The 144,179-nt window shown below is 41.4% G+C and overlaps 1 non-coding gene across 1 annotated transcript; it reads right to left on the reverse strand.

Moving 5' to 3' along the window:
- Positions 1-116,718: 116,718 nt before the first annotated feature.
- On the reverse strand, positions 116,719-116,825 carry LOC136119476 (U6 spliceosomal RNA). The gene has a single exon (XR_010655478.1). It is a non-coding gene; the product is annotated as a U6 spliceosomal RNA (small nuclear RNA).
- Between the last annotated feature and the right edge of the window lie 27,354 nt (positions 116,826-144,179).

Raw genomic sequence — 144,179 nt, forward strand, 5'->3', positions numbered from 1 at the left:
TGCACCCCAATGTTCATTGCAGCACTATTTACAATAGCCAGGTCATGGAAGCAACATAAATGCCCATCGATAGACGAATGGATAAAGAAGATGTGGTACATATATACAATGGAATATTACTCAGCCATAAAAAGGAACGAAATTGGGTCATTTGTAAAGACATGGATGGATCTAGAGACTGTCACAGAGAGGGAAGTAAGTCAGAAAGAGAAAAACAAATATCGTTTATTAACATGTATATGTGGAACCTAGAAAAATGGTACAGATGAACTGGTTTGCAAGGCAGAAATAGAGACACAGGTGTAGAGAACAAATGTATGGACACCAAGGGGGAAAATTATGGTGGGGAGGGGTGGGGGGGCAGTGATGGTGGGATGAACTGGGAGATTGGGATTGACATATATTCACTAATATGTATAAAATAGATAACTAACAAGAACCTGCTGTATAAAAAAAAATAAAATAAAATTCCAAAAAAAAAAAAAAAAGAAAACGGTGTCAGGCATCCCCACATAAAATACTGATGAGCTGGATTAACTGTCCAAAAGTGCTTCACCAATTCAGTTCCGTGTAATTGTGAATCAGAGAGTGGAACTGCCGTAACATTTACAAAGCAGGAGCTGACACCAGGCATATTTGAACATGGTGAGATATGGTATCACTGGGGACAGAAAGTGAGTTTAGTTAATAATGAATGGCATATCCCATAAAATACCATCACACAGTGTTCAGGACCCAAGAATGATGACATAATTATTAGGAGACTGGGAGATTAAGATATAATTTTAAAAAACATGACAGGGGAGGGTGTAATTGGGGAGACAAAATACACAGGAAGTTTGTAATTTACATGTCAAAATACGTTTTTCATGTTTTGATTGGATTAGACGCTGCCTTTCCACTCCATTTATCCTGGCTTCAATTAGAGGCAGCTGAAATGACATCTCACGTTCATATTCTTGACACACGCTGCTCATAGGCACTTTCTAATTCTAACCGACAGCAAGGGGGAAAGGGAAACTCAGTTTTGCCTCCGTCATGCACTTCTTACTTAACCTCTAATTTGTTTCTAAATGAGCCTGTCACCGCGGTTCACATGGCTTTGCGCGTGGGCTGCGCCTCTTGGTTCTTGTGGAAACTCCTGTCATAACTTGATGTGCTCTGACCCCACAGGCGTGTAGGGAGACTAAAACCAAGCAGCGGTGGACAGAAAAGAACTGCAGATTCCTTTTTGAACAGGACTGGGTGAGGACATATGTTGAGAAGCCGTGGAGAAGCCAGGCTGATAGCCATGTTATCAGCATCTCTTTTTTCTTTCCATAGAATCAAGCATAATCTCTCCAAACCAGAGGACAAGGGGTGGCAAACACTTTTCCTTCCTCTCCTTTGTTCCTTTCTTACTGGGTTTTACCTGGAGACATCCATGCATTCAGTGGGGATAAATCCTGAGGTTTTCATTTGCCTTGGATCCCTGGTACCTCCTTTTAGAGATCCAACAGTCCAAAGCCCACCTGAAAACCATCAGTGAGATATTTAGGCTAACCTTCACCTCAGAGAGCCATGCATCTACCAAGCTGAAGGCATTAGGTATGCAGCTGGCAATTATAATTACATGCAAGATGGAAGCTGTTATTATTTTCTCATTTGACGGAAACGCCTATGTTTTGCTTTTATAATCTTGATGTTTTTCTTTACATGGATGCAATGATGCTACTATATCTAGATATGTTTCAGTATATACTAGTAAAAAGTAGCCTATTAGGACCTAACCTATCACAGGTAGCTAATGAACATAGCCTACTGATCTTCCCCATCCAGTGTTTGGCTTCCACTTTGAGGATCAAGACGTGGCTAAAATAAACCCCAGGCCAAATAAGTGCCATCTTGTAGAAGCAAGAGGTTCTTCTCTACCAGCTGCTCCCTTGGTTCCCATTGCCACTCATACTTACTGATCCTCGATCAACAATTTTAAATTAGACGTTATTTATTTGGGTCACTGAGAAAACTCTTAAGGTGATCAAAATAAATGAGCCTTGTAATAGGGAAGCGATATCCTGGGAAGGCGGCAGAATAGAGAGGCTCAGATAGCCTGGATTCAAATCCTCCGCTGCCATTGGTGCCACCTTGGATTAGATACATCCACCCTAAGCCTCAGTTTCCTCATCTGTAAATTGGACATCATAAAGTACCTAACTCACACTGTCTAAGTGAGGGTTAAATGAAATAGAGCATGTTAAATGCTTGTCAGGGAGCTTGGTATCGCGAAGTACTGGTGGAGGTCAGCGGTTACTTGTTATTTGTTTCCAGTCACATTTTCTTTTTTTTTTTTTGTGGTACGCGGGCCTCTCCTGTTGCGGAGCACAGGCTCCGGATGCGCAGGCTCAGTGGCCATGGCTCACGGACCCCAGCCGCTCTGTGGCATGTGGGATCTTCCTGGACCGGGGCACGAACCCGCGTCCCCTGCATCGGCAGGCAGACTCTCAACCACTGCGCCACCAGGAAAGCCCTCCAGTCACGTTTTCTGACCGTTCCTGCTCAGCTGTTTGCTCTTTGAGCCCTGGTATTGGGCCCTGGCTTCATCCCTAGTCAGTGGCCAGTCTCTAACAGATGGCTGCTATTCCTGTAAGAGAACCTTCTTCACGTACTCAGTTTCCCCCTTTTAATGGCTTCTGGTCCTGTCAGGAGACCTATGTCACTGTGATAACCTAAGTAGATTCCCAGAGAAAATGGTATCAGTTCAACACTCTAGCAATATTACATTAAATCAGGCTTGAGAAACTTCTGAGATTTCTGTGCCTGGTTGAGAAGGAGCAGGGTTTGCTGTGCTTGGGATGTATGGTTACCCAGCTGTCCCCAGAGAGTTCACACACCTCCTACAGCCAGGGTGAAGAGAGAGGAAACCCGAAAACTTGTTCCTGAAAACAAACCCGTTACCTCTTGGACTGTGAGTCAGTCCTGAGCCCCCTTACCATCCAGGTACCCTGCTTCAGACATTATGAAAAAAGGCCTAATACTTGAACTAGATAACGTCTCAGATTGTGTAACACTCCCCTGGGTACAAAGATGAAAGAGCCAGTCTAAACCACCAGATAGGGCACGACCAGAAGGAGGATTGCCTTTTCTGAAAGTCTTTATGCTGTGTGAAAAATAAGGACCAAGGAATCCCTTTCTGAAATTTTTACTAAAACGAAACCACTAAATCTTGTGTGCAGTGTCATTGTGTAATAAATAGCTCATATTAGTAAAATGCAGTACAAAGCACTTACACTTATCTCATTTGATTCTCACAACAAAACTGTGTGGAAGGTGATGTAGAGGTTGTTATCCCATTTTAAAGACGGAAATTGAGGCTCAGTTGGGGTGATTGCCTTTCTTGAAGCCATATGGCTAAAAGGTGGAAGGGGCCACCTAGGATTCCTGATCCCAAATTCAGTGGCCTTTCTGTTAAATCACATGCCTTACCACTTAAGTCATCAGACTTTTTGTACTTCAGAAACCTCCTACCTAGGCAAAAGAGATTTCCTTACACCTGGGACCATCTACCTCCAAATTTGGCCTGAAGTAAAAAAACCCCCTGAAGCCTGAATATACGCTTTGGGTGGGGTGTGATTCTCTTTGAAAATTGAACAATGGCTTAAGACTGCATTAGTTATTTAATTTTGTGTGTTTACTTTTTCTTTCTTACTTTCTAAAGTCAAAAGAGATCATCCAACTATACTATTATTTAATCTAATAGAGTTCAAAATCCTCTACTGAGTGGGGGGTGTGTGTGTTAATTTCATGTAAAAACTTGACTATGGTGAGAACTGAGAGCCATTTCGTTGAGTGTATTAGAAATTGGATGACAGGAAAAACTCAGTTAGGAAACACTGCATCAGAATTGAAGGACCATCCTCTCATTCTCCCTTAGACACTTCCTCAGGATGACTTACTTAAATCTATTTCCTTGATATTATAGATAGCACTGGGGACAAAGCTCTTGGATTCTTGTAAGAGCATTTTCATACTGATTTTGAAAAACATATCAGGCTCAGAAGTGGACTCCACGTGCAGCTCCTACTTCACTGAGGCTCCAGGTTCGTGTCATTTGTCCACATGATTCTGAAGTGCTGGAGTCAAAACTGGAACTGAGATACTAAACCCAGGATCAGAGTCCATCTCCTCTACTCCTCAGCCTCCGGTACAAGCCTTCTACAGGGGTTGGGTATTAAGTCACTTTGCATTTATCTGGGCAGAGGTGGTGAAAAGGCTGGAGAAAGAGAGGAGGGAAGTTTATTAGACATTGTTCCCCAGAGAAACTGAACCAATAGGAGATGGATCTATTTCTTTCTATCTACCTATCTATCTATATATCTATCTATCTGCTGAGACTGATTAATTTTCAGGACTTGGTTCACACAGGTGTGTAGGCTGGAAGTTCAGGGAAGAGTTGATGCTGCAGTCTTGACTCTGAAATCTGCAGTCTGGAAACTCAGGCAGGGTTTCTACGTTGCAGTCTTGAAGCAGAATTGCTTCTTCTTCCGGAATCCTCAGTCTTTGTTCTTAAGGCCTATGACTGATTGGATGAGGCCTACCCATTATGGATGGTAATTTGATTTAAATATTAATCACATCTAACAAATAACTTCACAGCAACATCTAGACTAGAGTTTGACCAAACAACTGGGCCATAGCTTAGCCCAGTTGTCACATAATATAACCATGGCAGGGCAATTCCCAAACTGGTCTGTGAAGGACCTCAGCAATTCTTCTTTTACCCAACTAAGTTTTTCTCCCTTTTAGCAGAGGAGAAAACAGAAAAGAAAAACTAAAGGGGAATGGGAAGCCCAACTGGATGAAAGTTGTTCAAGGAAGATCTCCAGCCTTTTCCTTCAATTTGAAGCTCAGTCACTAGATTGAGCTTCCGTCATTAACTGTTGGCAGCTGCCTACACATACTCTGCCCAAATTGCAATCTGAGGTCTTTGTTTATACCAGGGAAATTAAATTAGAGCAGATAATACACACGAGCAGCATTCCTGATGGACCCATAGTCCTGTCAAAGATATCCTGTGTGTTCAATATTAAGTTATGCTCAAACGTTTGGAAGCACCAAATATCCCACAATAAAAATGACTTGGGTGGCTCATCAATGATAACAGAGGCATGTGGCAAGGTGCCTGGAAGAAAAGGCAAAGTTCATTTTCTAGAATCAGGAGGATGACTGAGGGCTGCCAGTCCAGGAGAACACACTGCAGGGATTTTTGCTTAGATTTGTTTATTTTGTTTTTAAATTATAAACATCAATGAATTTTCAGAGAGCAAAGAACAAACATTAAACTCACTTCAATCACTTTAATTTCTATTTCTGACTTTATTCAATAAAAACTGGATTGCCTACTGCTTGGTTCCCACTCCTGCCCCTTTTTAATCTACATTCTCTCCCTACAGAATCTTATTCAATCTCATTGTTTAAATATGACCTCTGCGCTGGTGACTCATACGTTTATATCTCCAGGTATGCTTTCTCCTAGGAGCTCCACAGTATTGAACTGTCTACTAGACAGCTCTACTGGGTCTATGCTTATGGTCATCTTAGGCGAAATAGCCCAAACAGAACTCTTTTTTTTTTTAGTTTTACTGAGGTATAATTGACAAATAAAATTGTAAGATAGTTAAAGTGTACAGTATGATGACTTGATATACATATATATTATGAAAGGATTTGCTGCATCAAGTTAATTAAAAGAAGGAAATCCTGTCACATACAACAGCAAGGATGAACCTGGAGGGCATTACGCCAAGTGCAATAGTCCAGGCAAAGACAGACAAATACTGCACAGTATCACTTATATGTGGAATCTAAAATGAAACATCAAACTCATAGAAACAGAATAGAATGGTGGTTGCCAAGGACTGAGTAATGGGGGAAATGGGGAGAGGTTGGTAAAAGGGTACACACTTTCAGTTATAAGATGAATAAGTTCTGAGGATCTAATGTATAACATTGTGATTATAGTTGATAACCCTATATTTTATTGACCTTTGAACAAACTTGTGCTGCTCAAGGGTCAACTGTGATTGAAATATGCTAAGAGAGTAGAATTTGAATGTTCTCACCAAAAAACAAAGTTAAATATTTGAGATGATTGATGAGTAAATTAAGGCTGAAAAATATTCCATTGTATGTATACACCCACATTTTCTTTACCCATTCTGTTGACAGACACTTTACTTGTTTCCATATCTTGGCTATCAAACAGAGCACTTTTCTCCTCCGCTCTATTTCTCCTCTTACCAAGTCGAAGCTCATACTGCTTGCTGCATGACAGGATAAAACATCAAGAGATGAGGTGTTGCGGCAAGGAATAGCCACTTTATGCAGAAAGCCAGCAGACTGAGAAGATGGTGGACTAGTGTCCCACAGGACCATCTTTCCAAAGTTAGAATTCAGGCTTCTTTTATGCTAAAAGAGGAGGAGGTGTGGCTGGTTGTTGCAAACTTCTTGGTGCGGGAATCCTTTGTTCTTGCAGCTGTCCATGTAGGTCTGGTCACAATGTTCCTGTAAACCTCCAACAAGACAATTGTTATTTTTCTGTTCTGCAACTCTTTATCTCTACATGAATGGGAAATTGTTGTGCTTTTAAAGGTCAGAGCCTTGAGAATGGGCTATCATGTATATTTCAAGCTATAGGCAACATTCTTTTACAGAGGTGCAGATGCAGCATGACTAAGCACAGGCAATAGAACACAAGGGTTAGAGCTAAAGGACTAGATCCAATATGGAGTCAGGTTTGTTCTTATTTGTTACAGTTGTATTGTGGGAAAAGGTCAAGGCAGACTATTGATTCTCCATTTCAGCTCCATTTTCTGAGCTGAATTTTGTTAAGCGAGTAAATATTCCTGAGTTATTTTTGTATTGGGAAAAATATTCTGACATGCAATATTAGCCAGGTTGCAGATCTCTTAGATATGTATTCTCAGTTAGTTGAAATTGCCCCAATTTGGGAAAAACTTGCATTATAAATGTTGTTTGAGTTGGTCTCATTTTTCAGTTGTTGCTACTTTTTACTTTTAATGGTAATTTGCTATTGTTTTGTCTCTATTAATTTAGTTTGTTGTGTATTCTGTTTAACCCCATGTTGCACAGTGATGTTTATTTGTAACAATAGCATTTTGCAAATAAAATTTGCCAATAACTAGACTTTAAAACACTTGCACTGTGATTTGACTGTTTGAATAATCTGTATCCCAATTACTCAAGCAGAATGATAAGACATGATATAATTTGATATGATATTATTAGTGACACTCACTCTAGTGCATTTTTCACTGGAAAATTGTTTTGGTAATGTCAGGAGGTTATCAGCATTTTTCCCACTTAAGAGGGCTTCAAAGATCTTTAGACTCTGCTCAGTCATCTTCCATGTGTTGGGGAATTGTCTTTGGCAGGGCCAACACTCTTTACGTTGGCTTTAAAGTTTTTTTTTGAGAATATTTTAACCTATAGATATAGAACTGGAATCCTAGGCAGAATGCAAGGTACTGTCTCATTTAAAATAATTTTGAAGCACTTTTTAATTTTTTAGATTAAAATTTTTGGACTAATTTTATCACACTTATGTGTTTAATGAAGTAAGAATGTCTATAAATGTATACTTCTGTTTAAAGTTATCCTCTTGGCTTTGTTCAAAAATCTTATACGTGCATGTGTGCATATACACACACATACAAACACACAAACACACACAGACACACACACATGCACAGTATACAGCATATCTCAAGAGCCTTGCTTGGATGCTGACCTTCCATTTTCTTCCTGGTGTATGAGAAATCTCACAATGACTCCTTCACCTTCTTCTCCAGAATTGGGCTCACTCCTTGTATTTCTTTAATATTAAGGAATACAAAGATTTTTTTTTAATATATATTCATTGGCCATTTGTATCAATATTTCTTTTTTGGTGAAGTGTGTCCATGTTCATATTAGGTTCTTTTTCTCATTTATAAGTAAAAGCTATTTTTGTATTAATGTCAGAAACCCTTTGTCAATCATACATATCACACACATAATTTCCCATCTTATTTGAGGGAAAAATTTTTTAATTTAAATTTTTTTTTAATTTAAAATTTCTCTTATGTAAAGTTTCAAAAAATATACGTGAAGAGAATAGTTTTCAAATCCTATGTAGCCATCACCAGCTTCCACAATTGTTGATAGATGGCCAGTCTTGCTCAATCTTATCCCCATATTCACCCATTTCCAGCTCCCTGAGTTATTTTGAAGCAAGTCCTAGACATCAGCCCATTTCAACTGTAGTATTTGAACATACGCCTCTAAAAGATAAAGCTTCTTTTTTAGGTACATAACTACTGTACCATTATCTCACCTACAACCTAACAATATTATGAAATATCCAGTCAGTGTTCAGATGTTCCAGATGGCCTCAAAGTTTTTACAGTGTCTTCATTGAATTAGGATTGGAATTATACCCTCATTATAACTGATTTTATGCCTTTAATTCTTTTTTACTCTGTAGACCTCTCTCTCTTTTGCAGTTATTTAATGAAGAAACCAGGTTGTTTGTCCTGTAAAATTTTCCATTGTCTGGATTTTTCTGCTTGCATCCTCCAAGTATTCTTCGTATTTTGTCCTAGATGTGTATCCTGTAAACTCATAGTCATATCTAAAGATTTGAGAATATCCAGGTTTTATTTGTTTGTTTGTTTGTATTTATGCAAGACTAATTCACAGATCATGTTGGTGCCTCTGTCATGAGGCCCCTTGTGTCTGGCAGCCCTTTCTGTAATGTCAGTAGCCCCTGCCATGGCCAATCATTGTCTTGATTCTTTATTGCTTTAGGCTGTAAAACGCTGATATTGGGCTTCCCTGGTGGCGCAGTGGTTGAGCGTCCGCCTGCCGATGCAGGGGACACGGGTTTGTGCCCCGGTCTGGGAAGGTCCCACATACCTCGAAGCGGCTGGGCCCGTGAACCATGGCAGCTGAGCCTGCGCGTCCGGAGCCTGTGCTCCGCAATGGGAGAGGCCACAACAGTGAGAGGCCCGCGTACCGCAAAAAAAAAAATGCTGATATTTTCATTCTGTCATTCTTTATAATTTATTAGTTAGAATATTTCTGGACGGAAAAACTTCTTATTAGTCACTTATTTACCCAGCCGTATAGTATATAAGAAAGGCAAGAAAGGTGTTTGTTTCTTTCTCTTTACTTGCCTGTTTCCAAAATAATGAGTTAGCTCCCTACTATTCTCAAAAGGCAGCCAATATGACTTTTTTTGTTTTTTAACTGGATATCATTATGAACTCATGAATTTAAACGTATTTGAAGTATGTGAATTCATTGTAATTATTATTCTCATTGGTACACAAACATGACAATTGAGGATAATCATCCAGTCTACAAACTGAGGTCATTTATGCCACTTACTACACATGCCTACAAAGTGATATTTGAGAGGTGTTCAAAATAGCAGCTTAAGTTATCTTCTATCTCATCATTTAAAATCAAAATTCAAAAATAGTGGGGAAAGAAAACATTGATTATTTTTAAAGCGCAAAATGAAAGAAATCCATATCAAGTTCTAAAAGCAGTTTCTGGGCTTCGCTGGTGGTGCAGTGGTTGAGAATCTGCCTGCCAATGCAGGGGACACGGGTTTGAGCCCTGGTCTGGGAAGATCCCACATGCCACAGAGCAACTAGGCCCGTGAGCCACAACTACTGAGCCTGCTCGTCTGGAGCCTGTGCCCTGCAACAAGAGAGGCCGCGACAGTGAAAGGCCCGCGCATCGTGATGAAGAGTGGCCCCCACTTGCTGCAACTAGAGAAAGCCCTTGCACAGAAACGAAGACCCAACACAGCCAAAAATAAATAAATAAAAAGCAGTTTCTTTTTTAAAGTATATTTTGATGCTATGATATAAATTTAAAACTTGTATTCATTTGACTTCCAAACCAAATAGTATACAATTTGGCATTAAACAATTTTTTTTACATTGAAAAATCATGCTTGAAAAGTACATCCCTATACTCTTCCCCATTTCTCAGGATTTTTTCAATGAATCTTTTATTCTCTCTATTTCACAGTCTATAATAATGCCTTGAAGTTTTAAAAATTTACATTTCTATATTTTTATAAATATAATAGAAGTATATGTATATAGAGAAGTATATGTATGCGTGAAAGAATAGTAATAAAATGAGCATCCACGAGCCCACCGTTAAGATAAAGAACTCGAACTTTACTGGTGCCTGGGGAGCCCCACTGGTACCGCCTTTCCCTGGCCATTCCCTTTACTCCCCTCATCCCCAACTTTTGTGTCAATCATTCCTTTATATTTTAATTACCTAAGAATGTATCCAAAAACAATGTACTGTTTGGTTTTGAGTATCTATGTGGCCAGCACAAAAGAAGTTATGTAACGACAAGGCAGCATTGCTGTTTTAGGAGAAGATGGAAGATAGGAGATGATAAGATACACAGCTGCTGATTCACACTCCAGGTTTACCACCTTTAGGGATTTGCAGGAGCCTCTCCTGGGAAAGTCAGCAGGCAGGGCCTTGAGAATCCTGGGAACTGGAGCTCATTGGTCTGGGGATCTGGCAGAGCAGGTGCGTGTGTCTCACACTGGGCATCTGGTGGGAATACAGACATGGGATAGTGGACGGCTCTGGGCTCTTCAGTGGGGTGAAAGAACGTTTTCAGCAACTCCAGGCAGCAGAGCATCGAGTGCAGATCAGGTACTTTGGATGCATAAATGACAGGTGAGAACCTAAGCCAGGCTCTTTTGTCTTAGGGTTACAAAGCAATGTGACAGCAGTGATTTTACTAATGACAGCCATCACCTTGTCTACCTCTTGAGTCTCACAGCAATAAGTGGAACTCTGTGTCCTTCACCACTCTCCTGCAGTTCTCTTAGCTCCTCTCTCCTGGAATCTTCTTTCAGCATTCTATTTTCCTCATTCTTTACTGACGCTGCGTGAAGCACATTATCTATTAGCATCCTGAGGGGATACAGTTTTTGAGACTTTGCATTCCTGAAATTCTTTATTCTCTGCTCATACTGATAGTTTGGCTTTGAATGGATTTTATGTTGGAAACGATTTTCCACATAATTTTATCTTCCTTCGCCCAGAGTTCCCTTTGAGAAGTCTTAAGACACTCTGCTTCCGATTCTCTGGATATGACCTTTTTGTGCACTGCCTCTCTGTCTGAGCCCATGTAGTAGGGGTCGATTTTCATCTATTATTATGCACACTTGGTGGTCCTTTCACTCTGACAGCTCATGTCCTTCCATTCTAGGAAACTCCTTGACTTATTGATGATTTCCCTCCTTTCTACTTTTTTTAAAAAAACTCCTATTATTGGGATGTTGGATCTTCTGGCTCATTCCTCTGATATTCTTATCTGGCATCTTTTATTTTCTATCTATGGGTCTTTCTGCTCTACTTCCTTGGAAATCTGAACTTTACCTTCCAAGTCTTTTGCTGAGTTTCATGTTTACTATAATGTTTTAATTTTCAAGAATGTGTTTTAAAATGATATATCTTCTTTACCTTTCTCTTTCTCCTGTATCTTTCTCTCTTCTACTTCTTCAAGATTTAAGTAGAATCTTATTCTAGTTTCAGTCAGTATCTTCTTTCATATATCTGAGGATATTAATGATAGCTTCCTTTCCTTGCATACATTTTATCCAAAGTGGTTGTAGTCTCCCTTCCCCCAGCCCCTCACTTTTTGTATGCTTTTGGTCTCTGTCTTCAACTGAGGAGGCCATATTCAGTTATCAGTAATCCTTGAGTAAAAAACTACTCAGAAGCTTGATCACGTGGGTGGGGCTTGTTGACTTTGAGCTCAGATCTGGGTGAACTAATTGATGTGGAAATCCCTGATCTCAGCATCTCTAGATCTTCCTTCTAGGGATAGTCATCTTTCCTAAGTAAGACCCTTCCAATAGTTTGTCTGGGAGTTAAAGGTTGGCGGTAGATACTCTGGGATTGTGGGGAAGGAGGGCTGCATTCATCATTCAGAGCTCACTCTAACCCTCAATTATGCATGGCTTTCCCCAGGCCAAATCTTCTGTTTTACTGTCTCAGAAAATGCATCCAGAGTTTTCAGCTGAGGTGGAGGATAGGGGAACCTATCCTTGAATTCTATCTTGAATTCTACTTGAATTAACTGCTTCTCAAACATCTTTTGCCCAATGCTCCTTATTTTAGTCCCTGCCCCTCTTCTTTTGCAATTCTTTTTCATAATGAGCATTTTGCGAGAAGACTCTGCATTGTATTTGGGTCAGCTTTCATTTTCCCCACTGCCGCCTCAGCGTTTGGCTTTCTCAGGTTTACTATGACTGTTGACGCTCATCCATCTTCCTTTCATTATAGGATTTGGTGGCTGCTCTTGCAGTGTTAAGTGTTTATTTTAAAAATTAGCATAGTTTCAAGGAGGGAAAATATTAAGATTTATCTATTTAACCTGCCATTTCCCTCTTAATATCACAGGTTTTTAATATTCATTTGAAACACCTTCCTTGGAAAAGCATTGTAAGTTGTTAAAATCAGAAACATCAATACAGATCTGTCTAGTTAATTCTTTTGACCGACTGTGATTCTCCACTGACCGGGGCTATCCATGCAAAATGACAAGGTAGTCAGTTTATTCAAACAATTCAAAATAATCCTGGCAAAACATGTTTCCCGTTAGATGGAGTCAGTGGAAAAGAGCCAAATGATTGAGTTTCACACTTTCAACCTGACCATTTTGGAAGTCAGTCTATGTTGAGCTGGTATCCTCAGCTTTTGTTTTTATTTTGTTTTGTTTTAAAAGGCAGTTTTATGAACTCACAACCACAATTGCTCTCACCTGTTGGTGGCCTGATGTTTAGGGTGATGGCTAAGGATTAAGTGTCCATGACAACCACAAATCAGCTTTCCCCCAGGATTATTCTTAAAGGTGAGAAGCATGAAATCATATCGTAGAGGGCAAGGAGCCACTCACTGGTAGTAAGAAACTTTGGCATATTTTGCATTGTACTCCATAATATATCTGTTTCTTTAAATATAAAATCAATTACTCTATACCTGAAACTAACATAAAATTATAAATCAAATAGACTTCAATAAAAAAATAAAATCAATTATTAACCACTGACTGTACTGACTTCTCCCAGAAGATGAATTGTGTTTCTCTTGGGAATTTCTGTACTTTTTGACATGTGAATGTACATCTTTTTCAGAAGTACATCACAAATAGCTCATGCAGCTTAATATCATCAAAACAAACAACCCAATCAAAAATTGGGCAGAAGACCTAAATAGACCTAAAGAAGACATACAGATGGCCAAGAAACACATGAAAAGATGCGCCACATCACTAATTATTAGAGAAATGTAAATCAAAACTACAAGATACTACCTCACACCAGTCAGAATGGCCATCATCAAAAAGTCTACAAACAATAAATGCTAGAGAGGGTGTGAAGAAAAGGGAACCCCCTACACTGTTAGTGGAAATGTAAATTGGTACAGCCACTATGGAGAAGAGTATGGAGGTTCCTTAAAAAAATAAAAATAGAGCTACCATATGAACCTGAAATCCCACTCCTGGGCATATATCCAGAGAAAAACATGGTCTGAAAGTGTACATGCACCCCAATGTTCATTGCATCACTGTTTACAATAGCCAAGACATGGAAGTCACCTAAATGTCCATCAACAGTGGTATGGATAAAGAAGATGTGGTACATATATACAATGGGATATTACTCAGCCATTAAAAATAATGAAATAATAACATTTGCAGCAACATGGATGGACCTAGGGATTGCCATACTGAGTGAAGTAAGTCAGACAGAGAAAAAGATGCAGAATCTAAAAAGAAATGATACAACTGGACTTATTTACAAAACAGAATCAGACTCACAGATTTAGAGAATTTATGGTTACCGGGGGAAGGGTGGGGGGAAGGGTGAGTTAGGGAGTTTGGGATTGACATGTACACACTGCTATATTTAAAATGGATAACTGGGACTTCCCTGGCAGTCCAGTGGTTAAGACTCTGCACTTCCACGGCAGGGGGCACAGGTTCAATCCCTGGTCAGGGAACTAAGATCCTGCATGCCATGCAGTGCAGCCAAAAAATAAAAAGAAAAATAAAATGGATAACCAACAAGGACCTACTGTATAGCACAGAGAACTCTGCTAAGTATTATGTAACAACCTAAATGGGAAAAGAATTTGAAAAAGAATAGATACATATATGTGTATAACAGAATCACTTCGTTGTACGCCTGAACTATCACAACATTGTTAATCAACTATACTCCAGTATAAAATAAAAAGTTAGAAAAAAGAAGTACATCACAAATACCTTATCTAAACTTGTCAGTGGAAAAATTTCCACTATATTTTAGGGCAGAAAATAGAAAATCTTTGGGCCTCTCTCCATTGGCACAAAGGTTAATGAAAATTTAGCTCTACATCATTTGATCTCTCTTTATTTTTAGAAAGAATTCCAGCTCATGCTCTGTGATCTATTTCATTTATTATTGTTGCCAACAGCTAACAATGGGTACCTGGTTGTCCATTATTATTTCCCTAAAAATAAATCTCAGCTACTTTTATAATGTACTACCACAAACATTTTCCCTTAGAGGCACAGGCTGAATTTGTAAGAAGGAATAAAGGAAGGGATTTTTTTTGCGGTATGCGGGCCTCTCACTGTTGTGGTCTCTCCCGTTGCGGAGCACAGGCTCGGGATGCGCAGGTTCAGCAGCCATGGCTCACGGGCCCAGCCGCTCCATGGCATGTGGGATTTTCCCGGACTGGGGCACGAAGCCGTGTCCCCTGCATTGGCAGGCGGACTCTCAACCACTGTGCCAACAGGGAAGCCCGGGTTTTTTTTTTTTTTTTTTTATGAGAAACCCAAGGATGGTTAGGTTAGTGGATTAGAGTTATAAACCTTTGAATTTTGCTTGGTATTTAAAGGATAGGGAAAGTGCGTTACTGGAAGGATGTTTGAAGCTGTCTTATGAGCTTCGGCTCCTTTGCTGGAATGGACCACGAACCCCAGGCTAGGGTTCAGGGTTCAGTCGGTCCCACCTTCCCACTGTTACTCAAATTGCTTGTCCCAAGACCCTGCTTGTCAAGGATGACCACCAACGGTGGTTATTACAAAGAAAAGTATTCAAATGAGATGACTGTTAATCTGCCTTTTGAAGACTGGTTCCTGCTCTGAAAACAAGAAAACTTGAATTTAATTTGTGTGTTGATTTGGGGAAATCTCTGTAATTTTTGTAGTCTCCCAGTCACATTGCTTTTCCAGTAGTTGTTGGGGGGCTGTAGGTAGAGCCCCAAGGCTTTGTAGGAATACAGACCTGAAATGAAATTCACACTGTGTCCCTTACTAACATGTGACTGAAAGGAAGTTATTCAATATCTGTGATTCCCATTCCTATAAAATCAGGGATTTTCCTTTGTTTTGTCACTGTCCTATACCCAGACACAGAACAGGGCTTGGCACATGGCAGGGGGTGGGAGAGGAATGCTTAGATGAATGAGTTAAATGATGAGTGAATTAATTACAGCATTCCTAGCCCAATTCAGAGGAGCTAATAGATGCTCTATTAACAGCACTTTCTCTCCCCCCGCCCCCCTTTAAGGATGAATGTGCCCATAACAATATTAATGACTATTACTACAGCCAACATGTGTTGTGTGCTGGGTGCTCAGCCTGCACTAACTCCTTTACTCCTTACGAGCAACTCTATGAAGCATTGTAACTCTGTTAAGGTGGAGGAAACTGAGGCACAGAGGGAATCAATTGGTTGTCCAAGGCTGCACACAGTAGAGTCAGGACCTGATGCAGCTTAGACCTGAGTCACCTCTTTAGTGGATAAAAGACACTCACGGTTTAGGATATTCCAAGGCTTTTAGGAGCTCTGTACCAGGAACTGGGGATAAAGACCAAATATTAATTTCTTTTTTATTGTGCCACAGTTGCCATATTCTGACTTCAGAAGAATGAACTTTATCAAGTTCTTTGATTCCTAACTTACATTCTAATAAGAAAGTGCTGGAGGCTTCCCTGGCGGCACAGTGGTTAAGAATCCTCCTGCCAATGCAGGGTACACAGGTTCCATCCCTGGTTTGGGAAGATCCCACATGCCGCAGAGCAACTAAGCCCATGGGCCACAACTACTGAGACTGCGTGCAGCAACTACTGAAGCCCATGCGCCTTAGAGCCCGTGCTCTGTGACAAGAGAAGCCACCGCAATGAGAAGTCCACGCACTGCCACGAAGAGTAGCCCCCGCTTGCCGCAACTAGAGAAAGCCTGCATGCAGCGAAGGCCCAACGCAGCCAAAAATAAATAAATAAAATAAATAAATGTCTATAACAAAAAAAGAAAGTGCTGGGCTGACTCACTAACAAGGTATTAATCGCCTTGGGTGGAAGAGAAATTAAAAAGCCATCTTTTACACCCACCAGATTTTACTCAGACCCTTAGGTAGGAGTAATGGGTCAGCCTACACTGACGCTTTGTTTTGAAAGGTGTGTGATATAATGACTTACACGGGTGAAGAAAATACAGTCAGATTCTGCCTCCTACAGGCTTAACCAAGCTGAAGCAGGATGGTCACAGTAACCTTCAGAGTGTTCTCACTAAATCTGGTCTATGCTTCTTGACAAAGTGCTGTCTTGCTTCAGCCCTGCTGAATTAACTCTTCAATGCCCAACTAGCACAGCAAGCAAGTACCCAGGGTCCCCTGAGATCTGGCACCAACTTACTTTTTGGTTGTTATCTCCCACCACTGACCCACTCACAGACAATACTCACAGAAAGCACACAACTTGCCAACTCCCCAATACACCTCTCTGCTTCCAAGTCCTCTCTCTCATGCCATTTTTGAAGAATCCTAGACCGGATTTTTTTTTTAAGATGTTGGGGGTAGGAGTTTATTAATTAATTTATTTACTTTTGCTGTGTTGGGTCTTTGTTTCTGTGCGAGGGCTTTCCCTAGTTGTGGCAAGTGGGGGCCACTCTTCATCGCGGTGCGCGGGCCTCTCACTATCGCGGCCTCTCATTGCGGAGCACAAGCTCCAGACGTGCAGGCTCAGTAGTTGTGGCTCACGGGCTTAGTTGGTCCGCGGCATGTGGGATCCTCACAGACCAGAGCTCGAACCCGTGTCCCCTGCATTAGCAGGCAGATTCTCAACCACTGCGCCACCAGGGAAGCCCCCTAGACCTGATTTTGACCTTGAACACAACCCACACTTTCTTCTGTGTCTGCTGGAGTTTCCACCTCTGCCAACACACAGGCTCCACCATCAGAAACCCTGCCCCAAAACAGCAGAAAGTTGTCCCTCCTGGTCCCGATTCAGATGCCACAACTGGCATGGATGCTGTTGCCTTTGGAAACTGGACGGAGATGATGCCACCTTGACCACCTCGACAACTTTGGTGGCAAAAGAATTAGCTGCTCGTGGCTCTCCCTCCCTGGGCAAGTCCAGGGAGAGGCAAGTGATTGGCAGACCTAGGTCCTGACCTGCACCTTCCTGCGAGCGAGGCTGGGAAAGCCAGTTTCAGCCACTCTGGCTTCTAGGGTGGCACATGGGCTCTGCTTGACACGAGAGGAGATTTGCCACACATGGGAAGTGAGTTCAGAATCTGACTGTCTAAAGAGAATGGCAAAGGTGGACACGAGTGCTTTAAATAACAACACTGGCGCTTAGACCGAAGGGACTTGCAAGTGATAGAGTGCTAAGCTCATATTACAGATATTTTATCATTTAATCTTCACAGAACACTATAAGCTCAGTCTAAGTAACCTCCAATTTGTGTAAAATAAGGGCATCATATATAATAAACGACACACTTCTATTGATAATGTGGTCATATCTTTTTCTGTCTATAGGTGGTTCCCAACTTAACGATGGTTCCATGTACTACATTTTGACTTTACAATGATGCAAAAGTGATATGCATTCAGTAGAAACCATGCTTTGCATTTTGAATTTTGATCTTGTCCCAGGCTAGTGATATGTGGTACCATCTGTTGTGATGCTGGACAGTGGCAGCCACAGCTCCCAGGCAACCATGCGATCATGAGGGTAAACAATACACTTACAACCATTCTGTACCCAGACAACCATTCTGTTTTTCACTTTCAGTACAGTACTCAATAAATTACATGAGATATTCCACAATTTATTATAAACTAGCCTTTGTGTTAGATGATTTTGCCAAACTGGAGGCTAATGTAAGTGTACTGAGCGCGTTTAAGATAGGCTGGGCTAAACTATGGTGTTCAGTAGGTTAGGTGTATTCAATGTATCTTTGACATATCGATATTTCCAACTTACAGTGGGTTTATCGGGACATAACCCCATGTAAGTCAAGCAAGATCTGTACAGCATAATTTAAAACTTCTAATGAGCTTCCCTTATATGCAGCGTTATGGCATAGGATAAGGAATAACATGAGATTGAGTCCTGGTTTTGAGCACTGATTCTCTTATACAGTTGATGTGCTATTGGAAAAGTTACCTCTTCTTTCTACTGTTTTCTTGCTTGTGAAATAGGGCAATAAAACCATGCATGAATATAAATGAGGTAAGAGAAGTAGAGGAATTTTGCAGGCCTTCCAGGCACTCTACCCGCTGTGTGGCCTACACATATTTTCAAGGTCATATGTCTCCTCTGGGGTGGTCGTCCCAACTCAGGTAGTGTAAATTAGTTGTTTCTTAACTGCTACCACAGAAGCACATGCTAAGGGTCTGAGAACTCTAAGTAAGAAATAACTGATTTGGTCTGGGGAGTAAGAGGGTGGGGTGGGGGAGGGGAGGAATGTCAGAGAAGACTTCACTGGAAGGTCTTCACTTACACATGAACTCATGAACTTCCCTCTTCTCTACCATCCAACCATCCATCCATCCACCAGCCATCCGTCTAGAGCTCATTAAAGCCCATTGGCAGGAGGGATTCTGGAGCACCCTCCTAAATGATCCAGAGATAACTTTAGCTGAGTAAGTGTTGGATAAGGAACTGTTCTCTCTGGAGCTGACCTGCTGTCCATGCTCTGACCTCACAGGTTATCAGTGGAACACTTGGCATCACTGAGTTACCTCATCCTCTGAGACTCAGCTCAGGGACCCCCTCCTCTAGGATGCCTTTGCTCACCGGTGCCCCCAAACTCTGCCCCTTGCCTGGATTTAATGCCTGTATCAACCAGTATAGGTTAAGTTATGCTGTGATAATAAACATTCCCAACATCTCAATGGCTTCAAATAACAAGACTTATTTCTCACTCAAGCTTATGGTGCACATCCATGGCCAGCAGGTTGGAGGTGTTGCTCTGAGTCTTTCTGGATCAGCCCAGCTGGCTGGGCTTCATCTCTGTGCCTTAAGGATTGCCAAGGCAGGCACTGCTTTTATGGCTTCTGCTGCAAGTGACACGTGGCACTTCTGCTCACATTTCATTGCAAAGCAAGTCATAAGATCACTACCACCTTAGGAGACAGGGAAGCAGAATCCTGCCATGTACCCCAAAGGGGGACAACTGGAAATCTTTGGTGTGCTGTCAGATGACCCAGAATGGCCCTTTTCTGTGCTTTGAATGTCCTATGGCTATAGCTGCCCCAGGCCTTGCATATTAAAGATATATATATTCCTGTACATCCATCTCCTCCCATAGCCCATGAGTCTACTTAGGGCAGGAGTTGTGATGTTGTCATATCTGTAGTACTAGTCCAGAGGTTGAGGGAAACTTGCCCAAGTCTGGTGGTCCTTTGGAGCCAGTCATCACCATATTTAAGATCTCTTCCCACAGTGGCCTCTCCAGACTTTTCCAAGGGCTTCCACGTTACCTGGCTTCATTATTCCTAGGCCCCAGGTGAGAGCAGTTGAGTGATCTGAATGCTGCAGGTCAAGAGCATCTTGTCTTTTCTGTTCTGGGTGAAGCTATGTTTTCATATGGACCTCAGGAACTTGACCGCATGTTCCTCAGAGGATAGGACGGGCACTGAGAACCAATCCTTTGTGCAGTGCAGGCTCTATGGGTGCCAAATATCCACACACCCACCACATCTGGGTTCAGAATGCTGGTGTCTGCCTCCCACTCCCCAAGTTCTAGACCACACCCCAGAGCTCAGAGCTGCCTGATTGTAAACAAAAGTGTCCCTGTGGGGATAGAACTGTCCCAGAGCTTGGCCTCACAAGGTCCACACCCCTCTTGCACACGGAATGCTGGGAAGTCAGCCAATGGTTCAGCCAGGAGATCACACCCTGATGGGACAACCTGTCAGCTTTTCCCCTCCAGACCCCAGAGGCGATAGATGACTGGGGCCAGCTGGCAGCCTCCACCAAGCCCAGAAACTTGGCTTCAGAGCTTTTCCAGCAGACATTTGGCCTTAGGCAGAGATGTTCCCTGAACACCTCTCTCCTTTGCTTCTTAAGAACAAATGCCAGGAGAATCTGTGTGGAGAGTCCCAGGCCCCTGACCAGTGCCAGGAATGCTGACATGGGCACTGAATCCTTTCTGTCAACTAGAGCCTCCGAAGTAAGAAAAAAATCAAAAGAAGCAAGACCTGAAAGAAAGAAAATGAAATAAGCCAAAGAAATTTCATATCATATCTCAGATTGCTTAGAGTTAAAGACAGTCCAGAGAAAAGATTCCCATGAGTTAAAAGATGCAGTATGAGGTTTTTGATACCAATGATGGAGATTTGATTTCTCTTTATTTTTGTCTTCACATTGCTGACAGCTCCCCTCATTATCTTAAATATGGTTTGCCAGAGTCAATTAAATATGCAAGAGGAACAGTATACATTTTGGGGGAAAGTAATGATTGTTACACCTTAGAGCAGCTTAATGAATACATTAATAAATGATCCTTCACCATGATTTTCCCCTAATAGCCATCAAAATCTTTGTAAACCTACAGCACAATACATAACATCTTGTTCCAAGATTTGCTTAAAAAAAATCAATGCATACATAAGTTATTTGTGTCAAAACTCATTTATTTTCAAAATAACACAGACTGTCAAACTTGACATCCTGCTAATAACATACAGCACATTTCCATATTATTCAAACATTTCCTTTTATGAGATGTGGACTTACACGCTTGCACTGCCCTGCTTGTGGTGCACTAGGCATCTGCACATCAGCTCAGTTCACGCAGCCAGAGTGGGGTTACCTGTGGCAACTAATTATGCCACGCTTTATGCATATTAATGAATCTGTGAGCAGCCATCCTCTGTTGTGTAGAGAGGAAAAACAGTTCCAGCCTAAATGGGAAACTGATTACAGGCAGAATACTAGAGAGTCAGACAGTGATTTTTGATAATTTTCCATTTTTGATATCACTAGGTATATTTGTTTTTTATTGTTGCTGTAGCAAATTGTTATAAAATTTGTGGCTTAAAACAGAAATTTATTATTTTACAGTTCTGAAGGTCAGAATTCCCGCTTGGGTCTCCCGGGGCTAAAATAAAAGTGTCTGCAGAGCTGTGTTCCTTTCTGGAGGCTCCAGGGGTGAATCTATTTCCTTGCTTTCTCCAGCTTCTAGAGGCCTCTCTGGTCTTTGCACACAGCTCCACATTTCAGAACTGGAAAGAGGTGTTGAGTCCTTCTGCTGCCATCTCTCTCTGATTACAGCTTGGAAAGAAATTCTCCACTTTTAAGGACTCATGCAATTAGATATGGCCCACCTGGAAAATTCCAGGTACTCTCCCCATCTCAACGTCCTTAACTTTAGTCACATCTGCAAAGCCCCCTCTGCCGTGTAAATATTGACAAATGGACATGTTCTGTGATTAGGATGTAGTGCCTCTTACCCTAGATCTTTTGTATCCTGCTGTGTTTGAAGAGGACAAAAAAATTAAAATGCTGAGTGGAATTGCACATTTCCACCCAGGTTAATTACTCATTTCTCATTTACTACTTCCCCTCATTCATCTTTCATCTGCTTTCTTCTCTTTTACCTACAGTTCCTTTCCTTTATTGTCTTAGCTCCCCTCCCCCACCTGTTAGGGGAACCACTGACCAAAACTACCCACTCTGGCCAGGTAAGATAGTAACTACCTGCATGATTTATCTTACAACGGGAGGTCCTGGTAAGGAACACAGAACTAATAAGCTACTACCAACTGGAAGAATTCTGGAAAGGTCAAAAGGAGAGAGGAGATGCCAGTCCATATGTCCTACCAACCTCCCAGAATATTTCTTGTTGGAATCCATTGCGGCTGAGCAATGAGTGTGCCACCAGGAAGGACTGAGTCAGAATGATTGGCTAGAGACAACCCAGAAACTAATTCCATTACCATAAAACCCAGGATGGTGAGCCATGTGGCAGAGCATTTCTCTGGTTCCCTTACCCTGCTGCTCTCTGTCCAGGCACCCCTTCCCAATAAGGTCTCTTGCTTTGTCAGCATGTGTGTCTCCTTGGACAATTCATTTCCGAGTGTTAGACAAGAGCCCATCTTCCTGCAACAAATGGTGACTCTGGTCAGACCTCTTCTTCTCTACAATTGACATCCTGACCACTCAGGGTACTCAGGGACCAGCTCATCCACCGACAGACCAGAACCAGCCATCGCGACTGGGACCCTTTTGTCCATGGTCTCCTCTTGACGTGGATGACTGGCCAGAGTGCCCCAACCAGATAAGGAACAAAAGACCTTATTGACCTCTTTCCCCTTCCCTCTCTCCTTCTTCTTTTCAACCCCTCCTATCTGACCCTTTTTTTTCTTCTGTCCTGGTCCTGGATGCAGGAGTGTGGTTGGAGGGCCTCAGCCTGATCTGAGGGTTGGAGCCTGATCACCTCTGGTGGGCAGAGAACTCGAATTCTGGCCTGGTATCTGGTTTCTGGTTTCTGGTAGGGCCGAGTTCCCCTCCTCCCTTCCTGGAAGCCCAGGGAAAAGTTCCGTAACACCTGGGCATCTTCAGGTGTCAGGAGATGTCTGTAAGGCCATCCTTTTGTCCCCCTTCCTTCCCGTCTTCTTTCAACCTGGCCTCATTTTCTCCCTTTGAAATCTTTGAAGACCTGAGATATTTTCATTTATTCTGTTAGTACTCGGACCTGAAGTTCTGTGTCTATGTAGGTTTTCTGAGAGACTGCAATCTTGTATTTAAGGGAGTGTCTGATTAGGACAGCCAGGCATGTGTGTGCTTTATATTTTGTGTTTTGTGTTGTGATTTGTGTTGGCCATTCTGTCTTGTGAAATTCTGGTTCTGTTCCACTGTGTAGACCTCGTGAGCGAATTCTGTCTGATTGGAAGGATTCTAGCTATGAGCTCATGACTAAGAAAGAGATTATATTTAATTATAACATTGTGTGGCCACCATATTCTTTAGACTCCAGAGAAAATTGCTTTAGGTAAAACTCTTGAAAATTCCAAAACTGGTTCTTTTTGCATATGCAGTTAGAAAAAGCAAACTTGATAAAATGTCTTTTCAGAATTCTGACCCTGAGAGAACAAGTTCTACTAGGAGAACTTGATTTTCTCTCCCTGTACCTTGAGACCAGGGGTCTCAGAACACTTACATTCTCTAGACCATCTCAAATTCTTGAAACTGAGGAAAAAGCAAGGAACGAAGCCTTTAAAATTTTTTCGTATTCCAACTGTTATTTATAAACTAGTGAGTTTTATATTGTGATATCTGATTCACAATTAAGTTTAGAAAATGAAGCTAGATCTCTCGTGTCTGTCTGGATATATGTAGGTCTCAGTATGTGTCTTTGGATAATATTGCTGAGGTTAATTTGTAGGAGCTCTATTTAATTGGCTTAAAGAAAAGTAAGTGCTTATAAATCAAATAATTCTAAATACAAGAGAAATTAAGCTAAATGAATTTCAGGTTCACGTGAACTGGGAAATATTCAGTATTAAATTAACACCTGGTATTAATGTTTAAGTTTGTTGATCTAATTAATATGGACACATTTTTAGAGCCATCAACATTAAGTATAATACTTTTATTGTGCTTAGGTTTAATATTAGCTAAATAAGATCTTATTATATCTGTTGCAAATTTGTCAGCAAGGAAAGTAACTCAATGTGAAGAAACTTTTAAGGAAAGAAAATTCAAATGAGATAAGAACTTTGAGTAAACTTTTTAGGAATAATTATGTTTTAAGAATGTCTAGTTAAAAATAATCTCTCCAGATATTCAACAACTTGAAAGTTAGAATTGTGCTAAAATAAGTTAAGTGATGGAGGTTTGTGGAAAGTGGACCCTGAGAAAAAAGATTTGTGCATGGTCAGGATTGACTACGTTTAAAATAAATTTAATTGAGTAAATGAATTTTAAAAGTAAGCTGGTGCAAAACTTGAATTTGGCTTTTCTCTCTGTTAAGAGGACAAGTTTTCTTAAAATGTTGAGCTGCCTTTGATAACATATTTTAAATTTCTTTACCTCTTAAATGATCTGTTCTATATTTGCCTTAGAAATCTTTTGATACTTTGGGTAAGTGAATACCTATTGTTTCACAGTGACCTATGATCCTATCTGACTTAGTGTTCTAAACACTTTCGATATTTTTTGACAAAAGTTCCTAAATCAAATTCTAATGAGTTCTTTTGACCTCTAGTTAACTTTGGGATGCTTCAAAGGGACCCTGAAACATCCCAAAGAGAGATATTAAACTAGGTTCATTTGGTATGTTAAATTACATGGGAAGTATTGTCAAATGTATAATAAATCTTCTTAGGTTATATTGTGTGGTAAATGTTTACTAATATAGATATTCTAGAAATTGTATGGAATTCCTAAAGATCTGACATGTCCTGGTAAAATGTTATCAGTCATAATCCGTTATTATCTTAAAGTGTTGTATGTCACAGCAGTAACCAAGTTACTTTGTCAATTGCATTGTAACCAGATTTTAAACAGTTAACTTTGTCAATTGCATTGTAACCTTCTTAAGTCTTTTGTCATTATAGACACTTACGGTTTCACCCTAATGCCTTTACAGAAATGCTTCCTCTTCAAGAAGACCTATAGAAAGGACTTTTGGATTAATACAAGTTTCTGACTTTCAGACCATAATGTTGAACTGGGTAAGAAATTGAAAAATTCTAATGAAAAATCTGACTTCATAAAAATTAAAAGGACTGAGTGAACTGGTGAATATGGTTTTTATCTGAAAAATTACCGGTTTAAATCTGTGTTTTCCAGGTATAAGGAAACCTTCCCCTCAAACTAATTATGACTTATAGTAATTTGATAAATTTTACCTTTGTAAGCAGAATCGAAACATTTACCTTTTCTTTCTATCTGATCCCTCCAGAGATTGGAAACTCTTAGGTTCCCAGTAGATTTATCAGATAAATTAGGAAGGATACCTCACTAACAGGTTCAGAAATCTCAAGGTATTTTGGGAGACCTTGAAAAGGGAGAAATTCACATTACCTGTTAGGCAAAATCTGTGACAAGCCCTTGGCATGACTTTCCTAACCCTGAGACGTCTTTTTAAAAGTTCAGTCTGAGACTCCTTATAAAAGTTTCAGCAAGCAAAAAGCCTATATGACCAATTATAGTTATATAAATCATCAGGCCAAGTTTATTGTGACCAGACTTACTTTGCCAACAAACCATCTTAATTTAATTATATTTGGTGGAAATGAGGGCAATTTTAGAGAGAAAAAGATTATGTTTCAGTGAATATTAAATTCCAGTTTTGTTAATGAAGGTCTGCATTTACTAAGACTCACCTCCCAGGTAGTTCCTTGCTGTTATGTTATATTAATGTAAAGTTTAACTGAATTATTAAACGGACACTCTAAGTTTGTTTCTGAAGCTTACTCCAGTAATCTATATTTGGATGAAGATCAGATGCCCCACGACCTGCAACCAGGGGATTATGCATACTAAAAGAGACATAATTTAGAGGACTATCTCAAACCTAAGATGGAAGGACCCTTATTAGGTACTCTTAACTAGCTAAGGCACAGAGAAACTGAAGGGAATTGACTCTTGGATTACATCCCACTTACAAAGGGCCCCTACACAGGACTGGTCTATAGAGAGAACTGCTGACCTCAAACTCACCTTAAAACATGCTCAAAGGAGAAACTACACTCATACCAGGATGAGAAGAAGGCAACATCAGAGGTAGAAAGCTAGTCCAAGATCCTGGACTTGACTTGTATGATCTTTTATAATGTTTTCTTGACTGCTTGGACCTTTGCATATGAATCAAATGTTTTTCTGTCATAGGCATGATCCTATGCAAGTTTTAAAAATCAAGCCAATTGTTGGGTTTGTGGCCAATTACCTGTGTCTAGTACTTCTGGGTCACCTTGTTGGATTTCTCCACTCCAAGGCTCTAGTTGGTTGGCCCTTAGGAAATTAATTTTAAAAAATTATAGTCATGTTCAGGTCACAATTGATATTACTAGATGGGATCACCTCATCTGACCAATTAATAATGCCTGTTCTGACCTGGCCATAAATATGAATTTTCTTCTATTACTCAAGTTCAATCAGAGCAAGAAGCGAAATTTCAGCCAAGGAATAAAACCCCCCAAAATTATGGGATGGATATATGTAGTTAACACCAGGCTATGGTAATTTAAGTTTAAAGGCTTCTCTATGTTGGGAACAATTAAATCATACTAAGGATAATCAGTCTAGTAACACTAGGAAACTGGACTGGGTGCTTTATGGACAGCGCCGATATATAATTTTCCATAAAAATACGGATTGGTACAGAACAGAACAGGTCAAATGACCTGGGATATACTGGGCTGCACTTAATGGAAGTTCTTGACTTATGTTCTTACTTATGACCTTACTAATCTGCTAGCTATATTGTTTTTATATTGCTTGTTTTACAAAATTGTTGTTTCTTGCATTATCAAATGTGTAACTGAGCCTCTGATAAAATGATGATATATAGTTCCATATGAGATCAATGATTGTAATAATGTAACTCTAGATATGGGAGGAAGCAACAAGAGGGAATATTTTCCTGGACCATAAGAGACTAGTAAGACGGGTGGTCCAGAGACTTTTGGCACTGTTAATAAGGCCTAGTCCAATAATAGCACATTGAATGGCCTATCAGTGAAATCTTCACCAGACCTGGGTATGAGCATTCCTAGCATCATGGGATGAAATGGTCATGAAATGCCTCCCAAACCATGGTCGAATTTATGATCCTGAAGGGACCCTGCCAACTGAAAATTGGCACTTGCCATCTGCCTCTGCAAGGATTAAGTCAATGGCCACTGTGGCCACTGACCTTCAACACCCCCTGAAAGGAGTTCAGGGTGGAGATCAGGAATGAGGCATTCTGTGCTCTGGGAAAAACTGGCAGAACAGGTCTTCAGATAGTTAGATACTTCAGGAGAAGATTTTTTGAACCCAAATTCTTGCATCTTCTCATATCTAGAAAAGCACTAAAATGATTAATGGTGATATCTGCTTTGGTCATTAAGGAGAGAAATGCAATTGAAAGTCAAAATGGAGTAGCTATGGTTCAGACATCCAAGGTAATACTAGGTGGCATTATGGATGTGATTTCAGACAAGTCCTTGTATTGCTGAGAACTTGAATTTTCTGAACTGTGTCAGACTTGGGATGCCACCAGCCATTCTCAAAACAATGTCTGCTGGCAGCTGGTAGCTGCAACCTTATGGTGTCAAGGTATTCTCTTGTAACTATTAAAATTTAGAAACTGAAATTGCTTTAGATCAGATATTAGTAGAAAAAGGAGATGTGTAGTGGCCAATAGCCCCTGTTATGTATATGTCAATACCACATAGGAAGTAGGAAGTTAAAACCTACTTAGATAAAAGTAAACAACTGGCTATTTGGGTATGTCTCCCCAAGGTGTGAGGTCCAGACTGGGTTTCAGTCTTACTCTTCTGAATTTCTCAGGAAATGAGATTTATTTTGTCTATTAAAATTCCAGTTGTCACTCCTCCAACTACTTCTAGTTGGGTCTGTTACACCAGAATGGCAGACCAAGGGATTGAGATTTTAATCATACAAGACTCAGATCCAGGGCTTGACTCAGAAATGTTTCCAGTTCAGTGATTATTCTCCAAATTGAGGCAGGACTATGCCCCATTTTAGCAGGAAGTGGCCAGATCCATTGTTGCCTATTTCCTTGAATTGAAACTGAGCAGGACTCTGTGGGGCTCTGGAGTACAAATCCTTTCTGAGTCCCCTGTTTCTTATTTGTAGGCTTCATTCAGCCTCCTTGATCTTTCCTGAGTTCCAAAGGGCAGATTCAAACAGTTGCTAATCAGGGAAGGGAGGGGATGAAGAAACAGGGGAGAAGAGGTCAAGTGGTGCTGCAGCCTTGGCACAGGGTCCTGGTTCCTACTCAAGGAGTATGCATAACAATGTCTTTGAGCTCTTCTGCAGAACTGGGGCCCCCACCCAGGTGGAAGATGGTAACTTCAGGCTGAGGGCAAGATTCCTGGCACAGTGCCCTGTTACCTCACCAGCAACCAATCAGAGAAAAGTCACACACCCTTCAGCCCTCACCTCAATTTTGCCTTCCTTGTCTGGCTCCAGTGATGACCATCCTGTTAGGCCTGCTGTTTGGCCTCTGTCTGTTTCAACTGCTTACAGGGTTCATCTCTGACAGGGTCCAACAGTTTTAGGCTAAACTGTTGTTACTATGCGGGTGAATGGTGGTTTTGGGCACAGAAAATACCTCGATTTAGATCAGGTGGAGAGAGACCTACTCTACTAGGCAAGACTACGCCCACTCTCAGCAGGAAGTAGTTACAGGAGAAAGAGACCTCTGCCCTAATTCCCAGGAAGTATCTAGAGTATGAAGTCTCTCAGGGGGGAGTTGTTAGGGGAAACACTGACCAAAACCACCTGTCCTGGCCAGGCAAGATAGTAACCTCTTGCATGAGTTATCTTACAACGGGAGGTCCTGGTAAGGAACACAGAACTAATAAGCTACCACCAACTGGAAGAATTCTGGAAAGGTCAAAAGGAGAGAGGAGATGCCAGTCCATATATCCTACCAACCTCCCAGAATCCTTCTCGCTGGAATCCATTTTGGCTGAGCAATGTGTGTGTCACCAGGAAGGACCCTGAGTCAGAATGACTGGCCAGAGACAACCCGGAAACTAATCCCATTACCCTAAAACCCAAGACTGCAAGCCACAAGGCAGAGCAGTTCTCCTGGGTTCCCTTACCCTGCTGCTCTCCACTGAGGTGCCCCTTCCCAATAAAGTCTCTTGCTTTGTCAGCATGTGTGTCTTCTTGGACAATTCATTTCCAAGTGTTAGACAAGAGTCCACTCTTGGGCCCTGGAAGGGGTCCCCTTTCCTGCAACACATCCACTTCCTCTGTCTCTTTCTGCCATAGTTTCTTCTGTTTAGTTTGCCTTATTATCCAAAGAACCCGCAAGAACCCCTTTGAGTCATCAGCCCTTACTAAGCAACCACCCTGTCTCTGGATCTGTGTTCATGTTATCTGTATCTCTTCCTTTTACATTTCATGTGGCAGTGCCCATGGCCCCACTTCATTTCAACCTAAACCTATTGATCATTACTATATGCCAGGCTCCCTGAAAAGAAGGGACAATACAGACACAGGGAATGGAATAGACACCTCCATGTCCTGTCCATGGGCCATTGAAACACACCTGGTCCCTGCAGTCTCTTCCCAATGGTGGCTTTCTGCACCTATTTGCCTGAGAGCTTTCTCTGGGCTGGATGGAGAAGAGGGGGCAGTGCCTGGGAACTGACATCCCAGGAGCCACCCTCAGCCAGCCAGGGATAGAAGTTGATGAACAAACCTGTCTACACTGACTCTCAGTGGTCGAGAGTGGGTTGAGCCTCATCGCCTACAGTGGCAATCCACTCTCTTCCCTCCTCTGTCTCACTCCCCCACATCCTCCTGGGATCACCTTCTACATAAAACACTTCCACAATTCTTGTTTCAGGGTCTGCTTTTGGGAGAACCCCAAATCCAACAGAAGACTGATTCCTATGCTGGGCAGGATCAGGGTGGTGTGAACAGTGTTGGGGACCCAGAAGAGTGAGGTTCTGTGCAAATGTGCCCCATCAAGGACCTTGACACCAAACAGGACAATGTGGGGCTCCTGGGCACAAAATCCTTTCTGTGTCCACCATTTCTTTATTACAAGAAATAGGCTTCATTCTGTTCCCTGAGTTCCAACTGGCAGGTTCAAACAGTTGCTAATTAGGGCAAGGTAGGGGATGAAGAGACAAGAGAGGAGTAGTCAAAAGAAACAAAAGAAACCCTTGGGGCAGGGTCCTTTGGTGCCCCCTCAAGGAATATACACAACAATATCTTTGAGCTGTTTTGTGGATGCTGAAACCCCCATCAAGCACAAAGATCCAAGATCAGTTGGAACAAGAGGTTGATGATGCTGACTCCTGATTACCTCACCACCAACCAATCAGAAAAATGCTCATGAGCTGGTCACTCCCTCTTTGAATTATTACTATAAGACTTCTCACTATGCTCTCCAGCTTGGGACACACAGCTTTGGGACACACGTTAGCCTGCTGTGGCCCCCTTTGCCTGGCAAAGCAATAAAGCTATTCTTTTCTACTTCACCCAAAACTCTGTCTCTGAGATTTAATTCCGTGTTAGGGTACAGAGGCCAGATTTGGCTTCAACCTCTACCCTTTCAGTGAACTTTCCTCACAAAGGAAACAGTAAGTTTCCTTTCGCTTTGCCCTTAAAACTTTTTCTATGTTAGAACTATTGATTGGGGGAGGGATAAGTTAGGAGTTTGGGTTAACAGATACAAATTACTACATATAAAATAGATAAACAACAAGGTCTTACTGTATAGCACAGGGAACTATACTCAATATCTTGTAATAAACTATAATGGAAAATAATATGAAAAAGAATGTGCATATATACATTCATATATATACATATATAAAATTGAATCATTTTGCGGCACACTGAAAATAACACAACGTTATAAATCAACTATACTTAAAAGAAAAAGAACACTGAGAATTACTGATTGGCATGGAATTGGCTGCCTACATAGCAAAGGCAGGAGGCCCCACTTCTCACCTCCAGGAAACAGAAAGGAAGTGAGGAAGGCAGGGAGGTCTGTTTGGTCAGTGGCTGGCCCACGGTCACCGCGGGAAGAAAAAACCACAGGGGCAAAAGTAAGGCCAGGCCTTTGTGCAGGAAAAATGAGTGAGAAGTATCCCAGGCAGATATCCTGTACCTTGGCTCACTGACATTCCCCTCCCTTCCCAGGTGTCCAGCCCCAGGTGCAGATTCTAGCTGTGACATGACTCCTCGACCTGGTGGAAGAGATCCAGAGTGCCTGCTGTCCCCCTGGGGCACATTCCTGAGCCCCGCCTACAGCAGGGAGCCTTTATTTTAAGAAACCACAGCTTTCTTTGAAGTTATCACCGCCATAACAAATTGGAAAGCTAATCTGATTTCAGAAGTAGGGCCAAATCTCCGTTTAAAATTCCCTCACAATTGTCAGGATCTTGAATCTACAGCAATCATCACAGGCTGAAGGAGAATTTATGACCCAGAAAGTCATTAATACATGTTCTCTGCACTAGAACAGACATCTAACTAGGTCAGATTGTAGAGGCAACCATCATGCTCTGGGTGGAGGTATAGGACATGTGGCTGAAAGGAGTGCACGTTTTTAGGAGGAGATGTAAAACCAACGCATTGTGGTGGACATCAAATCTTTTGGGGCCACTGCTGTCTGAATTCCCTTTCAATCTTGCTGGGGCTAGAAAAAGGACCCTCCCTGGTGGTGATGGGGAAGGGGAAGGAACATGCTTTCTTTCTGCAGGGACACAGAATGGGATGGAGAAGAACACATGCACAGCTTAGAAAGACATATTCTGAATTAGAAGTTATTCATAACATCAATGTAAATTTAAGCTTCTCGATTGGTGGAATATGAGGGCATTTGAGAATCTTGTGGGTGGGGGATTGAGTTTTTATATTTGTATAAATGGGCAAGGGTTTTTAAAAGAGATTGTAAACACCTTTGGGGGTAGGGTATAAGGGAAGTTCTATAACTTTAACGATGATTTCCAAAGTTAAAAACAAGAAATGAGTGGAAATGGAGGTGGGGGATAAATTAGAAGTATGGGATTAACAGATACAAACTATTATACATAAAATAGATAAACAACAAGGATTTACCATACAGCACAGGGCATTATATTCAATATCTTGTAATAATCTATAATGGAAAAAAATCTGAAAAAAAAATAACTGAATCACTTTGTTATACACCTGAAACTAACACAATATTGTAAATTAACTAAACTTCAATAAAAAAAAAAAAAGAAGAAGAAGCAGACAATGTAATGAGCCAGGGGCAAGCTGATAAAAAATTGTTCAAGACTCAGAAGGGGAGAGAGCCCTCCCTCACCCCACTTCCACTCCCAAGGAACCAAGGCTGTTCATGAGAGGAGGTCTCTTGCTTAGGGTGGAGGAAAATGTGGGGTAAGGAAGGTGATTTTTATCCATGAACACTTTTGTGCATTTATTCATTTATTCACTCAACAAAGATTCCTGACCTACCATACCCCAGACATTGCGCCTGGCACTGGGAATACAATGATTAACAAGGCAGTTACATACTTGGAGGGAAAGATGGGCATTTATCAACCATTATAGTGTCAACCATTGCATAATGACAGGGAAAACACAGAGGTCTAGGGTAAAAAAAGCAAAAGGTCACAGGTAAACTGAGGACTGGAGGATGGATAGAAGTTGCCCTGGCAAAGGAGTTGGAGGATGTTCCAGGCAATGGTATAGATAAGAGGGAACAGGAGACATTCAGAGAATGAAAGTGAGAGTGACTGGCTCAGACAGCAGGAGGGAGAGTGGCAGGGGGTGGGCTGGGGACATAAGTAGGGAGGGACTGGTTCATGAAGGGCCTCATAGGCCATGCACAGCAGTTTGAACTCGATTCTCAAGTTGGAGTCCACTAGGCAGGGGAAGTGACGTAGTAACGATAGTTAACATTTGCTGAATGCTTGCAACCTGCCAGCCTCTTTGCTGGGCACTTCTATCTATGGTTATCCTACTTGTCCTCAAAATACTATATGGCTGAAACAGTGACCCTGGTTTAGAACAATGATTATTCCTAATTTACAGACAACAAAACTATGGTCCAAATAAGGCATGTGATTTGACCAAGTTCACATGACTACTACGTGGTAGAGACAGGGTTTGGTTGCAAGTCTGTGTGCCATGGAAGCCTGTTAGTTAAAACATGCTCTATATGTGCCCCTGGATTAGAGTCTTCTTTAAAAAGACTGCTCAGTGGAAGAGCAGGGCAAAGCTGAAAGTGGAGAGAGCATTGAGGGCTTATATGGCAATCCTGCCAGGAGCTGAAGAGGGTGTGCCTGATGAGTGGGCATGGAGAAGAGGACTGGATGGAGACATATGCAGGAGGCAGAAATAACAGGAAGGTGAGGTGTGTTGCACAGAGAATGCTTTTTTTTCACAACATATTTTTGAGGTTATTATTTTTAATAATATTACATTATAAAAATATGCCAAATTGTATATCCATTTATTCTGCTGACATTTAGGTTATTTTGCTGTTATGAAAAATGCTCCTGGCATACTGGAAACATATCTCAAACTCTACATTTTTCTTTTGAGTCCCTATCATGAGATTATGCACACTTCCATATATTTTAACATTTGCATATAAGCAAAGGCAATTATGTAGTAATCCTATGAACTAACTATTGGGTTTTGGAATGTAATACTCTTATCCAAGTATTTTTTCTCACTAAATTATTTTTCTGTTATTATAATAGTTTTTTCCCCATTGAAATTTCTATTGGTAATGGTGCAATTGGATAGGTCACAGAATCCGTGTATGTTTGAATAACTGTTCTAAGAAAAGGTGTGGAATTTGGAGTTGGAAAAAACACAGATAAAAGAAACATGGGCAAAATATAACTAGCATATTCCTTATCTATGAAATGGGTATAATCTTGCCTACCACCAAGGATTGGTGTAATCATTATATGAAGTATGTAGATGAAAGTTTCTTTAAAGTTACTAAGTGCTGGGAATTCCCTGGCAGTCCAGTGGTTAGGCCTCTTTGCTCTCACTGCCAAGCGCTCCAGTTCAGTCCCTGATTGGGGAATTAACTTCCCATAAGCTGTGTAGCGTGTCCAAAAAAAAAAGTTACAAAGTGCTGTGTGAATGCTGTATGTTTAATATTTATTCCTCTTGGAATTCCAAAGAGTTTAAGTTCTATTTACGTAGATTATTATACCATATGAAAAGTTAATGCTAGCACACAAAAATATTTTTACTGAAAAGAAAACACAGGTACAGAAAACCATACAACATCAATGTATGGCTTAATGAGTCATAAAGTAAACATCCTGCAACCTCTACCCCAGTTAAGACATAGAACCTTGTCATCTAGGTCATCTTTGTCACCTAGGAAGTGTCCTCTCCACTCCATTTGTCCCATCCCTATCACAGACCCTTCTCTCCCCGCTATCCTGACTCTTATTAAAAATATTTTCTTGTATTTCCTTTTATTACCCAGATGTGCATCCACAAACATTATGATACAGTCTTGTCTTAAACAAGTTTTGATATGTCTTTAAAGCTCTTTTAACCTACCTTGTTTCTCTCTTGCAGTTTACGTAGTGAAGGACCAGGTTCACGAGACCTGCAGTTTCCCACAGTCAGGATTTTGCTGATGGCACACATATGGTGCAGCTCAACATGCTCCTTTCTCCTCTGCATTTCTTGCACACGGTCAGCTGAATCCAGAACCTTGCTCAGATTCACATTAGACCCCCTTGGACAGATGAATGTGTGACACCATGTCCTTTCACAGGAGGCCCATGATTTCTGGTTGTCTCTTTTTTATAATGTTAGGAGCCATGGGTGGGTAGTGGCTAAGTCCAATACTTAATAAGGGACTACAAAGTAGTGATATTGTAATTCTATAATTTCTTTGCCATACATTCATTGGACTTCTTTCAAAGATCTACTTCTTCTCATTTACCATTTGGTTACTCAGTTGTTTGGTTCATGAAAAAAGGCAGGATAAATATTTGATTCTTTCCCTTTATTTAACAGTTTTCAAGATAATAGATTGTTTTCCTTTTAGCTTCTGAAGGTGATTTATTTTTCCCTTAAAGTCATTGTGAACTCACGGATTTAAAGATACTTGATTGGTTAAATCCTTGGAAATTGTGCCAATTCACTCCAATGTTAACTTTCAAAGTCAAAATTTCTTGTTATCAAACCCCTCCTTCACTTTGTCACTGCCTCTGCTTTATCAGTTTTTTTAATCTAGAGAATAACAACTTCTTTCTGATTACAGTCTCACCTGTTCTCCAATCCTTCTTTTTTCAAAAATCTTATATTTTATTTTGATGTTTAACCTATACATAAAGGGGCACAAAATATAATGTACAGCACCATAAGTTTTCACCAAACAAGTAGTTCTACAAACAGAACCTGCCAGCACCCTAGAAGCCCCTTGGGCACATGCCCTCCTAATCACTATGCCCTCCCTCCCTTCCCCCATTCTGAGTTTTGACACTGTGATTGGGTTTTGCCTTCTTATTTAACATCATATAAATGGAGTTAGGTGGTATGTATTCTTTTGTGTTGTCTTGTTTTGCTCAAGATCAGGTTTGTGAGCTTCATCCATGTTTTGTACACATTGTGGCTCAGCATTCCATTGTACAAATAAACTACAATTTTATTTGCCCATTTCTCTGTGGATGGACATGCAGGTTATTTCTGGTTTGGGGCCATTGTGAATGATGCTGGTATGAACATTTTTGTACACATCTCTTGGTGTCCATGTGCATGTATTTTTGTTGATATATTTCTTGGATTGGAATTTATGATTTGTAGGGCATGCATTATATCTTCAACCTTAGTAGGAATTCCAGTTTTCCAAACTTCTTGTAACAATTTCAAATCCCACCAGTAGCACACAAGACCTCCCATTACCTCCTATCCTTGTCAACACTTGGTATTGTCAATCTTTTCACTTTTAGCCATTCTAGTGATGTGACATTTTGTTGTAGTTTTAATTTTCAGTTCTGATTACTAATTAGATTAAGCACATTTTCATTTGTTTATTGTCTATTTGGATATCCTTTCTTTTGAAGTTCCTATTATACATTTATTTTCTATTCGTTTGACTATCTTTTGGGGGGGATTGATTTGCATAAGCTCTTTACATATCCTGGATACAAACCCTTTGTCAGGTACATGTATTGTAAATATTTTTTGCTGTTTTCCCTTTCACTCTTTTAATGGTGTCTCTGGATGAACAGAAGTTCTTGATTTTAATGCAGCCATTTAACAACTCAAAACTTCTCCTTAGTGGCTAGTGCCTTTTATATTTTTTTAAGAAACATTTCCCTACCCTGAAGTCATTAAGATTAATTACTGTGTTGCTTTTCATGTTTAGCTCTATAATTCACTGGGAATTTTTGTATACCCTGTGAAGTAGGAGTCAAGTTTCCTTTTTCCCACATGAATAGGCAATTTTCAAATTTTCTGCCTCCTCTGAAATCAGTAGGTATCTCCTTGCCCACCTCCCCCAGCCCTGAGGAAAAAGGTTACTAAACGTTGACTCCCACCTCTCTGGATTTCCATCTTGTCCCGTAATTCTTCACTACCTTTTTAGTGTTCTGATGTCTTCAAGAAGATATTTTGTTGCTCTTACTTTACTTTGTCCAGCGTTTTCTATTTCTTCTCAGAAAGAGGGTTGATTCAGTTGATGTCCGCCATTATCCAAAAGAGCTACCTATCCCATTCATTCTTCTTTACTGTTTTCAATGATCATTTCTAAAATGTAAATAATGAAAAATTATCTCACTCCTTCGATTAAAACATTTCAATCACTTCTGAATACTTTTGGAGAGCATTTTCCAGCGAGGGCTCTAGGCTGCTCTATAAGGATTTCAGGGAAAATATAAGGTTTCTGTGGTCAGATGCGTTTTTCCTAAGAGTTTGGAACATGCTGGTGTAAACAGCCTCACTCAGGGTTCTTACCGCAGGCCTCATCAGGACCTCTGGTGAATAATATGCATTGTGGGGGAGTGGTAGAAAAATGTTCCCCAAGTCTATTTGACCACAGAGCCCTTTCTTTGCCAAGCATCTCAAAAAACTACACTTCCAGGGAACACACTAGGAAGTGCAGCTGTAGGTAAAACGGACTTCCTCTGTAGGACACACCATCCGCCTTCTACTTTCCAGCCTCCCCCGGGCCTCCTCCTTCTCCACACTATGCTCCAGCCCATTGGAGCTGCTCACATTTTTCTGTTCTCTCTGTGATTTATTTTGTTCCTTTGCTGCTGCCTGGAATGTCTTCTCCTGCTTCTTGGCCCAACTCATACTTACCCTCCATGGTAAGGCCTCATCTTCTTCAGGGAATTCTTTGACTCCTGGACCTGTAGAGTCCCTCCTCTGATCTTTCAGAGCTGCTCTCTGGGATTCCTTCTCCTCACGGTACTGATATAAGAGCACAGAACTGTCCAGCTCTTTCCTAGCTTCCTTGAGTAGGCCCTCCAGGTGAACAGGAGTAGTCCATCCTTCATCTAGCTCCCTGGTGCTTCAGTACATTGGGACAATCAGTAATGGTCCCAATCATTCATTTACTTATCCCACCAACATTCACTGAGTGTTTGTCTTGGACCAGGCTCCATGCTAGGAGCAGAGAGGTAAACAAGATGGTGAAGTCGACTTGGACTTCACATTCTCCTAGACGTGATGGTCCCCAAACAAGTCAGCACTGAAAACACCAGACAAGACACCTTTGGTTTATGTGAGCCTCACCCCACCTTCAAGGCACCGCAGGGCTGCCTCTAGATAAATCATCTTTATTCAGTGTGCTCTGGCTTGTCTGCTGTCAAAGAGGGGCTGGTAACCAGAGCCTCTAGGGGTCTATAAAGTTGTGTCATCTGAAGATTTTTAACTAAAGCTGAGATCTACAAGACTGTTCACTCACATATGTGGTCCTGTCACTTCAGAGTGACGGATTGCTCTTTCACTTGTAAAAAAATCATCTTGTGTCTCTTCATATGAGAGGAGATGTTCCAACAGGGCTTAGCCTCAGGCAGCTGTTTGGGTTGAGATCATCTCTCTCCTTATCTTAGCCTTCATGGGTAGAAAATAAGTTTTAATTAAGTTCTGGTGCAAGTGGAAGCTTGAGTACTTTGCATTACTTACTGTGACTGGTAAGATAGTAGTAATTATTATTATTATATAAGAACAGTAGTAATAACAATGGCAGTTACCATTGATTGAATGTCCACCATGTTCTAGTCAACAGTCAATAAATGTCCTGTTTGGTATGGAATCCAAATACTAACCAACTTGTTAGGGAGACAACATGGCACAATGGAAAGCATGTGCCATGGAGTCAGACAGACCTGGGTTTGAGTTCCAGCATTATCACTTATTAGCTGTGTGACTTAGGTCAGTTCCTCACTTTTCTGAACTTCAGCGTTCTCTCCTGTAAAATGATCAACTCAGGCTCACAGCGTTCTTAAGGAGAATGAAATCTAATGTATGGATTGCACCTCACTCAGTACCTGGCATATCATTTAGTGCTCAAAGCTTAGTTGCTTTCCCCTGAGGCACACTGGACACCTCTCTCTGGACATCTTGGACTCATGGGCAAGGAACAGTGGTGGGTCCTCGACCCCATATCTGAAGTCATTGTCTGGGACTCCTCTTTTCCCAGGACCATGGGCACTATGGGTTTGCCCACCTTGGGTTTGTGAGAATTTCTGTTGATTTGTTGAGTCCCCCATACTCCCCAACTGGATGGACTCTGACCTCAAGCAACTCTGAGCTCTTGAAATGTTGAGATCCTCTTCTTTGTTTACTTGAGTGAGGAGGAACATAGGTTTTAGCAAAATGTTCCAAGATCCCATGGAAGTGCAGCCAGTGAGTTGAGAAGAGGGCCGCTGATCACTCTGTAGAGCAGGAGTGTGGGCCAGTGCAATCCTGCTTAGAGCTCTCTGCGGGGAGATGTCTCAGACCAGCTCTTGGCGCCAGCTGCTGATGGGCTGGGAACACAGCTTGTTCACCAATTGACAGCCCTTCTGAATTGTAGTAGACTAATACCCACTACCTGCCAGGTTGGTTCTAAGTGCCCGCAGTTCATTATCTCTAATCCTTCCACATATATCCTCTAAGGGATGAGTAGGCTTGAAGGCTTGTGAGGATTAAAAAGTTGGTTTTGCAAAGACCCTGGCTCCATTTTTCATGCATCACTGTCCGCCAATAGGTGAGGGCTGTTATTTAGAAGGACGGGTTTAGAGAGGTTAAATAACTTACCAAGGACTGGACTTGATCCCATGTCTTGAATGACACCCAAGTCTGTCTCTTTCATTTTTCTGCCAACATTTTTCTGCAATTAAAAAGGGTAGAGATATTCTTGGGGGACTTAAATATTATATTGAATGTTTGTTGAATAAAGGAGATATAAATATTATTGAATGAACACATGAATGAGTGAATGAATATATGGACGCATGTATGAAATATAAGACTTCTTTTCTTCTGTAGAAAACATGTATTATAGTGTGCCTTCCAGAAGGACTGGACTAACCTTCCCCTCCATTCCCACCAACCCACCTTACTTCTGCCTCTGAAGACCTTATAGCTCAGTCAAGAAATAATTGTGGGAGGGGGAGTAATTTAATCCAGAGGCTCTTGGAAGTATCAACCAAGGTTCCTAAATGGAACATTTTCATCTCATTTTCTTGGAGAAAGCCAACATTTTCATATGCATATATTGGGTTGGCCAAAAAGTTTTTCTGTAACGTCTTATGGAAAAACCCGAATGAAGTTTTTGGCCTAACATATTCACATACACATTCATTCAATGTGTATTTAGAGATTAACCACATGCTAGATACTCTTTTATGTGCTGGGAATAGAGAGATAATTAAGAAGGGGCAGAGAAGACTTGGGAAGAGTTCATAATCTAGTAATCCATCAGATATCATAGTTCTGTGGGACTATAGTTCTGCATGTTAAAGGAGCAATAGAAGTTTGCCAGACAGAGGGAATAGCATATGCAAAGCCTCATAGGCCTGGGAGGCTATTGCACTTGTGGGAGCTTCAAGTTCAGTTACGACTGAAGGGACAACACAGCAGACAGGTATGAGCATGGGTATTGATTCCTGTCCTGACACAGCTTTTTGATCTTCGGCAAATTATTTAATTCTCTATGTATCAATTTCCTTCTTTTTAAGCCTGAGATATTGATGATAATGGCAATGATAATGATGAAAAAAGAATAAAGGTAAGCCATAGCCCTTATGTGCCCGGTATAAGTGTTTTACATGTATCAAATAATTTTTTCCTTAAAAATACCTTAATGAGATAGGTACTATTATTTCCTCCATTTTAGAGACAACAAAACTGAGGCAAGTACCTCAATGAGTTATTGAGATGAATCCATGAAAAGCAATATGCACGTGTGTGTGTGCATGTATATATCTGCAAGTAAAATTCACTATCGAGACTCTTTGTTCAGAAACCATGGTTCTTTGGATTCTGAGGTAAAAAAATAAATAAGACTTGACTGATTACAAAGTCTTAGACTATTTTTGTTGATATTATGAAGTCTGTCACATTCAGAGAGCAAGGGATAGATCCTTCCTACCATGATTTTAAAGAAATCATAGGAAAAAATACCCTCACCTATTTAAGCTTACAATTTTCTCTGAAGGTCAGATTTCTCTTCCTACCACGATCTCTTTTGACATTATCAGGGGTGAGTCTTGACAACCTGCTGCTGTGAACTTTGCTCCCTGTTGAGAAAGGCTTATCTTGTGACATCCTTTCTGATATTCTCCATGGGAACTCTCAGCATCTTTCATTTTGGAGCTGAATTCTCCCCTAGGTTTAGCACCAAAAGATCAAATAAATGCTCTACATTCCATAAAACCTTCATGACAAGACAAAGCTCTCTAAAACAACGCAAAAGGACAATATGTTCCCAGCTGGCTCTTAATGGATAAAGACCAGTGAGATCACAAAGAAGCATCCATAGGTGGAAACTAAAGGTTTCAGCAGAGGAACTCTGACTCCATATCTCTGTGTATGAGTGTATGATGGGCTGGATATGGACCATATGGCCAAATCAAGATGGGGGGGGGGTCTTATAGGTTAGGCTATGTAATCTAAAAGTCTTCCTGTAGTCAATGGGAAATTTTGAAGGATTAAACCAGTGACATGACAATATTTGAAGTTTATAAAGATGACTCTGCAGCAGTAGAATAGATAAATGTGAAGGGACCATAGAAAAAGAGAGGAAGATGAGTTAAAGAGCTACTTCTGTGTCACATTGGGAAAAGATGAGGCTTTGAACAATTTATTGTTAGAGAAGGGGACATAGTCGTGAGATAATTGGGAAGCAAAAATTGTAGGTCTGGGAATAATCTAAAATTAATTAGAAATTCTTCATAGCTCTAGTATTTGAGTTCTTCTAGTAGACCTTGAGACAAGGATTTGGATGTAAGTTGTTTATTTAGGAAGAGATCTCAGGAAACACAAGGTATTTCCTTGGGACAGGAACTTAGGTTCTCCCCTAATGGTAAGTAAAGCAAGGGAAGGGAAAGAAGTTAATACGGGCTGCCTTAATAAGTAAATTACCACTGTGGGCAACTGGGGGTTTCTCCTACTGTGGTCCACTGGGAGTCTGTGTAGAACATGCCTCTGAGTCGTCCCGCCCAAGGAGTGAGAGCTGGGGTACTTTTCTTCCAGCTCCCATCCATCATTGTTGAGGGCTGCTCACAGGGACAGACATTAACTCCCTGGCTTTTCCATCCTTTCCTAGAGCTGGACTCATTTCTCCCTGCAGAAAACAGGCTCTGTTAATACATAGAAGATTGAGAGAAATCAGGTGTCAAACTCCTGTGGCCAGAGAAAGCCCTAAGCAGGGGACCAAAGGTGCTCACAGAAAGAATCCCTGGGCATATACTAGAGGGTGCGTGCTAAGGGGCTAGGGATGGATACCAACAGTTATATGCTACAGCTCCCTCGATTTTTCCTTTTAAGGTGAGATAATGGGGAAAGTTTGGCCATATGACAGCATCTCAGAACAATAAGGTCACCTGGGATGGCAATTGAGTGTAGTCTCTATTTGGGGCTCATCTATGGCAGGTTGAGTATCCTGCTTGGAGCTTGTCCTACCCAGATCTGCACTGGTTCTAGGAACCCTGGCCTCATGGGTCTGCTAATGCTCACTGACTTAAAGAAACCCAAGGACAGTGTCAGAAAAGGGTTTATTACTCCTGGAAGAACTTTTGTGAAATAATGAAAGTGAGGAAACCATGTCTCACAGAAAGCTGCTAAACAATGATAAAATACAGGTTGATGGGCTCAGATTAACCCATTAATAAATAAGAGATGAGAAGCACGATCTTGGGTGGGATGAATGCTATCGAGGTGACCCAGCTAATGGAACCCCTTCCCCATTCTGGCAGAGCACCCACCAGTAATACAACCCTGATGACCCCCTGCCTTTCACATCCCCAGACTGAGAAATGTGTGACTTAATAGAGATGTCTAACATGGAAAAAAACTGGTTAGTTTAGGAAAGCTGGAAAATGGAGAAGAGAGTTTATTGTACTGTAATCTGATTTAATTCACCAAAAGGTAAAATTTTTTTTCTTTCAGATTGGGTCTTTAAAGCCAACATGTTTTATTCCTCCTGAACTGCAGAAATGGTTAAACATCTTCATGCTTTGGACACCTATACAGACCATGGCTCCTTGAAAGTGCACACCACGAATTAGGTCATGATGGATGCCTTTGTTTTGTGAACATCACCATATCTCATCTTCCATTGTCATGGTTTCTAAGTTCTCGGTAGCTGTAAAATCTGTCTCATTTTTTCCTCCACGACCATCACCACTGACCCAGTTCAGACTTTGTTACCTCTTACCCTGATGGCTCAATAGCTCCCTTCTTCATCCATCTCTTTTTACCTTTGACCCCACCCCATTCTACCTCCATACTAGAAACCCCTGCCAGGGTGGTATTCTCCAAAACCCAACTGATCACATGATTCTACTGTTTAAAATTCTTCCAACACTTTCCATCATCTAAAATGGTGTTCTGTTGTCCTTCCAACACATCCCATCATCTAAACTGTTGTCCCGTCTTTCATTTCACCAGGTCAATATTCATTTGTAATATTAATTTTGGAAGTCTCTTCATTGGGACAGGAACTCTAAGGAGGACCAGGCCTCACCTCTCTTTTCTTTTTTCTGCATACGTCTTGGTTGCTTGTCTGACCCCTATTAGCATTTGAGATTGCAGTGCCTCCCTGCGGTACAAGGGCTCATATTTTCTGCTTTCTGCTTACTTTTCCTGCATCACCTTTGCCACTTCCACCCATCTATTAAAGCACAGAAAGTTCTGGAATATGCTATCTTTCTCATGCCTCCAAGCCTTTCCATATGCTATTCTTGATGCCTGAAGTGCTTATTCCACTTATGTTTTCAGACTCATTCAAATGTCACATACTTGACAAGGGTTTCTCTGACCTCCCCAGATTGAATTGGCTACTCTTGCCTTTGGGTCCTCAGTATGTTGCTCATTCATTCATTTATTCATCCATCCACTCTATAATGTATTGCACACATAGGAGGTATCAGGTGCTGAGAGAGGTATTGTGAATATAAAGATACCCAAGGCTTTGCCCAAAAGGCCTCCACAGGCACACTGCAGTAGGCTAGAATGAGGGATGTGAATGGAATGGGGAGGAGGTAAAATTAGGAAAGGCAGCAGGGACCAAAGCATAGAGCACCTTGTCAGCTATACCAAGTATGGAATTATCATGAGTTTTGCATGAAGGATTTTCACAAGAGAGTGAAATGGTCAGACTTGTGTCTTCTAAACATTTCTCTTCTGGAAAAGGGGAGGCTGCATTAAAGCAAAGTTAGCCTAGAGTCAAGTAGACAGGTTAGGATTCTGTTGCCATGAGCTTGGTGGCAGATGCTGAGGGTCTGAACAAAGACCCATACAGTGGGAAGGACAGGAGGGAAAGGATTGCAGCAGGAGGAATTTTCACGCAGTGAATAACTGATTGGTTGTGGAAGGCAAGGGTTAAGGTGGTGAAAAGAACAAATACCAGTTTTTCTGCTGGTGACTGGTGATGGCACAATCACAGAAATGAGAGAAGGTGGAACAGATTTTAGACAAAGACCAGAAGTTTACTTTTGAACTTGTCGACTTGGTTTTTAAAATTTTTTTAAGTAAAAATTGTATATAGTTAAGATGTACCACAAGGTGATTTGGTATATATATATATACACACATATATATATATGTATATATATATATATATGTATGTATACACACATAGTGACATGATGACTAGAGTCAAGCTAATTAATCTGCTCATCTCCTCACATAGTTGCCATTTTTTGTTTTTTTCTTTGGTGAAAGCACCTGAAATCTGTTATCTTAGCAAATTTCCTGTATTAAATACCTGTCCGTTTGTTGAGCTGTTGATTTCGATCTGCCCATGGAATAGCCAAGTACATGAGAGAGCTCAGGGATAGGTGTGCCCTGGAGTGTGGGAACCATCTCCAGCTAGACAGTAGCCTGAAGTCGTGTTGGGTGAGCATGGGGGAGAGTAAGGAGAATTGAGTCTGGGACAGAACTTTAGAGAACAGCAACAAAGTCAAAGAAAAGAGAGCCCTCCCCTCACCATCAGAGAGGTAAAAAGAAACCCAGAAGGCAGCATGATGCCATAGGACCCAGCTCCCGATGAGAACATACCTCTATCAATGAACCCCAACACGACGGTAATTTGGGAGGACCACATTCCACTATTAAACTTATTTTTGACTATTCTATAAATTGTTGTGCACAGGTCACCTGTCTCCTTTTAGTATTTCTTTATTTCTTGGGGTAGGGTTCCTTATGTGCAGGATTTATCTTTGCTAAATTTCATCTGAAGAGGTCCGCCTCATCATTTTAGTCTGTCAGGGCCTGTGGGGGATCTGCCAGTGGTTATCCACACCCCACCCTCCAAATTCCTTCCAGCTTTAGTCATCTACACATATGAAGAGCATATGTCACAAGCAAAAAAAATAAAATAAAATAAATGAAGTAACATAAATAAGAGTAAAAATACAAATATCCTGGAAACCACACAGTGGCCTACCGGAAAGTTCCCTTGACATGGCCTGGGCTCCATCATTCCTGGCTGGGTATAGCTGTTCATCTGTTTTTTAATCCACCTACTTGCCCTTGTATCCAGCCCTTGTTTTCTCCAATGTAAGTTCCAATACAGCTGGGATGCTTGCTTTATTACCTCCATATTTCCAGTGGCACATAGTAGGTACTTTCAATCTTTGTAGAAAGAATGAGTGAATTAAAGACCTTTCTTCTTCTTATTTTTTTTTTGGCTGCGCCACTCGTCCTGAAGGCTCTTAGTTCCCCAACCAGAGATTGAACCCGGGCCCTTGAGAAAGCACAGAGTCCTAACCACTGGACTGCCAGGGAATTCTGACATGTACACACTACTATATTTAAAATAGATAACCAACAAGGTCCTACTCTGTAGCACAGGGAACTCTGCTCAATATACTTTCATAACCTAAATGGGAAAAAATTTTGAAAAGGAATAGATACATGTATATGTATAACTGAATCACTTTGCTATACAGCTGAAACTAACACAACATTGTTAATCAACTATGCTCCAATATAAAATAAAAATAAAAAAAGACCCTTCCTCCCCCCCAAAACAAATCTTGCTCAATCTATGATGCAACAAGCTTAAAATCCTGTCAAAATGAAATGTCTAACTGTCCATCAACGGAGGAATGGATAAAGAAGATGTGGTATATATGTATACAATGGAATACCACTCAGCCATAAAAAAGAATGAAATTTTGCCATTTGCAGCAACATGGATGGACTGGGAGGGTATTATGCTAAGTGAAATAAGTCAGACAGAGAAAGGCAAATACTGTATGATATCACATATGTAGAATCTAAAAAATACAACAAATTAGTGAATATAATAAAAGTGAAGCAGACTCACAGATATAGAGAAAAAACTAGAAGTTACTAGTGGGGAGGGCTAATTAACCTGCTCATCTCCTCACACACACACACACACACACACACACATATATATATATATAATATACATATAATAAAAATATATAATATACATAATATACATATGTAATATACAGCACACTTTCTGTATCTCCAGAATTGTTGCAGAGGCCCTGAATCACATAGTTACTTGCATTTTCCTGTTCAGCCCAGACAGCTTTTATAAGCTGAGCCATCTTGCTGGGAAGCATAAGCTGGGGCTGGTTCTATGGGCTTTGCTTAACACTTAAGAGACCCTCATGAACAATTTCTTGATTTCAGCTCGGCTCCCAATGTAAAAGAGGCATTATCAGCCATGATTAACAGCCTCCTAATTAGAGTTGAACGCGTTGCTGCCTAGAATATATTTTTATCTTACATCAAGGGACCCAATGGTAAATCACTGCCTACCGTCTACAAAGCACTGGACTACACCTTGAGGATATCATTTTATCTAATCCACATGAGACAGGTAATATAGGTAAAATAGGTGCTCTCCTTGCCCCATTTTACAGTGGGGAAATGGAGGTTCAGAAAGCTTGAGGATTTGCCCAGTGCCTCTTGCTCTGGCACTATGTATTGCAGCAAATCTGTACCCCAAACCCAGTTGAATAGCTAACCAGGGCTGTTAAATTAAGAGACAGTGGGGTGGCTACTCTGTGCTCCACAGTGGTGAGTCCTCAGCTAGTTTGGCCCAAATGACTGCAGGTGGCTGGGACAACCTGACCGGCAGCTTGGTTCTGATTTCTGTTAGATTCCTTGGTTCTTCATATCACATTTGCTGCGGCTGGAAAGTTCACATGAAATTTTCTCTCTTGCCTGTACCTGGTCTGGCCTGACCTAACTCTCTCCTTCCAGCCTCTTTCTCTGCATAGTTTCTAGCCTGGGCTCCCTCACAGCATGGTGGCCTCAGGGCAGTTGGATTTCTCGCACAGCAGTTGGTTTTCCCCAAGGCAGAGGTTACAAAAGTCTGCAAGGCTTCTTAAAATCTGGCCTCAGAAGTCACAGATTTTCACATCTGCCGTATTCTCTTGATCAAGAAAATCACTGAAGCCAGCCCAGATTTAAGAGAAGGGGAACTGGATTCCATCTCTCAATGGGAGGAGTAGCAAAGAATTACATCTCTTTCATTTACCACACCCATATTTAGTAAGAGGCAGAGCTGGGACTTGGAGCCCAGATTTGCTTATCTTCAAAATCCTTGGTTTTTTTCCTAAATTGCCTTGCTTCTGCCTGCATCCTCAGTGTGATGGCCACAGGGTTCCTAATTATGAGCAGGGCCCAGGTCACCATGTAAATAGATAAATAGCTGCAAGAGGGTTGTGAGATGACGCCCCACAACGTGTCAGTGCTGGACAATGAGAAGTGCCAGTGCCAACGTCCTGCTGGGTAAAAGGGACACCAGTGTCATCCCTCATGCTGCAGGGGGCCTGGGGCTTGAGAGAACACAGTATTTCAGAACTGAAGGGAAAATGCTAATGACCAATGCTAATGAGAAAGAAGAAACAAGGCAAAGGGTAGAGGAATCAAGTAAACAGAAGGAGAGGAGGAGAGGCCAAGTCTTCCACTGCAATCTCATCCAGGAAGGCTGAAGACATCCCAGAAGCCATGTTCAAACAGGAAAGCAAGGACCTGGTTCTTCTGAACTCTTTATTCACCAGCCAGACTGGTGATGACAGGGGCTCCTGTCTCGGAGGAATTCAGGACAATATAGAAGGAGTCAAGATAACACCTTATGAGCCCATTTATTTCCATCTCTCCTGCCTTTCATTTTTCCCTATGGGGACAATTCTTGGAATTTGTTGGAGAATTACGGGTTACTTGTTAAAAACTGACTAAAGCATCCAATTCAAAGCCCTTCCATGAGCAGCTCTTTATAACTTGTTAGGGGTTCCTATCTGGATTCCAAAAAGGAGCTTCTTTTCTAATTTCTGACAACAGTATTTTCATTCATTTAAAAACTCTGCTTTTAAAATATGGTATTTACTTTCCACATATAATTTCTCTTTTAACATGTTTGCAACCTAGCGAGGAGAGGGTGTAATAAAATGTTCACCATGCCTGTTGTCTGCTTCCAGTCAGCCGATACCATCCCTCTCCTTAATATTTAGATATTTGTTTCTGTTTGAAGTAAATGTGTTCATGTCCTGGGCATGAATAATGATTAGTGTCAGTCAGTCATGACAATGCCAGTCCCTTGGCCAGTGATTGGTGCAGAGGTGAGCATATGACCTCACTGTCCTGGCTAATGAGATGTCATGGGATGTCAGCTGGGGTTTTCTGGGTAAAATCCTCTCTCGTAAAGAAAGACAGCAGGGCTTCCCTGGTGGCGCAGTGGTTGGGAGTCCGCCTGCCGATGCAGGGGGCATGGGTTCGTGCCCCGGTCCGGGAGGATCCCGCGTGCCGCGGAGCGGCTGGGCCCGTGAGCCGTGGCCGCTGGGCCTGCGCCTCCGGAGCCTGTGCTCCGCAACGGGAGAGGCCCCAACAGTGAGAGGCCCGCATACCGCAAAAAAAAAAAAAAAGAAAGACAGCAGCATGAGAGAGAAGGCACTCTTGACTCCTGTCCTGTCTGTTTTAAGCAATACTATGTGGAGATCTGATGCTTTGAGTTCCTGCAGCCATTTTGTGACCATGAAGAGAAAGGCAAGAAAATACCAGAGATGTTGACCCAGTGCTCTGGCACTGCTGAGTCACAGAAAAACAAACAAAAAAACAGACTTCTGGTTTGTAAGCCATTCTTAGTCAGGTATTCTGTTAGTTGAAATCAAAGGTTGCCTAATGTGTATGTTCAACCATGGGGTCCAACCATCCAGTGTTTGCCACTTGGCTGGCTTGCATTTCAAATGAAAGAACAATATGACTCAGAGCCTCCTGGATTTGCTGCTGGTTCCCTGAGAAGATAGCATATTTCCTAAATGTAAGCCCAAGTCTCTTTTCCTGACCTACCTTTGATATGTGTGTATATGAGTGTGTGTGCATCACACATACACACACACACACACGGAGAGGGAGAAAAGGAGTGTAGTAGAAAGAGATGATAATCTCCACCTGAGAGAAAAAAATTATGTTTTCCTACTTTTTTTTTTACAATTCTAAGCACAGGACATAATCTCCTGAACTTGTCACAGCTGCTGAAGAACTCATTTTAAACCAGTGCCTGCCTTGAAGAGGAGCCCACTTCCATCTCCTATTTTCCCTATATAATAGATTTGTGCTGTGCAGTACTTCTGATAGAAAATTCAGGAAATATTGAATAGGGTTGTTAGCTTTCACGGTGCCCTGGAATGGATTCCTCCAATGGTTTCTTGACTATGCCGATTATATCAACTTATTTCTTCTCAGTTCCAAATTCACCCTTCAGGCCCCAATTGGCCACAAGGGCTTTTCTCCTTTACCGCGACCACAAGGTTAGACTTTGTCAGTAGAGGGCGCTAGCGGGTCATTGCAGGAGGAAGGTGTTTCATTTCCTGGTTCCAGCTGCTCTATTTTTGCTTTTTTTTCTGGCTCCCACTACATAGTTAGCCAGAGATTAGGCTGTAGGGGGACATCTGGTGGGTCTCTGCCCCAGCCCTGCACCCAGACTGCACACACCCCGGCCTGTTGACCAACTTTCTGGAGCTACCCCAGTGCAGACACACACCCAGGCCTGGTATTACCTCACCTGTGAGTGGACTCCAGGTACCGTGACCCCTCTGTGCCCATCATGAGCCTGCACCCTGGAAGGCTGCTTCCCACTTGCCCATTGCCTGTGGACCAGCTCTGCCCAAGCATCCAGGTGAACCTGTCCATCATCCAGTCTTTTGAAAACATACCTTCTCCACTGAGGTCTGAATCCCAGCCTTGGGTAGACGTATCCTTCCTTGAGCTCCCTTTGGGTGCCCTTTGAGTGCTTGTTATATATTTATAGTTATTCTCATAGCACAACAATTCTTTATATTAAACCTCACATCCTGTTCTGTGGCAGGCAGTTCTTTCACTATCTTGCCATCTCTCATCAGATTTCTGTCTCCTGATTGGACCCAGATTGGTGCCTTGAGTTTCAGAGTTAAAACATACTTGTGATAAGACTTCGCTGATGCAAGTTGGGAGTACAATTATCTGTGCGAGGGGGAAAGGCCTGTCGCTTCTAAGCCGAAGTCCTTCAGGGACTGAGTTGGCAATGGGAGGGGGGTGGAGGGCTGAGGGGCACTGCGGGTGGGGCTGCAGATTTCTCCAAAAGCAAGCAGGCACTGCCAGGGGTGGGTCCCTCGGAGGACTTTCCTCTCATTGTGGCTTCCTGGCCACGTGCCAGGGAACTGCCAGTGCAGTAGGGTAAAAATGCTAAAAAGTTCTAAACCTTCTAAATCAGCATTCCTAGGGTCTGTGCTCTAGGAATCTGCATTTGAGAGCCCTTCTAAGGGGATCTTTCAGCACAGGAAAAGCATGTGTCCCCCTGCTGTGGGGAGTGCCTCCACCAAAGGTCCTTTCAAAGGAGGAAGCATCACCTGGAGAAGGTGCTGAGATGTCAGCTGGGTCCTGTGTGGCCCTGGGCCCTGGGGATGCGCTTTCGCAAAGAGGTAGAGGCCCTCTGCCAGGGATTAAAGACCCAGCTGTGAACACTATGTAGAGACTGTGGACATGGGGTGTCGCCTGCGACTTCAGTAAGCCAAGGATGTTGTGTCCATCAAGCCCTCAAACACTGCAGCCCCCCAGCCCCCGACTGTGGGGAAGAACAAACTCTGGGCTCATTGAAATCATTTCTTTGATATGCACCTTAGCTATCTAGGGCCAATATGCTCTTTGTCTCCATCCTGAGTCTCCTCAGGGTGCACAGCTGGGCTGCAGTGGCTGAGGGTTTGATGCCTGAAACATGTTTTGTTTAATGATATGACAGGTGACCTTTTCCGTCCACACCTTCATAAGTTAAAATGAGGTCATGAATGTGGGCCTTAATCTAGTGTGACAGTGTCCTTAAGAAGAGGAGACTAGGACAGGGACAGAAGTAGAATAAATGTGAAGACAGGGAGAAAATGGCCACGTACAAGCCAAGGAGAGAGGCCTGGAGCAGATCCTTTCCTCATGGTCCTCAGAAGAAACCGACCATGCCGACACCTTGATCTTGGACTTCTGGACTCCAGACTGTGAGATGATACATTCCTGTGTTTAAACTCCCTAGTCTGTGGGAATTTGTTAGGGTAGCTCTAGAAAACGAACACAGGTTTATCTCCAAATCCATCTCTTGCCCTTGAATCTTGGTCTCATGGTCTGCAAAGATAGGAACCCAAACCATGAAGACCGTCTGTCCTTTCATCTCCCCAACAAATTTGGAGGGTAGGCTTTATAGTTATCATCTTTTTTAACAGGTTAGCGAAGTGAAGCCCACAAACATAAAGGGGACGGACACTTTGCATTTAGTTTTGTCTAAATCTCACCCCCCCGTGCTTTTTCCCACACTGCCCCTGGCTTCCCCCACAAAGCCTGCTGTTGATCTCATTCAGCAACACTTTCTGTTCCTTTTGGATTTGGAACTTGTGACTGGCCACAACAAGAACTCAGCCTGGGGATTGCTCTTCTGTCAACTTCAGTGATCAAGAAAGCCTTGGTCTTGTCTCCTGGAGAGACAACGGTGGGACAAGTGAGGGCCTGTTTCTCTCTCCAGTGTTGGTGATACGGCTCCACTTTAAGGTTGGAAGACAGATGAGTGGAATATGTTTCCAATTTCACCATTGATGCTTCAACTCATGGGAGAGGTCAGAGTCCTTCAAAAGGAAAAAAAAATAAACTTGGAAAACAACAAAATATAGGAAGAATAATGCTTGACCTCCCCAAATTGGAAAGGACTGTAGGTGTGTCAATGACCCAAGGGAAGAGGAAGTGGGGTGAGTTTCCAGGAACAATGGGGGCAGGGGTCTCAAGATGCTGGGGGCCAGTGGGGTGGCTGGAACCATGGTGAATGCCTCTGAGTAGGAAAGAAAGCTGGAAACACAGGCCATTACAGAGAGGAGGCCCAGAAGCCCGGCGCCCTAACATTTCTGGGACAGGAAGATTTATCCCAGTAAGTGGCCCATGGGACTTGGAGACAGATGTGGCCCTCCTTCAGCATTGCAGCCAGATCATCTGTTTTGCTTTTGTCCCTAAGTATGTCTCTCTGAATGCCGACAGGGGGAGATTTGGAAATAAAACACAAAATCATTTTCTATGGACATGAAAGGCTAAATTTATTACCAGCCTTTCAACCAAATGAAAATGATTTGCTTTTTTAAAGATGGTTTGCTGAACAAATGTTTTCAAAATGCAACAGATTATTGCAATTATTGTACCTACTTTAAAAAAAAATTACCAACAGATAGACAGGTGCTCTGAGAATGTTTTCATACATTTCTCTCTGAGAAGGTGGAACTTGAGATGAAATTGCCTGGGAAGAGAGACTTTCAATTTGCTTGTCCTGATGCTCTTTGGTGCTGTGCCTGAGATAAGCTTCGAGGTGAGCGCTGAGAAGTTGCCGTGAAATACTTGCTATTATACTGCCCATAGGGGTGATGCTGGCGTTCTTGTCCACCTCCACAATCTATCAGGACTCAGAAGAGAAATCAATTTAGACTTCACACCCAAGAAAAGCACTCATGCTCTTGAGGGTGTGGGATGCTTTCATCTTGTAGATTCTGTGAATCTTGGAGATGATCACCTTTCCTCTTGTTACTTGTCACTGGGAAGCTGACAATCAAGTTTGGTTCCTGTTTAATAGGTGTGCAGCATCTTTGGGGCAAATTTTTGTTACTATCCAAACTTGGGTCTCCTTGCCCACACACAGTAAAGTCAATCTACTGACACCCAGGTGTGGTGAAGGAAAGTGCAGTGTTTATTGTAGGGCTCTGTACAAGGAGTCTGCGACAACCATTGCTCAAAAAGCCTGAACTCCCTGATAGGTTTTGGAAAAGCCTTTTTAAAGGCCAGGTGAGGGAAAGAGGTGGCAGGGTTTGTGATCAGCTCGTGCACAATTCTCTGATTGGCTCGTGGTGAGGCAACAGGGTGGTGTCACAGAGCTTAACATTATCCATCCTTAGGTGCCAGTAGGTCTGGGGGCTACAGGTGCTCATGGTCATCAAGTAGTTAATTTCTTCTGTTTGGTGGTGGTTTTAGCATCTGTGAAACAACTCAGGAAATGTGCATCAGATGCTGTTACCTAGGTACTTCAGAGAGGAGTGACAGCAGAGGACATTGGGGAGGGCTCTGTCCCGAGAAGGCCCCATAGGTTCCTGCTTGGTTACGTTGTGTGTGCTAAATGGGATTTTATTTTATTCCTCTTTCCTCACCTCCTGTGTGGTATGGCTTTTTTCTAAGCTTCTTCAAATTCTTTAGACTAAGATGTTGCAGTGGGCTATGGCTCCTGAATCTCTCTTCAAGACCAAGACCCTCATTCCCCCAGCTGTCAGGGGTGCTGCCTGCTGGCCACTCACAGCCCTGTCTCTCTCCAGGTGTTGTCCTCTCTGTCTCTAAAGGGAGGTGTCTCACCCACAGCTGCACCCCTTCCCTTGGGGCAGTTTGCATCCAAGGACAAGTCGATGGAGGGGCCTGAAGACCTGGCAAACTTGTCTCAACTGGGGACAACCAGCTTCAGGGCCATCGAAGCTTATTTCTTGTGGAAACTGACCAACAGCAGTTGGTGCCAGCAGTGATCTGAGGAAGCAGATCAAAGATGGGATTTGGGGGCTGGGTCACTACTGGCCAGGGGGCAGTGAAAGTGCTCTCCCCCATGGTAGGTGGAGTCTGACTGACCCTGGCCTTGGCAGTGTTATACTGTCACAGGTGAAGGGCTGGGTGGGATGCCAGAGGAAGGTGGGCACCATGGGCACAGTATCTAAGGATTAAGAAGTGTGGTAAAACTTTAAAAGTTAGAAATTATAAGGCTGCTGGTGGGGCTATCAATGCATTAGAGATAGACAATGAGAGGCCGAAGGTGATTAATCACTAATGTAAGGCAAAGTGTGAAAACATGGGGGCCTTCTTGGCAGCTGATGAGCAAGAAGATGTACGGAAGGCCTTGGGAAGACACATGAACTCCAGAGAGTAAGAGAGAAACTATACAAATTCAGGAGGCTGCCAAACTAGTAACGTTTGTAGGGGTCTAGTGGTCTTAGGCATACTGTGACAGCTCCTCCAAAGTACAGAACAAATTATTGCATCTTGCAGAGCAGGAAAGGGCTGTAGCAGGTTGAGGCTGTGGTTTAAGCCACTGCAGAGCCCCTATGGTAACTGGTGGGAAGAGCCCCATGTAGCGTTTGTGAAGTTCCAGTATGAGAACCATGAGGTAGACACTTAGGGTTCTAGGGCAAGGCCATGGCACCTGCACCAAGAATTATCAACCATTTGAAACACAGATCTTGACATGCAACTGGCCTTATTAGAGGTGAAGCAGCTGTCATTGGACATCAAGTCACCACGAGACCAGAACTTCCCACAATGAGCTGGATTCCATCCGACTCACTGAGTCATAAGGTGGAAGTGGTACATCTGGCGTTGGGCACAAGTATGCTGCATGAACAGGTGGCCCAGATTTCCATAACAACCAGCACTGCCACACCTCTGCATCTTCATCAACTCACACCCCTGGCTGCATGGGAGCTCCTTAAGACCAGCTACCAGAAGAGGCAGAACACTGAGCTCAGTTCTCAGATAGGTGGGCTTGCTGGGTGAGTGCAAGGTGAGAATGGTTTGGTTGCACTCACAGAGCAAATATCCCACTCAGGGATGACCCTGCAAGACAGCAGTGAGGGAAGTCCATCCAGAGGGCAAGTTTTGGCTGGTGCCCTTGAAACTTCCTTCCCAATTGGAGGATTTTTCCATAAACTTCATTGGTAAGAACTGAATCATATGGGCATCCCTAACTACAATGGAGGTTGAGAGCCTGGTTGTCTGACAAAGTGGAATGGTGTTGCCATCCTAGCCTGGATCAACATGACTCATGACCTTGTAGAGCACACAGCCCCAGTACAAAGCCAGGGTTCAGGTGGCAAAGAGCAAGGTGAAGGGGGAATGGCTGTTAGGCAGGCAGGTACCAGGGTCTGTTGCAGAGGCGCTCACGGGATACTCTAAGAATGGGTGATAATTATCTTATGAAGGTTCCCACTCCTTTTCTCCTGCTTCCAAACTTCCTGACTCCACTTTCAAAATTAATATTGTATCATTCACAATGTTAAATTAGTGTGTTAATTACATCCTTTAATAGTGGACATTGCATTATTGAGTTCTCATCATCTCTTAGTAGCAGCAGCAATACTGAGAGATTGTGCATGTATGTGTAGGTGTTTTATCAGTTTCGTAGTGGATTTCATCATGGCTAATTACTAGAAAGGCATATATTGACGTTGTTATGATTTACTCTAATACATGTGGGACAGGAAAAAAGCATATTCGTGGGTGAGATCGTCCTACCTCCTTGCCCCAGATGAGTGCAATCGTTTTTCTTCTTTGCTTCTAGTTTTAATTCTCCCCAGAGCCATCCTGTTCCCTTGGGTAGAAGCAGTCCTCCCCTGCCTGAAGTCACAGACCCTCAGGACTGGTATCTGTACTGAGTTCCTCCCGTTTGTAACCTGATACGCTGGCTGCTGCAGAGAGCCATGGACTGGGCATCAAAAGACCTCATGAGCCATGCCATTTCACCTCTCTGGGCCACAGCTATGTCCCCACACCCTGCAAAACAGGGTGGAGGTAAGGAGGTGGGTCAATGTGGACTCTCTGTGATGTCTTGGAACCTAGCATCCATAACTACCCATGTCTGATTTTCCTTAAGAGGATCCTAATCATTCCAGGTTGGATGTATTACTTTCCCCACAAACATCTACAGCATCTCACATGCAGTGGGTCCTCAGTAAACACTGAGGACGTTGGTTGATTACTGTTGATTTCTCTTTAGGTATCTAAGAGGAGATGATCCTTTAACTGGGTAAAATGGGATAATTTTAGAGCTGCTTTCTTAAATTCATCCTGGCTGTTTCGCTATGGCACGTGGCCCTGGAAGTGACACTTCGCTCACTACTCACTGACTTTGCAAACTTGGACACAAAACATCATTTCAAAGAGCTCAGGGTCAGGAGACAAATACCTCCCAGGTTAGATGAGAGTATCCTTGCTCAGAGGGAGGTGGGTGCTCATCGTCTGAGTCTGTAGCTCCTGCCTCTGACCCCATCAGGACAATTCTCACACCACAAGGTTGAACTCACCTAGAGCTCCTCCAGGGCAGGCACCATGGCTTACTCATCTCTGGTGTCTATGTCCACCTAGGATAGCTGGTCGATCACAACTGACCCAGAGAGCATTTGACCTCTTTGCTTTTCTTCTCCCTTCTCACATTGCTCTTGTGCTCCCTCTGAAACCCGTTCCCTGACCATTCTGAGAATTCCCACATCTCTTTTGCCCTCTTCTTATTTAAAATTTTAGCCTCATCAAGTCCCTGTGTTCATTTCAATTGATGAAACCCAAAACCAGGGACCAACACATGGTAGAGATAACTTTCAGGAGGCAGATGTCTGCTTGATTTAGACTCAGGCTGGGTTAACTCAACACCAGCTGGATGAGATGAAAAAAAAATTTAAACTGTCAAAGAAGTTATTTCAAAATACCTAGACATTCGATTCCACTGGATGCAGCCAGGGTATGAGCGAGTTTTCCAGGGCTTGCTTTCTTCTGACTTTTTGTTCAGACAAAGATCATGGTTAGAGTCACTGGTGGCCTCATCTCCTCCAGCCTCTAATTCTCCACTCAATTTCTCTAAGACCTACTTCCATGCTCTTTAATCATTTTTATTGCTTTTCCCTGGACCATCTCCAGGTCTTGACATCTCTCTTAAAATGCAGAGGCCACAAACTGGGTAAAGAACGCTAATGAGGAAGGAAGCAATGTGGAGTCCATTAAGAGGATTAATTCCTGGCCCCTCCATGTGCTGCTCATTCATCTCAACGTTTAAAGTCACATCCAGGAGGCTCCCTGGCATCCAGACTGTGGTCCTCGATGACCCGCAGTGCTTTCACCGCTGCTCTGCTCCTGGGTCTTTCCACAGCTCAGCCCTCCTTTTGCTCCCGATCAGGCTGCCTTGTATTGTATTCATCTGCTTTTTTTTAGAGATTTGCCTGAAATTTAGTCCCACTTAACAATCTGAAAACTTCCCATTGCTTCATCAGACACGGCAGGGGAAATACTCACAGAAGCCCCATACCTGGTATGGTGACCTGAAGACAGAGCACATACTGCTGGGAGTTTCTTGCTCTGAACAGGCTGTGCGGTCATTGGGCTGACCTGGACGTGCACCTGAGGCAGCCTCACCCCACATATATCCCGAGGTGCTGCTGTAGGAATGATGTTTCACCACTTCAGGCAGGAAAACCCAGCCGTCTCCATGACCTCGTGGCTGGTCTGGAACCGGCTGCTGTGGATTTGTGAAAAATGAATGGTGAAAGGCTGCACTTGGTACTTTCTTATTTTAACATTGAATGAAAGCAGAAAGTGTGGCTTTAAATTGTGACTAAGGGAAGGCCTGTGTGTGTGGGGTGGGTCAGGGGATTTGCTTCATCTAATATTGAACAGGTTTCTCTGCAACGTAAGCTGAAGATGCTGCTTAGAGAAAGCAGACACTGGCTGAGTTGGGGGCTTTCCTGAGTGGTTGTCTCAGGGGCTGGGGAACAGTCAGGTCAAGGATGAGCCTTGCCAAGTTGGGCTATTGGATGCAGTCAGGCTACTGAGCTTGGGCTTGGGGCCGGACGACCCGGTCCTGACCAACACCTCTGGCTTCCTGCCAGCTGTGGGCCTTACAGTCTTTGCATCTATGTTTAAAAAAGGACTTTGCCAGCACACCTCTCAAGGTTGTTGTGAGGATCAGGCAGGACAGTGGATGTTATAGGGCTGTGTACGTGCCAGTGGATTCTACGCTAGGGAGGCAAAGCTTACGTACCGGTTTACACTTGGCAGCACTAAGAGTCTTTAAAAGTTTTTCTCCAGGGATGTACCCTCAAGTGAATTGGATCCAAGCACTGCTGTGTAGCCTCAGGGATTTTCCAAGGGAACCTAGGTCTTTGGGATTGTCATAAGGTTCAGATTAGCTGATGCCTTGAGGTTATCCTAACACGACATTTGATGCCTTCGGAGGACAGGTGGGGGCCTAAGCTCAGACCAGGGCGGTGAGGAGGGCAGGTGTAGGAGGTCCGTGCCAACAGGATGACCCTTTTGCATCGGAGTTGTGGCCTAAAGGGTGGGAAGAGGTCCCAGTGTAAAGTTTAGGGGGCTTCCTCTGAAGGCAAAAGGCCCCAGTGGCTGCTTTTGCTGCGGTAAGACCCCATACTACAGTGTCCACCACAGCATCCCCCCTGCTTGGAACTTACAGAAGTCTCCTAACTTTGAAAGAAATCTGAGTAAAGATGAAAAATGACTAAAGGAAGCTGGCTCTGTTTTTCTCATAGTACATTTCAAAGAGCCCCAGGAGCGGGGGAAGATCCTAAGGACAGTCTGGTTGGACACAGTTTTCTTAAATTTCATCTTCTGTGAACTATTCTGCTAACTTATGCTGGGGGAAATAACTTGATCTTTTAGAGTAAAGGTAGCTGTTGGTCCTCATCAAATTCAGTAGAATGCAGGGGTCCCAAAGCACCTGGGTTAGGCTGTCTACTGCTGGTTAAAACCTGAGCTACCAGTAAACCTAGAGGCAGATCCACGAGTCATTTGAATTTGGGGACTAGTGTGACTGCTTAGCTGACCCAAGGCCTACTGTCAGGGTCTAGGGGGAAAGCTCACTGGGGTTCCTCCTGCATGTACGTGAGGGCTGTTAGAACACTGTGTTCCTGAGGAAGAAGAGTGATGGGGCGATGGGGTGACAGCAGGAAGGATGAGATGACAGGCAGTGAGGTGGAGCTGTGGACACTGGCATTATGGCATGTGAGAAATGACATCCAAGTGAGGGCGAGGTGGGTCATTGTGTGTACATGGGATCTAGATTTGGGAGGATCTGTACGGTATTCACTGTCCTGCAGAGGGGAGGGGAAGGAAGAAATATGAGAGGAGAGGATGGTGGGTGGGGAGGAAAGTGGGGCAGAGAGGCTGGGAGAAGCTCCCCACACCCGTCTCATCAGAAGAGAAATCTGTGCACTTTCTGTTCAGAGCACAGAGGTGGGCCCAGCACAACACCTGCTCTGTGCAGCTTGCATCCCCTGGAACCAGGGTCCATGTGTTTAGGAAAGGCTGGATTAGACCAGGTCCTTTGCGTAGCCCTTCTCAGACTTAATCTGCTCGTGTGCTTCCTGAATCTCCAAGGAATAGAGCACATAGCCTCAATCAAGAATCTGATTTTTTCTGAGATTTCTAACAACCAAAGACAACTGGGGTAAAGCATTAGGTCATATCTGGAAGGACCCCATTTTACCATTCACTCATACAAACCTTTGCTGAGCACAACTCCGTGTCAAGACCAGGGATGTAACAGAAGAGAAAGTTAAAGTCTTCATCCTTAAAACTCCCATTAGACTGGGAGAAACTGACTTTAAGCCTATGACTGAAATGAAGTGAATAAGTGTAGGTGCAGAACTACATAAAATTCCAAGGACATTCAAGTGCAGTACAGACATTCAAGCAGCTCTGCTCTGCCTGCAGGGACTGGCCTGAGATTCAGAAGAGGACCTATCAGGAGTGGGCGTGGGGTTCACCTGGGAGGAAAAAGGGGCTTGGCAAAAGAAAGGCTAGTGCACAAACGCATACCCAGGATGCTGTGTGGGAATTTCAGTGTAGCCAAAGCTCACAGAAAGTTGGGGGTGGGTGGGAGATGATGCTTTACAACTACACAGAACCAGCCTCCAGGGGGTGCTGGGCACCATCTGGCAGGTCAGCCATTTCCCGTCCAGACCACACCATCACCTTGAGGTGGACAAAAGATATTTAAGGGAAAAAAGCACCTTGGGGTCAAATGTACTTGAGGAAAGCAGGAATCAACAGATGAATGGATAAAGAAGACATGGTATATCTAGACAATGGAATACTACTCAGCCATAAAAAAATGAAATTTGCCATTTGCAGCAACATGGATGGACTTGGAGAGTATTATGCTAAGTGAAATAAGTCAGACAGAGAAAGACAAATACTGTATGATCTCACTTATTATGTGGAATCTAAAAAATACAACAAACTAGTGAATGTAACAAAAAGCAGACTCACAGATAGAGAACAAACTAGTCGTTACCAGTGGGGAGAGGGCAGGGGTGGAGGGGCAAGACAGGGGTAAGGGATTAAGAGGTAAAAACTATTATGTATAAAATAAGCTACAAGGATATATTGTACAGCATGGGAAATATAGCCAATGTTTTATAATAACTATAAATGGAGTATAACCTTTAAAAATTATGGCTCACTATATTGTACACCTATGACATATAATATTGTACATCAATTAAACTTCAATAAAAAATAATTTTAGAAAAGTCAGGTGGGCTTTTTGACCAGGGAACACTCAGAGCCTTTACTGAGTAGATGTGCACTCTGAGTTTCCAAGGGTTGTTTAATGCAGTGCTGGCCGAGAGCTCACTGTTTGTGGAATGCCTGATGTTGTGACACATGATGGGAAACGCTGCTGTGAGCTATGGAGAGTCAGGAAGGGTTTTCAGCAGCAGATTAGCTTGGCCAGATTTTAGAAAGATCACTTTGGTAGCTGGTGTGAAGGATGCACAGAGGGGGACTAAGTTAGGTGGAAAGGACACCATCGCGTGCTTGTCACATACCTCCATGGCCTGACCCAACATTTCCTTCTCTAGTCAACTTTCCTATCTCTCTGTTCAGGGGAAACCTTCTCCCAACATGTGGACTCCTGGGGCAATTTACGTGAATGTCTTCTGTGGATAGTTCCCACTAGCTATCTATTTTACGTTTGGTAGTGTATATATGTCCATGCCACTCTCTCACTTTGTCACAGCTTACCCTTCCCGCTCCCCATATCCTCAAGTCCATTCTCTAGTAGGTCTGTGTCTTTATTCCTGTCTTACCCTTAGGTTCTTCATGACATTTTTTTTTCTTAAATTCCATATATATGTGTTAGCACAGGGTATTTGTCTTTCTCTTTCTGACTTACTTCACTCTGTATGACAGACTCTAGTTCTATCCACCTCATTACAAATAGCTCAGTTTTGTTTCTTTTTATGGCTGAGTGATATTCCATTGTATATATGTGTCACATCTTCTTTATGGACAATTAGGTTGTTTCCATCTCTGGGCTATTGTAAATAGAGCTGCAATGAACATTTTGGTACATGACTCTTTTTGAATTATGTTTTTCTCAGGGTATATGCCCAGTAGTGGGATTGCTGGGTCATATGGTAGTGCTATTTGTAGTTTTTTAAGGAACCTCCATACTGTTCTCCATAGTGGCTGTACCAATTCACATTCCCACCAGCAGTGCAAGAGTGTTCCCTTTTCTGCACACCCTCTCCAGCATTTATTGTTTCTAGATTTTTTGATGATGGCCATTCTGACCGGTGTGAGATATCTCATTGTAGTTTTGATTTGCTTTTCTCTAATGATTAATGATGTTGAACATTCTTTCATGTGTTTGTTGGCAATCTGTATATCTTCTTTGGAGAAATGTCTATTTAGGTCTTCTGCCCAGTTTTGGATTGGGTTGTTTGTTTGTTTGTTATTGAGCTGCATGAGCTGCTTATAAATTTTGGAGATTAATCCTTTGCCAGTTGCTTCATTTGCAAATATTTTCTCCCATTCTGAGGGTTGTCTTTTGGTCTTGATTATGGTTTCCTTTGCTGTGCAAAAGCTTTGAAGTTTCATTAGGTCCCATTTGTTTATTTTTGTTTTTATTTCCATTTCTCTAGGAAGTGGGTCAAAAAGGATCTTGCTGTGATTTATGTCATAGAGTGTTCTGCCTATGCTTTCCTCTAAGAAAAATTCATCATTTAAAAATGTACAATTCAGTGTTTTTTAGTATATTCACAAGATTTTGCAACTCTCACTACTACCTAATTCCAGAACATTTTCATTATCCCAAAGAGAAACCTGCTACCTTAGCAGTCACTCCCTATTTGCTCCTTCCTCCAGCCCCTGACAGCCACTAATCTACTTTCTGTTTCTATTCATTTTCCTATTGTGGAAATGGCATATGAGTTGAATCATACTTATGTGATCTTTAGTGTCTGACTTCCTCCACTTAGCATGTTTTCGAGGTTTATCCATGTTGTAGCATCAATAGTACTTCATTCCTGTTTATGGTTGTGTAATAGTCCATTATATGGATATACCATCTTTTGTTTATCCATTTATCAGTTGATGGATATGGGCCTTATGATCTCTATGGTGGCTTCCACCCCTTGGGTGTTATGGGTAATGCTGTTATGAATATTCATGTAGAAGTTTTTGTGTTATGTTTTTATAACACAAGTTTTTGTGTGTGTTGTATTTCATGATTCAGGTCACATTTTCATTCTCTTCAGAATATACCTAGGGGTAGAATAGCTGGGTCACATTTGGAGGAATGCTAGAGTGTTTTCCATAGTGGCTACCCCATTTTGTACACTCACAGACATGTGTGAGGGTTCAAATTTCTCCATAGCCTCACCAACACTAGCTCTTGTCCTTTTTTATTTAAAAAATTGCAATAGATATTTTAGTAGGTATGAAGTGGTATCTCCTTGTTGTTTTGATTTGTAATACCCTAATTTTCAATGATATTGAGCATCTTTTCACGTGCCTATTAATCATTTCCATATCTTCTTTGGACAAATATCTATTCTAATCCTTGCCCATTTTAAATTGGCTTATTTGTCTTGTTATTGATAAGTTATAAGAGTTTTTAAAATATAAGATTTTTATAGTGTTAGTTGTTGCATTTAGATCTTTGATTCTCAATTTTGAGGTATATTTTTGCATGTGGTGTGAAGTAGGGGTCCAAGTTTATTGTCTTGTATGTGAATATCCAGTTGCCTAAGGCTATCTGTTGAAAAGACTATTCTTTCCCCATTCAATGATCTTGATGCCTTGGCAAAAATCAATTGATGGGTTTATTTAAAGACTCTTAATTCTGTTCCATTCATCTATACGTCTATTCTTATGCCAGTATCACACTATCTTGCTTACTGTAGTTCTGCAGTAGGTTTTGTAATTGGTGAGTGTTAGTCCTCCAACGCTGTCTTTCTTTTCAAAATTGTTTGACTACTCTGAGTCCCTTTCATTTCCATATGAATTTTATAATCTTGTCAGTTGATGCAAAAAAGGAAGTTAGAATATTGATAGGGATTGCATTTAATCTATAGAGAAATTTGGGGAATATTGCCATCCTAACAATATTTAGTCTTCCAATCAATGAATATAGCATATGTTTCCATTTTTAGATCTCTTTAATTACTTTCAACAATGTTTTGTAGTTTTCATTGTACAAGTCTCATACTTCTTTTGTTAAATTTATTTTTTGTTAAATTTTGTTCTTTTTGGTGCTATTATAGAACTGTTTTCTTAATTTCTTTTAGGATTGTTCATTTCTCGTGTATAGAAGTACAATTGACTTTTGTATTTTGATCTGATATCCTGCAACCTTGCTAAACATGTTTATTAGCTCTAATAGGGTTTTTTTTGGTGGATTTTTTTAGGATTTTCTATATTCAAGATCATGTCATCTGTTAATTGAGTTAGTTTTACATCTTCCTTTTCAATCTGAATTCCTTTTATTTCTTTTGCTTTCCTAAATTTCTCTAGCTAGAATCTCTAGTACAATGTTAAGCAGAGTGGTAAGAACAGAATCCTTGTCTTGTTGCTGATCTTAGGGGGGAAAAGTTTCACCTTTTTACTATTAAGTAAGATAAATTAGTGTGGGTTTTTCATATATCTACTTCATCAGGTTGAGAACATTCTCTTTTATTCCAAGTTTGTTGAATATTTTGCTATGAAATGGTATTGTATTTTGTCAATTTTTTTTCTTTTTTTCTGTGAGATAATCATGGGTATTTGAAATTTGTTCTATTAATGTAGTGTATTACATTGATTGATTTTCATATATTGAACTACTCTTGCATTTGTGGGATAAATTCTACTTGTTCATACAGTATAATCCTTTGTATATGTTGCTGGATTTGGTTTGCTAGTATTTTGTTGAGGATTTTTGCATCCATATTTCATAAGAGATATTGTTCTGTAATTTTCTTTTCTTGTGATGTGCTTTTTCGTTTTGGTATAAGGGTAATAGTGTCTTCATAGAATAAGCTGAGAAATTTCCCCTTCTGTTTTCTTTTTTGGAAGAGTTTGTGAAGGGTTGGTATTAATTTTTCTTTAAATATTTCATAGAATTTACCAGTGGAGTCATCTGGTCGTGTGCTTTTCTTTGTAGGAGGTTTTTTGGTTAATAATTCAATTTCTTTGCTTGCTTTAAGTCTATTCATATTTTCTCTTTCTTCCTGAGTAATTTTAGGTAGTTTTTATCTTTCTAGGAATTCATCCATTTAATTTGTTGGCATACAGCTGTTCATAGTATTCCCTGTAATCCTTTTTTATTTCTAAAAGTTTGGTAGAAATATCCTCTCTCTCTCTCTCTTGATTTCAGTAATTTGAACATTCTCCCCCACCCCCCCTTGGCCAGTCTAAAGTTTTTTGTCAATTTTGTGGATCTTTTCAAAGAACAAAGTTTTGGTTTCATCTTTTAAAAAAAGTTTTTTCATTCTCTATTTTTTTCTGTTCTAATTTTTATTATTTCTTTCCTCTGCTTCCCTTGGGTTTAGTTTGCTATTTATTTTCTTGTTTCTCAAAGCAGAAGTATAGGTTATTGAATTAGATCATGTAGTTTTAAAAAAGCCATTCTGCCAAGCTCTGCCTTTTAGCTGGAGAGTTTAATTATTTTATATTTATATCTGTCATACAGATTTATATCTGCCATTTGGCTATTTGTATTCTATTTATCCTATGTCTTTTTTTGTTCCTATTACTGATTTATATATATATATATATATATATATATATATATATACACACATATATACACACACACATATATATATATACATATATATACATATATTTTCTAGTGTTTTATTTTAATTTCCTTGATGTTTCTTTTAATATATATATATATATTTATATATATATATATTTTTTTGCCGTACACGGGCCTCTCACTGTTGTGGCCTTTCCCCTTGCAGAGCACAGGCTCCGGACGCGCAGGCTCAGCAGCCATGGCTCACGGGCCTAGCCGCTCCGCGGCATGTGAGATCCTCCCAGACTGGGACACGAACCCGTGTCCCCTGCATCGGCAGGCGGACTCTCAACCACTGCGCCACCAGGGAAGCCCTCTGTTGGTATTTTTTTTAACATCTTTATTGGAGTATAATGCTTTAAAATGGTGTGTTAGTTTCTGCTGTATAACAAAGTGAATCAGCCATATGTGTAAATATATCCCCATATCTCCTCCGTCTTGCGTCTCCTTCCCACCCTCCCTATCCCACCCCTCTAGATGGACAAAAAAGCACCGAGCTGATCTCCCTGTGCTATGCGGCTACTTCCCACTAGCTATTTTACATTTGGTAGTGTATATGTGTCCATGCCACTCTCTCACTTCGTCCCAGCTTACCCTTCCCCCTCCCCATGTCCTCAAGTCCATTCTCTATGTCTGCATCTTTATTCCTGTTCTGCCCCTAGGTTCTTCAGGACCATTTTTTTTTTTTTTTTTTTTTTTTTAGATTCCATATATATGTGTTAGCATACAGTATTTGTTTTTCTCTTTCTGACTTACTTCACTACCATACGATCCAGCAATCCCACTACAGGGCATATACCCAGAGAAAACCATAATTTAAAAAGAGTCATGTACCACAATGTTCATTGCAGCCCTATTTACAATAGCCAAGACACGGAAGCAACCTAAGTGTCCATCAACAGATGAATGGATAAAGAAGATGTGGCACATATATACAATGGAATATTACTCAGCCATAAAAAGAAATGAAATTGAGTTATTTGTAGTGAGGTGGATGGACCTAGAGACTGTCTTACTATATATTTTTAATTGACTTCTTTGTGATTTCCCTGGGGATTACAATTAACATCCTAACTTATTAGAATTTAGTTTGTATTAATACCAGCTTAATTACAATAGTATCCAAAGACTTTGCTCCTATATAGCTATGCCCCCTCCCTCCTCCTTTGTGCTTTTATTACCATAGAAACTACATTTTATATATAGTATATATATATAAATTACATTTTATATATAGTACATTTTATATATATATATATAGTATATATATATAGTATGCCCATCAACATAGATTTATGACAGTGAAACTTTGTTTTAAATCTGATCAGAGAAACAAAGAATTATAATCAAAAATACATGTTTTTGGGAGTTAATAGATGTAAACTATTATATATAAAATGGATAAACAACAAGGTCCTACTGTATAGCACAGAGAACTATATTCAATATCCTGTCATAAAACATAATGGAAAAGAATATGAAAAAGAATATATATATAATATATGTATATATAGTAATAATATATAAATTAATTATATATTTAAATATATATAAATATAACTGAATTACTTTGCAGCACAGCAGAAATTAACACATTTTAAATCAACCATACTTCAATAAAATTTTTAAAAAATACATTTATACAGTATTTTATATTTACCTATGTATCAGTAGTTACTGTTCCTGGTGCTCTTTATTTCTTTATATGGATTTGAGTTGTTTTCTAATGTCCTTTCATTTCAGTCTGAAGGAAGGATTCCTTGTAGGACTTGTCTAGTGATAGATTCTTTCAGTTTTTGTCTGTCTGAGAGTACCCTAATTTCTTCTTCATTTGTGAAGGATATTTTGCTGGATATAGAATTGTTTGTTGACAGTTGGTTTTTATTGTGTGTATGTGTGGGTTTTTTTGGTCAGTCAGCACTTTGAATGTGTCATCCAACATCTTCTGGCCTCCATGCTTTATGATGAAAAATCAGCTGATTGAGGATCCTTGCACATGATAATTCTCTCTCTTGTGCTTTCAATATTCTCTCTTTACCTGTGTCTTTCAGTAGTTTGATTATGATGTGTCTGGCTGTGTATCTCTTTGAGTTTATTTTTCCTGCTTGGACATTTTTGAACTTCTTAGATGTGTAGATTAATGTTTTTCATCAACTTTGGAAGTTTTGGGCTTCCCTGGTGGCGCAGTGGTTGAGAGTCCTCCTGCCAATGCAGAGGACACGGGTTCATGCCCCGGTCCAGGAAGATCCCACATGCCGCGGAGCAGCTAGGCCCATGAGCCATGGCCGCTGAGCCTGCGCGTCTGGAGCCTGTGCTCCACAATGGGAGAGGCCACAACAGTGAGAGGCCCGTGTACCGCAAAAAAATAAATAAATAAATAAAATTGGAAGTTTTAAGCCATATTTCTTCACGTGTTCTTTCTACTCCTTTCACTCTCCTCTTCTTCTGAGTTGTGTTGCATATGTTGGTGTCTTGATGGTGTGCCACAGGCCTCTAAGGCTGTGTTAATTCTACTTTCTTTCTGTTCTTCAAACTGGATAATATCAGCTGATCCAGCTTCAAATTTGCAACACTTTCTTCTGCTTGTGCTGATTTGATACTGTTCCCTATAGAGAATTTTTCATTTCAGTTATTGTACTTTTCAAATCCAGAATTTCTATATTTTTAATATATAATTTCTATCTTTATGATTTTTCTATATTTGGTGAGACATTGTTTTCATACTTTCCTTCAATTCTTTAGACATGATTTCCTTTAGCTTTTTGAGTATATTTAAAATGACTGATTTAAAGTCTTTTAAAGCACAGTCCATGTCTGTGCTTCCTCAGGGACAATTTTTATTGGTCATTTTATGTCCTTTTAAAGAGCCATACTTTCTTGTTTCTTTGCATACTTTGAAATGTCTGTTGAAAACTGGCAATTTAAAATAATATAATGTGAACCTTCAGATCAGATTCTCTCCCCTCCCCAGAGTGTATTGTTGTTGATGCTTTTTTAAGTTGCTTTTGTTTATTTGGTGACTTTTGTGAACTGGTTCTATAGAGTCTGTATTCTTTATTATTTGTGGCCACTGAAATCTCTACTTAGTTTGCTAGTGATCATTTAATGACTGAACAGGGATTTCTTTAAATTCCTGGAACAAGTAAATCTCCAAATCAGGTCAAATACAGATATATTTTCACGTGAAGTCTTCCAGGAAACCCCTAGGCTGGGTCTGACCAGACAGGTCAGATAATGATAATTCTTTGGGAATGAGGCTTTGAAAGAACTCCAGTTCCAATTTGCTCTCTCCGGTGGCTCTGAGGCTGCATTGGGAATGGGTTTTCAAGGTTCCTGCAGAACTAGAGAGTGAGGTATGGGACTTAGGTGAGTTAAAAACCAAAGAGCTCACTGTTATTATCAAGATTCAGCTATTTTTAAAATACATGCTTTTCCAATTGCTGCAAACTTTTGGTTCATTTCTGGTGCTCTGAAAAAAGTTGATATTGGTAATTTTTGCCAACTTTCTCATTGCTTCTAGGGAGAAGAGAACTTTTGGGAGTCTTTACTCCAACATTCATGCTGACTTCAGTCACTGATTTTTTTTAAAAAAATTAATCATTAAATAATAGTCACAATTAGTTGTCAAAAGAGCATTGTGCTATGGGGTATGACTTCTTGGGTTCACATCCTGGTCTTGTCACTTATTAGCTTGTGGCCTTTGGCAAGTTACTTAATTTCTTTGGGTCTCAGCATTCTCTTATGAACTGGGCATAATAATAGTACATAATAGGTGGGTTGTGACTCAATAAAATGAGTTAATATGTGGAAAGTTCTCATAAGGATGCTTAGCACAGAATAAGGATATGGTGACTCTTAGCTATTACTACTGAATTCTCACTACATTACTGCACTGTTGATAGGCCAACTTCAAGACTGAGGTTGGTAGAATTATTTACTGAAGTCATAGAGGAAATGAATAATTGATTCAACCAATTTTGCAGAGTTGTTACAAGGATTAACAGATTAATGATAACATATGTAAAAATTTCAACTTGTACTGGGTAGGTGCTCATTAAATGGGAACTGCTCCTACAAATTATGGCTCTAGTACCTTCCCTATAGTTGTGGAGAAGTACATAGCTCCTTGATCATTTCATCTAATTTTTGATATGCATATGTGTGTTGGGATTAAGTGTATCTTGTAGCTGGCATGAGTTCTGGTGAAACGTTTCTTCTGTCTAATACCTGGATTTTGGCAGAGCTCGGAGACTCAGAAGCAAGAATCAGCCATGATGGGCTTCTAGGTATGGTTATGGCTACATGGACAAGCAAGTTTGGCTTGATGTGAGGTCTCAGCACATTCTGCAAATAATTGTCAGTTTTGAAGATCTTTGGAGGAGAAGGAGGCAAGTGAAACGGCTTTCAAAACACAGTGAATGAAAAAAAAAAAAACACAGTGAATGGGGTGAAAGCAGTTGATTCAGGAGTGGCTAAAAATGGAACAGGTGGCCCACATAAATACCAGCTGTGCATTATGGCCAATTTTATTGCCAGTTTATAATGTTGTCCATGGTTATTTTACAACAGTTTTCTTTATTCTTGACATTGCTATAAATCTTGCCATAAAATGGCTCTGCAGCAGAAAGGCTATGAAATGAAAGGGGGAACTTCAAGGATTAGTTGATTGTAGTGGAATGGAAAGGAGGCTGAGGATGCCCAGAGGGAAAATAATGGAAAGCCACAGGGAAAAATTAAGGGACCGAATGTCTCATTATGTACTAGAATATGTCCTCTCAAGTCAATTTAATTGCGAGAACAGATAGCACTTTTAGGATGAATCCACCAGATGGCGCCATCGAAAACATTTCTTAAAAGGCCCCCTTTCCCAATTACTTGGGACAATTTAGCAAACCTGCTGTTTTTAGAGGAGGAAACAATATTTGTTCACTTTTGGATGGTGAGTAACTGCTTGCTTATTATTTTATCCTCGTGTGTGTGTGTGTGTGTGTGTGTGTGTGTGTGTGTTAGTTTTAAATAATGAAAGGCCCTTTTCTCAAGAGACACAACTTCAGCTTGGTTAGATTCTTCAGGGGCAAGTTAGAGCTAAACATCTCAGATTTAGGTATACATTTTTATATCTTCTGATTAATAATAATATACTTTGTGTTTTCTTCTCTTTTTTTCGTCTAGGACTATACATGCCTATAATTCTAATTTTCTTTTCTAATCATCCCTGCCAAGAGCTGAGGGACACTACTAAATTCCCTCACCCTCACTCCTCCCCATAGCTGACCTCTGGCTCTGTGCCCACATTTCCCTTCCAAGACCTGTTTCTCAAGCCTGGAACTCCTGGGAAACTCTTATGGAAGAGGTTCCTATGATTCTTAAACTTATATACCAAAACAGAGCAAAGAATTGGAATCTGAGAAAGGTGGGCCCCTGACCTGTCCTGTCTCTTACTAGCTCACTTGTTTTTTCAAGGGTTATGGCAAGGATGGAAGAGGATACTATGTGCAAGGTACTTATCATACAACCTGGCACATGCTAGGTGCTCAATGTGCATCGGAAAAGAAATGTTTTTTAAAATTTACATGTATTATAATTGTTTTCAGCAGAAGCCCCAAAGCAACTTCTTGTCTCTCTTCTCTCTTTGCTTCTGTTTTCCTCACTAACTTTTCCAAGAATCAGGAAAAATGAGAGGAAGCAGGAACTGAGATTTGGTATTAATCTCTGTTTATGGTGCCATAGGAGAGCCTTGCCTATCAGCTGAGAAATGGAATATTTCCTGCCATATCAGTAGACAAAGATGTCACAGTCATCAGCCTTTGCAGCCACTGCCTATGGTGAGCTGGTGAGCCCTAAGGAAACTCAGGATGTAAAAACACAGGATAGTGGCCCCAGATAGCTGAGGTGCATATCAAAGGAATGATTTCAGTGAGCCCAGTCTCTTGCATCTTCCCATACTTAGAAAAGCGCTAAATTCCTTAACTTAGATATCTGGTTTTCTTTAATTTACAATAATCTTTTGGCATTCAGACTACCTGCCCTTTGTTGTAAAACTTCTATATAACCTGGCTCCCAACCTTACCTCCTCAGAGCAGTTCTCTCAGGGTTACTTGAGATGCTGCCTCCCGGGCTTGGAGTCCTAAAAATTTCCACCAAATAAAACACAACTTTCAACTTTTAGGTTGCATGTTTTTTTTCCAGTTGACATAGTTATGAGACAGGCTGGTGTTTTTTTTTTTTGCTGTACGCGGGCCTCTCACTGTTGTGGTCTCTCCCGTTGTGGAGCACAGACTCCGGACACGCAGGCTCAGCGGCCATGGCTCATGGGCCCAGCTGCTCCGCGGCATGTGGGATCTTCCCGGACCCGGGCACGAACCCGTGTCCCCTGCATCAGCAGGCGGACTCTCAACCACTGCCCCAGGCTGATGTTTTTGACACGGAATTTTTTTTTTTTTTTTTTTTTTTAAACAATGTTCAACATTCTTTGTGGTGAGACTAAACGCCTGTATGTGGACAGATTTTGGGGAAAATGGAGGCAGGCCCACTCCTGGCACTGTCTGGGAGGGACAGGAGCAGCCGGCAGACACAGGCCCTGTAAGGTTCAAGTGAAAAGAGCACCAGTGACTTAGAGATGCCCAGTGCAGTTCTAATTTTCACTGTCCATTTCTCTGTAATCACTTCTGTAAGGATGATTGATAGATGGGGGTGGGGAGGGGGGAGGGGATGTACCACTGAATAGCGATGCGCAGAAATGGATATTTTATCACAAATGAGCCCTTAATGATTGTTTTCCTGGAAAGCTGGAGTGAATGGACAGGCTTTTCTAACCAAATTGTTTATCCCTCCCGTCAAGGCTGGCAGTCCTGTGGGGCACTGCTTACTGAGCCCCCCACTGAAACACCTCACCAACTCTTGAGTGCTTTTACTGAGGCATTAGCTGGAGCATGGCTGATGGATACTGTTTGGGGGCATGCCAGCCATGAGCGCCTGGCCTAGCCTGCCACTGGAACCTCAAGTTCAACTTCCAGGGGACCTTAGGACTTCTAGAGGGTCCAGGAAACCAAAGCAATGGTCTGAGAGCCTGAGGGCAGGGCAAGGAAGGCTCAGCTATAAGGATGGGATTATACCACGGCCTTGGCAACTCAGGTGGCCCGTTTGCAGTTTCGAATACTTGCAGAGCCTGCTGGCCCAGGGTCCGGGGGCAGAACTGGGTCTTGCTCAAACTGAAAGATAAAAACTCTACTCTTCAAACAGAAGTTAGCTACAGGGCCTAAATTTTGGTTACATCTTTGTTTGGACTGCACAAATGCTTTCTGACTGCATGACAGATATACTGCTCTCGTGTTTCCTACCTCATTTCCTCCTTCTACTTCCAGGGGACAGATATTCTACCTGTTTTGTTTGACCCCTTTCTTGCTGGAAGCAGTGGGATTCCCAGACTCTCCTTGGCTGTTCTTAAGGACTGTGACCAAAAGCCTCTGGGTCCTGGTGGGCCGCAAAGCTGCAGAGGAGGAGATTGTTGCAGATCTCTTGCCCAAGGCCTTTTTGAAGAACACTGCTGGCTTGGTGTGTGTGTGTGTGTGTGTGTGTGTGTGTGTGTCCATTACTTGCCCCAAATGGGGCAAGAGAGTTCTGAGCAGGTGTCTCCTGGGCCCACCGTATCTGCTCTCATGAAAGCAATAGAAGGGGTCAGATCAGGCCCACCCCACCCCATGCTGGCTCCTAGCATAGACTGCATGGTGACCACCCCTCTGCGGTCTCCTCCAGTGCCCTGTGAGTAACATGCACTCTGGGACCCAAGGCCACTCATTAAACTGAAGCTTCTCCTTTCAGGTAAGGCAATGGGTAGATCCCTGTTTTGTGGGCCCTGAATCTTATGCAACTGGGGGATCTTCTTTGAGAATGAGAATACATAATTATGAATTAATCAAATTAGGTATGAAAGAGAATATATAGAATAGAAAATAAATTGTAAGCTACAAAAATTTAAAGCTGGCAAATACTGCAAACATCACCAAAAAAACCACACAATTTTAAATTAATTATCTGCCTGGCATACTCAGTACATTTTTTCCCTAGATCTTTTGGCTGTATCCTCTTTAATGACAATTTTGTGATTTTTTTTTATAGATAGAAGAGCAAGACAATTTAGCCCTGACTTTAGCATGGTTAATTGAAAATTTTTTTTTGGTATTCTTGATTGAGAAATTTCTTTTAGCTTCCCAAACTGCTACTTTTAGGAACACAGCTATAAATCACTGATGATGTCATGGAAATGTACAAGATTGTCAATTTAAAAATTTCTCAAGTTTCTTTCATATAAATATATGTGCTGTGAGATTTGGAAGGATATTACACAGACTAGCTTCTTCTGGCTCTGTGTGTTTTTTTCTCCTTCACTCACCTTGTGCTTCTGGTGTTGGACACAGTGGCACAGGGCCGCATCAGGACTTCTGACCCTGCATCTGGATGTCATGACACTGGGTGAGTCCACATGGCAGATGGGTTGGATGGTAGAGGTATCACTGGAAGCCACCAGGACAGTCCTCATTAACTCAACTCTACAAGGAAGTGACTGCAAATCACATACGCATATTCCATGAAAGCCAAACTAAATATATCCCCAACTCAACTTCCCCTTAGCTGGGCCCCCAAAGTACTCATGGTCTCTCCCCTACCACCTGACATGATGGGAAGCATGTAAATGAGATGTCAATAGAAAGACCCAGCCTTAACTGATTGGCAGTGAAAATATCTCATTTTTGAAAATTTGACAAAAACATATGGTTACACACCCCTACCAGAACCCCTTCCAGGGTCTCAGAGGGACCTGTGCAAATGAGATGCCCTGAAGTTTCAATGTCATTGGCCACCCATTAGCTTTACCTCTGGGCTCAAGGTAGGGCACGTATTGCTTTTATCAAGTTCAAAGGGAATAAAGAAACAGTCAAGGCTTTGGGCTGCTCTCTGTGTCTTTGTAGCTTGCACTTTCCAGTTCTTTTGATAAAATATATATTTAAATTATGTTCTTGCACAAAGATGAAAGGCACTCCTACTTTTGGCAGGCCCTGCAACATCAATTAATCATCCAGCCAAGGGTGGGTGGGGCCTCTCTTTTTTTTTTTTTTCTTTGCGTTACGCGGGCCTCTCACTGCTGTGGCCTCTCCCGTTGCGGAGCACAGGCTCCGGACACGCAGGCCCAGCGGCCATGGCTCACGGGCCCAGCCGCTCCGTGGCATGCGGGATCCTCCCAGACCGGGGCACGAACCCGCGTACCCTGCATCGGCAGGGGGACTCTCAACCACTGCGCCACCAGGGAAGCCCCGGGGCCTCTCTTTTTTAACAGAGGCTGGGCCATCCAGCTCAGGAAGTCGCTAGAGCTCTGTGCTTCTGGGGGTGGTGGTGAGGGAAAAGAGAGGAAGGCAGCCTGCTTTTACTGAGTGCTTGCTGTGTGCTAGACACTGACTCTGTGGGGCTTTATGTGTTATCTTGTTTAGCATAGAAATGATTAGGTATTCTTGTCTCCAACTGAATACCAATTAGGTATTCAACCTCCAATACAAACAAGAAAATGGACACTCAGTGAAGTAGTTTGCTCAAGTGTAAAGCTGGTGAGCACAGAACCAGGACTTAAACCTGTGTCTCTGACTCCCCAGCCCATGCCCTCTGGACTATTGCAGGTATGGAAAAGGTTGCTGATTCCAACCCATGCTTATTTTTGCACAAAATAATCATTGCCTCAAATAAGAAGTGAACTTCATGGCAACCTACCCTATCAAGTTCCTCAAAAAAAAAAAAAAAAAAGTTGGGATTTTGACTGGAAGTGAACTGAATCTATAGACTGCTTGGGGTAGAATTGATATTTTTTATGATATTGAGGCTTCCTATCCTTGAATATGGATGATTTCTTTGGTAATTTAGGTATTCTTTAGAAATCACTGTAAAAAGAAAAGATGAATCCAAAACTCATAGATATCATTGTAACACACACTCTGATAATATGCTTAGTATTCAGCATATACAAACAACTACTATAAATCCAAAAAGCAGTCAACCCAATAAAATATTAACAAAAGATATGAATAGGCATTTCACAGAGATGGAAATATGAATAGTCAATAAATCTACGAGTGCAAGTTCAATCTTCTGGATAGTCAAGAAAATAAAAAGGCCACCATGGAATACTTTTTTGCCCATTGACTTATTAAAATTGAGAAATCTGTTAAGATCAAGTGTTTGAAATGTAAAGAACAGGAACACATACACAGTCGAAGTAAGAGTAAATTGATATAAATACTTTGAAAAACAATATCTTATAAACTTGTACGTAAGTTAATACTATGACCCATCAATTGTCTATATACCATGGACAAACCCCTGTCTTGGGCTATAAAAAAGCATGTACCAGAACATTTTTAGCAGTTATCTTAGTAGATAGTGGCCAAAACGAGAATAAATGAAATGTACATCTGTTAGCGGAAGTTCATGTGCCCAACGCACATGAGACCAAGCACACCAAAATGTTGGAGTTTGGGGCAGGGAAAGATTTATTGCAGGGCCATTCAAGGAGACGGGTGGCTCATGCACTAAAAAGCCCCGAGCTCCCCAAAGGGTTTCAGCAAATTTTTAAAAGCCAGGTGAGGTCCATCCACGTCTCTACAAATGACCCAATTTCGTCCCTAGGACCTGGGTGTTGATGACAAGTCATGCAGCATGGCTGACATCATTGCAAACTCCAATTAGAAACTACAGAAACATTAAAAAAATAAATAAATAAATAAAAGGAAGAAAAAAGCCAGGTGAGGGAGGGGGGTTGCAGGGTATGCGATCCTCTCGTGCACAATTCTCTGATTGGCTGATGGTGAGGTAACAGGGTGGTGTCACGGGTTAACATTGTCAGTCCTTAGGCTTCAGGAAGCCTGGGGGCTGTGTGCTCATGGTCATCAAGTATTGGGTTGGCCAAAAAGTTCGTTCAGTTTTTCATAAGCTGTTACGGAAAAACCTGAACAAATTTTTGGCCATCCCAATAGTTAACATCTTCCATCTGGTGGAGGGTTTTCACATCTGTAAAACAACTCAGGAAATGTGCATCAAATACTGTTATCTAGGTTACTTCAGAGAGGAACTAAAGCAGAGGATATGAGGGAAGGCCTGTCCCGGGAAGGCCCCATAGGGTCCTGCTTGGTTACATATCCAACACGTATAAATAAAAGTAGAGTATATCCATTCAGTGGAATATTTCACAGTTAAGAAAATGAACTAGCTAATGCTGCCCACCAACATGTAATGATGGTGAAAGTGAATTTTTCAGAACTTCAGAGTCAGTAATATATCATTTTTATCGAGCTAAATACCGAACAAGGCAAAAAGTATATTGTTCAGGAATACATGCACAATTGGCAAAATTGTTTTTAAAAAAAGCAAGAGAAGGCTAAGCACAGACTTAGGCGTAGTGGCTCCTTCTGTGGCAAAGACATGGGGTAGGGGGACATGTGGGGATTCCACATAGATTGGTCATGGTGTTTTCTGAAGGGTGGTGGAATCAGGGGTACCAACCCCTGATATGCTTCATATCTTTGCTTCATAACTATGTTTCATAACTCTGATACAATCCTATCTGTATTGCATATTCTACTTATTTATTTGGCTGCACTGGGTCTTAGTTGTGGCACGTGTGATCTTTAGTTGCGGCATGCAGACTTCTTAGTTGTGGCACGCGAACTCTTAGTTACAGTATGCATGCGAGATCTAGTTCCCCGACCAGGGATCAAACGCAGGCCCCCTGCATTGGGAGTGCAGAATCTTACCCACTGGGCCACCAAGGAAGTCCCCTGTATTGTGTATTCTAAACAGCTACATCCTCAATTCACCCTGCTCCTGACACATGACACTTTTCATAAATATTAACCAAATCAGAAAAAAAAGTTAAATACTGAGAAAAGCTTTTGGAGGAGAGAATTCTGTGTCTTTTCCCTTACCTGGCTGCGCATGTGCGACGGCATAGGTGGGGCACCATGATCTGCAGCGGTGGGAAGGAAGTCTCCCAACCCTTCAGATACAGACTTTCGCCTGACCCCTATTTCCAGTCCTCTGCCTCACACTGCTGTGACCATTTCCCTGAGCCTGGGTTTCTTTGTTTTTGTTTTTCTGGAATGATCTCTCAGTCTTTGCAGGAGTCAGAGGGCAGCAGTTGCTGGATGGGGTTGGATGGGGTACTGGGGTCCACAGCCCCTTGACTTCAGGGCCAGAGAGGAGAGCCACTGTACTTCTCTCTCCCTGCTCCCCAACTTGGGTGCTGAACTTCTCTCCAAGGTCCCAAGGCTCTGCTGGGCCAGCTTGTCCACCACCAATTAACCTCCAGCTTCCAAGAGGGCGGTAGCCTTCTCTCCTCAACCATTGCTTCCTCTCATTCTCTTTGTCCTTGTCACTTGACCTCCTTAAAAACTCCTTTTCTGACATTTTAGTGGCATTTGGGAACGTCAACCCTCTAAATTCAATCCACCAATCCCACTAGATCAAAGTATCTTGTTTTATCGGAATTTGTCTTTCTAAGTGGAATAAAGAAGTTCCTGTCACCTGGATCATCCAGGGGGTTGAGTTCTGTTGGCCCAGGTTTAGGAGGGAATAAACCATAAGGCCCCTTGGCATGTCAGTGTTTCTAGTTGGGCAGACACAGCCCTCCCTGTGCGGTTCCCTGGAAGACTGCTGGGTTCTGAAGAAGCATTTCTGAAATAGTCATGACATCATGGTTTTTACCACGCCCCGCCCTGCCCCCGCTCCCCCAATACTGCTGCTGCAGCTGCCACTGCTGCTTCTCCTTCTCCTTCTTTTTTCCCTTTTCTTCCTTTCTTTCTTTTTTTCCCCCACAGCTTTAAATTTTAACATGGTAATAATCAGTGTTAAATTTGCTCTTTGGTTTCACAGTCATGAGGCAGATACAAACACTCTTATCCAAGGGATTACTTTTTGTGCTCTACGTACCAATTTTTTTTTAACATCTTTATTGGAGTATAATTGCTTTACAATGGTGTGTTAGTTTCTGCTTTATAACAAAGTGAATCAGCTATACATACACATATATCCCCATATCCCCTCCCTCTTGAGCCTCCCTCCCACCCTCCCACCCTCCCTATCCCAACCCTCTAGGTGGACACAAAGCACCAAGCTGATCTCCCTGTGCTATGTGGCTGCTTTATGTAACAATTTATCTCTTTCAAAATAGAATGAATTCATCAAATCTGTCTTAAAAGATTAAATTATTTGATTCCTTTACATTACAAGGGGTGACACCTGGCTTCTGATGACAATGGCACCCAGTCAAGTAGCACCTTCCGAGTGTGCCTGCTCCCTCCACACCCCGCCACCGCCCCAGGTACCATCCATGCGATTGAACCTTGCAGCATTGTAGACAAACACAGAGCTCGAGTTAATTTAGAAAATACATGCATAACCTGCCCATTCTTTTCCTAACCCCAAACATCCAAGACTCACGCAAGCCATGAACATGTTATTTCAGCTGTCAGAGTAGTGAAACCAATAGCCAGGAGGTGCAGGTAATTCAAGATTATTGAAGACACAGCATCTTAGCAGGGCATTTGAGTAGGTGTGTATGTTTTTTCAAGCTCATATTTTAAAAGCGAACATCATTCAAATGAATTGTTTAAAATGATTTTTTGTAATATATTATGAATATACTGGAAAGTCAAAATAGAATGCCCAGTGAGAGCATAATTGTCAATGCAATAGACAAGGTTATAGAAAGTGTACCTGTCATATCCTTCTTAGGGTCTATATATTCATGTTATTTTCCCAGTGACTGGCTTTAATCAAATTCTCCCATGTCCTTCTAACCTCAGTGCAGCTGTCTTCATAACCGTGTTGTGAAGAGGGGCATCTAATTAAGATCACATTCAAACTTGAAATCTCCCTGCCCAATGGGGAAAGATGATATTGTCACTCAGTGTTTGGGGTGGATAATGATATTAAATGCTTTCCCCCGTGGACCACATGGTTGAACAAGGGTCCTGACTGAATTTGTAGAGAGTTTAGCATCTCTGATGGGAGTTGGCTAGGCACGTTCTCAGGGAGTCAGGCAGAGGTGCCTGAGTTTTTCATGACACTTTCCATCCTCTTCAGAAAATAGTTTAGATAGCCAGCCATGCTGCCCACAGCAAACCTGAGATATTACGTTTATTGAGTAGTAATTCACACACTGTTAAATTCACTCTTTTTTGGTGTTCATTTCTATGCATTCTGACAAATATACACAGTTGTGTAATAATCACATTACTCCCAAAAGGACTCCCTCTGTAGTCAGTTCCTTTCTTCCTTCCCCGGTCCCTGGTAACCACTGACCTATTTTGCCTTTTTCAGAATGTTGTATAAATGGCATCATACAATATGTAACCTTTGGTAACTGGCGGCTTTTACTTAGCATAATGGTCTTGAAATTCATCTATGTTGTTTCAGTACCATGAGCTTTTTTCTTTCTTTCTTTCTTATTTATTTATTTATTTTTTGAGTAGTATTTTATTGTATGGATACACCACAGTTTGTTTAGCCATTCACCAGTTGAGGGTCATTTCTGATTTTGGCAATTTCCAACCAAGCTTCTATGAACATCAACATACAGGTCTTTGTGTGGATGTGTTTTCATTTCTCTAGAGTAAATACCTAGAAGTGAGATTGCTAGGTCATGTGATAGGCATAGATTTACTTTAGAAGGAAAACATGTTGTCCAAAGTAGGTGTACCATTTTGCATCCCTATCAGCGTTAAGTATTGTCCAGGAGAGTTTCAGTTACTCCATGTACTTACCAGCTCTAGGTATTGTCATGTAAAAAAAATTCATTCTAATAAGTGTGTAAAGGCATCTTACTGTGGCTTTATTTTGCATTTCCCTTATGATGTTGAGGATCTTTTGATATGTTTTTTGCCATATGTCTCTTCTTTGGCATGTCTGTTTACATAAAATTTTTTTCGGTCATTTAAAAATTGTTTTCGTGGGCTTCCCTGGTGGCGCAGTGGTTGAGAGTCTGCCTGCCGATGCAGCGGACGTGGGTTCGTGCCCCGGTCCGGGAAGATCCCACATGCCGCGGAGCAGCCGGGCCCGTGAGCCATGGCTGCTGAGCCTGCGCGTCCGGAGCCTGTGCTCCGCAACGTGGAGAGGCCACAACAATGACAGGCCCGCGTACCGCAAAAAAAAAAAAAAAATTGTTTTTGTTTATTGAGTTTTGAGACGTCTTTATATTTTTTGGATGGGAATCCTTTATTAGATACGTGTTTTATAAATATTTCCTCATAGTCTGTGCCTTGTTGGATATATTTTTTAGATTATTTTATTTTCATTGTTTATAATCAGTACTACATGTCCATAGTTCAAAAGATTTGAGAAAATACACAGTGTAAACGAAGTCTCCTTCCCATGAATCCTAGCAATCCAATTCTTCCTCCACAAAAAAATCACTCTTACCAGTTTTTTTTTTTTTTTTTTTCCCGGAAGGAGGGAGAAGAAGAGGGAAACATTTTATACAATTACAAAAATGTACAAATAGTTTTTTCTGTACCAATATATGACAGTATAAGATCCATACTGCTCTCTCTTATTCTGTTCATTTATCAGTTCATCTTATCAGTCTCGCCATATCACTGTGTACAGAATGCATCTCATTCTTTTTAATGGCTGGTTAGTTTTCCATGGTGTGCATGTACCATGACTTAATTTGCCCCCTGTTGGTTTCTAATCTTTTGTTATTACAAACAATGCAACAATGGGTATCTTTGTACAGTAATAACTGTCATTGAAATGACTGAATTACAGGGCATACGCATTTTTAATGTTGGAAGTTGTTTCATTTCCAACATAGAGGTTGAACCAATGTAAACTCCCAGCAGCAGCACATGAGAATACCTGTTTCTCCACATCTTTGTCAATGTATGTCTTAAATATTTTTATTTTTGCCAAACAACAGGTGACAGCAGATGTGTTTTTAGTTTTAATTACATTTCTCTTATTATTAATGAGATATCAATGTCCATTGTAGTTCCTTGCTTGTGAGCTGTTTATTTACATCTTTTGCCCAATTTATATTGGGTTTTTATCCTTTACCTTATTGATTTAGAGTTCTTTGCAGACTAAGGAAATTAGTGCTTTGCATTATGAATTGAAAAAATACATTCTTAGTTGTTTTTCTGGTGACTCCATTTATAGTGTTTTTTTTTTCTTGAAGAAAATGTTCATTAAAAAAATCTCAGCTAAAGTGTGTGAAGTGACAGAGTATAGTGATCAGAAAAAATCCCTAAAGAGAAGTAGAGTCATCTTGGTCTTGGCACTCTAGCCTATCTCCATCTACTGAGCATGTATCACAAGTAATGTGTTAATAATAGAGTAGGTAAACCATGGTAAACATGGATGACTTACTGTCTGAACTTTTGAGGAGATTAAAAATCATACATGGAGTGATTGATTCTTAGGACTGTGCTTCCCTTAATTGGGGACAACTGGATTGAGAACAAAATGGTATCCAGCCAGTCCATGATGCTTGCATTTCCACACTTTGGAATGTTTGGTGCAGGGAGAAACATCCATGGTGTGGGCTTTTACTGCAAAAGTTTGAGAACTCTTGGCTTGGCTTCAGGGAAGCCACAGGCCTCTTTCTAGTGAGCAGGTCACTGGAAAGAGGCACAAGCAAGTAAGGCCTGCCCTCCATGAGCAGTTGGAGGTGGTGAGTGTGGACTACAGCTCAGGGCAGACCCCAGGGACAGACGTCAGGGGGGAAATGTTTCCTTGACCAGTAGGTGTGAGGAGAGCCTCATGCTGGGAGCAGAAAGGGCTCTGGCATCGTGTGGAGGATTTGGTCGGGAGGGGGAGCCAGGTGGGCCTCTTTCCAAGAAAGGTAAACCAGACAGAGAACTTCAGCATATAGACAAGGCCATCATCATTAGGAACTGCCTTCAGAGCCAGTTTATGGAAAATCAGCCTCTCTTCCTTAACTCCATTGCAAATTGTTTTTCCTCAAATCCTGTCACACAAATTATTTACCTCCCCTGGCCGCACAGATTTTGTTCTAAATGGGTCTCAGACTCTGAATGTTTCCAAGTGCTTTGAGCATGGTCAGCATGGCTCATAAATCAGCATGTGTCTTGCCAGGTGACAGGGTGGACCACGTGCCCCTCACATGTGCCAAATAGCCAGTGACTAATTCCCTGCCAGCTTTTCCTCAGCACCAAATACAGGTAAAGGCATGGCTCATCATGCTTTAGGAAATAGAAGGTCAGATTTTTCTAGAATGGGATTATGGCCCATAGAGAGCCTTTGCCAAAGTTCTTTGGAATAAAATTACAATATGTGCCCAAATGTAAGGTGAAGATCCCTCCCTCCTCCCCCAAATCATCTTTCTAAAAGGAGGGAATTGCCCTCTACTGATATCCTAACAAATTCTCTTATATTACAGGGCAGCCTCTTAATTACTGTATTTTGAACAGTAAGTATGATGTAGGGAAGACACAGTAGCTTTAACTGATCGCAGTCAATTCTAGTTTAGGAACACCTGTAGAAGTCACCAGAAAAAAATAGCAAAAGGAAGAGCAGGAGAGGGAAAGACTACTAGTACAAGAGTAGTAATTATCCTTAGGGAAAAACCCTCTCTCTTCCAAGTTTCGTTAATTGTAAATTAGCTTTTGAAAGATCCTTTAAAAAGAAATATTTTGTCAGATCACTACAGGAGGACTAGGGGAAAACACTTCCTGATGTTGTGCCACTGGATACTTAGAGCTTGGAGTAAAAATTGCAGTGATCATATCATTTACAGATTTAGAAGTGTTCATTATCTTAACTCAGAAGGGAAGTTATCTCTGGAAAATGGTGTGTGATGACTCAAAAGCAGATTCTAGGGATGCTGGAGAAATGGATTTTGAAGCATGTGGGCAGTTTGTTATGTGATATTTAGAAAGCAAAAAAAAAAAAAAGCAATCAATTAAAAAATAATACTACCTTATTCTGTGATATGTGAGATTTACATTACCTATGTACAACTAAGTTATTTGACTATGTAATCTGAACTATTACAAGTTTATTTGCATTAGATAAGAACGCTAAATTAAAATCACATTGGGAAAACGGGGTGGGGGGGGTCCTTTTATGCTCAGAAACTTACAGTGAAAGGAGATGGAGCACTTTTTTTTCTAGTAACATTTACAGGCTCTATAGAGAGGAGTAGAATCATAAGGGAAAGCCCAATTATTTTCACTATCTGCAGTCAGGTAAATGGAGAAATAGTGCCTAATTCAGGGAGAGAAGTTTTGGTCATGCTGCCCAGAACACATTGAATGCTCAGGACATGCTAGATACGTGATAATTATTATCCTTCTCGCCTCATGTTGAGAGTTTTTAATGATAATAAAAGTAATACTCTTGATTCTCATTATTTGCGAATTCCATATTTGTGGATTCACCTACTCGCTGAAATTTATTGGTAACCCAGATCAGTACTTGCCGCATTGTCAAGGTCACTCATGGACATGCACAGTGGGGCAAAAAACTGAGATGCACACGTTCCCAGCTGAGGTCCAACAAGGCAACGCTCTGCTTTCCTGTTTCAGTTCTCACTCTGTAAATAAGCTCCTTTTGAGGTCTATTTAGTCACATTTTTGTGCTTTTTATACAGCACCCAAGTATAGTGCTGAAGGGCTGGCTAGTGATACTGGGTGCAAGAAGGCTGTGATGTGCCTTACGGAGAACATACGTGTGTTGGATGAGCTTCATTCAGGCAGCTATGGAGACACTGGTCATGAGTTCAATGTTAATGAGTCAACTACATATATGGGGTGTCTTTAAACAGAAACACACATAAAACAAGGTTGTATATTGATCGGTTGACGGAACTGTTGTGACTAAAAGTTCATAGGAATCTAATCTTTTATTTTCTCTTGAGCAATAGTTCAAGATTTGCTAATTCAGTGTTCATGGCCTGTTTAGAGAATGTGACTACCACAGATCATGAGCCATGACTGGGTCTGTGGCACATTCTGTTTGGTGACATACCTTTCGCTTATCAATATTTCATCCACATTTTTTCAGGACATTTAACAATTTTAATATTATTTTCTAAAACTCAATTCGTGGGGTAATTTACCATCATAAAACTGGGATGAGTGGATTTAAATTTTTTACTTCAGGTCCAGCAAGTGAGGAAATTAATTAGAGAAAATTCCAGCTGTGTGAGGGGTAAGAAGCCAGGTGAAGTTTTCGTGTTTCCTCCAGATGTTTGCCAGGATGCTGACAGTCAGCTCTATTTGCGGTCATATTTATTTTGTCTTTTTGTTTTTTTAAGTGGTTACTTTTTTTTTTAATTAATTAATTAATTTTTGCTGTGTTGCATCTTCGTTTCTGTGCGAGGGCTTTCTCTAGTTGTGGCAAGCGGGGGCCACTCTTCATCACGGTGCGCGGGCCCCTGACTATTGCGGCCTCTCTTGTTGCGGAGCACAGGCTCCAGATGCGCAGGCTCAGTAGTTGTGGCTCACAGGCCTAGTTGCTCCACAGCATGTGGGATCCTCCCAGACCAGGGCTCGAGCCCGTGTCCCCTGCATTGGCAGGCAGATTCTCAACCACTGCGCCACCAGGGAAGCCCACCTATTTATAATGGGAAGGAAAGGAGGTAAAGAACTTAGGCAAGATACAAAGTCTACCCATAAGGTCATTTCCTAATCAGTGCTCTGCATCAAACGAGTTCCAGAAAGTTATAGTAGGTGTTACTCGTGGAGTGAAGCTCAAAGTTGCCATCACTGTGAGACTCAGGTGTAAGAAAGTCTTGTTACTCTCATTGCCCAGATCTAACTATATGTGACTCTGAAACCCCTTACACCTGTGAGGGAAGAAATTTAAGCATATTTATGTTAGGGGCAGCCTCCTCCTTCCCACGCTCCAGGTGAAGTTTTCAGGGACTCACACATATGGGAACACTTGGCGAAGGCTCTCGAAGGTTGGTGCATCCCGCCGCTGTGCTCAGGTGCCAAGCCAGCATGGCTCCCTGTGGTGGGAGGTGGGGGAGGGGCCTGTTTCCAGCCATTTGACTCTTGCATGAAGTTTAGCTGCAGAAACACAGGGCCCATCCCTGTATATCCACTGTCCCCTCAGTGGGGACCTGACCCTCCTCAGGACAGAAACTCCAAAATACTGACTGTTTCTCTTTGGAAAATCTCTTTTCTCCAAGGCTAACTCCTCTGAACCCCAGAGACCCTTCCACTTCTTGGATCAATTAATTTTTTTAATGCAAAAGAAATTGAACTTGACCTTCAGCAGAAGGAAAGTCCCAAGTCTCCAACACAAAGGCCTAGGATGGGAGACCATAACTCTCTTTTATTTGCCCCTTTTATGTCCATGAAAATATATCTCACTCTCAATAAATTTTCTCTCCATCTTCTGCAAAATAGGTGAGGAGACGCTCAAGTCAAAAGAAATTTGCCAAAACAGTGGATTTACTTATTCTGTAACTTCTCAGAGCCTTTATTATGCACTGTGAATCTCCAGGAGGAGGTTGGAGCTGGGAGTGCATCTCAAATGTACTGAACTCTGCAGCCCTTTGGACGTAGAGCACCTCTTGGGGTTGCTGCTTAGTTGAGTGCCCCCAGGTACCCAAGGAGGTAAGTGGCTCCTGAAGGCCCTGAAGTTGGCTGGTGATGGGTTTCCTCCCCTTGAGCATATTTCCCCAGCAGAAGATGAAGTCATTTATCCCAGGTCCACCTGTGAAATTGATATTAGGGGAGCCTACAGCATCACTCACATTCTGTGTGGTTCCGAATTTCCAAATCCTTGCAGCTCACAGGGCTTTTGTCTGTGCAGTTGCTGTTGTTTTGCCTCAGAGTCATCTACCTCGCAGAGGCTGATTCTTTCTGAATTCCTCTTGGTGGCTGAGGGATGCCAAGAGCCTGGCCTGAGACTAGGACATTCTGGGCCGTGACTGCCAGCCTTCCCTTTGTGGGTCAAAAAAGGAGTTAAAGATGAACCATAATGGAAAAGAATATAAAAAATGAATGTATATATATGTATAACTGAATCACTTTGCTGTACAGCAGAAATTCACATAACATTGTAAATCAGCTGTACTTCAGTTCAAAAGAAAAAGAAATCAGAGTTTCTTGAAGACAGGAACAAATGAGACTAGCAGAGTGCATAACACATTGCAGATAAGAAATAAATGGTTTTTGTATTGAGGGTACTAAGGAGTACTCTAAAAGATTGGTCCCCAACCTTTTTGGCACCAGGGACCGTTTTTACAGAAGACAGTTTTTCCACGGATGGCGGGGGGAGGGCGAGGGATGGTTCAGGTGGTAATGTGAACCCGGGCTCAAAATAAGGTGGGGAGTGATGGGGAGCGGGAGATGAATCTTCGCTCACTTGCTGCTCCCTTTCTGCTTGGCGGCCCTCTTCCTAACAGGCCGTGACTGGTACTGGTCTACGGCCTGGGGGTGGGGGACCCCTGCTCTAAAAGGTAAAAAGAAAAAAAAGATAAACGATGGATCCACATGTGATGTCATAAAGAGACTACCTTTTGTTTAGCCTTGGTGCTGCCTGCATGTCTAGAGGCGCTCATACTCTTTTTTTGGTAAAGTGATTTTCAGAGACTTGTCCAGAAATGGAGATGGGGTGTGTGTGTGGGTCCTCTGGTGCCCACTGGGCCTGCCTAGGAAGCTGTGGGCGGTGGCATGAGTGCATGCACACGCCTTGCTCCCCCAGGGGTCACGTCTTCCTGGGGCAGTTTGCCAAGTGTATCTTCACACCTTATTGGCTGTGAGACTTGAGAAAATTACTCTTTGATCCTTGGTGTCCCACATTTCAAGCTTGGATAGCTGTATCTACCAAGTGTGCTTGTTAGAATTAAGTCTGAGGATGTATGTGGATAGAGTTGAAAGCCATTTTTGTAAACTCTGAAGTGAGGCTCAGTTTAACACGGTTCATTATCACCATCACAGTCATAGGCAGGGGGTGCGACGGGACTAGCTCCAGCTTTCTGAGCTATTTGTGGGTCACAAGAGCTGGGGTCTGAGAAGCAGCCCTTGGAAAGCAAGCTGCCGGTGGTTGACTAATCACCCAGGAGGAAAACAAACTTTCCGGCAAAGCATGGGGCCCAAGGTCCTGCTGTGGGGGAACCAGAGGGGTAAAACCTCTGAGGGGCCTTTGGGGTCCGGAAGGGCTTCTTTTGAGAGAATGTTCTGGGTCTGAGGAAGGAGCCTTCTGCACCTGCATATAATCAACAGACCACTCTTGTCGTTAATGTTGGCAAAGTTATTCCTGCATCCTCTCTGTTACCTTCTTATTTCAATCTACAAAGAAAGAGAGGAATCCCAGTACCTGAAAACTGGTTTCGTAAACTATGAAATCACATTACCGCTGATATCAGAAAGTGACATGAAACAGGAAAACATGAGAAATTAAGTTGCAGGGGATAGGTTTTGTCAGACTAAGTCAGAGGTAAGCAATACCCACTTCTCGCTTCAGGCCCGGGCTCAAAATAAGATGCATGTGTGGTTTCTTGCGGACACACTCTGATATGTGTGGTCACGGGGTGAGCATCAGAATGGAAGTAATAATTATTTTTTTATAGCAATGTCTTCTGCAGCTTCAAAGAGAGGGGCTTCTCTCCTTGCACATGTGAGCATTGATTTGGGAGCTGAGGAAGGTAATTTTCACATGCAAATGTGTCTGAGTTGAAATGAGCAGAGGCGATGAGCCGACTGTTAGAGAGACACTGGCCGCCTTGTCTTCCAAGACAAAGGAGCCAGGGGCTCAAGAGAAGCAGCAGTCTCTTGAAGGAGGAAAGGTAGAAACATGAGGAGTTCCTTTGCTCACATCCTCTGCAAACATATCTCTGCTTCTGTGGAGCTCTCCAAGAAGTGTTTGATTAAAGATTCACCTGGCAGAAAATAAGGGCCATATATTGTGGTGAAGAAAAAGGTGTGGGTTGGAGTCCCACATGACTTCAGAGCCTACTCTTCTGCCTCTTAGCAGTGTGACTTTATCACAGGATGCTGTCAGGCTCAGTGGGAGTCACCGCAAGCTCCCCAGTGGGTGGTTCCCATTGAAACACAGGCCACAAATCCAGGGAAGGAGCAACAAATACCACTGCATTTCCTACAATAGCAGTATTTATGCTAATCCCTCATCCAAGCATCACTTTCAGGGAACTCCCTTTCCAAGCTACACCAAGACCTTGAAACCCATGGATAACTTGGAGCTTTCCACTTCCCAGGTCTGCAGAGTGCCTTGTGGCTCAGAGCCTATGCTATTCCATGCCATCCTTGGAACACTGGAACTTTTCCAAGGTGCCTGGGCCCTGTGTGCCCAGTTGAACCTTCATTCACTCTTCCTCTTGTCAATGCTGTTTAGGGAACAAAAGGAGCTCTGCTCTCCCAGCCCCCCTATGCTGTCCCCTTATGCTCCACACCAGCTTTGAGGAAATTCTCCTTTTATGCTTTTTTTAGGTTTCTGGTCAAGATGCTGCTATTTCTGAATTCTCCCCAGACTCTCTTGGGGAAAAATGCCAGGAGGCCACGTTGGAAGGTTCTGCCTTTGCTCCCTGCCCACTTCCTTCCTGGGACATGTGAGCACAGGCTGGTTTTCTGCAAGACCAGGGGAGGGACAGGAAAGGCAAGAGGAAATTAGTGCCTCACCGTGATTGCTTCACCATAACCTCACTCACCTTCACTTAAGTGTGGACAGTCGTGACTTACAGAATAAGGGAAAGTGCCCCCACTTTTCCCTCAACCCTGGACTAGAAGTTAAAAGATTCCTGATCCTCTCAGCTCCATGATTCTCTGAGTCTGTAGAAAAGGAACAACTGATCGATCGTTGCATCCCAACTTCTGCCCGAGACGCCTCTACTTTGGGAGATGGCAGCTTTGCATCATCAAAAGTTTTGGCATTGCCAGTGCAGAATCGACTTTACATGCACATTCCAACTAAATGTCATGGTAATTTTAGGAAGGGCTATTGAGAAATACACCCCTGCAATGTTTCCCACATCTTCTGCTTGTGGTTAGCCTAAGTATTAGCCAAGAGGGTTTCACTAGAATATTGAAAACTCCGACCACAGCAAAGGGAACAGAAATTGAATGAGAACATATCTAATCTCTGGGCAGGGCCAGGAAGGCCTCTCTGATTTTCTGCTTTTGCCCCTGCCATGACCTCTGAGTGATCGCCAGCTGCCAGACCCTGATTGGTAAGGAGACACAGGGCAACTGAAGCTCATTTTCTCTTGTTCCAGAGAGAGAAACAGTTGATTCCTTTTTTTTTCTCCATATTTTTTCCAACCCAAGACCCTCCCAGTAACACCCAAAGCTCACAAAGTAGACTAAGTACTTTGGACATTATATATAAAACAAGCACACAATAACTCTGAAAGGTGGAGAAAACACACTGGTTAAGGACTTTGAGACCTAAGGAAAGAGACAGTGGTGAGCTCCCTGGGTTTTCTTTTTGCCTCATGCATCCCATACTTGGAGCTGAAGAAGCCAATAACTTGGAAATGCCAATGAACATGGACAAAAACAGCTTCCAGAAAAGCCTACTCTCTCTAGCCAGAGGACCAGGAAATAGGCAGCCTAGCAAGACAGAAAACTTTCAGACAATAAACATTCTAGTACACCCAATACTATAGGAATATGACAGCTCTACTCTCAACACACCAGCAAAGGCTGCTTGGTAAGCTTACCCTTTCACCCTCACAAGGCTGTAAAGAGGTGCTCCACCAGCCCTCACCCAGACAGGTGATAGAAGAGGCCAAGCAGAGAGCCAAGACTTTCATCCCCTCTAGTAATGATCTCCTGCCCCAGCACAGTGTCGGTGGAGACCATATGGTGGGCTAGAACTCCCACTCCCCACTCAGCAGTAGTGATGGGCCCTCCCCACTTTCTGTGTCAAATGGAGGCCAAGTGGAGAGCCTGAATTTGTACTCTCATTCATCAGTAGCAAGGTGGCACCAATCATCCTCTTGCCAGCGTGGTGGAGGGTTCAATAAAACCCCGAGTCTCAGAACATAATCCCAAATGCTCAGGTTTCAATGGAAAATCACTTTTCCTACCAAGAACCAGAAATATCTCAAATTGAATGAAAAAAAAGCAATCCATAGATGCCAACACAGGGATAACAGAGATGTTAGAATTATTTGACAAAGATTTTTAAGGGGTCATGATTTCAATAAGCAATTATGAACATGCTTGAAACAGATGAAAAAAAAATAGAAAGCCTCACCAAAGAAATAGAAACTTTCAGCAAAGAAATAGAAGGTATAGAGAAAATCCAAATGGATATTATAAGGCTGAAAATACAATTGAAACAAAAATCTCAATGGATGGATTCAACAGCAGAATCAAGGGGACAGAGGCATAAGTGAACTGCAAAATAGGACAATAGAAATTATATAATCTGAGCAACAGGGATAAAATGAACAAAAGTTTACATACTATAGGGTTCCATCCAAATTGCACTCTTAAATAACAAAATTATAGAAACTGAGAATAGATTAATGAGTTAAGGAGTAGTTGGGGGCTGGAGAGAAGTAGGTGTGGGTATAAAAGGGCAACATGAGGGATGCTTGTGGAGTTGGATCTGTTCCGTGTCTTGACTGCATCCATGTCAATCTTGTGATATTGGACTAGGGTTTTACAACATATGACCATTGGGAGAAACTGAATAAGTGGTACACAGAGTTTCTTTGTATTTAAGCCTATGTGAATCTACAGTTACCTCAAAATAAAAAGCTTAATTAAAAATTGGAAAAGAATATGAGACACGATAATCTGCATTTACAAAACCAGTGAGTTCTGAAGTTGAGTTTAGCCTGACATAAAAATCCCTAAATTTACCACCATCCGTAACTTCACCTTGCAGCTTACCTGGCACCCCTTTTTCTCTCTCCTGCCTTTCTCTCCACTGCAGTTGCACTGGGTTCTTTCTGCCCCTGAAATGCCTTGCTTTCTTCTGCAAAGGACATTTGTACATAACTGTTCCTGCTGCCTTCCTTCTCTCTTCATTTGCTTGGCTCCTACTCATCCTTTAGATCACTTCCTTAGGATGCCTAATATGACCAGGTAAAATCGCCCTCTTGTATTATCCTGGGTCTTTGCCACATAGGACCAGTCATGCTTGCCACATTGAATTTCTAGTTTGCTTTACTTAAGGTCTTCCTTCCTCACTGGTCTGTAAACTCAAAGCATGTGGGGACTGGGTCTGTTTTGACTCACCAGTGTATCTCCAGCATCTAGAACAGTGCCTGGCATGTAGTAGGCACTCACCAATTTATTTGTCGAGTGAATGAAAAAAGGCATGAGGAGGATTAGCCACCTTTCCCCTCTCAAACTAGCAAGGTCTTCAAAACCCAGGCTAAATCATTCCTCCCTGCTCTGAGTGACCTGCCATCCCAGAAAAAGTCACTGTTGCATCCTTTGTACATCCCACACCCTTCGTTGATCCTGACCAGTCAGGGGACACTCAGGTAATGGACCATCTGGGCACGGCCACATTAGAGTTCCACAGGGAGGATGGGGGAGGCAAGAGAAGATGCACTCGGTAAAAGAAGCCAGCCTTCTCTAGGGAAGGGGTCTTCCCCCAAAGGAGCTGCTCATCTCAACAACTCTCCAGTGACTAGTAAGTGTGGGGTGATTTGTTACAGCTGTGCACATCTGTGATGATTACCTGGGTCTTGGGAGAAGAGAGCAACCTTCCCTAAAGACTGGGGTCAAGACAGAAAAACATATATAGGGTGTTGGCTTGTTCAATGACATTCCGATGCCTCCCGGCCCAGCCAGCCGCTCCCCTGTTCTCAGGTGGCTCTGTACCCTGTGAGCAGAATCACAGCTGGTGGAAAGAAGGCCGGCTGACCCAGGGCTGTCCTGGGGTGGGGAGCATGGGGGGCCAGGCCGTGTCATCCTGGATCCTCCTGCACCACAACCCTTACAGTCCTGTCTCACCTGTTGTCCCCAGTAGAGTGTAAACTTTCTGAAGAAAAGGAAGGAGCTTATCTTGTTCCCCAGTGTATCCTCTGCATCAAATTCTGCCCATATTGTAGTAAGAGCTCAATAAATATTGGTTGCTTGAATGAATAAAACTAAGTCTTACCATCTCTTCATTGGACTTCTTTTCAGGTTTTTGTCCTTGACCTGAATCCTAAATATTCACTGAGTCTGCCTTATTGCTGCTACCATTCCCACCACACCTGACCCCTGTGTCTATACCACATTCCACTTAGAAGGTAAAAGCAGTCTAACCAGCACTACCTGGGGTGAAAAGTGTCCCATCAGTTTAGACCTTTGAATCTTGGTCTTCCCAAATAGGCAAAGTTGTCTAATAAGAGATGAAGGAAGATTTGAGTAAATGAAAATTTACTGTGCCGCCTCTGTGTGTTGGACATTATGTTTTGTGTATCTTGTCTTGTTCTTTTCTATGGGAGAGACATTTGTATTTCCATTATTACAGAGAAGGAAACTTAGATTTACAAAGATAAGCCCTTTGCCCCAGGCCACGCAGCAAGAGAGCCAGGCACCAAGGATTCAAGTTCAGATTTGCCTAATTCCTAAGTTCCTTCCCACAAAGGCTGGAGTGTCTCATGGAAATTTTTCTGACAGTAATTTTAGCTTTAGGAGAAAGACTTTTTTGACCTTTCCAATTATCTTACAAGCCCAGTGTTAATCAGCTGAGTCAGAACTGATGACCTCAGGACTGCTTCTACCCCAAACCATCTTCTGATGAAATGGTAAAATGAGACTCCTAGTCTCATTAATGAGTCTAAAAACATTATGTGAGTTCCAATGATGCCTTTGCTTCTGGCCCATCCCACACCTTCTCCAAATAAGAAAGCAGCTAATTTGAAAAACCCTTGCTTCTGTGAAGCAGCTGTGCGGGTCACTGACATATATGATTAGCATAAAATTAATTTCTGTTGGGGAAGCATTATTACCACCCCTAATGAGGTTTAGGAAGTGACTAGTAGTGTATATGAAGGAAGGTGGATACCGTTCTTTTAACTCCAGATGAAATGTGTGTGGGATGCAATTTTCAACACCAAGATTTAGCTTCGGAATCAGGTGTTTATGGCAACTTGTGTGAGGTAGGTTTTTCTCAGAGATATGAGACAGAACAATTTATGACAATGTAGTTGGGTCTCTTTTGTATATTTCCATGATTTGCTTTCAGGGGAAATTCTGTGCATGGAAGACAATTATGGCAACCTAAAGGAATTAAATGTCCTTTAACTGAACTATAAATTTTATCATTCATTCTATTTATAATTTTAATGGAAAAAGAAGAGTGAGTCACATATGAAAATCATTTATTTCAATCACAGAAAACCAACCACCCATAACTTATATACCTGTAGATAAAGAAGTTAACTGAATTATGCATTTCCACTTAGGCTTTTTCTATGCATGTAGTTCTGTTATTTAGCTAAAATCACATAATATATCAAAATTTGTATCTTGTTTTCTCCATATACAGTAATAATATACATGTTTTTCCTCACTAAAAATTCTTCATAAGCATCATTTTAATGTTTCCACAATATTGCACTGTATGGATTTGCCATAATTTACTTAACCATAGCCTTTTAGTGTTGGATTTTATGTAGTTTACAGTTTTTCACTTTTTTAAGTGATGATGCAATTCATTTCTTTGTACCTCCTGCTTTATTTTCATTTTAACTTATTGATTTCCTAAAAGTAGAATTACTTGATCAAAGAAAGTTTTGGATAAATTTTAGGTTCCAGATAAACACTGATGAATAGACTTTCTGAATATAACTGCCAGCTTAGAATTCTATCTAGGGAAAGCTTTTTTTTTTTTTCTTTTTGCGGTACGCAGGCCTTTTACTGCTGTGGCCTCTCCCGTTGCGGAGCACAGGCTCTGGACGCACAGGCTCAGAGGCCATAGCTCATGGGCGCAGCCACTCCGCGGCATGTGGGATCTTCCCAGACCGGGGCACGAACCCATGTCCCCTGCATCGGCAGGTGGACTCTCAACCACTGTACCACCAGGGAAGCCCCAGGGAAAACATTCATTAAAAATGAAGGAAAAATAGAGACTTTTTCAGGAAAACCAAAGCTGAAACAATTTGTTGCCTTTAGGCAACACTAAAAGAAGTGCTAAAGTATTTCCTAAAGAGGAGGAAATATGGAAATGTAAGAAGAAATAAAGATAAATGGGAAATGTAAATATGTAGGTAAATCTAAATGAATATTGACTACACAGATTAATAATGATTTAAAATGCATGAAGAACAGATACATAAAACAAGTGAAGTAATGGAATTGAAATTGATAAAGTTCTAGCATTACCTGGGAAGTGATCCAAGTACTGATTTGTTTTAGACACTAACATATCAAGGATGTTTGTTGTAATCACTGTGTAACCATTAAAGGAAAATAAAAGATGTAACTACCAAGATAAGGGAGAAGGAACTGGAAAATAATTTTAAAATGCTTTATTAGTTCAAAAAGTTGAAACAAGGGCATATAAAATAATGTAGAACAGGTATGACAAGTAATAGATAGTAGCTAAAACCCTAAATATATCAGCACTTATATGAAATGTAAATTAACTAAATCAATTAAAAAACAAAGCATCTCAAACTGAATAAATAAAACAAATAAACACCTTGTGTACAAGGACACAAAAGAACTGAAAGTACAGACACTAATAAAAAGGAACATGACATAATTATATATGACAAAATAGACTTTGAGGCAAGAGGCATTCTTTGAGATAATGAGGGGCGTTTTATAATGATAAAATATCAGTCAGCCAGAAAGATTTAATACTTCTCAGTTTGTATGCACCCAATAATATAGCATCAAAACATATAAAGCAAAAAATGCAGAAAAACTAGATAAACCATATTGGCTGATTTTAAGATGTTCTCCATAGCTGATGGACCAAGCAAACAAAAAAAAGTAATTAACATATGTAAAATCTGAGAAACATTTACCAACTGTACAAGCAACTTCAGAATTCACATTATTTTTAGGAGTACATAGAATATTTAGCAAAATTGTCCATATACTGGGGCACAAATCAAATCTTAACAAAATTCCAGGTATTAAAATTATACAGTGAAATAAGACTAGAAATCAATAATAGAAATTACTGGAAAACCACTAAATGTTTGGAACTTAAACAGTATATGTCTAAATAATCCATGAACAAAGATTCAATCACAATGAAAATTTTTAATAATTTTAATTAAAATGAAAATATGGCACACTAAAATGTCAATTAAAAGCATGCTTAAAAGAATAAGTTCATATATCAGAAAAGAAAATATGCTGAAAATTAATCATCTATTGATTTTCTTGATTGTACCCATATCAGGAAGTTAAAAAGAATATCAAGTTAAATCCAAAGAAAGAAGAAAGGGAATAATAATAATCCTGATAGCAGACATTAGTCACACATAGAACAAATGTACAATAGAAAAAAAATTACAAAGCTCAAAGTCAGTTCTTTGAAAAACTAAACCCTTAGTAAGAATGATTAAGAGAGAGAAGACACATAATACCAATATCAGGAATGCAAAAGAAATTACTACAGGTCCAACAGATATTTAAATCAAATAATGAGAAGACATTGTGAATGATTTTATTTTAATAAATTTTAACATATAGGTGAAATGAGAATTTTCCTAGAAAAACACAACTTACCCAAATGGAAACAAGAAGAAAATTTCTAAAATCTAAATAGTTCTCTATTAGGTAAATTGAAACTGTAATTAACAAAATTCCCACTAAGAAATCTCCAGGCCAATTGACTTCACTGGTAAATTCTTCCAGATATTTAAAGAAGAAATAACACGAATTTTATACAAATATCTCCAGAAAATTCAAAAAACAAAACAAAGAGCACATGTGTTTTGTTTTATGAGCCTAGTATTTCCTTAAGACCAAAACATGACATGAACATTTATAAGAAAGGAAAATTAAGGACCAATCTCAAGCACATATATACAAAAAATTTAAATAAAATCTTGTTAAAAAGACAATACATTGCTTTGAATTGGGGTCTATTACAGGAATGTAAGATTCATTTAACTTTGGAAAATCAATCAATGTATTTTATCACATTGACAGAATGAAGGAACACGATGATATGATGGGGTTTCCCTGGTGGCACAGTGGTTGAGAGTCCGCCTGCCAATGCAGCGGACACAGGTTCGTGCCCCGGTCCAGGAAGATCCCACATGCCGCGGAGTGGCTTGGCCTGTGAGCCATGGCTGCTGAGCCTGCATATCCGGATCCTGTGCTCCGCAACGGGAGAGGCCACAACAGTGAGAGGCCTGCGTACCGCAAAAAAACCCCCAAAAAACAGATGATATTACGATCTTAACAGGTACAGAATCAACATTTAAAATCTATTACCTGTTGCTGATAAGTCTCAGCAAATAAGAAATAGCAAATGATCTCCTTAAACTGATAATTAACAACTCAAAAAATCCATAGGAAAAATTATACTTTATGATGCAATTTAAATGACATTTCTGCAAATCTTAGAAAGAGGACAAGATTTACTATAATCATTTCCTTTTTTTTTTTTTTTTTTTTTGCGGTACACGGGCCTCTCACTGCTGTGGCCTCTCCCGTTGTGGAGCACAGGCTCCGGACACGCAGGCTCAGCGGCCATGGCTCATGGGCCAAGCCACTCCGTGGCATGTGGGATCTTCCCGGACCAGGGCATGAACCCATGTCCCCTGCATCGGCAGGCGGACTCTCAACCACTGCACCACCAGGGAAGCCCTCCATTCAGTTTTGTAGTAGTTATCCTAGGCAGTACATCAAGGCAAGAAAAAATAAACAAAATAAACAAAAAGAACAAAGACTAAAATGGAAAAAATAAAGTAACATTATTTCCAGACCACATTGATTTTGAAGTAGAGAAATATAGAGGAATTTACAAATAAACTATTGCAATTAAGAAATGAATTTAACAAGGTAACTGGATAAAAGTTCAAAGTACAAAAATCAATGATATTTCAACATATCAATAACAAATACTTAGAAAATAACATTTAAAATTATAACTATTATGAGAACATCCCAAAGCATCAAATATGTGAGAATAAATCTAACAAAAGATGTGCATGACAGACACTATAAAGCATTATTGTAAGCAAGAAGACGTGAATAAAGAGAGGGCTATTCCATTGTTATGGGCTGAATTGTATCCCCTCCCCAACACATATGTTGAAGTCCTAACCCCCAGTACCTCAGAATATGACATTATTTGGAGAGAAGGCCTTTTCAGTGGTTGTTAAAATGAGGTCATTAGGGTGGGCCCTAATCCAGTATGACTAGTGTCCCTATAAAATGAGTAAATTTGGGTACAAATGCATACAGAAGAAAGACAATATGAAGATACAGGGAGAAGATTGGCCATCTATAAGCCAAGGAGAGAGGCCTAAGTCAACCCTGCCAACACCCGATCTTGGACTTCTAGACTCCAGATTAATGAGAAAATTAATTTCTGTTAAACGTTTAAGTCACCCAGTCTGTGGTATTTTGTTATGTCAACCTTACTAAACCAATACAACCGTATTTGTAGAATAGAGCACTCAATATTGTAAAGATGTCAATTATCTCCAATTTAATCTATAGATTCAATGAATCTGATATCGTTTCAGTCTAAATATGCATCTCTGATATTCTCTCCAAGCTATCCTATTCTTTCCTTTCATGGCATTCAGCCAAATATCTCTGTATTTGATGTAGTAGGGGATGCCACACACTGGGTGGTTTAAACAACAGACATTTATTTCTCACAGTCTCAGAAGCTAAGTCCAAGATCAAGTTACTGGCCCATTGGGTTCCTGGTGAGAGCTCTTCCTGGTATGCAGGTAGCCACATCTTCACTGTGTCCTCAGCACAGAAAGAGAAAGAGAGAGCTCTGCTCTCTCTTCTTAAAAGGACACTAATCCTATTGGATTAAGGTTCCACCCTTATGACCTCATTTAACCTTAATTAATTCCTTACTCCAAATACAGTCACACTGGAGGTTAAGCTTCAACATATGAATTTTGGAGGAACACAACTCAGTCCATAGCAATACCTTTTCTCCAATCCAGCAAGTGCCTCTGACCTACAGCTTTGTGAAGGGGTCAAGCCTTCCAGGAAGCTCATGCAGGTAGTTGAGTAAGCAATGGAAGTTCCCTCAAATCATTCAACCTCATGGCTTTGCTTCAATTAGTTGTCTGTAAGTCAAAACTACATGAATATGTTTATGTAGGGATTAAAGAGATCTGAGGATGAGGAGATGGCCCCTCAGGGGTTTAAGTACGTGAAGAACTGGGGGGACTTCTGGACAAAGAGCCTACAACATGGGAAGCAAGAGTGGAGATGCATAAGGCTGATGGACTCAGGACACTGTAGAGGGTAGATGGGCAGGGAGAAGGGGATTTGAGCTGGGGAGACTCCTTCAGCATTTTGGGGGTGGGGGCTGTCATGAAGAGAGAGAGAAAGCTGAAGGAGGGAAGGTTTACTCAGTTTCTAAAACCCTAGGAGCAGAGGCGTGCTTGGCTGGTGGTGCATGTCCCAGAGAGATCAGGGCCATCTCCTAACTTGGACTCAGTGTCAGCCTGAGGCTGCTGCTTGGAGGCATCTCTTATCTGTCCTGGTGCCGTCAGGAAGTGCCAATACAGGACCCATCACAGCAAGTAGCCTGAGGAAGCCTGGAAGTCTAGTTCACCTCTGCAGAGATGCCTCCTGGGCACCCTGAGAACTGGCTGGGCAGGGATCAGAAGTTTCTGTGTGTCCTGAAGTAGCAGCTGGGGAAGAGGCCTGAAAGCACTCGAGTCTCTGTGACCCCATTCATGCCCTAGGTAGCTGTGGTCGCTTCTGGGTGGGGGTTACAGGCACAAACACACCACAGTGGTTCTCTTTTCTGCATTACTTTGGCCTAGAGAGATAGCCCTTGTGATGGCAGCATTGCCATGGTGATAGCGTTAAGCAATAGCTGTCCCTGGAACATTTTCCTGGTTTTATTTTCCTTTAGTGGAGTTGGTGAGATTAAGCCTGCTCACATATGAGCATAAGTGAGTAAAAAGTCAGTGTGGGATTCTGGGGCTCCTCTGTGACCTCTGCAATGGTAGAAGACAGAACCATGGGTATCATTAGCATCATATGAGCAGCATAGAGTTTACCTAAGCAAATACTTTCTCGCCCTTTCCCAGGGCCTGCCAACTAGGCACCCAGGGAAGCCTGGATGGTGAGGGGCTGATCTTGCCACTTCCAGGGATTATGTTGGAGAGACTCAGCGATGCCACCTGGAGGTGTCTTTCTGTCTTTGTCTCCCAGAGGGAAGGGAGTTGTGGTTTAAAGATAAAATCAGAAAATCATAGTTTTATAGATGAATATAGTGGGGAGCTGCAGTGGGAGTTGGCTGGCTCCAGGAGAACCCAGGAGGGAAACGTCCCCCAGCTCCAGGCTTGGGCTTCCCTTGAATTAGGCAGCCCCAGCACAGGTCCTGGAAGGTCACAGCCCAGTGACTGCTGTAGACTTATTGACCGGTCTTGGCAACACCTGTCTGCCCCCATCAATGAGCCCTGAGCTCGACCAGTAGGGATTCTGTGTCCACTATCATTCATCTTTGTTTTCTTAGGGCCCAGTGTGGTACCTGGCATATAGGAGACATTTATTAAATATTTGCAGAATAAGTGAATAACAAAAATATTCCATTGTTCTCAGAACTCACTGTGGTCCCAAAGTTAGATAAATAAATGAATAAATAAATAAATTCATTCCTTCCTTCACTAATTCATTTAATCATTTAATGAATATTTATTCTGGAGATAGTTAATATTTGCACTTAGCACAGTGTCTTGCAGATACAAGACACTCAATAAATATCTCTTAAACTATATTGTAAACTTATTTGCTTGAAAAATCCAAATATAGCCTGAAATACAGTCTCCTTTCTGCATGTATATATATAAATGTTCTTCCTGCTTCCAATCTACACACACACACACACACACACACACACACACACACACTTTTTTGAATCATTCCTTTGAAATGGGGTAATGTCTCCAGAAAAATCTTATTTAAAAAAAAGCAAATTCAAATTTAGGAATTCAGTTTGAAGAAAGGCCTACCATGTGCTGATTTGTGCTGAGAATGGGATGGAGCTATAAATGTTGTTGGTGGACATCTTCTCCAAGTGTGGGCCACAGAGAGACTATATTTGATCGTGGGGATGGGGGCCACAATGGTCCAGAGAAGGAGGCAAACCCCTTCCTTGCTGAGGATAGCACAGAACACTGAACACCCAGGAGAGATAGATGGCAGGGGAAACCTTGCACCACAAAACTACAGAGTGCGGAAAGCTGGAGAGAACCTTTGAGTGCCTTGTAGTTTCTTGTGAAACCCACGCTCTGGCTCATGGAAAAGGGCTGTTTCCTCCCTTCGGCTCGGCGCTGGCCTCAGAAGCGGTCTGGTGGGGGTATGGGAGGAGGTGAGCAAGCAGGCCGGCGGGGGGGTGCTAAGACCCCAGGGACTGGTCATTTGTAGGAGTCGAGGGAGATGGGGTGTCCAAAGTCAAAGATAACTGGGGTTTCAGAGCTGCATGACCAGAAGGACAGTGGGTCCCTTTACAGAGGTGGAGAGGCCAAGAGGATGGACGGAAGAGGGTTAGGGAGGAGGGATGGCCGTTCTGCTGTGAACACCAAGTGTGCAGCGGCCACAGGAGGGCGTGGAAGGGTGTGTAGGAGGAAGGTGAAGGAGGGTCAGGACTGAGATTGGACTGGGGATCTTCTCAGAGAGGTGAAGGCTGAAGCACAGGAGTAAATGAGGTCATTGAAGAAAGAGGGTCAGAGCAGAAAAGGCATTTGGAGGAGCTGAGCATATAAAGCTAAGAGTGCATTTGGGAGCCAGGCAGGTCTGGGGATGACAGCCTCTGCTCTGAGCTCCGTGTCCCTGAGTGAGTCCTTAAGCACTGAGGGCCTCCTCAGTTTCGACATCTGCAAAATCAAATAATGAAGGAAAATCACTTAGCACAGTGCCTGCTACCTAGAAATGCCTCCATGTTTGCTGTCATTATCAGGGGGCCAGAGAAAGAAGAGGAAAAAATAAAAATATGGAGACAGATCAGTTACACTGATACTGTCTTTGTGATCTAAAAAAATAGAAAAGAAAATGGTGCAAGTGCTAGAATTTTACTGGAAAATGTTTTTACCGACAGCTGAATCCTCCAAAGCCAGGCAAGACGTCTCTAAAACTGTTTCCCTCCTAGGAAATGAACGTGTTGGGCTCTGACTATGACCAATAATCAGCAGAACCAATAATCAGCAGAAAAGGGAATAATCCAGCATTTCCAACCAACACGTCCCCATCAGGGACCTCGAGACTGACCATCTCAGTGCACTTCGGAGCTTCAATTGATCCCACAGCCTCTTGGTGCCCACAGGTCTCCAGGGCAGCCCAGGAGAGGCCCTTCCCGGCTACCACTCAGCTGCTGGGTCCAGGTGGAATGGCTTCAGGTGCCATACCAGTGCTTGGGCACAGCCACTAATTTAGGAATCCTGTGTGTCCTCATTCTCATTTAATATATTATTAAAATTAAGAAGGGGAAAAAGAAAACATCTCTTCATAGCAGACTTATACCTGTTGGCTATTAGCTTTATGATTTGCTCAGCTATTTGGTTCAAATCTCCCAAATGTTTTGGCTCTTGTACCAAAGTCTATTTCAGGGCAACTGTGCCTTGCTTTGTCCCATCAAGTTCTAGCCAAAGGTACCACTAGGAAATGGACTGAACAACCTCTGGGACACTTTCTTCTTTTTTTTAAAATTTATTTGTTTTATTTATTTATTTTTGGCTCCGTTGGGTCTTTGTTGCTGTGTGCAGGCTTTCTCTAGTTGTGGTGAGCGGGGGCTACTCTTAGTTGCAGTGCACAGGGTTCTCATTGTTGTGGCTTGTCCTGTTGCAGAACACAGGCTCTAGGCATGCGGACTTCAGTAGTTGTGGCACGTGGGCTTAGTAGTTGTGGCTCATGGGCTCTAGAGTGCAGGCTCAGTAGGTGTGGTGCACGGGCTTAGATGCTCTGCGGCATGTGGGATCTTCCTGGACCAGGGCTTGAACCTGTGTCCCCTGCACTGGCAGGCGGATTCTTAACCACTGCACCACCAGGAAAGCCCCAACCTCTGGGACACTTTCAATCCACATTATGGACAGTTTTTAGAGGTGGAAGCTGGCAAAAAAAAGGCCCTGAAAGTATAGGAAGAATAAAATCAGATTTTAATTGAACCGCTGCGATGTACTAGTAAGTCTAGTTAAGCATATAATTAATTGTTGTAACCATAGCAACAGGATTAGCTGGAACTATTAGGGCAGCACCAGGGGTTCAATGAGAGACTCTTAAAAGGACAAGTGGTGGAGATTGCAGAAAATAATTCATTCTCCTCCAGCAGTTCTCCAGAGGGCCTCATACTCTTTAGCAACCCCCAAATAAATCTATTTAATAATATTTTGTTAGATTCGTGCAGCTTTTCTTATCCCAAAGGACCCTGAGGTGCTTCATAAGCCATGAACATAAATATAGATTTGGAATAATGTATTGGGCCAGATTTTCCTAGCACTTAAACAACTCTCTGGTGGTTTGTTCTGCACCTTTGGAAGCCCCATTACCTTCAGGATACATGGAAGCAGTAATTTACTGAGTGGAATCCCCATAGGCCTGGGGCCTGAAGCACCAACAGAGTGTAAACTCAGGTAGGGGCAGAGAAGGCTCCAGAGATAGTACTTTTATTTATTTATACCCTACCTCATTCCAAAAAGGCCTCAAGGGGGCTTACAAAATACACAGGGTACATCAGGATAAAATAAACACAGGAGGAAATCCAAAGCAGGGGCAAATAATAGTAGGAAAGAAACAGATATCTGGAAATGTTAGCACAGGAAATGCGCACAGCAATCTCCTACAGAAGTAGGCAAAATTTCCATTGTTCCTCCTACTGACCGAAACAATGAGGAAAACAGAATCCACTTCCAGAAATAGATGCTCGGTCCTGAGACCTCACAGAAATCTTCTCTTTGCCTTTAAGAATCTACTCTTTGGTGTAAAGACTCTCCAGCCCCTCTACTGTGAGGAGGCAAAAGGGGTCCTTGTAAAGACCCACTTCCTCAAAGAAACTGCTTACTCTTCCATTCAGCTGACAACTACTGATTGATCTTCTAACTTCGTTCCAGGCATCTGCCCTTATAGGGAAGAACAATCCAGCTTTTGATGGGTTCTGGTATTCTGACTTGATCTACAGTTAAAGTTTAGTCTTTGGAGCAGAGGTAGCAATTGGTGGCCCACGGGACAGACATAGCCCACAAACACGTTTTCTCCTGCCCATTGGGGAGCTTTGCTTTCAAGTCCAGATTTCTAGTTTCTCTTGAAAAATTGGAAGACCTGTGACACTGGTCCACCATCCCATTGCTGCTGAGCAGAGCAGAGGCCAACCCCCTTGGACGGGACAACATTCCCCAGTGCCCACCAGTCCCCACCATGTGCAATGCCATACAACTTATGTCATGAGCTATGTCATAGCATCTGCTCTCTCTTATATTACCTACCTAATTTCTCTAGGAGTTTAAGTTTTTAATCTCTGATCTAGAGTCTTGTCCACCAAAAGCTCATGCTGTTTATCCCTGTAGAATCTGGAATTAGAATGAGACAGCCAAAGGGTTTATCCTTGGGTATTTCCAGGCCACTGTTCCTCAAGTGTCTTCTATCGGGACACCCCAATCAGGGCTTTTGCTCCAGCTGTGCCTCTCAGGTATCTGGTGCTCCCAAGACTTCTGTGCTTATTTAAATCTCACCCACCCTCCAGGCTCAGTTCAAGAGTCTTCCCTGAAGCTTTCTCCAAGTCTTCTAGTTCACTGATCCTCCCACTGGGATGACATCTGGACTTTTCAAGGGGGGTGGGAATAGTTTTCTAAAGCCATCAACCTTCATACCTGTGCTTTCTTCAAGGTGGTCTGCCTGTGAAAGTGTCTATCATGCTACTTCTCCTACTTCCCCTTCACAATCACCTTCTCCCACCCTTCACCCACCTCAAATGCTACAATCCTTTAGATTCAGCATCTAAAAAACGTGCTCTGGGGCACCAAGCAAGGTAAGCTTTGAACATTGGTGTTGAGAAAGCAAATGTCTGGGCAACACATCCTTTTGCAAGCAGGTGGATTCTAGTTCCTTGCTTTCAGCAATATTGAAGAACGATCTCCTTGAGTGGAGAGTTGGTAGATCATTAAAATAATTTTTGAAGATGGATTACCATGTGATTTTGGCATATCTCAGATGGCATTCTTAAAAATAAGCAACATTACTATAACAGTATTCTTTTCATTCCTATCTACTTATTTATGTAACTGACATTTATTCAGTAATTATATTTATCAAAATTAAAAATAGGAATATAAATGATGTCATATCCTATCTCCTTCTAGCAATATGCAATGATCACCCATGAATACATGAACAAGTTGAGAAAGACCTCATGTATCTCATTAAGTGTACATCTCCAATACAATCTTATGAGGAATATTTACCTATCAATTATGTAGTATTAATAACTGTAATGAAAAGCCCACTGAGAAGGCGTAAAGTCCTTTCAGTTTTGTGGAATGCAAATAGGAGTTCAAGGAGAAAAAGGAAGGATGTGAAATTTCTGACTGTTAAAGAGGAACTTGTCTGTATATTTTAAAAATGGATGTTAGAAGTATCTAATCACCATAGTATCTAGATTCCACTGGATACATTTAAAATGAAGAGACACTTCTATTTTTGGAAATCAGTATTTATATTATACCGAAGAATATGTTCTTTGTAAATCTTCAGACTTACAATGACACATTTTGGAAGTCAAATTATAAATGTGCCACTGAATATTTAGTTTTTCAGAGTTTTTTGTAGAGAGTTGCCAAACAAAAAGATTTAAAGACCACTGTTTTAGTAAGTATTTTTTCTCCTTGTAACGTGATTTTTCATCACACTGTTAGGCACTCTGTATCTTTGATTTACTACTTCGTGACTTAATCTCTGGCTTCCAGAGAGCCTTAGAGTTCCATGGATCACCACTTAACCAGGATTTATCAAGCATCTACTCTGTGTGTAGGACAGCAGGTCATATTTAAATATAGCATGTAATTTTTTCCATGGAAGAACATTTATTTAAGTGAAGATGACAAAAAAGAGCAAAGTATCAGTAAAAACTATATTTAAAAGACAGGTGAATATCTCATATTTGGAGGTCATTTCTATAATACTTCAACAAGTCAGAGCATAAACTACCCCCCCCCCACCCTGCCAACAGCAAATAAATAAATAAATAAATAAATTCTGACCAGATCAGGTTGAAAATATAGATGAAAACCCCTAGGGGTAAAATAACAAAAATCAAGGCTTTATTCAGAGCTTATTTACTCAGAATTTTAAAATAATATGAATGAGCTGTGGCTCTGTTGTCACAATCAGATAAAATTAGAAGTGGAGGATTGTAGAGGAGACAAGAAATTAACGCTTTCTCTCTGGAGGGAGTGTGAAGTGTCTTCTTTTTTATTTATTTATTTATTTATTTTTGGCTGTGTTGGGTCTTTTTTTCTGTGCAAGGGCTTCCTCTAGTTGCAGCAAGCCGGGGCCACTCTTCATCGCAGTGCAAGGGCCTCTCAATATTGTGGCCTCTCCCGTTGCGGAGCACAGGCTCCAGACGCGCAGGCTCAGTAGTTGTGGCTTACAGGCCTAGTTGCTCCGCGGCATGTGGGATCTTCCCAGACCAGGGCTCGAACCCGTGTCCCCTGCATTGGCAGGCAGATTCTCAACCACTGCACCACCAGGGAAACCCTGAAGTGTCTTTTTAACGGTGGAAGGAGATGGACTTCGGAAAGAAGTGAAAGGCAAAGCATTTGGGGCTGCATGACTTAGGGCTGCAAGCCACATTAGTGTCACATGGGGCAGAACAACCTAATTAGAATTAACATTCATCAAAATAAGTTCACAAGATTTTGTTTGCTTTCCTTACCAAGGCAGAAAAGTGTGAAAATGATTTTAGAATGATTACCCTCAAAATTTTTTTAAATTTGAAATTAAAATCAGGATTAAAGATAGAGGGTAAATTCTAACTGGAAAATTCTAGTAAAGGAACTTGTCATTCTGCATGATCACAAGGCTCATTTCCCACATAATTCCCAGGTAAACAAGGTAACTTAGGCTAAAGGTTCTTCCACCCTCATCTGGCCCAGGCCTGAACTGCCACCACGCTGTCTTGCAAGGTGACTGGAGGTATGTTTTGAAAGCACCTTGCTACTAGCTGCAATGGCTGAATAAATGAAGTGGGCTGTTCTTGGCAGGACATAGGCTCTATAGGCTGTAACTGCATCAGGAGGCCCTCTTGCAAGTTCTGAACTCAGATCTCAGCCTGCAAGGAGATTGTAGCTTGATTTCTGTGAGTGGTGATGAGTTCACTGAACTTCTTGAGCAATTGCCTGAGGGTAGACAGGTCATTTAGCTCAGAGTTATAGCAGAAGGGATTTTCCAGAGAGGCAAGGAAGTAGGGAGATAAGCATCTCTGCAATTAAACTAAAAGGAAAGTGCTATATCATATGAAAATGCAAAATACAAATAAAGTTACTAAAAATCATTACAAAACTCTTGACTTTTGATGTATGGTCTCTACCAGTCATTTTTTTTTCTTTATGTATTCAGTATCTCCATAGTTACTTCGTGTGTGTGTGTGTGTGTGTGTGTGTAGGATGCATATGACAGCTCTTCTGTTTAGCAACACATGTGGACATTTTATGTCCACATTAAATATTCTTCTATATGTCATTAAATATTCTTCTATATCATGTTTTCAGATAGTCATATAGCATACCAATGTAACCATGTATCAGAGCTTGCTTAACCAAGCTCCTCTTCTGAACACTTAGTTGTTCTCTTTTTAATGGTGTTAATTTTATTGCTATGACAAACAATTCAGTGGTAAAGGACTTGTGCTAATGAGTAAGAGGGAGTTTTATTCTTGTTCCTGTTCCTGACTCTCTAGACCTTTGCAATGGGTGAACTGTCTTCAATCATTTGTGGGGTGGAGTTTCTTATTCTGGTGATCCCCAAAGAATGGCCAGTTCTGTCCCTACTCTTCTGTTAAGATTAGAGGTAAAGAGAATTTGAGATTTAGGAGATGAGACTAAAGAGATTCCCAGTTCCCTCTAAGAAACTGAACTGACAGCAGCTCTGTGAAAATTCAAGTCATGTCATCTAAGAGGTCACAACATTTAACAGGGTGGTTTGACAATCTCAGAGGTAAAAAAGAAATTAAGAAATTGGAAAGAAGAAATAAACTGAGTGCTAGACTCCAAGAGGCTCTATTAACCCTTCACTCCATGCCAAAAAATATGCCCAAGAGGCTCTCCATACCAATGCCAAATGATGACTTACTGTCCTTGAGCTGGAGCCGCCCAGGGCTGTTGTTGAGTGTTGGGAGAGGAGGTTGGGGTAGGAAGGGAGGAGGAAGATTTGCCACGATCATGACGTTGGTTACAGGAGGGCTACCTTGATTTCCCATCATCACAGATACTCCTCCAGGTGTTAAGTGTGAACCAGTCTCAGAGGCAGGGAGGAAGGGAGCAAGGGAGCTCTGTAACCTGCTGCTCCCGAATTTTTAGTGCCATCATCAAATCTTTGCAGCCGATGCTCACATTGTGATACTGTGCCTGGGAAGAGATAGTTCGTTTCAAACTCTAGTTACATGCATCCTGCAATAATATGTCCAGCTCTCTGGAAGGGGAACTGTAGTAGATCCATGAATGAAGAGTCAGACTTTTTTGGAAAATTTGTGCCCTGCATTAGCTCATGCAGTAGTATGCTGGTAAATGTTTAACAATAGGCTCCAAAACAAAAAATACTGATGTGAAGCATTTGCCTATTTCCATGGTGTAAATACTCTCACTGTGGCCAATTTTAAGCAATCATTTGTGATGTCATGGATGTAGAGCTGGGCAGAGTTGCACACAGTTGGCTTTTAATAGTTGGTGTGAGCTTTGTCTAGTTCATCCAGATATGGAGTGGGTGGGGAGAAATGTGTTAGGATTCCTTGTCATTGCCATCAGTGCCTGCGGAAATCTCCCCACCTCCACTTCAGCACCCCACCAGCCACACCTGACCGTTCTTGGTGCAGACCTTTTGTCAGGGATGTCCACTATTGTCCCTTACTTCTTAAGCTTGACTTCAGAAGGAAGTCCTGCCTTCAGTTCCCCACTCCCCCTCAGCTTGCCCCACTCACACTTTCCTAACCCCTGGAAACCTGACAACAACAGAGCAGTGCGTTGTAACACCCTCTGGCTGCTCTTCATTCCACCCCCATTGCCTAAAGGGAAACTGAAACTTCATCTCTCTTAAAACTTGCATCTCATTTCTGTAAGACCAACTGAGCCCAGCTGCTTCCATTCCCAAGTTATTTCAAGATCATAAACTCACAGCCCCTGCCCTTTAAATTCCTTTATTCTGTCTCCATGACTAATTATAAAACTAATTATTCTCCAAGGGTCAGATGTCTTTTGGATACCTCCTCTGTCTCTCCCAGGATAAAATTAAAACCTCTGCCATCTCCCATACTCCCATAGAATTGTGGAGCTATCTCATCTTTTGAATGTGCAGAATGGGAGGGATTTCAATTTTATTTGCTTATAAGTCTGTTTCCATTTCCAAGCTGTGTGCTCCAAAAGGCAGAGCCCAGTCGTCTCTATCTTCAGCCCTCAGGGCAGTGTCTGGCATGTGGTCAGCCCTCCATACATATTTGTCAAAGACATAAGTGAATCAATGAATGGAGAAAATTCTAGAGTCATCAGAAAACAGGATGTTTGTAAGAACACTTTTGGCCTTAGGTTACTGAAGATATAATTCAAAATGGCTTAAGTATTATTGACAAAAAAGTTCAAAGGTGGGGCAGTTCCAGGGGTTGGTCCAGTCAGGGTCTCAGCAGTGTTCTGAAGGAGTCCATCGTCCTCCTCTGCTATCCTTTGCATATTGATTTTTGTGAAAAGGTAGCAAGAGAGCTATTTATGGCAGCAAGAAGGTTGCAGCAGCTCCAGGCACCACATCCATATATAACAAGGTCCAAAGATTAGAAAAAAGACTCTCCTTCTTGTATGTCAAAGGAAATTTCCCCAGAAATTCTTTTCCTCTTTCTCCCATAAGCAGATTTCCCCTCATGTGGTAAGGGAAAGGAAATGCAATGATTGACTTGGACGAATGAAAAAGTTCTCTTGAAGTTCATGGCCAGCCAGAGTTCTGGAAGTGGGATGGGAACGGCTATCTGGTAGGCAACCAACAGCTGCCACACATACAGTCAACAGAACTAAGGTATTGAACTGTGGTCCACATGACCAAGCTGTGTGTATCCCACATATATGAGGATGATTGAACATTAGAAAATCTGATGTAATTTATGACACTAATTGTAAGAGGAAAAAAATAATCATCTTAATAGATTCAGAAAAAGCTTGGGATAAAATTCAACACCTATTCATGATTTTTAATAAGATTTAGTAAATTTAATGAAAGGAACATGCAAAACACAGAGCAAACATGTTTAATGATGAAACCTATAGATTTCAGAAACATATGCCCAGAATCACTGTTTCTGTGCAAAACTGTTCTACAGATCACAGATCGGGATAAGAAAAAGAAATAAGTTGTATGAGTTTGAAAGGAAAAAAAAGCTATTATTATTTACAGAGGACATGATTATCTCCATAAAAACTTGAGAGTCTTCAGACAAGTTATTAGTATTAATGAGGGTTTAGAAATATCACTGGAAAGGATATCAGTTTTTATAAAGTCAGTCACCATGGTACATATCAGCAGCAACGAAATACGCTCCTCTAAAAAAAATTTACAATAACAAAATATATAGGTTTCCTAGGAATAAATTTAATAAGAGCTAAGAATGATATTTATGGAGAAAATATAAATCATTGCTAAAATATATTTTAATAGAGTCAAATCAATGAGAGAGATAGATTATATTTATGCATAGAGAAACCCAAAATCATGAAAATTTTTACTCTCTCCCAAATAATCTAAAAATCCAGTGTAACTCCAAACAACATATGAGAAGATTATATGAAAATTGCAAGGCCAACAAATAATAGCTCTTTTTTGAAGACAATTTTGAAGAGAACTAGGACAGAGAGGCCATGTTTGACCAGAAAACAAGACTTATTTTGAAACTATGGTAATTTGACCAGTGTGCTATTAGCAAAAGATCAGATATATAGACCAAGGGAAGAAATAAATGACCCCATAAACTATCTAATGCTTAAACAGAAACAATATATGAGAGGACTGTATTGTAGATCAGTATCAAAAGAACAGTCTACCTAACAAATGCTTTTGGAACAATTGGTTATCTATTAAGGAAAGAAATGAAATTTATCTTTATCTCACACCATATGTAAAAATCAACCCTAAGGAGGATAAAGACATAAAATATGAGAATATTAATTTTTATTTATTTATTTTTATTATTTTTTTGCAGTATGCGGGCCTCTCACTGTTGTGGCCTCTCCCGTTGCAGAGCACAGGCTCTAGACGCGCAGGCTCAGCGGCTATGGCTCACGGGCCCAGCCGCTCTGCAGCATGTGGGATCTTCCCAGACTGGGGCACGAACCCGTGTCCCCTGCATCGGCAGGAGGACTCTCAACCACTGCACCACCAGGGAAACCCATAATTTTTATTTTTTATGAAAACATTTAATAAAACATCTTTGTGATTTTTGTGGTAGGGCAGTACATACAAAGTACATACAAAGAGGACAAATATAAAGACAACTTGATTAAAATGATAGAAACTCTGTTTCAAATATGGAAAGGACAAAAAGTGGGGGGAGAAAACCACTTTTAAAAACTTGATTAAAATTGAAACTTGACTAAATTAAAGCTTGACTAAAACTTGATTAACACTTGACTAAATTAAAAACTTGATTAAAATCAAGTTGATAAATTCAACTTGATTAAAATGATAGAAGCTCTGTGTTTCAAATACTGAAAGGAAAAAAATTGGGGGGAGAAAACCATAGACAAGGATAAGATGTAAAGATGTTTGTGATATGTATACACAAAACATGTAAAGAACATTTGAAATTTGATGATAAGATAATCCTACTAGAGAAATAAGCAAATGATATAAACAGATAATTTGAGAAGAAAATACCCAAATGACCCATTAAGAAAAAATATTCAACCGCATCATAATCAGGAAATGCAAAGCTAAAAGACAGTCAGATTGGCATCAGATTGGCAAAAATTGAAAACTGAAAATACTAAGTGTTGGTGAGAATATGGAGAAAGAGGAAGTACAGAGGAAAATGTGTACAACCAATTTGGACAGCAGTTTACCCACATGCAATAAACATGAAAATGAGCGTACCCTGTGACCCAGCATTTCTATTTCTAGGAAATGTGTCAGAGAAAATCTCACATATGTGCCCAAGGAGACACAGAGAATATAGAAAGTGTTAAGAATGCATGAAAGTATTCAATGATAGAATGATAGAATGGAATGCAAGAACATGCATATCAGCTTCATATACAATAGTAAAAAATTAGAAACATCTTAAGTATTAACAAGAGGATGGTGCATTACACTGAATTATATTTGTGTAGTGAAATACTATACAACAGTAACAATAAATGACCTGGAACTATATGCATCAACGTGGAAGATTCTTTTTTTTTTTTTGCGGTACGCGGGCCTCTCACTGTTGTGGCCTCTCCCATTGCGGAGCACAGGCTCCGGACGCGCAGGCTCAGCGGCCATGGCTCACGGGCCCAGCCGCTCTGCGGCATGTGGGATCTTCCCAGACCGGGGCATGAACCCATGTCCCCTGAATCGGCAGGCGGACTCTCAACCACTGCGCCACCAGGGAAGCCCTGGAAGATTCTTTTTTTTTTTTTTTCCTTTGAGGGTGAATTTATTTTAAAAAATTTTAAATTAAAGTTGATTTACAATATTGTGTTAGTTTCAGCAAAGTGATTCACATATATATGTAAATAGGTTCATTTGTACTATTTTTTAGATTTCACATATAACTGATAAAATATGGTATTTGTCTTTGTCTGACTTACATCACTTAGTATGATAATCTCAAGGTTCATTCAACTTGGATGATTCTTGTATGCATATTGTTGAGTGAAAAGAGTTTCAGAAGAATACATTGTGAACAATGTCATTGATGCACTGTTTAAGTAATGTGTAATTGTGTAAAATGATACTCAGTATTGCTTAGTTGTACAGGATTTTGGTAAAAGTATAAGACATGCCCAGGTATGATGGACATCCCCAAGAGTGAATGGGATGGGGAACACAGACTGATTCAGGTATGTTTGCACAGTTCTATTTTTTAAGCTGGGAGATGGATACGCTTGCATTTATTATATTATTTTCTCCATAGTTTTATATGTCAGAAATATTTCACAATATATTTCTCAAAGATCAAAAGAAAGAGGCAGCTCTCTAGTGACCATAAAGGAACACTGGCAAGTTGATGAACACCCTTTCTGACATGTGTGTCATCTAGAAGCTCATAGGAAATGTCTTCCCATGACCTGAGAAGAAAGTACCACTCTAACATCCTGTGCTATATGGAGCATCTCTCACAGATCCAAAAGAAGGCTGATCTCAACATTCAAAAATTAATTTGAACGACGTGCTTTGGAGCACATTTTTAAAAATTGCAAGTTAGCTAAATGCTTCTGCAAAAATTGGAAACGCTTTCTGAGAAAGATGGTTCTCTCCATGCATCACGAGTTACTCAGTTCTGCCTGAATTATTAGGAAATGCAGGCCAAAGCCCCGCTCAAAGGTTTTTGTCAATTGTTACCCAGTAAGTGTGGTTCCTCGCTTTATTTCTCAAGTCTTCTGGATCATCTGATCTTATTTGATTGTGGAGCATGAATTTTCTTGTTTTAACCTCAACTAGTTCTGCAATCCAACTCAAAGTAGTAGACTTGGAAAATGAGGCTTTTAGCTGGGGAGAACCAAGGGCTGCCCTTGGGAGGTCAGATGCTCCAATGCAATTTTCTCAACCTCTTGATGCTATTTGCAGTTGGCTGTGAAAGGATGGCTTTGGAATTGGCCTGGGGGGTCAGTGAGAGCTAGACCAATCCTTCCTGAGAAGGGCTGCTCAGCCAGACTTGTGGGGAAGGACAGCCCCCAGACCGTGGGCTTAGAGACCGACCCTGACATGTGCTATCTGTGAGATCTAGGCTGATTCACTTAACCTCCTTGAACCTCTGATTCTTCATCTGAAAAACAGTGTGTTTTGAAAATTAAATTAAGCAGTATCTGATAAATCAGCGCACATGAAAGATGTTCACTGAGATCACTAGCCCGATGAAAACTCCCAGGCCCACTGAAACGGATCTGACTCTCTTCTGAGAATGCAAAAATGATCCTTTTGAATTCAGTCCTTAAGGCATTAGTATAAATGAACTTGTAGGTTTGCTTAAACATCTCTGGAAAAAAGAGGGCAATCTATGAATGAGAGACTTCAATTACAGCACTCTATCCCTAAGTGTGGTATGTTCTTCGTTCATGAGAAAGTTTTCAGTGGTGCAATTTTATATACTGAATTTAATGACATTTGGTTTTCCTTGGACTCATCTTTATAGTTGCCTTCTGGTGCAGAATGAATGGGAAACATTCAGCCTGACACGCAGTAGGTCATCAGTAGGTGGAGGTACTGTTATTACTGCTCTTTTCTCTAATCAACACTGCTCCTTGTGGGAGCGTTGCCACATTAAAAACATTAGAGTTCTGCACTGGCAACTGGGGAATCCATGCCATTGGGTTGTAGGAGGGAGGGGAAGACTGCAGGCAATGAGGCACTCAATCCATCACTTGTTCCCACCAATTTCCTAAGAGCTGAGAAAAATAAGACCAATCACCTTCTCTTGAAAAAATATATGTAGTGAAGTAATAAATTCTGGATTGCATGATGGGAGATCCAAGGTGGAGATGGATTTCCCATGCAGTAGTCCAGGCAAGCTGGTAGGATTCCTGTCTTTGGCTGTCCTGGGGGAATCTGTGAGGTCTCTAAGGTCCATTGCTGAGTCTTCAGAGCTTACCTGTATGTCCCAAACAGCCTCAGCCCCCTCCATCATGCTTTCTTGTATTCTGTCATGTTAGTATGATTATCAGTTGCTTTCACCTTATCAACAGATTCACAGCCTCCTGATGGATGATGTAATCACCACGCACTGTACATTTTCAGCACAGAATGATGCTGTTCTCTTTTATCTTCTGTATCCAGCAGGGGATGACTCCGTCAGAAAGAAATTTCACTTTACACATCGTTAGACTATGCTTCAGGCTTTCCCCAACAGAGAACAATGGAATCTTGGCTCCCAAGCGTTGTCATTCACCTGCATCTTTCCCTATAAAGTGGGGCTGGGCCCTGTGAAATGGGTGGTCTGGTGTTGTAACAGTGGTAGGACCAGCTTCTCGGCTGTGAGTCTACATAGTGCCTGGTAGTTAGAGCAAGGGAACCTGATTTAAATAACTAGTGCAGCAAATTTTTAATTCTAATTATTCTTCTCTGGCGGCAAATTCTGAAATCCAGAAACGCCCTGTGTATGTACTTTCTTTTTTGACAAAAGTAAAAGCTTGCATTTATGTAAAAAAGAGTAGATGATATCTCCCCTCTCTTTTTATATTTATATTTCAAAATTTATATTCTGATATACAACAATGTATATTGGGGGAAGTAAGGTCAATATTCTTTATTATATTTTAGGAAGAACTTCTAAGATGACTGAACTTTCTTCAGTCTTTCTTAATGAGGGGTCAGCAATCTTTTTCAAGGGATGGTCTATTTTTTTAAGATGTCTGTTGACTAGAGAGAGAGCCATACAGGAGGAAATAGGGGGGATAGGGATGCATTAAGTGCTTTCTGGCTGCTGGGCAGACCCAGTTGCTGTACGATGCTGACTAATGGAGGAGTCTGAAGCCAAAGTTTCAAGCCTTCATCTGTGGTCCAGCTGCTTAAGAATGAGGACCAAAATTTTGTATGTGACCAATTTCTTCTCTCAAGACTGTCTGATTTTCATTTTGTCTCTAATAGTTCTGCTGGAAGAAAACCCCTTAAATATCTTAACTGAAACAATGCTTATTGGAAGGGAAATCCTTCCTGGGTCAGCAAAGTTGGAGTCCTGATTGTGGAGGCTTTGTGGTCTCTCAGGAACTCCCCAGCCCATTCCTCTCTGCTTCCTTCACAGCTACCTCTGTCTGAGCCCAGCCCTGGAGGGTAGCTGGGACAGGGTACTCAACTTTAGGGGTGAGGTCACATGTCAGTCTAGAACACTTGACCCCAGAGACCTCTGTCATTTCTTTCTCTGGGTAAGTTTCTGAGTTTCTGCAGAGCTAGAAGGCTGTCATTTGGAATGACCCTGAGGGCTATATCGGTCTCCTATATAAGAATGTTATGAAGCAATGAAGGAGGTTGGAGTCTGCTGCTGGCTGCTATTGAGGCAACAGGAAAAGTCAGTATATGGCCTCTATCATTGAAAGCTTGAGTTTGGTATCACATGTGATGGGGAGAGAAAAGAAAACCATCAGTGGAACAGAGTATCTTTATCATTTTAACTTTTAATAAGGCCTCTGATGTACTTACAATATCAGATGGACTTTTCATCATCACAAACATTTAGTATGGCAGATTGCAACCTCTAAGGGTGTGAGTGTCTGTGTGTGTGTGTGTTAAACATTGTCCTGATTTCCCACGCTTGTATTTCATGAGTAATTTCCTGTTAAACATTTATGATGGGGAAAACAGTTTTTCAGAAAGTTAAATATAGAATTACCATATGACCCAGAAATTCACTATTTGGAAATACCCAGAAAAATTGAAAGCAGGGTTTTGAACTGTTATTTGTACACCCTCGAAAAGGTATTGTACACAGTAATGCTACTATTATTCATAGTAACATTATTCACAATAGCCGAAAGGTGGAAACTACCCAAACGCACATCAACAGATGAATAGATACACAAAATGTGTTTATCTACAATGGAATATTGAGCCATAAAGTGGAATGAAGTACTGATACATGCTACAAAAGAATGAACTTGAAAAACATTATGATAGGTGAAAGATTTTAGACATAAAAGGTCACATATTATATGATTCCATTTATATGAAGTATCCAGAATAGGAAACTCTATAGAGACAGGAAGTATATTAATAATTGCCAGAGGCTGGGTAAAGGGGGAAATGGGGAATGAGTACTTTTTTTTAGTCTGTGAGTATCAGAGATTTACTACTTTTTTACATATATATAAATTCTTTTTTTATATTCTTTTCCATTATGGTGTATCTCAGGATAGTGAATAGAGTTCCCTGTGCTATACAGTAGGACCTTGTTGTTTATCAATCCTATGTGTAATAGTTTGCATTTACTAACCCCAACCTCCCACTCCATCCCTCCCCCATCCCCCTCCCCTTTGGCAACCACAAGTCTGTTCTCTATGTCTGTGACTCTGTTTCCTTTTCATAGATAAGTTCAGTTATGTCATATTTTAGATTCCAAATATAAGTGATATCATATGGTACTTGTCTTTCTCTTTCTGACTTACTTCATTTAGTATGCTAATAAAAATATGGAATGCTTTGCAAATTTGCAAGTCAGCCTTGCACAGGGGTCATGCTAATCTTCTCTGTATAGTTCCAATTTTAGTATAAGTGCTGCCGAAGTAAGCATGAGAATGACTACTTAATGGGCATAGGGTTTCCCTTTGGGGTGATACAAATGTTTTGAAACTAGATAGAGGTCATTTTTGCACAACATTGGGAGTATCCTAAATGCCACTGAATTGTATACTTTAAAAGAGTTAATTTTATGTTATCTGAATTTGACCCCAGTTTAAAAAATCTATGGTGGGATTTCAAGAATCCAAGAGCAAAGCTTTAAAAACAGGTGAGAAGAATACATTTCTTTTTTTCTTTTTTTTTTGCGGTACGTGGGCCTCTCACTGTTGTGGCCTCTCCCATCGTGGAGCACAGGTTCCGGATGCGCCGGCTCAGCGGCCATAGCTCATGGGCCCAGCCGCTCCGCGGCATGTGGGATCTTCCCGGACCTGGGCATGAACCCGTGTCCCCTGCGTCGGCAGGTGGACTCTCAACCACTGCACCAACAGGGAAGCCCAACATTTCTTAAATGCTATACACGCACATAGAGACCCATACAGATGTAGATACAGAAGTCCCAATACGGGGACTATTATATATTGGCAAGGTATGATGGTTAATTTTATGTGTCAGCTTGATTGGGCCAGGGGATGCTCAGATATTTGGTTAAACATTAATCTGGGTATTTCTGTGAAAGTGTTTTCCATGAAATGAACGTTTAAATCAGTAGATTACTTAAAGCAGATTTCCTCCCTGATGTGGGTGGGCCTCAACCAATCAGTTGAAAGTCTGAATAGAACAAAAAGGCTGATTGTCCTGAGTAAGAGACAATTTCTTCTGCCTGACTGCATTCAAGCTGGGACCTTGACCTTCGCTTGCCTCCAGACTAGAAATACTTAATCTACTCTCCTGAGTCACCATCTTGCGATTCACTCTATAGATCTTGGGACTTGTCAGTCTTCATAATTGCATGAGCCAATTCCATATAATACATCTCTTTATATTTGTACCTCTATCTATCTATCTATCTATCATCTACCTTCTTATCTATCTCTCCGATTGGTTCTCTGGAACCAATACAGAGAACACTAATATACCAATTTACCAAGTTTCTGACACAATTATTCTACTTTTCATTTTCTTTCTGATCTTTCTTTCTGTTAACCTTTTTATCCTTTCTATATAATGTCCTATTGTCTACATGACTTTACTTCAAGTAGTCTCACACTTAATGGCAAACAAAATTGCTTATCCAACCTGAGATTAAAATTTTATCAGAAAATAAAGCTAACAACTCCACTGTTCTTTTGACCGAAAGTTAATTTTAGCAAGTGTGAAAATGTCACCAAATTATGTTTCTGTGTCTTTTTCTTCATAAGAGAAAAGGTGTTGTTTAGTTGTGTCTTTTCTGATATGCTAGCTTTATAACGAAATGTCCAGGTTCCCCTCCAATCACACAGCCCATTGGTATGTTATGAAAGAGTTTATGACTCTCATTAACTTTGATGGTTATAATTAAATGAAGCTGTGGAATAATCCAGGGCCAGCCCTCTGGAGTGCTCCTAATTCAGTTTCCATAGACATTCACGAGATGATGAGTGTAGCTAAGCCAGAGTCCATGATACTGTGATTTAAATATCTATTGTCTGAAAATAAAAATCTTTCCCTAAAGAAAAAATAAAAGGCCAGACATAGATAAAATTCAATATGGAGAGATCATTGTGTATTAGCACAGTGACATAGTGGACAAAGCTTCAGAGAAGAGGTGGCGCTTCATCTGGGTGTTGACCTAATTTAGTGGGGAAGGAAAGGTAAGAGGCAACTATTGAGCCCTTACAATGAGCTCTCATTAACTCTCACAAAAGCCTTGTAAAGAACATAGCATTACCCCATTGTAGAGATGAGTAAAACCCATGGTTTTGTCCTTGTAAACTTTGTGGCAGAAAGCAGATGTCTCAGCTATGAGAACTGAAGCTGTGCATATATGAGTGTCCTAGACATGTCTGGATGATGAGGTATAGAACCAACAGGTGTTGTCTGCTGGACAGTGGACAAGAATTACAGGAGTGTCTCATTGCATCCATCCCTCCAAGAGTCTTGCACTGGTGTCCCATCATCTTATGCCTGATTCAAGGAAGGTAGTGCTGCAAAAAGAAGTGAGAAAAAACAGAAAGGGCCAAGTCACTGAGCCCTCCAGAAGACATTCAGTGAGTAAGGAAGTATTCTTGGGAGGGGCAACAATGTGGCACCCAGGTGTGAAGGTAAGAGATGGAGGAGTGGGTGCAGTGTGTTAGCTTCATAGAAACAGCATCAGGCATTCCCTAGGGATGTTGAAGCAGGAGTGGAAAGTGTCAGTTGTTAGACAAAGAAGTCTCTCTGGAGCAGAGGGGAGGTATTTTCCAGAGATGCTGAGAATTCTGAGCAGAGGGGTCAGGAAAAGTGCAAGTTTAGGGCCTGCCTTAGTGAGTGGGGGCTGAGTCAGATACCTGGTGCTACCACCATCATGACCCTGAGTTTACCTCTGCCTGTAGTGGCCTGGAAAATACACAATGGTAAGTATACCATTCTTTGTGTGAGGTTCTCAACTTAGTGAAATGGAAGCACAATTGGATTCTAATAAATATACACAAAAAGAATGGACAAGTTGACCAATGCTGCAGAATATAATTCAGAAGGCAATCAGCGAATATTTACAGCTTTAGTATATGATAAAGGTAGACTTTCAAACCAGTGTGTAATGAATGGTGTTGAAATAATTTGTTATCCAAATCAAAGTAATCAAATTAACTTGGGAAAAAGTAAAGTTAGTTCACTTTCTTACACCATGGAAACAAAATTCTAGACAAACCAAATTCCTAAATGACTAAAACATCACAAAAGCATTAGAAGAAAAGTAGAATATATTTCTAACCTTGAGAGTAGGAAAGGGATTTTATAAGAAACAAAATGCAAAAGCAATACAGAAAACAGACAGCTACATCAAATGATGTCAGGGACACATATCCAACTCTCAATAGTCCCAATGAAGCCCTTTTTCTTGGTTTGAGGTGAACAAAGACATGTCAACTCTCCCTGTCTCCATGGATGTAGGGTCCAACAGCTTTCACCCAAAACCCTTACTCACCATGTAATGTCCTTCTCAAAATCTTTTTATGCCCTAAACATGGTCCATGGATGAAAACCATTGATGTCCTCCATACTGATCTTGTATCTCACGTTGGAATAGAGCTTTTATTATCTTGGAGCCTCAGCCAAAGCTAAGGTTAAATAGCTTCATTTTAACATCTGTGTGTGTGTGTGTGTGTGTGTGTGTGTGTGTGTGGTGGGGGGGGTTGTGCACATGTGTGCATGCACAGGCATGTGTCTGATGGCACTTCAAATTGATAGCACTAGTAATCCCAGGGAGGGGAATTGAGTAGAGTGGTGAGTTGTCAAGTGGGACTTCAACTTTATCTGTAATTGTTTCAATTTTTATAGTGACAATATATTCATGGATTACTTGGGTAATGAAAAATAAATGAAACTAACTGTAGTCTGTGCTTGTTGAGTTTCTGCAACTTAATTTCTATCTGCCAATGAAATAAATCTGAAACCTTTCATTTGGGTTAATCGCCCAACTAAATGTGTTGTTCTGTTGGAAGAAAACCAAATTGTGAGGCACTATTCAGGGCTCTGTGCTGTGGATTGCTATATGGCCTCAGCATCGGTCTTTTGCTGTTCCCTCTTTCTAGATATGTACTCAGTATGTAATATACATTTGCTCTGATACTTTGACTTCCTGGCCCCTGACTGACCTAAAGGGATAAACAACAAATCCAGCAACTTTCTCTCTTGCAAACATGAGAGAGTACATAGCTACCTGGTTCATTTCCAGCTGGAAGCAAAGCACAGTAGGTAGGGTATTTACTCCTACCATGAAATGAAAATGGATCTCTATTTGGCTTCCCAAAATAAGCTGAAAAAATCACTTTTCCAGTGTTCAGACAGCATCCTGGGGATATTTTGGTAAAGTGGCAGGCATAAAATGAACAAGGAGATTAGTCTTAGCACGTAATGTAACTTTGGCTGGAAGCACACATAGCAAGGCATGGCAGTAAAGGCACAACCCCCAACCTTCTCCAGGTGTGTTTCCTCCGGGCAATTTCTCACACTGCATTAATAATACCTTAATGATACCCATTTGGTGTTTTATAAATATTTCAAAGTACTTCTACATTTCCATTGGCCCATTTTACATCTATCATGTGCCCACAATTGTTGGTTGTGGGGTTTGGAACAGAAAGAGCCATTTTTTTCTCCCTCAGGAAGCTCAGAGTATAGTTCAGGGATGCAGACACTTAAGCCAACATTAAGTGTCAAGTTTCCTTTCCATTAAGCAAGGAAAATGCCATGAGAGAAAGAAACACAGGAGCTGTGGGAGAACAGAGCAGAGCATTGGGTGAGGTGTAAGAGAGCAGGGCCGCTTTAGGAAGAGGAAATGGCATGTGCAAATGCACCGAGGCATAGAATTGTACCTTGGGTTTTGAGGAACATAAGTTATTGAGGGCAGGACATGAGCATAGTGAAAGCTATGGCTAAATGGAGGGTCTCTGGTACTTATATCTATGGAAACTGAACCTGATCTGGAGGGAAGAACATTCAATGGATTCTAAGCAAAGAGGGGACTTGAACATATTTGCACTGCAGGATAAAGAATCAATTGGAATGAGGCAACAGTGGAGGTTGGGAGACTACTTAAGAAGCTATCTGAGCAATCTGCAGGAGTGAGGCTGCTCTAAGACAAAGGTCCTAGGAAAAGGGAGAGGCAAATGCAATTGAGAGAAGTTAAGGAAGTAGTTTCTAGAGAATTTGATGAGTTGCTGGGTGTTGGAGAGATCTGTGGACGGGAGTCTAAGTTGCTGGCTTTGGTGTCTGGATGAGTAGGGGCACCATTCACAAGGCAGTGAAAACAGTAAGGGGATTAGGGTCAGGAAAGGATTGATAAGAATGCTCTTAGAATATTTATTTTCCCATACTTTCTAATGAAATTCTAGTGGGCTAGATATGATAGAATGATGAAGTGTATCTTCTGGCAAGGAATCTTAGACGCTCAAGATAAATGGACTGATCTAATGCTCCACCTGCTTGGGACCAAGTAGGGACCAGTACTGAGTTTTATTTGCTCTGGCCCAGAGCTCCTTTAACTGAACTATGAAAGTTATGCCCCTTTGACTCTGAATCTACTTGCTTTTCCATACAAGGCAGAACATATAACAGAAGCACTTCAGGTGGAATAGAAACTGTCTTCTAAATTCATTCCTTCACTTATTCTCATACATTTATGGCACCTCTTCTGTGCCAGGCATTCTCCTAGGTGTTCAACTGTGAAAGTCTTCCTCTCACTGAGATTACATGTAAGGGGTGGAGCTGGTTATTACAGACACAAGCAATTATACAGAAGGAGGTAGATGCTACAGAGAGAAGTGCAGCAGGGAGGGGGTGGGGGTGTTGGGGATAGAAGACTGCTCCTTCCTAGAGGGTTGTCAGGGAAGGCCTTTTGGGTTACGAGATGTTGAACAGAGATCAAAGGCAAGTCAGGGGGATCCCTGGGGAGAGTAGTCCAGGATAAGAAAATTGCAAGTGCAAAGGTGCTGCTCTGGGGAGGTGTTTGACATAGTCAAGGAGCACCGGGGAAGACCCATGTGGTTGAAGCAGAGGGAGCAGGGAGAGAATGCTGGAGGTGAGATCAGAGAAGAAGTGGGTGATCAGGTCGCAGAGCCTTAAAGACCAAAGCAAGGTCTTGGCTCCTGCCCTGAGTCAGGTGGGAGCCACTGTGGGGAAGCCACTGCCAGAGAAAAGACATGATGTGACTTGGCTCTTCCAAGGACCATACTCTGGCTGCAGGGAAAGGGCAGAAGCAAGGGGACCAGTTCAGAGTCTATCACAATAATGAAGATGAAGAAGGCTGGTGCCGGGCTTCCCTGGTGGCGCAGTGGTTGAGAGTCCGCATGCTGATGCAGGGGACGCGGGGTCGTGACCCGATCCGGGGAGATCCTACATGCCGCGGAGCGGCTGAGCCCGTGAGCCATGGCCGTCGAGTCTGCACAGTGAGAGGCCCGTGTACCGCAAAAAAAAAAAAAAAAAAAGAAGACTGGGGTCTCTGCTGGGGAGTGGGGAGAAGTTGTCACGTTCTAGATAGATTCTGAGTGTAGAGACAGCAGGTTTGCTGGTTGATTGGCAATGAGATGTGAGACAAAGACAAAATCCAAAAATAGCTCCAAGGCTTCTTCCCGAAGAGCTGCAAGCCTGAAATTATCATCTATTTTAGGGGGGAGGAGTGGCTGAGGAGAATGAAACAAGCAGGTTTGGTAGCTGGAGGAAGATATTTGATTTTGAACATGTTAATTTGAGACGTTCATTAGACAACAAAGTGGAAATATTGAACAGGTGATTACCCGTGAGTCTGGTGTTGAGCATTGAGGTCTGTGATGGACATAAAACCTCGAGAGTCATTAGCATTTAAATGTTACTTAAAACAATGAAGCTTGATGAGATTATGCTGCTGATTTATAGGTCAAGTAATGTAGGGACTGAGACCTGGCCACTGGAGACCATTAGCCCATGGAGGTGACCGTGACATCGACAAGTGCTGTTTTGATGGAGTGGTGGGGACAGAGCATAGAGTGAGCGGAGGGAAATTGAAGACTGCAAGCACAGACAAATATTTCAAGGAGTCATGTTGTAAAGGTGAGTGGACAATGGGAGAGGTGTCTGGGGTCGGGGGAGGTAGAGTTAATGTTTCCTTCTTTTTAATGGACAATATTACTGATAATGCTGATAGGATCTAGCATAGACTGGAGAAAAAGACAAATTTATGCTGCAGGAGTGATAACACTAGACTGTGCATACATCAAGCTAACTAGCAGGTACTACATTTATTGAAAAGAGGAGGTGAAGTTGCCTAAGAACTATTAAATGGGCAGAATCTAGTCTCCAGGATGAGGAAGGAGCTGGCTAGAATGGCTTACATTATAAAATAAATGTGTTGGGACAACTAGGTGTCCCACTGAGGATGAAAAAAATATTGGATTCACACTTTGTACTTTAAAACAGATTCCAGATGTATTAAAATTTTAAAAGCCCAAGAATGCAATTATAAAAGTATTAAAAGAAACTACAGAAGAAATTTTAAATGTAACCTTGTGGTATGGAAGGCCTTTTGTGAGTATGCCTCAAAAATAAGAACCCCAAAATGAAAAGGTTGATAAATTTAATCTTGTACAAATATAAATATTTCATGTAGCTAAAAATAGCCAAAATATTAAAAAATACAGGGGAAAATATTTGTAATTCGTAGGACCAATAAAGAGCTAATTTCCAAAATGTATGGACTATTTACAAATCAGTAAAATAAAGACAAATGGGGGAAATGAGGAAAGGTCATTTGTTATATATTGGTATAACTTGTATGTAAGGTGGCCTGGCAATAGCTTTCAAAAGTAATTTTGTCCTGGAAATTCCATTATAGACATTTTTTCCTGCAAATAAACTTTTATGTGTGTGAAATATTGACCAAGGATATTTGCAGCAGGATTCTTTGTAACAGCAAAATATTGGAGGAAACCTAGAGGTGGTCTATCAATCGGAGAGTAGTGTTATATATTATGAAACAGTTATATACAGGACTATATATACAGGACTACTATGTAGCCATTAAAAAGAACAAGGCAACTCTTTTGCCCTTTATATCTCTAAGATACATTGTTAGATCAAAAAAATCATGATGTATAGAACAGTTACAGTGGGGGAAGAGGAGGGTGGGATGAATTGGGAGATTAGGTTTGATATAAATATACTACCTTGTGTAAAGTAGATAGCTAGTGGGAACCTGTGGTATAGCACAGGGAGCTCAGCTCGGTGCTCTGTGATGACCTAGATGGGTGGGATGCCGGGAGTGGGGTGGGAGGGAGGTCCAAGAGGGAGAGGATATATGTATACGTATAGCTGATTCACTTCATTGTACAGCAGAAACTAACACACCATTGTAAAGCAACTATACTCTAATAAAAAAACGAACAAACCATGATGTATAGAACAGTTATATCATGTCCCATAGAAAAAAGACAAATATTAAAAAGCAGTAATTTTGTTAAACCTCATTGGTAACCCAGAAAATGTAAAATAAGGCACTAGCATTTTTTTTAAATTACAGATTAAATATATCCACCATTGTTAAAGGTGTGGGTAAATTTTTTAAGCCTCATCGTAACCGAGAAAATGTAAAATAAGGCACTAGCATTTTTTAAAAAATTACAGAGTAAATATATCCACCATTGGTAAAGGTGTGTGTAAATGGCTTTTTTATAAATTATTAGTAGCAGTATAAAATGGTAGGAACATCTTAGAAAGAAAATTTGAAGTATCCAAGTGTGTTCAAAATACCTATGCTGGTTAACCAAGTAATTCTATTTCTAGAAAATTAAACTATATGCACATTCACACATGTTCTGCAAAGTATATACAAGATATTAATTGTTTTATTACTTGAATAACAAAGAATAGAAACAAATTAAATGCCCATTAATAGAGAATGATTAAATAAATTATATTTCATGTACACCATGGACAAGTCCAAAGTGCATGCTCTTAACATACACTGCCTCTCATTCTATACTGCCTTCACATATTCCCAATAACTTCCTCTGAAATAGTACTCAATCAAGTAATTAATGAATTCATCCATTCATTTATCCTTTCTTGCCTTACTTTACAATCACTCACTTGGGGCATGTAGGAACCATGCATTCTGCTATGCTCTAAGGGATATTTAGATTAAAAAAAAATGTGGTCCTTGCCCTCAAAATAGCTTCAGGTGCATGTATTAAGAGCTTAATGTCATATCATCTATCACGTGGAGGATGCTCCTGTTTCACAATGCTAGTTATAAACAAGTTTCCACTGGAAATATCTCTCCTAGACAATTGGTGTGAAGTGGCTGAATCTAAATCCTATTTTTGACCCAGATTAGCAGTGTAACCTTGCACCAGTTGCTAAAACTTGCTAAGCCTCAGGCTCTTCACTGTATAATAAAGTGATGATACCAACTTTGCAAAATTTGGGGGAGGATTAAGGGAGAGATGAAGGGAGAGATGAAGATGGCATGTAAAAGAGGCCAAGTAAATGTTTGTTTGAGGGAATTCCCAGGTGGTCCAATGGTTGGGACTTGTGCTTTCACTGCTGAGGGCCCAAGTTAAATCCCTGAATCCCTGTTCGGGGAACTAAAATCCCACAAGCCGCATGGTGTGGCCAAAAAAAAAAAAAAAAAAACAACAAGTTTGCTTGAAGTGCTATCACTGAGGAACTCGTATTCTAGACAGTGAGAAGACAAGTGAATAGGTAACTTCAGAAATGTTTAAGAAAAACATCATGAAAGAGATAAGCACGGGTAGGATTGCTTATAAACATTGAACATGTTTAGCCTGTGGTTCGGCTTGGGTACCAACCAATGGTGCACATCCATCAGTGACCAGCAATGCTGGTACAGGGGCCTGGAAGCCCAGTGATGTCCAGACATCACCCCTTTCACAGTTGAATCAGGGGGAGATGAGATGGGGAGCATCCAAGGGGAGAGGCCAGGGTAGCCAGAGCTATGGGAAGGATTCTGGGGGTTGCTTAAGTGAGGTTAGTACAGTGGCTATTTTCAGCAGGTACAAAAGTATTTTAATATTTTAAGCATTAGATTAAAATATTACTAGTTAGTGCCAGCTCTGTGGGAACACAGAGGAGGGACATTTATGCTGAGTACAGTCAGAGGACACTTCCTGGAGGAGGAAATTCACCAGAAAATAAAATGCGTGGAAGTAGTGAATGGATTGAAACTGCATCTCCAAATTTTCCTGCCCCAAGTCTAATAAAAGGAACAACAAAAAAGGTAATAAAAAAAATTACAAAGTTTTTACCAACAGTAACCAAATAAAGAAAGAACTTGAGCTAGAACTTCAACATCCAAAGCCTGATGGCCAAGGCAAGAAAGGGAAGACCCAGAGAGAGCAGAGAGTCCTGAAAATTCCCACTGTGTACCCAGATCCTTAAAGAAGAGGGTCTCTTTAAATTTTCTTTATCTGAGAGAGACGTAGAAATAGCTGCTGGAAAAAAAGAGGTGAAATGGGAAATGTGGGACATGACAGTTACACAAGGAATTCGGGTTACTCTCAATGGAAGTGGGACCACCTCCCTATTCCCACCCCACCCAGACGACATGAGCTCCAGTAAAGAATATTCCACAAATATTTAGAGGGAGAGCAGAGCATGGGCATTTTTTAAGAAAGAAGAAAGGAAGGAAAAGGAAAGAGCAGCGTCTGTTGAGCATTCCCTGCACCTCTTTTTAACTAGTTTTCAGGGTGGAGAAAAGTGGGTGGAACAGGAGATACACATTCATCTGTAAATTATAGCTCAGTGGGAAAACAGCAACCCACACATTGTTATCCAAGCAAACAAAAGTCTGATCAGAAGTGGACAAACCTGAGTCATTTGGAAAACACATTATGGCAACCGAGTCAACCTACTTCTGGTTTTTCAGGTGAAAAAATACTTTGTGTGGGGTTGGGGGTGGGCATGGGGAACATGATATGGAAATAAGAGGATGCCAAACTAGTAGAAAATACAGAAGGCAATTCTTAGCAACTGCTTTGTACAGAACAACTTAGTAAAAATAAAAATTTGGGTTAGGTCAAAAGGAACTGATAAAACAGTTAAATAAAAAAGGTAACTTACAGATCTAAGGACATAAGACCACAAAGTCATTCCTGAACTCAAATATAAATTAGATTTAAAAAGTGAAAAAATAAGCTACAGACTGGGAGGAAATAGTTGCAAGTCACTTATCTGTTAAAGAACTTTTACACAGAATATGCAAAGGATATTCAAAAGTCAATGGTAAGAAAACAAACAATTCAAGTTTAAAATGGGCTAAAGATTTACCCAGGTAAGATGAAAACCTATGCTCACATAAAAATCTACATGTGAATGTTTATAGCAGATTTATTTATAGTGGCCAGAAATTGGAAAGCCACAGATGTCCCTCAACTGGAGAATAGATAAACTATGGCACATCCATAAAATGCAATAATGCTCAGCAGTAAAAATGAACTAGCAAAATTGACGTGAATCTCACATGTATTATGCTAAATGAAAGAAACCAAAGTCTATGCACTGTATAATTCTATTTATATAACATTCTGGAAAAGGCAAAACTATACAGGTGAAAAGTGGATTAGTAGTTGCCAAGGCCTGTGGGTGAGAGGTAAGCTAACTACTAAGGGGCATGGGCACATTTCAGGGATGACGGGATGTTCTTTATCTTGATTGTGGTCGTGGTTACATTACTGTTTGTTAACTTGCAGAACTCTACACTAAAAAGAGTGAATTTATGGTATATAAATTGTACTTTTATAAGAAAATAGAAAGAAACTTAAAAAGTAAATAAATTAGAGACACTAAAGAACAGAGTATGAAGATGAAATTAGTGATCTAAAGAAAAGACCTAACATAATCGCAGAGAATGCAGATCAGAGAGGCACAAAGATTTAAATTTTAGGAGAGACTTCTAGTTTCCAGTTCCATATGCAAGGAGCTTGGAAGTCTCCACGCAGCCCTAACTACAAGTAAAAAAGCTAAGCAAACAGAAAAATCAACTCTTCTAACTCTTCTAAACTTTGTGTGAGAAGTGAGGTTGCAGGGCAAATTGCTGTCCCCTAAATTGGAGACACCAAAAGGTGAGAATCACAATTTATCAGAGCAAAAAATCATGGGCTGAAGCTTCTGGGGAACCAGGGCTGGGGTAGGAAAACCTGAACCGGTATTGATGAATTGTTGGAGGCACAGTGTAGATGACTCTGAGGGTTAAAAACTCCAGGAGGGTCCCAGTCACAGGGCAGCCTCCACCCTCTGTAAGCTTTACCTCCAGGAGCTCAGCTTGGTTCTTAGAGTGAATACTGATGAAAAATCCCCTTGTGTTTCTGGTGGCAGGGTGTGGGGTGGTGTGGGGCAAAGGAACCGTTTAAAATCTGTCAGAGCACTCTGTTCTTAATAATGCCTGCCCGTGAGAGAAACTTTATAACCAGACCCTTACATGCTGGGTTTTTTTTCAGAGCCTAACTGACATCAGGGAAGAGAAATAGCCAACTCCAGCCTTCTCTAGTCATCCTGTGTCAACTAAGGGAGGGGGAAGTTCACAGTGCAGAGACATAGGCTCACTAGTAGACTGAGACCTAAGCCTAGGATTACAGAACACCTCCCCCTCAACCCACATTACTAAAGGCCTATTTACAGAAGTTTCTTTTACCCAGTACACCATGTCTGGCTATCAAGAAAAAATTACAAGGCATACTAATAGGCAAACAAACAAACACAGTTTGAAGAGACAGAGCAAATATCCGAACCACACGTGGCAGGGGTACTGGAATTATCAGACACAGAATTTAAAACAGCTGTGATCAATATGTTACGAGCTTAAATGGATAAAGTAGACCACGTGTAGGAACAATGTCGGGCAATGTAAGCAGAAAGATGAAAATTCTTAGAAAGAACAAAAGAGATATGCTAGAAAAAAAAAAACTCACTGTAACAGAAACAAAGAATTCCTTTGATGAGCTTATTAACAGACTGGCTGAATAAAGAATCACTAAACTTGAGGATATATCAATAGAAACCCCCAAAACTGAAAAGCAAAGAGAACAAAGACAGAAAAACAAAAAGAACAGATTATGCAAGAACTGCAGGACAACTGCAAAAGGTATAACATTATGTAATGAGAATACCAAAAGGAGATGAAAAAAAACAAGGACCAGGAGAAATATTTGAAACAATCAAGACTGAGAATTTCCCCCAAATTAATATGAGACCCCAAGTGCAGATCCAGAAACCTCAGAGAACACCAAAAATAATAAATGTCAAAAATAAAACCACCCCACCACACCTAGGCATATTATAATCAAACTACAGAAAATCTAAGCTAAAGAAAAAAATCCAGAGAGAAAACACACCTTACCTATAAAGGAACAAAGACAAAAATTACATCTGACTTCTCAGAAACTGTGCAAGCCAGAAGAGTGTGAAATGAAATGTGTAATATGTTGAAAGAAAAAACCCCTTCAACCCACAGTTCTGTGCCTTGCAAAATTATTCTTCAAGAATGAAAGAGAAATAAAAACTTTGTCAGAGAGAAATTGAGGGAATTTGTTGCCAGTAGACATGCTTTGAAAGAAACGTTAAAATAAGTTCTTTAGAGAGAAGGAAAATAATGCGGGCCAGAGATTCAGATCTATTTATGTAAAGTAAGAAAAAGCACTGAAGAAGAAATAAGTGACTATAAAATTTTAAATTATGCTTATGTATGCATATACCAGTGAAATGAATGGTAACTATGATACAAGGAAGGAGTTAGGATTATTTCATCATAAGGTGCTCACTCACACTACCCATGAAATGGTATGGTGCTATTTGAAAGCAAACTTGGATTAGTTGTAAATGTATATTGCAAACTCTAGAACAGCTACTTAAAAAGTTTAAAAAAAGTATAACTGTTATGCTAAGAAAGGAGAGAAAATAGAATCATATAAAATGATGGTATCCAACTAAGAGGTTAAAAAAAGAAGGAAAGAAATCAGAATGGATAAAATAAAATGACTTTGCAGCAAGCACTAAATTCATTTAAATATAAAACTCATTATTAATAATTACAAGAATCATGGATACAGATCATATTGCCAACATCATTGACTTGAAAATCATTTGAAAATTCTAAAATAAGAAAAATTTCTAAGTGGCAGGGAGCATCTTGGCAGAAGTGCTAAATAGCCCCAGTCTAAAACTGAAGCATAAGACTTTTTAAAAATGACTTTTACTCTTATTTTTTCCACTTACTCTCCACTTTTGACTTCAGAGAGATCTTTTAAAAAATTACACTACTTCTGATAAAGAAGCAGTTATTTCAAAGTGAAGTGTCCCTTCAGTTAGTCCTTTCATTTTCAAATTCAATTCAAATCAAATATAATGACACATAATAATTTTGATAAATATAGAATCTATATAATGATCCAATGCTTATTACAGCATTTCTGAGCGGCTAGCTATTTTCCAGCTCTGCGTATGCATAAAAATAAAATAATAACAATAATAATAAGAGCAATAATATTTAATATTTAGTGTATGTCAAGCAAAGTTCTAGGTGTTTTACGTGGCTTAGCACAACACTCTAGTGAAGGTTTTAGCATCATCATCTCCATTTACAGATGAGGAGACTGAAGCACAGTTTTGTCCTGCCCATGGTCACACGTGCATGGACCAGGAGGCATCTGAAAGCACCAAGCTGAGAGGCCTCCCTAGGATTAATGGTGGCTAATTCTAGAAGGAATTATTTTCTACTTTTATCTTTGTATACAGTTTTTCCAATATTATTTGAATTTTTTCAATGCTGTGTATTAGGTTAGGCAAAAAAAAAATAACTTTTCTTTAAAACTTTTGTAAAGAGTTTCATATAAGAAAAGATGTAAACTGGGTGGTAGAAATGTTTTGCTTCTTTAAATTGCCGATATTTGAACTTTTTTTTTTTTTTTAAATATTGAAGAAAAATCGGTGTTTAAATTCAAAGAGAGATTGACTCCCTTTTAGGCAGAGAAGCCAAACAGCTATTTTTCTATGGGTTCAACTTACCTTTTAATTTTTATGTTGATGGTATTTGATGCCTTGCCCATTAATTTCTCCCAAAGTCATTGCTTGGAAATACATGGATTCCTGCTTTTCCTTAAAGTGCTCTGGGATTGATCAACAATGGGAGTGCTATGTTTAAAGAGAGGAGTACCGATAATTACAGTGAAATAGAATTGGAAGGAAAATATGCCTGTGGGGGAAAAGATATTGTTTTAAAATAACTGTATTTGGAAGAACTAATGTTTATAAACTTCACTATGGGATTTTTATAAAGGGCTCTGTCACCAGCTCTCTGTTCTTCTCCACTAATCCTACTGAGAAAATTTACATGGTACTCAGACTAAAAATAATGACCCAAAACACAAATTCTTGATTTTTTTTTTAAGTACTAGTCTATGATTTTTCTGGTTTGGGGGCTTTTATTTAGCATTATCTTATATCTTCAGATTGTGAATGCAATGCATTACTTTCAAACCTGTTATATTTTGGGTATGGTCCCTCGGTATCCCACAGGGGATTGTTTCCAAGACCACCCACAGATATCAAACTTGGAGAATTCTCAAGTCCCTTATATAAATGTCACAGTATTTGCACATAACCTATACACATCCTCCCATATACTTTCAATCATCTCTAGGTTAGTAATAATACTTAATACAACATAAATGCTATGTAAATAGTTACCAGATGTGACAAATTCAGGTTTTGCTTCATGGAACTTTCTGGATTTTTTCTTTCTTGAATATTTTCCAGTGGTTGGTTGAATTCTCAGAGTGGAACTCTTGGTTATGGAGGGCTGACTCTGCTGACTCTATACAAAGGCGTATATAAGCTCTTCAACTAGCTAAATATTAAATGGGAGGCAGAAGAATGCAGCAACAAAGAGCTTAGGCCCTGGAGCCAGACTGCATCGTCGGTGCAAGATACAGTCACTCCACTAATAAAGCTTTATAATCTAGCTTTTAGAATCCCTGTCTGTAAAGTGGGGAACAATAGTTGTGGCTATACCAAACAGTTATTGAAAGAATTAAATAATTTTATATGTGTAAAACCTACAGTAGTACCTTGCACACAGTATGCCTTCAGTAAATCTGCACTATTAGAGTTGTTTCCACTCGACAGACGAGGAACCTGGGAATCAGTGTAGTCAAGGGTCTGGCTTAGGCCACGTCTATGGGTCTCATCAGAATGGCCTGGTTGAAAACTATCACTTTATATGTCCTGTGTATGCCTCTTGATTTTAAAACATGAGTAACTTTCATCAGAAAGCTCTGTAATATGTGCTTACTTATCTTATCATATATATTTATACAAACAATAAACTTATATAAATGAAATATATTTTCATTGTATGAAAGTTGCTGGATGGTTTCTCAAGAAATTTGGGGGCATACATTTACTCAAAATACAGGCTATCTAGTGAGCAGGAAATGACATTTGTGCGGGGGATGGAACTAATTTCAGAGCAGCTGAAACTGAAGAAAAGAGTTTATCAAATTTGAAGGTTGAGTTTTGAGACAACCTAACTTAAAATATAGCCTTTGGAACAGAAACAAAATTTCTTTTAGATTTTTAAGGAACCCCTCTGAAGGACTGGTTTGTCCTCTAGGTAGGCTGACACTAAGGGATAGTAAGAGGAACTCTGTGACCGCTGAGCTGGGCCACGTTGCCTTGAACAGAGGAAACACACAGTGGTTTCACATACAAGTCCAGATGGAAAGTCACAAGGGCAGACCCCACAGAGAGCAGGCACTGGGTGGTGGCCCAGCAGGTGGCAGCTGGGATTTTGCTGCTTAATGATGGAACTGGGCACACTGGGGAGGCTGGCTGGAAACAATAATATTAATAGTAACAGCTCATATATTGAGGGGTCAACCTTGGGGTCCCTCTCCCTGTTGCATACTGTCTGCATCCCATCCTGACAACCTACCGATGAAGCAAATATAATTATCTAGTTATCCCAATGAGAAAATATGCTTTAAATGATGGACCACTCTTCCCAAGGTGACACCTGTGAAGGCAGAGAGAGCAGACAGACCAAGACTTGCCCAAGGGTGTCATCTGTGCCCTTAACTGTACAATTTTGTATCTCTACTCCACCAATGTCTAACTGTGTGGCCTTAGCAAGTGCCTTAACTTTTCTATCACTCAGTTTCCTTGTCCCTAAAATAGGCAACATAATAGTATCATCATGGCTGGGCTTTAATAAGCATTAAGTGAGTTAATAAATATAACCCCATAATGATGTACTGCACAAGCCCCCAAAATGTCATCTACTGTTATTGTGATTATAATTTTTCATGGTGCCTCTTATGCTTTGCTTCTTTTACACTCTGCATAGCAACAAGAAGATAGTGGTTGCTCAATAAAGAGAAAATTTGATTGAGTTTGCAAATTAAATACTCGTTTTGAAAATTACACAAGGCCCTAAATTCGGGATTCCACATGACCAGAAAAACTTCCTTATGAGTCTCTGATTCCAACACCCAAATGATGAATGGCAAAGCTCAGAGTAAGGATGTGTCTGGCAAGCAGGAAATGGCAACTTGTCTGTGATGACGGGAGACTTCCCAGAGGATTTCGAATGGCAGCCTGCTTGGTGACTAATTTGGTTCCTCCCCACATGGTCATGGGCATGATCTCTGGGACTGCTCTCCTTCTGCGGTGCTAGTTGTTTTGCATAGCAAGACATTGGGTTTTCTGTTGATGTTCACTAAGGAATTATGACAAACTGGAACATTCTCACTAAGCAGGAGGTGCAGGTCCTGTGTATATCGTACTTCTTGATTGAGCTACACTGATGACTCAAGCAACTTTTTGGTTCAGGTAGACAATTGCTCTGATGGTTGTTCTGTTGTTGTTTTCTGTGAGTAAAAGAGGAATGTTTCATTTTGTGTTGGTGTCCTTATTTCTTTACCAAATTGACCAAATGCTGGAGTTTTTCTCGTGTCTTATTGACCTGGTTGATATGACCATAAACACTTATTCCTTGTTACATATTTATTTTCCACTGAAATCAGTTTTTGGGAAGAAAACTGGTCTTCTTTTGACTAAATGGTAAGAATAGAGGCTGAAAGATAAGATCAATATTCCAGAGTGAAAAAATTATAAGGGGTTTATGAAATAATAGAAAATATATATATTGGCCTCTGCCTCCCAGTTCCTGTTACTGAGCTCCTAAATCCCTTGGGATTTCCTGAGTGATAGGAGTGTCTTTTGTTCTAAGGAGGTGACCCTTGGTGGACTCCTGGATAGCTTTAGGATGATCACCAGAAAGACTGAGCCATGATTAGAAGCTTGGAACTTTCAGCCCCTCCTGCTCCCTCTGGGAAGGGGAAAGGAGCTGGAAATTTAGTTAATGATCTATCCTCTCTACATGTTGAAGCCTTCATAAAAATACCAAGAGTATGGGGTTTAGAGAGTTTCAGAGTTGATGAATGTGCCAGGAGAGTGATGGATTCCAACTCCTTGGGACAGAGCTTCTGTGCTTGGGGCCCTTCTGGACCTTGCCCTATGTAACTCTGCATCTTGTTACTGAGCCAGACTTGAGCATGCGTTCCTGACGAGTAGCAAAGCCAATCTACTGACATGGGGTTGTGGTGAAAGTACAATGTTTATTGCAAGGCATCAAGCAAGGAGTATGGGCAACTAATGTTCAAAAGTCCCAAATTCCCCAGTGGCTTTCAGGATAGGGATTTTAAAGGCAAGGTGAGGGAGAGGGTCAGGGGTGTGTGATCAGCTTAGTGGACATACTTCTAATTGGCTGATGGTGAGGTAACAGGATGGTATTTTGGGAATCTCAATTATCAATTTTCTGGTTTGAACCAGTCTGGGGTCTATGTGCTAGTGGTCAGCATGCAGTCAACTTCTTCCACCTGGCAAGGGGTTTAGTTTCTGCAAAACAACTTAGAGATATGACCAGGATATTATCTATAGCCTTGAGGAGGAATTAAAAGTCCTCCTCCTGACTTTGTTTTATGGCTAAACTATTATTATTTTGTCTTGTTTGACTGTTTTTCTTTGTTTCTGAGTTTTCTCACTTTTTTGATTAAATTTGTTCTTTGGAACTCAGGGAAGGCCTAGAAGGCTAAAGCTAAAACTTTTCTATAAATAAAAGGCAGGGGGGGTCACATGCAATGGGGGTCAGTCTGTCCCCAGGAAGGCCCCACAGGGTCCTTCTCAGTTTCAATCTAGCTGTTCACTTGTATCTTTTATTACACCCTTTATAATAAACGAGTAAATGTAAATAAGTGCTTCTCTGAGTTCTGTGAGCCATTTTAGCAAACTACTGAAACTGAGAAGGGGGTCTTGGGAACCCTGATAAGTAGCCAGTTGGTCATAAGTACAGGTGACAACTTGGGACTTGCAATTGGCATTTGAAGTGGAGGCGGTCTTGTGGGACTGAGTCCTTAACCCAGGGGATTTGATACTATCTCCAGGTTGATAGTGTCAGAACTGAATTGAATTATAGGACACCCATCTGGTATTGCAGAGAGTTGCTTGAAGAATGGAAAAACCCACATACATTGGGTGACCAGAAGTGTCAGAAGTGACATGTTCTAAGTGTGGTAGTAGCATGAGAGTAAAGGAGAAACACACAGGGAATTTTTCCATTATAGGGTTTTGGAGTAGTTTCAAGAGCCTAAAATAAAGAAAATCAATGGAAAAGAAGGGCTCAGTAACAGTACCACATTGGTTCAATGACAGGCCTCATTACTTATCACTCTAAACGTCAGGGCCAATACTCAGGCATCTAAAAAGGAGAGGAGGGTGGGCAGATGGAGAAAGAAAGTAGAGAACCTTAGAGTTTAATGTTTCCAAAAGGATGGCTCAGATAATGGATAATCACCCCATCAAAAAGAGTCCTTTGATTGATTCCTCACTTTATGGAAATATTGTTATGTTTGTGAAACCCAATTAATTATCTTCCTGTATCAGCCTTTCCTCTGGGAACGGACTTTTCTCCCTGCTTATCCTGAATGTGGATGATGCTTAACTAGCAATAGGCCTTGTCAGCAGACCATTTTCACCGACACACTAGTTGAACCAGCCTTTGTGGGTGAGTAATGGAGGTAGCTGGATTCTGTACAATTATAGGTGACTGAATGCAGTGCGTTATGCCACTCAGGTAGTTTCTTTCCCATGGTAGTGGTCACATCCACTCACTTGATCCCTTGTTCCAGAAACATCCAAACTTATGAGTCAATTCTTGCATCCTAGAGCCCCAATGAAAATTGTTGGTATCCAGGTGGACCTGAGGAGATCTGCTACGTTCATCACCTAGAATGTTCTCTTAGTACCCTGTCTGGACTACTTCCCTTTTTTGCCTCAGTTGAAATACCTGCTTCAGTTCAGTCTCAGCGGCACTCTAAATTGCACATCTGGCCTGGCCTTCTCCTGCTCTGACCTGTCTGCAACTACTTCCCTAGGCCAGTATTTCTCATCCTCAGGTGCTGTGCTCCGGTAAGGCCAAGCTGCCTGCAGTTCTCCACAGTTTTCACAGTTTTCTTTACAATCCTGCCTCTTCCTGGAATGCTCCTCTCACTTGTCATCACCAGGCCAGTTCTTACTCATCTTTCAGGTGTGGACTCAGGCATGATGCTCTTCAGGAAACCTTCCTTAAACACCTGGGTTCAACCCTCGGCAGCGTGGGCATTGCTCTACGTTAGCACTAATCTCAAGGTTATGTGTCCGCTTCTCGGATGATGCTGTGAAATCCCCTTGGACAGAACCCAGGTCTTATTTGTTTCTGAAGATTTAGCATCTGACACAGGATGCTTCGTAGACACTCAGTGAATGTCTGTTACTGACCTGGTTTCTGACTCCCATGGCTCTGGCCATACATTCAGATCAGATCCTTGTCAACAAGTCTCTTTCTTCAGCTTATGCAGCCCTTGATCTTACGATGGGGTCAAGTGGAACAGGGCCTGGAGTCTAGTTTTAAGGTGATTAACAACTTCCTTTCAGAACATAGTACCTGTCCTGAGCACAACAAAGGGAGACCAGCCTTCTGGTCTTTTGAGAGTGTAAGCAACATATTTGAAATGCGTTTCCTCTAGCTGTCTGGCCATTGATGGATGGTTTTCTGTTGTTCCGTTCATGTGCTCTGTGGTCTCTTGTGCCTTCTGGCTATGCAGGAGAATTGATGTGAGCTGGCTGCACATACCCAGCATGGGCCACCCAGAGCCTTTCAGAAGCTCCACTGGACAGTGGCAGAAATCTTTCAGAGACTGTGCAAATTGTGTGTGCTATGGGACCGAGGCAATCAACAATCCTTCCAACCTGTTCCAGGCACATGGACCTGACCTCCTTCCCAGCACATTGTGGGGAACTTTCCCATTCATCCAGCCCTGTGGCCCGTGCTCAGAGCATTTGGGGAATTCCCAGAAAGCCCTGAAGCAGAGTGACTTACACGACTGCAAATTCTTCAACTTTAGCTTTGAAAAACTCTAGTCCTTGTGCAGAGCTAAACTGGATGAAGAGTGAGGGGACCCACTGAGGAACACTGCAGTGGTTGCAAAAGACATGCTGCTGGGAGAGTCATCACACTGGTTCTCACGGAGTTTATAATCTGGCTCTGAAGATGATTCCAAAAGAGGGGCTGCAAAATTGTGTGTGAGCAATGTCGATGGGCCTGCAATAACTCTTTCACCTCTGAAGGTCATGGCATTCACTGTATTTATGCAGTGTTCAGTTTTTTGAAAAAAAAAAAACAGCTTTAATTCTTTTTCCTTTTAAGCAATAAAGAGCAACAAACCTTTTTTTCTAAGTTTTATTGAAGTATAGTTGATTTACGATGTTGTTAATTTCTGCTGTACAGCAAAGTGACTCAGTTATACATATATATATATTCTTTTTTATATTCTTTTCCATTGTTTATCCATCTTATATACAATAGTTTGCATCTGTTAATCCCAAACTCCCAATCCTTCCCTCCCCTCCCCGCCTCCCCCTTGGCAACCACAAGTCTGTTCTCTATGTCTGTGAGTCTTTTTCTGTTTCATAGATAAGTTCATCTGGATCGTATTTTAGATTCTATGTGTAAGTGATATCATGTGGTATTTGATATCTGCCTTATTCTGCTTAGTATGATCATCTCTAGGTCCATCCATGTTGCTGCAAATGGCATTATTTCATTCTTTTTTATGGAACAGGGTAGAGGTGGATGCGAAGAAAGATTACTATTCCACCAAACCAACTGTTGGCCCTATAATGATAGTAGCCCTTCTGTAGATATTTTTACTTTTCGCTCTTGTGAGATTCCAAGTCCTCAGAACTAAGGCTGAGTGCATTCTGCTGTCAGGTGAGAGCTAAGTGTCCAGACTGTCCAGACTGTTGAGCCTGAGAAGAAGTGGGTCAGCTGCAGAGTCTAGCACTGGAGGAAAGAGGCCTCAGTCTCAACACCCAGCTCCACCTGTGTAGACCCTGAACCAGCCAGTCTTACTCTGGACCCCCTTTTCCACCCTCTGGCCCTTCATCCTGCTAGGAGTCTGAGAATCCCATTGCCAGTCACGGCATGGTCCTCGGCTTGGTCTCAGAGAAGGAAATGCAAACGGCAGAGTCCCTGGTGAAGGCAGCTCTTGGTGGGTGGCTATCAGGACCAAGAGGGGCCTGGCAGTCAGTGAGGCTGGCAGAGCAGGGGATCTTAGATAACACATGCATCTGCTCTGTTCCATATCTTCCCCCACCCATGGTCATAAGGTGACGTGAAAGAAGCAAAGAGTGTATGGTAGGAAAATGGGAAACAGTCTGAATGAGCAACAGTAGGGCGCTAGCTAAGTTAATTATTGCACACTCTTAGTCTGGACTATTATACTGCCATAAAAACTATGTTGGTGAAGAAGCTTCTAGCTTTCAGCATAGTGACTGAAAAGGCAGGCTCCCAATGGGATCTCAATTACATCTAAACTCATGGTTTAAATGAACAAAATACAAAGGTATTGATTTATCTGAATGTAGGATTGTTGACTTTTTCTGTCTTTTTCTGTCCTTTCTGAATAGATATAAACAATGGAAGTTATTTAATTTTTTGAAAATTAACAGATCCTCCAAACCAAGAACCAAAGAATGCTCTGACCTTGTGGATGACTTCTGGAGATTAGATTTCCCAAAGATTTGTGTCTTTCCTCCTTTCCCCCACTGCCCTCCGATCACTCCCCAGCTAGATCATGAATCAGAAGAAGATCCACAAGCCACAAACCAAACTGATTGGAAATGAACCCACACCAAAACCATCTGGCATTCTTCAGTTTCCTCCTCCCAACTCCTTCAGTAGAGGGTTCAGCCCTTTAAGAGCTCACCCACCCCACAAATATTTCTTGAGCAAGCGCTATATTCCAGACACAGCTCTGGGTATGGACAATATCCTTGCCCTCATTTTCATCTTTTCCTCTCTTTACTAAATATTAATAGTATCTGTCTCCTCTTTGAGGTTCACTCTCCCATAGTCTACATGGTTGGGGAGGGAGGAGGGAGAAGATAAAATTAATGTCAGCTGAGCCTCCACTATTATCTCATATAGCCCTCTCAATAACCATGTGAGGATTTTACAGAAGGGGAAACAAACTCAGAGAGGTTGAGTAATTTATACAAAGTCACACAGCAACTGAGGAGCCCAGCATGACCAAATTCCTGCTTTTCCTATGACATTATCCTGCCACTTTAGAGAAGCATAAAAAAAGTCAAGTTCTTTTATTCCAGACCCAGCTTTGTATTCCATTAACTTTGGTAAGACATCCAGACATAGGAACTCTCCAGAGTTTTAAGAGTCATCAGATTTAAAGAGGATTGTTGCCATTCTTGATTCAAACAATTTTTAATTCCCAAAGACAGCAAAACAGACTTAATAAATTCCTATACTTTATTTTTTAAAATTTCTCTTTCATTAAGACCTCACCAGCCAGTCCCATTCTATAAGATGTCAGGGATTATTTTCCCATCCAGAAATTCAATAAGCTGATCTGAGTTACAGGAACATGGGGTCCTACTTATGTCCAGAGGTACAGATGGCTGATTGATGGCCTTCCTGCTACTCTCCGAGCTCCTCTCCTCGTTTCCTTTTGCCCACTGTGCTCTGCCAAGCTCTTTCCCAGCCCAGAACTTTGCACCTGCTCTTCTGGCCAGGAACACTCTCCCAGCCACCAGTGGCTGACTTCTCATCATTCCCATGTTGGCTCTCAGGCCATTTCTTCCCAAAGGCTATCCCTGGACTTCCTCTAGAGGAGACCACCCCACTCTGTCTCTTGTGTATTTTCTTCATCTTATCAACCACTGTTTGTGTTACCTCATTTATTTATTTGTTCATTTATTTATTGTCTGTCTTTCCCCAAGGAGGATATGAGCTCCTTGGTTGTTTTAGTCTCTGCAGCAACCAGAGCAGTACCTGGCATGGACAAGGCACTCAATCAATATATTTTTAAAATAAATTTATTTATTTATTTATTTTTGGCTGCGTTGGGTCTTCGTTGCTGCACGCTGGCTTTCTCTAGTTGAGGAGAACAGGGGCTACTCTTCATTGCGGTGCATGGGCTTCTCATTGGGTGGCTTCTCGTTGTGAAGCATGGGCTCTAGGTGGGCGGGCTTCAGTAGTTGTGGCACACGGGCTCAGTAGTTGTGGCGCATGGGCTTAGGTGCTCCACGGCATGTGAGATATTCCTGGACCAGGGATGGAACATGTGTCCCCTGTATTGGCAGGCCGATTCTTAACCACTGTGCCACCAGGGAAGTCCAATCAATATTTTTGAATGAGTAACTGGACTCCAAAGGCCGATGGGAATAACTCTGTACTGACACATGTGGCCTCCAGGCAGAGACAGTGGGATGGGGGCAGTGAGATGGGAGATAAGGAAACCAAAACTCCATATCAAAAAGCTGGGAAACTAGGTCATCTTTTAAATATCTAGAAATCCCCTTCATTCCTTCCACACCTTTTCTTCCATCCCATCTGAGATCTGGATATGGGAGGCTTCTCTCAGTCACCTTGACCTTAGGATCACTTTTTTCCTCTGAACAGAGTGGCATCAACAGATATATATTTTTTATATATACTGGAATCCATTTCTCATGTAAACACTGTTCTAGTGCCTGCCACTGAATGCTGTTTCTTTGTTTTCCTTATTAAAGACTTAACCTCTTTGGGAAGTTTTCTCAGGTTTCCTGAGGACACCAATCTCTTCTGCCGTGAAAGTCAAGCTGATCACCTTTGATAACGGGACAAGAAGTGATCTAAGTCAGAGGGTGACCCAATTACAATGTTTGTGCTGTGTCCCGTGGAGAAAACCAAAGCTGAAATACAGTGACTGCTGATAGAAAGATCTGGAGATAGAAACTGACTTGATTTCTGAAAAGGAAGTCTGAGTACAAGCTGGTATTCCTCCAAAACCTGGGTATTGTGTGAATTCCTGGAAGATAGTGTGGTTACTAGAACCAGGCAGAAGTGGCACACCCAAACAATCATGCTCTAGAGATCTGCAAAGGCAATGGGAAAACAAACTCTGTGGCTTGGTGAGTAGAGGACAGAGTTGAGTCTTGGCAGACTAAGTTTTTTCTGCTTGTTCTGTTGCTACTCTTGTTCTTGTTGACCTGTTCAACTCTATGGAGAGATCAAAAGTTTCATAAATACCTTGTATTCTAAAACTTGCCTCTAAGCAACAGAAACAGCACCAAGTATTTTTGACCGGCCACTATCTGATAGAAATGCAGCAGTGGGAGCCAGACCTAGTTCTGTCTTCATGGAGACACCATCTCCATACAAGGACAGAGCACCTCCAATCTTGAGGTCTGTAAATTGAGGACGGTGGTGCTTCTGATTACACTGAAATATAAGAAAAGAGAGCCTAGCCTCTAAAAGTTCGAGTGCTTACGTTGATCTCAGTAAAGGATCTCTACAGAGGAATTCTACACCCTACCCCTCCCCCTGCCTCCAGGAAGTCATCAAGTCATGAAGCTCTTTGGTCTGAAATATTGGATTAGAATCTCAGGAAACAAGATCTCTCAATGGGCTGTTAAGACATGGGAACATTCTCTAGCTTCAAACCTTCCTGAAACTGTCTCTCTTTTATGATTTCTTATGCTTCGTCTACTGGAAACTTATGCTGAACTTTTAAAGAGTTTACATCTTAGATTATAAGTGTGAGAGACTTCTTTTTTTTTTTTTTTTTTTTGGCGGTACGCGGGCCTCTCACTGTTGCGGCCTCTCCCGTTGCGGAGCACAGGCTCCGGACGCGCAGGCTCAGTGGCCGTGGCTCACGGGCCCAGCCACTCCGCGGCACATGGGATCCCCCCAGACCGGGGCATGAACCCGTGTCCCCTGCATCGGCAGGCGGACTCTCAACCACTGCGCCACCAGGGAAGCCCCCATGAGAGACATTTTTAAATGCAAGGACTGAAGAGCCATAGAAATGATACGTTGGCAGTTCCCATCGCTAGCAACAACATTTTCAGACTCCAGAGAAGGATTTATTTGGACACTAAAGAGATGGTGTGAATGGTGAGAGGAGAAAATGGTGCAGCAGAGCCAGCATGGATGAGACAAGAGGAAACCTGAACTCTGACGTGAGCCTGGATAGTCCGCTTCTCCCAGCCTCTGCTTTGCCTAAAGTGAGAGGTGTTATCTGGGGGTCCTCTGACATTACCAGGTCTGTGAGCCCATGAAGGACAAACATGTCTCACACACACTATTTGATGTCGTTTGAGTGATAAGTAGCAGATATTTGTGAGACAATCCATTTGAGTTTTTTAAAAAAATAGTTGTAAGAGTGGAAGAATATCATACTAATAATAACTGACATATGTCAAAAGCTTACAATGAGTTGGGCTTTACGCTTTTCCATATTGAGTCTTTCTTTAAATTTCATGACAGCCCAATGGCAAAAGCAGCACTATGATTTATTTTTCCACATCCATAGAAACGGAGGCTCAGAAAAGTGATACTGCCAGCCAAAAGTGCTAACGCTGGAAATTGGCAGAACTAAGGCTCAAACCCAGGTGTTGGGCTGCAGCTGTTGTGTCCTAGGGAGGGAGACTCATAGGAGCAGCTTGTCTGCCTCCAAGAATTGTCTCTGTGAGCCCCGTGAAGGGGGAACTGAGGCAATGGCTCTCTCTCCAGGTTTCAAGTGAAGAAGCAACTTCCTGGACCCGTCCCACAGGACGGCATTTCTTGCAGGCAAGCTGAGGCGTAACCTTGCAGCTGACTCTCAGTTAAACATAACCACCACCTCCCCAGGATTTGGTGATCTGACAGAGGTGCTTAGACATCACCCCGTAGCCCAGTGACTCATCTAATTGTCTTCCTGTCAATGCCATAGTCTTCGAACATTCTGGTGGTCTGACTTAGTTGTCTGTTCATGTCTCGAGGGACATGTCTCTGAGATGCAGTGTAAGGTGTTTTGAGAGATTAGGTAGTGCTGAACTGGACTGCATTTGGGAAGGCGTTCTCTGGATTCCAGCCCTGATAGCAAATGATTAGGTGGAAGACAAACACCGAGAAGAGATTCTCTAGGAGAATCAAGCTTTAAAACAAAGGAATGGCTTAAAACAAAAGGAATCTCTCTTAGAGATCTGCAAGGACTGCAATCATTAAAAGTTCAAACTTATGCTAAATCATTCATTCAGTCATCAAATGTTTTCTGAGTTTTGTACTGGGCTCTAGGGAGGCAAAGATGAGTAAGAGAAGTTGCCTACTCTCATAATCTAGTAGGGAGATACTACTTATCAGAACACTCTCCTTAGGTTTCCTGGG

Source organism: Phocoena phocoena, chromosome 2, assembly GCF_963924675.1.
Source record: "Phocoena phocoena chromosome 2, mPhoPho1.1, whole genome shotgun sequence".
In the NCBI taxonomy this organism is placed as follows: domain Eukaryota; kingdom Metazoa; phylum Chordata; class Mammalia; order Artiodactyla; family Phocoenidae; genus Phocoena; species Phocoena phocoena.